Raw genomic sequence first — 144,179 nt, 5'->3', positions numbered from 1 at the left:
GTAAGTAAGAAGTCACCGGAGCGCGGGGATTCAGGTAAGCGCTGTGCGGGTTTTTTTTTTAAGTCCGTGCATCGGGTTTGTCTCGCGCCGAACGGGGGGGCTGTTGAAAAAAAAAAAACCCCGTTTCGGCGCGGGACAACCCCTTTAATTTGTAGACTTGTTTTATTGTGATCTTCTTGTCAAGATCTCAGGTTGTACAAGTAATTCAATGGATATGATACTAATTACTAATATTACTGTACCAAAGATGAACCTGCATTTTAATGAGCATATGCCAACCTATCCGCTATCCATGAGAGGTTGTAGATGCCTGCACCTTGGAAATTAATATCCAGAATTTATTAACTCCTTAAGGACCATTCCTTTTTTTTTTTTTCTTTTTTCATTTTCGTTGTTACCCCCCAACTTTCAAAAAAATCATAACTTTTTTATTCATCCATCAACGTAGCTAACGGGAGGCTTGTTTATTGTGGAATGACATGTATTTTTCAATGGCACTATTTAATGTACCATTAAATGTCCTAAAAAACTTTTTAAGAACTCTAAGTGGATATAAGCATGGAGAAAGGACATGAGCAAGAAGGAATTTTAGGGTCTTCACCAGGAAATCCTTATTATTGTCTACTTGGGTTGGTAATTCTAGTTTCTGTCTTACAAGCTTCAGTGTCTGCAGAAAGGCTGTAGCCTGTATAGGAAAAGCTAACACTCACTCAACCTGCAATTTTGGCTGCTTGCGAAGAAGTGTTTTACTGTAATTACTGCATTTTTTAAAAAATTTTTAAAAATACCGTATATACTCGCGTATTAGCCGACCCGAATATAAGCCGAGACAATAAGTTTCACCACAAAAAGCTGGGAGAACTTATTGACTCGAGTATAAGCCGAGCCATACTAGAGTATATACTTGGTAAAAAAAAACCTCCATACTCGCCTCAGTCTGTTCAACAAGCTGCTTGAATTCTCCCCGCTGTCGTCCCCCGCCGTCCACTCTGCTCGGCCCTGTCAGTGCTGTGTAAGTAAGCGCTGTGATTGGATTGAGCGCCAGCCAATCGCAGCCGGCAATCGATCCAATCACAGCACTTACTTACACAGCACTGACAGCAGGGGATTTGACAGCTGAGCAGGGAGATGACAGTGGAGAGAATTCTAAAGCAGCTTGATTGACTGTGAATGATCAAGTGTCGGCTGTGATTGGCTGGCGCTCGATCCAATCACAGCTCCTACTTACACCGCTGACGGCGGGGCATGAAAGAGCCGAGCAGAGTTTTTTGGGTTTTTTTTAAAACCTTTCCCTGACTCAAGTTTAAGCCAAGGGGGGCTTTTTCAGCACCAAAAAATGTGCTGAAAAACCAGGCTTATACTCAAGTATATACAGTAGTTTATATAGTAAAATTATTTAATATTTGTTGTGGTTTATAGCTGTTGAATGGGGCTGATGACGGTTCACTTTCTTTTACAAGATTTTAAAAAACAGCGGGAGATGGCAGAGCTTACAAAGGAGAAAGACAAGTTAATGGAATCGGTTAAGGCTTATAGATGCCTATTTGATACAACAAGTCAACTAATCAAAGAAATGAAAAGTAAGTTTATAAGCATGTTTTTTAAAAGAAAACCGAAAAAGCACCTAAAAAACAATGGCAGAATCTGTCTTTTGGCACCTTGTGGAATAAAAAGTGATCAAAGTCTTGACTGAATGCTCACCCCTCAAAAAAGCTCTCTCAGAACTCTGTTGACTGTAATTCCGTTTTCCAGACAAATACTATTGATGACCCATCCTGAGGATAGGTGATTAATAGTATTTGCCCAGAAAACCCTTTTAACAAGAAGTTTGTTTTTTCATGTACTAATGCTTTACATTTTCTAAAATAGTAAAGCAAATACTTTAGAAATTAGGTATAGCCATAGGCCTTATGCACATGGCCGTGACGGGCTCCGCAAGTGGAATACGCAGCGGAGCCCGTCACGACGCCCCACCAGAGACCCCATACTTACCTGCGGATCCGATGTCCCGCGTGACGCTCCGGCGCCTTTAAAAGGTATATCTACATGATTGTTTTTCTTTCTGAGAGCAATAAAATTAAAAATGTATCAAATGTATTATCATTTATTAGGTCAGTCAGAAGATGCCAAGGCCAAAGAAATTATCCTTAAAAATGAATTAAAGAAAAAGAACCTCGATTTGCCTCTGAAAAAACAGGTAATATATAAATATGCTCTTCTGTATAATATAATATATAACTAGGTTTATGTAACTACCACCCATGTCCCAAGTTTGTTTCTTTATTTATTTTTTTCCTTTTAATCTTGCAGGTAGAACACATTAATAACCTCATAAGCAAGAAGATGGAACAAGCAGATACTCTGTTTAATCAACCTAGACGGAACTGTTCTCTGCCTCCTTTTCCAAAGAATAGACAAGGTGTCTTAGGAAAGGTGAGGCTCCAACCTCTTTGTTTATGGATTCATTATTGCTCATGGGTTTTAATATGGAGTTGAGTCCCCATTTGCTACTACAACAGCTTCCACTCTTCTGGGAAAACTTTCCACAAGAGTTTAGAGTCTGTCTGAGGGAATTTATGCCAATTCAGCCAAAAGAGCATTTGTGAGGTCCTGATTTCGGGCGAGGAAGATCTCAGTCTCATTCAGTTTTCCAATTCTTCTTAAAGGTGTTTTGCACATAGCCCTCACTTTAGCACCAACCAATAGCTGGGGGGGGTAATAAATAAATTACCTGAGACTGCTGCTGAATGGCGCTATTCAAATAACAATCTGGCATACAAAAGTCGTTATTTTTTTGCGCAATCGCTTTTACGCAAACATTTTGGAGAATTTTCTTCTGTCTGTGCCTACACTGCATATATGCATATAATATGAGCATTTCAGGAGATGGCACAGCCGCTCTGGACCGACAGATTTATGTATACTTTACATCAAAAACTGGTGGAAATTATGCCAGAAATGTACGCCTGCTCAGCACTAGGCATACATTTCTGTAAAGGTGCACAGAGTTGATGGGGATGCGCTTAATTGCAAATCACTTTATTTACCTCATATGTTGCTTATGTGCCGAAAAATCATTCTAAAGGGCTGCCCACTAGGGGTCTTCCTTCTTTCTAATTTGGTATTCCCTCCTGTTGCCATTTGAAGTGTCTCTCTAGTAACAAGACAAATAACATAAAGCGGATGAGGATGATGAGTCACGCTGCCCATAGAAGTCTATGGAGAAGAGAAGGGAGAGACTCACACAGATGTCCTGCTTATAGTGATATATTTACTGTGTTAAAGATACTGAAATCACATCTACGCTGCTCAGCACACTGTACTGCATGATGCGGTTATCTGTGTGAATGCTACAGAGCGTTACGGCCCATTCAGACAGGCTTATATCCTTTCCATGTGGTATCCATGAAATGCATGGACAGCACACAGACCCATTATAGCCAATTGGGCTATTCATAGGAGTGCTTTCTCACATTGACCAATGGTCATAGTAACATATTATGTAAAGCTGAAAAAATACATATGTCCATCTAGTTCAGCCAATTATTCTCAACGCTGATCCAGAGGAAGGCACAAAAAAAAAGAGGTAGAAGTCAGTTTTCCTCATTTTAGGATTAAAAAAATTCCCATTCTCAAATTTGGCAATTAAAATTTTGATCCCTGGATCAACAACCCTTCTGAAGTAATCAGTGGCTATGACATGCAATATTCTTAAACTCAAGAAATGCATCCAGGCTCCTCCTGAACTCCTTTAGCAAGTTCATCATCACCACGTCCTTGGGCAAAGCGTTCCATAGTCTCACTGCTTTTACAGTAAACTATTCCCTTCTATGTTGGTATAGAACCCTTCCTTCTTCTAAATGTGGAGGGTGCCCCCTTTCCATAGTCACAGCGCTGGGTATAAATGGATCATGAGAAAGCTTCTCTGTATTGTCCCCTGATATATATTTATACATAGTTATTAGGCTGCCCCCTTAGCCATCTTTTTTCTAATCTAAATAACCCCAACTTTGAGTATTATAGTCCTCCCATTCCATTTATTTTAGTTGCCAAGCTTAGAGTACCGGTGCCACAAACTGTGTGTGATCTGACCAGTGACTTGTCAAGGGGCAGAACAATGCGGATAAGCTTTAACCCCTTCCCGCTCCAGGACGTACCGGTACGTCCTGGGAGCCTGGTACTTCCTGCAACAGGACGTACCGGTACGTCCTGGGGATAGCGCGAGATCACATAAGATCCCGCGCTATCCCGCAGCGGGAGCCGGCTGTCAGTCACAGCCGGCGTCCCGCTGCAACAGCGGGGGGGCATCGGAGACACTGGCGTCCTGTATTGCCTGTGCCTATAATCGCTGTACAATGCTTTTTCTAATATTAGAATAAAAAAGGGGAAAAAAAATTAAAACCCCACATATTGGGTATTGACGCGTCCGTAACGACGTGTACAAAAAGTTGAACACGCTTTTTATTTTGTACGACAAAAAGCATTAAAAAAAAACGCTAAAAAACTGAGGCAAAATGCTAATTCTTAGCATTTTGCCTCACAAAAAATGCAATAAAAGTGATCAAAAAATCCATACATTCCCCAAAATGGTACCAATAAAAACTACAGCTCGCCTCACAAAAAATAAGCCCTTATAGAGCTCCGTACATAGAAAAATAAAAAAGTTACAGGACTTTGAATGCAGCTATAGAGAAAAAAAAAAATCTCCAAAAAAAAGGGGGTTTTATTGCAAAAAAGGGTAAAAACCTAAAAAAAAATAACAATTTTGGTATCGTTGTTACCGTACCGACCCGCAGAAAAAATTTAGTGTGTCATTTATGCTGCATGATTAACGCTGTAAAAAAAAGAAATCTATGGCAGAATTGATGCGTTTTCTCTCCCTATTATCATTAAAAAAAAATTTTTTACGATATTGTCTATGTACCCAAAAGTGGCACCGATAAAAACTACAGATCGCCACGCAAAAAACAAGCCCTTATACAGCCGCGTCCACGGAAAAATAAAAAAGTTATGGCTTTTGAAAAATGGAGATGAAAAAATACCAAAAAATCGCTTGGTCCTTAACGCCAAAATAGGCCGTGTCATTAAGGGGTTAATGTTCTACTTTCCTTTAAATTCCTTTGTTTGTCATATTACAATGTAAAATTCTTTATATAGTTCTCAGATTTTTCTGTGTGTCACAGGAGATCAGCTATCCTCTTCCCTTCCTTCTAAATACTTGTGTCTGGCTGTAAGGCAACTGGCTGCAGAAAAATCCTTCCCACTTGCTCTGCCAGCTGATTCAAGAGATCAGAAGGAAAACCCAGAATAACTCCTGAATGATGGTGTAAACTGAGTCTTGCATTTTATTATTTTAAATATTGACCCTTAGGCCGCCTGCACACGAGCGGAAATCCCGCGGCGGGATTTCCCGCGGGATTTCCGCCGCTGAAAGTTTGCATAGGAGTGCATTAAAATACGCACTCCTATGCAGACGGCCGCGATTTGGCCGCGCGAAATCTCGCGCGGCAAACAAACCGCGGCATGTCCTAATTTTCTGCAGGGCATGCACTCACCCGGCTCCGGTCTGCGCATGCGCCGGCTGCGCGGCAGCCGGCACATGAAAGAGCCGGGGCCGCCAGGCGCGGGTGAGTACGCGCTCGTCCCTGCAGGCGCTCGGGTCGGATCGCGCGGCGAGAATTCTCGCTGCCGGATCCGACCCGCTCGTCTGCAGGCGGCCTTAGGCCGGTTTAACGCAGACGAGAAAATCATGCGAGATTTGTGCATTGCAAGGCACGCAAATATGAACCCTAATTTCTAAATGGTGTCATATACATGAGCGGTGTTTTCCTGCATGGCACCGCAATGTGAGGCAGGAAACCCTTTGTAGCATGTTCTGTCTGGCTGCGATATCGCCTATTGTTTTCAATGGGGCCTCCGGCCTTATTGAAAGCAATGGGAGAACTCTGCAATCCTCTGCCGTGGCTGTGACAGCCGCCCAGGGGCATTGCTTTATCCCCTCAGCGATGCAAGGCTGTTTTCACAAGAAAACGCAGCGCTTCACTGTGATTTTTCACATGGATGGCAATATCAGGCCGTGAATCACAGCCCGATATTGCCCTCTCCCGTGTGAAACTAGCCTTTACTGTTCACCCATATTTGTGTAATTTTTTTGTAAGCTTTAGTAATTCTTGCTTTTGTCTTTTGGTATAGATTGCTCATTTGGCAGAAATTGAAGATGAACAAGTTGCGGTTGTACTCTCATGGCACTTAGCTAGTGATATGGATTGTGTGGTGACACTGACCACTGAGGTTGCGCGTAGTATTTACGATGAGACAGGAGGTCGGCAGCAAGTTCTACCGCTGGATTCAGTTTATCGAAAAAGTCTGCCAAGTTGGGGAAGGTAAAACTTTTCTGATGAGGTTTTACTAATAACACATGACTGCAATTATCAGTTGAATTTTGGTTATTGTGTATACATTCAGTGTACTGCATCAACCACTGAATAGGGCTGTCCTGATGACTACTAAACCTAACGTAAACAGAGGTTTACATGAATAAATTACAAGTTAGGCTGCTTTCACACAGGCGTCTGTTAACCCCTTAAGGACATGGCCTATTTTGCCGTTAAGGACCAAATGATTTTTGGTATTTTTTCATCTCCATTTCTCAAAAGCCATACTTTTTCTTATTTTTCCGTCGACGTGGCCGTATAAGGGCTTGTTTTTTGCGTGACGAACTGTAGTTTTTATTGGTACCATTTTTGGGTACATAGACTATATTGTAAAACTTTTATTATTTTTTTTTTTATGATCGTAGGGAGAGAAAACGCATCAATTCTGCCATAGATTTTTTTTTTAAAGCATTAATTATGCAGCACAAATGACACACTACATTTTTTTCTGCGGGTCGGTACGGTTACAACGATACCAAAATTCTAATAATTTTTTTTTAGGTTTTTCCACTTTTCCACAATAAAAACCCTTTTTTAGGAAATTATTATTTTTTTCTAAACTCACTGCATTCAAAGTTCTATAGCTTTTTTATTTTTCCATGGACGGAGCTCTCTGAGGGCTTATTTTTTGCGAGACGAGCTGTAGTTTTTATTGGTACTATTTTGCAGTTCCCAAGTTTTTGTTAAAATCACTTTTATTGTGTTTTTTGAGAGGCAAAAAGCTAAAAATTTGCATTTTGCCTCAGTTTTTTAGCATTTTTTTTAATGCTTTTTGCCGGGCAGGATAATAAGTGCGTTCAATGTATTGTACGCGTTGTTACAGATGCGTCAACACCAAATACTTGGGATTCTTAATTTTTTTTTACAATTTTTTATGCTTATATGAGAGCCTAAAAAAAGGGGTTTTTTTTAACTTTTTTTTTTTTACATTTTAATTTTTTGTACTTTATTTTGCTCTCTTTTTTTTCCCTCTGAGGGACTTTTACTGCAGCACTGCAGATCGCTACGATAAGGCATGGCAGGACTTCTCTCCTGCTATGCCTTATCGCTTATTATAGTGATCACAGGCTATGGCAATACAGCACGCCGGTATCTGGCGTCCTGTTGCCATAGCAACCAGCCGGGCTCTCTGTTATCGCGAGAGCCGGCTGGAGTCACAGAGGGAGCGCACTCCCTCTGTGAACCCTTTCCCTCCCGCGATCTACTTAGATCACGGCAGGGAAGGGGTTAACAGCGGGGGTTGGGGGGGGGGGGCGGCATCTCCGATGCCCCCCGCTGTTGCAGCGGGACGCTGGCTACTAGTGACAGCCGGGTGCGGGATAGCACGAGATCTGCTATGATCTCGCGCTATCCCCGTGACGTAAGGGTACGTCATTTTGCGGGAAGTACCCCGCTCCCATGACGTACCCTTACGTCATGGGGCGGGAAGGGGTTAAACGCCACGTTCTTTTGAACACGCCCCATTATTTTAATGGGTAATGAAGCACTGGAGCACACTAAAGCGGGGCAGACAGCAGTTGAAAATCGTGGCATTAGAAACCTTGTTCAAATGAGAAGCCCCATTGAAATCAATAGAGGCGGTTCAAACGCCTCTATTGATTTCAATGGGGCTTCTCATTCGAAACGCAACACTAAATGCTGTAAAAACGGTGTGTGTGTGAGAGTGGCCTTATACTGAAGGTTTTCTAATAAATCTATATACCAATCTGTTAAGCTCTTCTTGCTCTATAGCAAGCTGCTTGCAGATATGACTGCATTTTCAAAGTGACAGGTTCCCTTTAACCCCTTCCCGCTCCAGGGTGTAAGTTTACGTCCTGGAAGCGCGGTACTTCCCGCAACAGGGCGTAAACGTAAGTCCTGGGGGTAGCACAAGATCACTCATGATCTCGCGCTATCCCGCGGCGAGAGCTGGCTGTCAGTCGTAGCCGGCGTATCGTAGTATTGTGTGTTTTAAGATTGACAAGGCTTCAGTGATCCTTAGTGTTTTGAGTGATTATATTAACAAGAATTCATTATAAGTATCCCTATCTATCAGTACAATAATATGTGCTGTTAAGTATTAAAGAGGAACTCTCAGTTCTCCTGACATGTGTATTTTAGTAAATAAGGAGCCATATGAGAAAAGAGACCCAGAATTATTTCATAGGAAATGCAAATTCTTACTAAAGCAGACCTGTTGGAGAGGTGATATGTCGTCTTTGAGTTGTTTAATGTTATCATTGCATACGTTTTATATAACTGAATCAATGTTTAAAAATTCATGATGTTCGTTTCTTTGAAGGCCCTTACCACACATACGTAATGGGACAAGGGGCTTTGAAGCTACGGGTAATCCAGTGTATGCTAGAGATCTCCTGATATTCCCAGAACACAAAGAACAATGTGAAATAGGTAAAATATAGTTATATATGTATTCTAAAATATACCAATTATTATATAAATCACATTTAAGTGTAATAACTGCTATTTCTTGTCCATTTTATCTGTTGCCCTAAGTGTACCTAAGCAATCAGACCCCCACCAATTACAGCTGTGGAAATGTCTTGGAAGAAATAATATAAGGGAAAGGAACTAAAATATGAATAATGAAGTAAACAGCAGATAAACTTTGCATGTACCTTTTTTTAAAAAGGAAAAAAAAGGTGTAATCTTGCATAGAACATAAGTGTCAATTTCCTGCAGGTTGAGAGGGCAGGGGGTATTGTTCTTTCTCTTTTGCTGTAGACTGAGCTATGGAGGATATCATCATGTAGAAAAAGCAACAAATTACCAATCTCCATATAGCCCCCTTGCGGTGGCCATTCAGGGTACTACGTTTGATGTGCTGACTTTTTATGGCGGCACTCCAGAAGAAGTTAGCTGTGCTATTAGCACCACTGTCCCTATGCCTGTGATGGGTTCTAATAGCCTAGGCATTGAGTTATAATCAGAACAATAGTGTTAGTTTCCAATTTGCTTTAAAGCGACCCACTAGGCTTTAGCAAACAAAGATTGCCAAAAAGATTCTCTGACTACCTGATACACACTGTGCCATTAGTATGCATTGGTAGTCTGAGATACTACACGCTGCTCTGACTGGCCAGTGTTGCTCTTATGGACAGCATTCAAAACTATTTATTATGGCGAAACCACAAATAGAAAAGAACCCGACAAAATTGGTATTACGTTCGTAACAACCCGTACAATAAAGTGCTGTTGTTTTTCCCACATGGTGCAAGCCCTAAAGAAAGAACAATGGAAGAAAGATTCTAAGAGCAGAATACAAAGAAATCAAAAGCATGTATACATCCCAAAAGGATGATAATGAAAACGCCAACTCATCCTACAAAAGACAAGCCCACATACTTACATTTTTATTAACTATTTTGTGTGGTATGACTTTCTTACAAGCAGAAAATGTCATACTATGAAAGATGCTAATTTTTCACAAATTTCTTTTTTTTTTTTTTTTTTTTTTTTAAGGCTGAAACACATGAGCCAAAATTCACCACTAACACAAAGTAAAATGTATCATTAAAAGACAATCTCAGAATCCCTTGGACAAATAAAAGCATTCCAAACTTATCACATGGAATGACATGTCAAACTTGAAAAATGGGGCTGTGTCCCGACTATTAAAACTGGCTGTGGTGTTAACTGGTTAAAGATGCCCTTTTCTCCATTTATGAGTGAGTTCTTTCCCTCTCACATGGCTATTACACTCTGTAATTCTTTAGAATCTCTCCTCAAACACTGAAAAGAAATGACCAAGATATTCATGAGCTTTTTCCCAAGGGAAGTCATCTTGGAGTAGATGCACGTGTTCAAATTAAGAAGGGGAAAAAAAAAACCGGCCAAAACTATAGTCAGACTGCTATAGTTCTCATATCTCATGGAATAGCAAATGATTGTACACAGTATAGCTCACTCAGGAGAATGATCCCCACACTTTATTAGGGACTGTCATCATTGCAAGTTAGCTCCATCCTGTGAATAGGGGATAACGTTCTTATCAGTGGAGTTCCAGTGGTCAGATCCCCCACTAATCAGAAAGCTATTCCCTATCCTGCAGATAGAGGAATGTTTAAAACCTGTACTTGCTGTTAGTGACTGGGATTTTTCTTGTTTACATCCAGAGACTTAAAAAGTAGTGCAACATTATTGCATATTAGTTTAGAAGTAGATATAGTTATATAGTCTAGGCTTTTCAGAAGGACTGTCGGTATCTTCTTGATGCACTTATTTAAAGGGAATGTATAATCAAAACATTTTAAAAAGGGGCTTATAGTCTAAACTTTTTTTTTTTGTTATGGTGTTACCCAAGTTTTTAAGAGAACCTGTCATTAGTCATGTTGCCCTAATCGCAGGCAGCATGAAGCAGCAACAGGGGCCCTCATAATAAAGAACTATCTGACTCAAGTGCTGTGACATTTCAGAGAAAGCATAGTTTAAAAAAAAAAAAAAAAAAGAGCCATGCACGGAATTAAGAGTCTGCTGGGCAGCTCCACTCATCCCCAGCTTACACAGGTTAATTGACGTTTCTCTTCCTATTTGCTGCAGGGATGCCACCCTGTACCTGACTTGTTTTCTCTGAAACATTGTGGAGTTCAACGTTCTTATGATTAAAATCTTTTTTTGTTTGCTTTTTCAGTTTTCGGGATGCTTTTAGGTGAAACAATAATTCTAGACAACCTTGATGCTGCGAACAACTATAGAAGACAGGTATTGGACAAAATTCATTACAGTATTCACTGTTAGTTTACGATGCTGCTTCAAGGCAACGGGTTCGCTTTAAGCCAAGTTATGATGCTGTTCTGGAAGGTGACTGGGGAGCCAGGGGATGTGTGTTTTATAGACACCCGCTCCCCATTCCCGCGCTGTCTGCCGGTGAAGATTGCGCATGGTCGGACTACCATAATTGTCATTTCCCTTTTGATTCCTGTGGGAGTTCTGTAACTTTGAATAATGAAGGTGTGAACATAGTCTGTCATGATTTAAGCACAGATTCTGCACCTATGTCCTGATAGAATCTGTAGACATGCCGCAGCGAATGCAACTTAAATATGTTATACCCTGTGTACATGTAACAGAAAAATTTCAGTGGAACCAATGAACATGCTGTGCATTTTAAAACCCTCGGCATGGTCATTTTTTGTGCAGTTTCCTTGCGGAAGAGCAGTGCATGTGCCCCGTTAAATTACAGTGGAGGATCTTTTGGAATACCCACAGCAGAAATCGGGAAATCTGGCTTTGACCGTGGCCGGCAACCCCTCATACCTTCATTTTCTGTACTGCAGATGACCGCGGACACTCGCCGTCGGTCATGCACATTACAGATTTTTATTTGCACTGTGCATGACCGACGATGAGTGTCCGCGGTCATGACATGGGTACCTGCAGCCTATCCGCACTGTCAGTTGTTGATGGGCTGTGGGTCGGACTTCAATGGAGGCAGTCTGCAGCAAAATAGTGTGCTGCTATTTTTCCCCTGCTCGCGGAAATTATAATTCTTTTCAGCGAGTGTGAAGGGAAAAGCATTTTTTCAATGCATGTCATTTGCTGCAGATCCTCCGTCAACCATGGATTCCGCTATTCAAATCCGCCCGTGTGCAGCCAGCCTCATTTATATCATTTGGCTATCTTGCAGGCTATTGCTGTGTTTTATACCACCTGAATGATGATATAAATTTTTTTACGCATATACATTGGTGAAACATTTGTGAAATTAAAGTGGTGACAGCACATCAAATTATCCCCAGTAAATATCCTAATGTGGAAACTCTCAGCCAAAGTACCAATTCTTCTATATACAGAGACAGTCTTCAGTGCATTCCAACAATATATGCTGATACATATAGGTGTAATGTCCCTGTATAAAACCACCTTACAATAAAATAGACAACTGCTAAAACAATATTGCATACATATATGCACACCTCTTATTTTTTCATAGGGAGGGGGGGTTTAAAGTAATTGTAGATTACGGTAGTCACAACATATGTAAACTTACTGGAATGGAAAAAAATAGTACTTACTTTTATTTCATGCTGTGTCATGTTGATCCCAGATTTAAAGAAACTGAAGGACCTAAAGTGATAAATACATTGTGTGGGAGGAGGCAAACTTAAAAACATTGAGTCCAAAGGGACTAATAATTAAAATAGATCATTTTAGAATAATTAATGTAATATAATATACTGTAATATAAATATTCTAACTATATTTTAAATGAAATAAAATATAAAAATCTTACTCCAAAGAAGGGGGTGGGGGCTTAAGGGTGTATCTGGGTGGGGAGTGGATTAATAAAATCAGTGGCTTATAAAAGAGGAGGATATACCGTATTTTTTGCTTTATAGGACGCACCCCCGATTTTGAGGGGGAAAATAGGGGAAAAAATATTTTGAATTCACCCAGGGAAAGTGCAGGGGATAGTGCCGGGCGATGAAGCAGCAGAGGTCTGAAACAGCGGAGCTCCGTGCCACAGCGGCGCTTGTTCAGCAGGAGGAAGGAAAAAAAGCCGATTGGTAGTGAGCGCCGGCGGGAACTGCTGCTGCTTTCCCACCTCCATCAATCAGCAGCACTTATGGGCAGCAGTGGGGAGGAGATAAAACTGGTGATTGCACATTTGTTTCCGCGACCGCATGTTGGTTTGCACAACCGCAATTTAGTTAGCGAGACCGCACGAATAAATGCCGATGCAACGAATTTCGGCACATTAGCTTTATAAGACACTGCAACTTTTTCCCCCCGCTTTGGGAGGAAGAAAAGTGCATCTTATAAAGCAAAAAGTCCAGTTTATATTGTGTGGACCATGAAATAGATATGTCACATACTGTGTATATAGATGCACGCAAAATTAGATTTATGTGATTTGTGCGTTCTTCTATATAAACAGCACGTGAAATATCTATTACATGATCATCACGATATACATACCCTCCTCTTTTATAATCTACTGGATTTAGTAATCTAACCCCTTAACCTTACCCCTCCCCCCTACTTTTGGAATACGATTTTTATATTTTATTTCATTAAAATATTTATTTTATATTATATTATATTGCATTATTTATTCTAATAGGACTTATTTTTAATTAGTAGTCCCTTCAGCTCTCAGGTGGTCTTTGTGGTACTTAATGCACGTTGTTTATACAGTACTAAATTATTGATGGGCAAGAAATATTTCAAAATTTTAAATGGCTTAATGAAATACTTTACAGAGGGAACAGACAGAGGTCAGTATTGAGATATCACCGCATCTCCAACTTTGTTGACAGTGCAAAAAACATACTGTGCTGCCGAGATTACAGATGGTAGATGAGAATAATGCAAATATTTTATTCCATAGTATTACCGGTAATGCATGTTTTATTCATTTCTCCATTTAGCTTGTTCAGTTCTCTCATTGCCCAACACTGCTGACTAGAAATGGAAACAGAATTCGCAGCAATGGAAAGTTTGGTGGATTGCAGAATAAAGCCCCCACTATAAGCCAGCTTAAAGGAATGGTATTTGGAGCTCCACTACCTAGTGAATTTAGCACCGTTTCTGGTGAAATAGGTTTGTATTATAAGAAAACTTTCTCAGCTATTTAGATTGGAATGTCTGAACCAATTTGGAAATTTTTTGCCTATTTCAACTACACTTACATTAGCCTTTGTCACATTGATTAAGTATTTGGTAAATTGGTATCCAATAAACAGATGGTAGAATAATTCTCCGTACAGACAGGTAATGTGTGTCTAATTTTCTGATGACCATGTTTCAGGAGGGTTCAGCACAAAGTAATATAGTGTTTGTGTAATTAAATATAATGTGTGTGAGATTTATTATTTTATCTGTTTTAGGCCGCCTGCAGACGGACGGGTCGATTCTCGACGCGGGACCCGACCCGAGCGCCTGCAGGGACCAACGCGTACTCACCCGCACCTGCGGTTCTGGCTGTTTGATATGCCGGCTTGCCAGCTGAGTGACGTTTCTGTGCGTGGCTCTGCGGGCCCCGCACAGAAATAGAACATGCCGCGGTTTGTTTGCTGTGCGAGATTTCGCACGGCCAAACCGCGGCCGTCTGCATAGATTGTGTTTGTTAACGCAATCCTATGCAGGCTTACAGCGGCGGAGATTCCGCGGGAAATCCCGCCGCAGAATTTCCGCTCGTGTGCAGGCGCCCTTAATGACATTTTTATTTAGAGTTTGCACCTCTCTGGAAACGTCATGGAAGTGAATGTCCATTGTTTGAATGTCATTTCCATTTTGTTTGAACCTGTGATTCATTTCATAACATATCTTTTTATAGGTGTTGGATCTTTGTATAAAACTGAGCTTCAAGTCCCCTGCATAGTCATACAGTGCTCAAACCCATTAGGCAAACGGGAGGGGGGGGGGGGGGGAGGAAGGGAGAAATGGCTTGTTTGGCTAACTGCTACCGAATGGCCCATTTACACGTAACTATTATCGCTCAGAATTTGTTCAAACGATTTTGGTCAATAATCATTTTGTGTTAATGGCAAAATATCGCTTACTTCTCATACACAGGTTGTTAAGCTGATTTTTCAGTCAGCTTAAAAACCATTGTTGGCTCGCTGACTTCTTATCCTCTCTAAACACTCACCGCTCATCGCTTCACATAGGCGGTAAAGTGCTACACAAGAAGCGGTGAAGTCTTTGTGTAAAGGCCCTGTACGAGCGTCAACGACCTTTGCAGTTATGTTGGCACTCATGCAGTCGTTTAAACGACTGTCGGCCTGTGTAAAAGGTCCCTAAGGTGCATGGCCACCTGAATCCTTAAAGGAATTTGTACAGGATTACTAAAAAGGTCTGCTGTTTACCAGAAATAGTTCCACAACTGTCTGCTATTGCATCGCGATCCTGTTCAAGTGGATGGATCTGAACTGTAATACCAGACACGACTCATGAACAAACCGCAGACCATTTTTTCTAGACGATCCCTTTTAAATAAATTCCCAGGAATACTCAGTGCATACTGTATTATGATTAAAGGGGTTGACCGTCTGGGATAAACACTTACAAAAAAAAGAAAGTTTCCCATTTATAGAAAATAATCAAGTTTAAACTCTTCTCTTCTGGGTCCCCACATCTACCATAATGGCAGCTCCTGTTACTGTGATGTACTGTTTACAATCTGCAGTCCGCCTATATACAGGATGGCATTGGCTGCTGCAGCCTGTAGGATGGCATTGGCTGCTGCAGCCTGTAAGCATTGCATGACAGGGAAGACCCAGAGCTGCCGGCAAGGGAGATGTTGGGACCCATAAGAGATGAGTATAAGGCCTTAGTCTGACGGGCGTTTTTTAGCGCGATTTGCGGATCGCATGACGGATGCGCATCCGCAAATCGCGTGACCGATGCCCGAAAATCGCCCGAAAATCTGCTCCTAGCCGCGTTTCATTAGAAACGGGCTGGAGCTGTCCAGCGCATTGCATTCAATGGAGCCGGCAATACAGCCGACTCCATTGAAAGCAATGCGCTGCGGGCGAGTGTGGGATGAATTGTCGGGAAGGGCTTAAATATATAAGCCCTTCCCTGCAATTCATCCAGAAAAGTGTTAAAATAAAAAATATATATATACTTACCTGCTCCCGGCAGCCGGAGTTCCGCGCGGCCGGCCTGCAGTGGGTGTGAAGGGGGTGTGAGTCAGACCTTCCCCCTGATTGGCTCAGCGCTGAGCAGCCCATTGCTTTCAATGGAGTCGGCTGTATTGCCGGCTCCATTGAATTCAATGGGCAAACCTCGTTCTTCTCTGCCACAGCTCTTACAGCTGTGGCAGAGAAGAATGATTTGTCTTCTATATGTTCTCAATGGGGTCGGCGCTGCTGCCGCCGGCCTCATTGAGCGCATATAGTGAAGAGAACAGGAATCGCAGATCGTTATGGGGAACTTGTCTTCTATAGAGTAAGGTGCTGCCCTTATATTTGTGAGTGCTGTACTTCCTTGCTTGGACTTTGGTGTATCCTGGGGCTCATTCTACATTGATAAGCACCACCGTTACATTTTCATAAGCTTATATACTGATAAAGTACATGATACTCTGCAGCAGTCCCAACATAATCCTTTTTTGGGAGGAGATCTATGAAACCTCTTTGGTATTTAAAAAAAAATAAAATTTGGTGCAAGGCCAGCCTGCAAAAAATATTTGCAACTTTTTGACAAGTACACTGTGCTACATTGCTTTCCCAAAAAGGACTGTGCTTGTTGGATGGAACGTGGCTGCGCTGGACTGGCACCTTTCTGTATAATTTAATCCATAAACTGTTGTAAATTATGCCAAATATTCATGCCAGCTCCTTGGTTGCATACATTTTTTGTATAAGCGCATGGAGCAGTCGAGATGGGCCTAATATATAAAGAGGCGCGTGCCTCTTCATTGAGGTGGATTTTCAGGCTCTCTAGGCATTTAAGGTAGCTAAGCTGCAGACAGATCTCAACTCTGCCCTAATTGAGCCAAGCTCAAAACAAGCATTTGAGCTCACTACTGAAGATCAGCTTGGGATATGGAGCTCTGGAACAGAAAAATGGAGCTCTTACTCCTGTAAAGTTATATTATAAAATGAATCCTCACAGACTCTTGCACTAATGTAGAGCATTGAAAATGAATAAATATATCAGCCAGAAGAAGACCACAAAAATTCTGTGTAAAGGCAGCCAAAGTGTCATCTTTTTAATTCAATTGTTACTGACTATATACTGTATAATAGGATGCAGGGTATAGACAACCTGTCATTCCACCGGATAGTATCTGCTGAGGATACAACGGATGCTTATGTTGCAGTTACTAAGTTCAGTGCCTAGTGGAGTAGTGTTTTTTTTGTTTTTTTTTCCCGAGTATTTTACTCTGTATGTCAATTTTTTTTTCTTTTGCCTAAAGATCTTTTACAGCAGTATCGCGATGCAGTAAATAGGTCCCAGACAGTCAGTGAACAGCTTATGCAGCAGATTAAAAACACGGAGTCGCCAAACATGAAGCAGAAAAAAAAGGAGTTTGATCAGCAGGAAAAATCTCTGCAGGAGATAGAGAAGAAACTTGGTATGTACTCTGCTATTGATCTTGTTTAAAGAGGTCTGTTTCTTGTAATAGTTATTAGGAACATGGGGGGGGGGGGGGGATTTATCAAGAAATCTTTTAATGCCACTTTTACATTTTGGGTCTTTTGTTTTTGCGCAAAACATGACAAATTCACATAAGTGCTGCATGTCATTATGTGAATTTGTTGCAATCCTCACCACAAACTTTTTTTGTATGCCAGACACGTGACAAATGGGCACTGCGGCAATTTACATACAGCCTCATAATAAAATACGATGATATGCATATAATGATGTGATACTTTAATTATTCGTCCTCCCTGCAGTTCCTTTTGTCCATCCTTCCCATAACTCCTTTCATCCATTTCTCACTGATCTACTTTTAGCCATTCTCCTCTGACCAATTTCTGACTCCAAACCTGGCAATCAGAATAAATCCCTTGATCCACAAACCTTTTCAAGTAATCAGTGACTATAGCATGTAATATTGTTACTCAAGAAAGGCATCCAGGCGCCTCTTAAACTCTTCTGTGAGTTCATTATCTCCACCACCTCAGGCAGAGTGTTTCATAGTCTCATAGCTCTTACAGTAAAGAAGCCTTCTATAGTGGTCTTTATTACCGTATTTTTCGCTTTATAAGACGCACCTGATAAGACGCACCTAGGTTTTAGAGAGGGGAAAGTAGGAAAAAAATATTTTGAACCAAAAAGTGGGCTTAAATATTTAATAAAATAACAGAATAATATGTAAACATGAACAGCAGTCAGTCAACAGCCGCATTAAGAACTATTACTGTAATTAACAGATGAGCAGAGATTTTTATCTTAGAACATCTGTTAATTACAGTAATAGTGTCAGCATTTTCATAAAGGATTCCATCCTCAGAACCGTCCAAGGCATTACTGATGCCACATTTTTTGAAGGATCCTACAACAATTTCCTCCTTCACAGCCAGCCACGATGTTTTCACCCACTCACAAACCTGAGTGATAGAGGGCCTTTCATGCGTCCAGTGGGTGGCAGGTCATGATTTCCAGCAGCCATCCACTTGTTCCACTCCTCTCGCATGAAAACTTTAAATGGCTTGTTAATAGAAACATCCAGAGGCTGCAACTGGCTGGTAAGCCCCCCAGGAATTACAGCTAGATGGGTCTTTGCGTCTTTACATTTTTTTTTTTGTCTTTTCACTGATATGTGCCCTAAACTGGTCAAGTACTAGCAGGGCAGGTTTCTTCAGAAGCCCTCCAGGGCGTCTGGACCACACTTTCGATCCATATTTTCATTCCACCTTCATCCATCCATCCTTTCTCATGAACATGGACAATAACTCCTCGTGGGATTGCCTCTTTCGGCATGCTTTTTCTTTTGAAGATTAGCATTGGTGGAAGTTGGGTGCCATCTGCACAGCAGGACAACACAACCGTGTAATGCGTTCTCATGTCCTGAGGTTTTCACAGTTATGGATTTTGCACCTTTCAAATCAACAGTCCTATTTGATGGAACATCAAAAGTTAACGGGACTTCATCCATATTCCCAATCTGGCCTATTTCAAAGCCATTTTTCTTTCTTGCATCAATTACAAATTTATGAAAAGACACAATCTTGGCTTCATATTCTTTAGGCATTTTTTGCGCAATCCTAGTTTTGGTGCGCATAGCAAGGCCACATCTCCTTATGAACCTGTAGCACCACGATGCGGATCCAGTGAAGTCCTTAATGTCTTTCTCTGCAGCAAGACGCTTGGCTTCAAAGATGATCATTTTTGTAGAGACTGAAAATCCGTTGTTCCTGTGACGTATTATCTACTCTTTCATTTCCACGTCTATCTGTGGCCATTTTGCAGTACGCCCACGAAAAGTGTGCTTGCTTTTATCTGCTTTTTGCAGCTTCTCCTTATGTTTCCTCCATTCACGTATCATTTTTTCTGTTGGAGGCAGCCCAAAATTTCTCTCAGCTACTCTGTTCTCATGTTCTTTGGCGTATTTCACTACCTCCAGTTTAAAAGGGATTTTATATGCTAGTCGTTTCTGCTTTGACATCTTTCTAAAATTGGATGGATGCAGCAGGTAGCTTTGTCATGCAATAATGAAAGAACTGTAAGCACTTCCTCATAGGAGGAAGGGTTCAAGCTGATTGGTGGAGGAAGGGGAGCAACAGTTGTTCCCGCCGGCGCTCACCACCAATCAGCGGGCAGCAGTGCAAAGGAGAGAGAACTGATTCTGAGTTTCTTTGGCCGAATGTTTGCATGATTGCGCGTTAAACTCGCGATCGCACGAACAAGCGTCACGTTCGCTCTATAAGGGGAAGAAAAGTGCGTATTATAAAGCGAAAAATACGGTAATCTATTAGGAAGCAGAGTGGAACTTGCTTAAGGACTCAGTCAGACAAGCGGGTTTTTTTTCACGTATGTTAGGCGTGTTTGCAATTCGCATCTATTAGAACCAATGATTTCCAATGAAAGCGATCACATGTTCGTTTTTTTACAAGTAAATGAAATTCGGACCTGCAAAAACTAGGACAGTATTTTTCGATTTGCACAAAAGCTAGGTTTTTGTGTGAATCAATGCAACTTTGACAGTAGGAAATCCTACCGTCAAAACCCTTAAATAAGCCCTAGATGCTGGGGGGAAAAAAACACATCACCTAGAAGCGGTGTCAGGCTCCGGTGCATCTTCTTCCCAGGTCCGCGGCACTGTTCATCATTTTTTTCTGAGCGGGGTTTTTAAAAAGCGCTGCCTCTAATTGGCTGACTAACCACAGCCATTCTGGGGTAGGGCTTATATGACTCTGATGGGTCATAGCGCTCAGCCAATCAAAGGCAGCACTTTCAGGAGGCGAGGATTTTTAAATCCCCGGCCAGAAGAGCAGTGCGGGGACCTGGAAGAAAACGCTGGAGATGACAGCGCTTCTGAGGTGATGTAAATATAGTTTTTCTGCAGCTAGGGATTATTTTTGGGGTAGGGCTTATATTTCAAGCTGGCACATCCAGGGGTTTCACCTTGTTGTTATTATTGGGGCTGGTGGCAGCTCCGGCCCCATTGAAAACAGAGAGAAGATGCGCTCCTCTGCCACTGTTGTGGCAGGGAATGCGTTCATCCTCGCTGGAAGTCCCCTCCTCAGTGAACACTGTGACAGTGTGAATTTAAACAAAGATCTGGTACCGTGTTAGCCAGTAGAGCAAAATGTGATTGTTCTCAGTAAGAGAAACGACGTAATCTTGTAGATATGATACCTTTTAATGGCTAACAAAAATACATGATGTAATAATAGCGAGCTTTCGTACCAACACAGGGGTACTTCTTCAGGCTTATGGATTGGATCTGAAGAGGCATGGATATATATACACACTTATAACATACATACTTATGACAATGCACAGATATGGATGTGATTGGTTCGCACTTAAAAGGAATTCTGCAACAGCAAACAAACTTTTTACATGTTCCTCGTCCAATGTTGTGTACCTGATCATGTGCAGTAAATGTACTGTTGGGGGTCTTTATGTTGGGGAAACAGGACAGAAACTGAAAGCCAGGATGAGATCTCATCGCCATACAATTGAACACAGAAAAATAGAATTACCTGTGGCCGAGCACTTCTCTAACCATGGACATGACATAGGAGATATGAGAGTTGATATTGAAGGATGGTTTCAAATCACAAAAGCACAGAAGAATTTGGGAATATAAATTGATAACCTTTGACACGCTGAATACTGGGTTAAACTATTCCCCAGGATTTATGCGTGACTGGGAAGTGTGAGACATTTATTGCACAGAAAAGACCCCCATCAACAGTAATTCAGGGACCATAAACTTTCACTCCCTTATCAGTGCTTAGCTAAAAATGTTTGTGTATCTCTTGTAGAAAGTCAAGCCTGATGACCTCCCCCCCTCCAACAGTAATTTAGGGACCATAAAACTTTCACTCCGCTATCAGTGCCTAGACAAAAAAAGTTTGTTTGCTGTTGCAGAATTCCTTTTAAGTGCGAACCAATCACATCCATATCTGTGCCTTCTCATAAGTATGTATGTTATAAGTGTGTATAAATATCCATGCCTCTTCAGATCCAATCCATAAGCCTGAAGAAGTACCCCTGTGCTGGTACGAAAGCTCGCTATTATTACATCATGTATTTTTGTTAGCCATTAAAAGGTATCATATCTACAAGATTACTTGGTTTCTCTTACTGAGAACAATCACAGTGTGAATTTAAAAACGCATCTGCTGCTTCGGTCACGCAATTTTTAGACGTGTTTTGCACGGGACCGATACTGAGAGCTCCTATCATCAGCTGCTATTCGGGGCAGGTTAAACCCCCTGTTTGACAGGTTTGAGGTTAACTCCTTTTTTGCTTGGTAATCAGTTGTCCTTATCCTTCTGAAATAGCAGTGTTTAGCTGTATGTCTAACATATTTCTGTTTTCTGCGTAATTTATTATAGATCGTCAATCTCTGCAAAATAGCTAAATTGTGATGAGGATAATTTAAATTATCAGTAAAGAAAATGTTAGAGGTTATCCCACCAAAAACATTTATCACCTCTGTGCAGGAAGGTTGATAAATATGATTGCCAGGGGTTCTCCTAGTGACTGGAGCGATGTGCGCATGTGTGACCACGACTTCATTCACTGTCTATGGGACTAAGGGACATAGCTGAGTGTTGTACTAGGCTGTCTCCACAGACAGAAAAAATTGAGTGATGATCACACCTGTGCAGTACGGCTTTGTTCACTTGAAGGACTGGGGTGCGCAATTCTTGGGAAACCTGAGGGTTCCAGTGGTTGGGACCCTCAGCAATCATACATTTATCACCTATCCTGAGAATAGGTGATAAGTGTTTTTGGTTGGATTAACAATTTTAATTTCAGGCTTGTCACGAATGATAGCTGAATCTACTGCAAGTTTGACTGTAAGAATGCTTTAACATGGAATAGTAATGAGAGCCACAAAATATAAAGTGCAATAAAATTCCAGAAATTAGTCACCGGATGTAAAACGCTCCCATTAATTTCAATGGGGCCTCGCAGACCTGTGCTGCGATTTTTCAAGCACTGCTCACTCTATTTTGGCGCGTTTTCACTCTCTTTAACACACCTCATCACACATCACAATGATGGGGTACACTATAAGCCCTGTCAAACGCAGTAACCAGCGTTCGAAAATGGTTCGAGCAAAATCGTGGCGTTTTGCCGATGCCGCCTGTGAGAGTGGCCTAACTGTTTAGTCTTGCTGAAGCATCTGCTTTATACAGTTGTCTATCAGAGGATGCATTTACTTTTTAAAATCTATTGTCGTGCTTTCACACAGCTATTTTTCTAGAAATGTATTGCTACTAAAAGGTGCACAGTAATCTTTTATAGATGGCAGTTATAATATGTTGTTTACTTCCCAAATGTTTTTTTTTGTTTTGTTTTTTTTAGGTATGACCCCAAAAAATCAAAACAAGGGAACTGAAGTTCAGTTTGATCATCTGAATATGTCTGATTGTCCTGTTCCTTCAAAACGAGCAAAACGAGACACATTCAGAAGAACTTCCAGATAAAGACAGAATAACACAAAAGGTATCTGTGGAGTGTTTTTTTTTTTTTTTCTAAAGGTTTTTACTCTACTCCTTAGCAAATATTAGTCATATTAGTGCGACGTGACCCTTATGATACATCTGATTTTATGTGGAACCTCTCACTAGAGTTAAAAAGATGTATGCATAGCTAACTTACCAATTTTCCGCAATTCCAGGCGCAAATGTGAGCAGAACTGCATAAGACAATGTATTAGATTGCCTGTGAATTACCATGGTAACCTTACGCTCACATGAACCTGGTCTAATGCAAACCTCAATATAACTGATACACAAAAGTCTTTAACCCCTTCCCGCTATAGGATGTACAGTTATGTCCTGCGGGGTCGATGTATGTATGAAGAGAGATCATGGGGCGACCTCTCTTCATACAGCCCGGGCGCCAGCTGTTTATTAAAGCTGACACCCGCAGGCAATAGCTGCAATCAGTCACGTGGCTGATTGGTGCTTTTAACCCTTTAAATACCACTGTCAATTCTGACAGCGGCAATTAAATCCCCCCGAATGATGTTCAGTGGTCCTGTATAGCTGCAGTCTGCGCTAATTCCCGTCCAAAAAAATTAGTTTTTGTTTTTGATACCCCATTAAAATCAATGGGGGAAAACACCCAATCTGTTTTATTTCCACTTCACTTCTCCAAAAATAGAGCAGAGAGTCTGAAGCCCTGAACTGAGCGCTAATGCAAGTGTGAAGGCAGCCTTAGTTATCAGACCTTCTTCTATTGTTCTCCTTTAGGGTATATTCATGCGAGATGTAGATTCGGTCTATTACAATTCACAGCATTTACAATTCAAGCCATGTGGATGAAATTTAACCCCTTAGTGACCAAGCCTGTTTACGCCTTAATGACCAGGCCAAATTTTGCAAATCTGACACGTGTCACTTTAGCATGGAAAAAGACCAGAAAGGTTTTGCATATCCAAGCGATTCTGACATTGTTTTATCGCCACATGTTGTACTTCATTTAGGTGGAAAAAAAAGACCGATAGAATTTGTGTTTATTTATTAAAAGCGCCAAAATTGGGAAAATTTTGAAAAAATCGTCATTTTTTCACATTTCCAACTGCAATATCTCAAATATGTGCAAACATAATATAGAAATTTTTGCTAAGATTTATATTTCCATCCGTTTACTTTATTTTGGGCGCACATTGAAAAAACTTTCGGTTTTTTTTAACCATTTAGGAGACGTACAAATGTAACATTACTTTTCAGCAGCATTTTGAGGAACACTTTGTTTTCCTACACCAATCCAAGATTGGAAAGGCTCATAGGAGTCAAAATGATAGATACCCCCACAAGTGACCCCATTTTAAAAACTACACCCTTTAACGTATTCACTGAGGGGTGTCATGAGTATTTTAACCCCACAGTTTTTTTTCAGGAGTCAATGTAATTTAGAAGAGAAAAACAAAAATGTCATATTTTTGCAAATATGTCATTTTAAAGACAGGACTTTTTTCTATAGTACACATGAAAATTAGGATTTGCACCCCAGAATGGATACCCCTGTTTGTCCCGTGCTCAGAAACATACCCATTGTGGCCCTAATCTTACGTTTCGATGCACAATGGGGCCCAAAATGAAAGGAGCAAGCGGTGGCTTTCGGAACAGAAATTTTGCTTGAAGGAGATTTAGTCCCCATTGCCCACTTGTAGAGCCATTGAGTGACCAAAACGATGGAGAACCCCCACAAGTGACCCCATTTTGAAAAGTAGACCCCCTAACGAATTTATCTAGGGGTATGATGACTTTTTTGACTTCACAGTTTTTGAATGAATCTAAGCCAAGCAGAAGGAAAAAATTACGATTTTCATTTTTTTGGCAATTGTGTCAATTTAAAAACTGTTTTTTTTGGAAAGTGTACATAGGAATGAAGACTTTCGCCCCAAAATGGATACCCCCATTTGTCCCGTGTTCAGAAACATACTCATTGTGGCCCTAATCTACTTAAAGGAAACATAGCTAGGCCTATAATGGAAGGGGCACCCGTTGGATTTCAGGGTACAACGGAATAAATTCCAGTCCCCATTGCCCACATGTAGAGCCATTGAGCGTCCAAAACGATAGAGAACCCCCACAAATGACCCCATTTTAAAAACTAGACCCCTTAACAAATTCATCTAGGGGTGTACTGCATATTTTGACCCCAAAGTATTTGAATGAATCTAAGCAAAGCAAAAGGAAAAAATTACGATTTTCATTTGTTTGGCAATTTTGTCAATTTAAAAACTGGTTTTTTTGTACAGTGTACATAGGAATGAAGACTTTCACCCCAAAATGGATACCCCTGTTTGTCCCCTGTTCAGAAACATACCCATTGTGGCCCTAATCTACTTACAGGACACATGGCTAGGCCCATAATGGAGGGAATGATGCCCGCTGGATTTCAGGGCAGAAATGAATAAATTCCAGGCCCCATTGCCCACTTATACGGGAAAAAATTTGACTTCCTAAAAATAATCCCCCCCCCCCCCCCCCCCCCCCCGCCATCCCCATTTTTTGGCATTCCCTAAATATTAGATAAAGGTAATAATATAAACTGCGTTTTATGTCCGAAGACAGGGGTAATTACGGAGGCTGGTTGGGCTGGGCACACGGGGCAAGAAAACCGGGTATCCCCCCCCCCTCCTCTCATGTATTTTGGGGGGTATTTCGTAACCTCAGCGGCGGGGATGGGGTGTAGAAAGTGGCGCTGTGAGGCTTTGTAATCTTGCTGCGGTGCAGCGGTCTCACAGAGAAGGCGCTCAACAAGCTGCTCCTGGAACTGCAGGAAGGCGAGCGTTCCCGGGGCTTCTTGTAAATTACGGATTACTGGTAGCGGTCTGAATAACGCCGTGCTCACGTAGCCGTAGGCGGAATCCGCTTGCCGAGGCCTGCAGCGGATTCCAGCTGTGAGCCCGGCTGTGACCCTGCGTACGGTTGTGTAATGTACTGCGCATAACTGCCTACTCACACAGGCGGTTTTTTGTTTGCATTTCCCGCGCCGTCGCTTAGAGATGACTCGGGTACCCGCAGCCCGTACACAATGTGTTTGCATATGGGGTGCGAGTATATCCGCGGTCATAGAGCACAAAGGGCTCTAGGTCGCAGATATTCGTGGTAAAATATAGCATGCTGTGTTCTGTTTCTGCGAGTGGATTACGTAATTCCGACCCGCTAATTGGGGGGAATTGTGTAATCCAATGCATGCAGAACCTGTAATTCCTCTCTGGTCATGTGTGACCGGCCTAATGTTAGTTCGCTACTTTATCATGTGACCGGGAGCCAGGAGATTTTAAGTCTCCCGCGCCGCCGGGCCTTCTGCGCATGCGGCTGATGTAATGCCGCCTGGCGCGCATGCGCAGAAGGACGGCTACGGCGCCCGGAGCATCGGGACAGCTGGGAGTCGTGCGGCGGACATCGGTGAGTAATTTCAGCTGCTCCGATGGATCCGATCCATCAGAGCAGCTGAATCTTTAATAACTTTTATTGCACTTTTATTTACTTTTTTGAGATCGGCGCTATCCATTGCATAGCGCCGATCGCAGTGCCGGGGGGGGGGGGGGCTCCGAACAGCCCGGGATGACAGCTCCATGCTGTCAGCTACCTGCGGACACCAACAGCATGGAGCTGTCACGTCCACAGCCCGAGGGGCATTATTCTCTGCAGGAAGCATGTTTTTACGTCCTCAGAGAATAAAGCCCACTTCGGGAGGACGTAAAAACACTGTGGGCTGGTCGTTAAGGGGTTAAAAAGTATCCTTCATATAGTGGGAAAAATCCACATGAAATTTGCAGCTGATTTGACATGTAGTTCAGGTTCCACCTCTTCAAATGAGGGAGTGAAATTCATGTCAAATTCCACATCTCGTATGATGATTTTCGTGTAGATTTTGGTAAAGATCTACGGCAAAATCCGCAGTGTATTTTGTGCTGCAGAAAGTAGGCATATAGCTTTATGGATCCTCCACACTGATGGATTTTAGAGGATTATTTTAATGGGCTGTTTTTTGGTGGCATTTTTTTAAATCAATTTTTTCTTTTTGTATGTGCATCTTTTCACTTTCAATTCCTATGAAGAAGCCTTAGGGAAAATAAGCCAGAAAAAAGTCCAATATCTGCAATCTATATATATAAAATTGAATGTATGTCTGTCTGCGTGCGTGCGTGCGTGTCTGTTTGTCCTTTATGCGCTACTACACCATTCATCCGATCGCCATGAAACTTTGGGAAGTTGTTAAGTACACTCCTGGGAAGATTATAGGCATAGTACAAATATCCTACGATAAATGGCTCGCGAGCGTCGTCGAAAGTTACGCCCCCCCCCCACGTTGATCGAATAAGTAAGCCACCTGCTATTGTGATGTCATCACTGATGTCATCAACATCGGACGCCCTTGAACATGCCCCAACATGTTCTCATAAGCTGCATTGTGATGTCATTAAGGCTCTATTATGACACGTACAGCTTGGAACCACTAGAGCACGCCAGCCAATTACCATTGGAGTTGGAAGTGGGTAAACAAGTACTAGGATATCTTCCTAAGAAGCCACAGCAGCCGGATAAATTGTATGTTCCACCCAACGGCTATTTTATTCAGCCTGCAAGGGGGAAGCAGCGGCCTACAAAATCTAATTCTCTCATTTCCTGATGTCATGGATAGATAGATAGACTGTATGCAATAACCCAGATAGATAGATAGATAGATAGACTGTATGCAATAACCCTGATAGATAGATAGATACATAGATAGATAGATAGACTGTATGCAATAACCCTGATAGATAGATAGATAGATAGATAGATAGATAGATAGACAGACTGTATGCAATGACACGTACAGCTTGAAACCATAAATACTAGAGCATGCCAGCCATTTACAGTCAGTCTCCATTGGAGTTGGAAGTGGGCAAACATGTACTAGGCCAGTGATGGCGAACCTTTTAGGGACCGAGTGCCCAAACTACAACCCAAAACCCACTTATGTATCGCAAAGTGCCAACACGTCAGGGGGCGGGGCTTATCACAACGTATGATTTTACCCCCGTCGTTCTAAAAAGGACAAGGCTGTTTCAGAATAGACCGGGTGCAGATTCTGACTGCTTTTTGGACGCGGAAATACTGCAGAATGTCCTCAGCGGAGATTTCTGTGGAAAATTCTGCAGCATTTCCGCATCTAAAAAGCAGTCAAAATCTGCACCCGGTCTATTCTGAAAGAGCCCTGCCCATTTCTGCCACATGTACACATACCCCAGCGGTAATAGTGACACCTTCACCCCAGCGATAATAGTGACATCCCACAGCAGTAATAATAGTGACACTCCCCCCATTAGTAATAAGAGTGACATACCCCAGCGGTAAACCTCAGTGGTCGCTGCTGCCGTCATCTAGATATATAAAAACGTAGTATGTATGTATGTCTGTCTTCGCAGCAACGCGCGACGGGTACGCTAGTTTGAAATAAATCTCACTGACCAAAAAAGGGTACAAAAACAAGCATGTTGTGTATGTAGACTTTTCCCCGTATTTTTGTTATACTTGCAGTAACACCTGATTGCAGCATTTTTATACCAAAATAAAAATGCAATGTAAAATGACAATAAAAACTCAATGTATGCAAATTCAGCCTTACATAAACAATGGTCTATATATTTTCCACCAAATCAATGTATGTATATATATATATAATATACCTTTTCTAGATTACAGATGTACAAGCAATTTATATGTGCAGTTTTTAACATGGACCTTTTTGCACATAATTGCCTAATTTTGCATGTAGGAAGAAAATACACAGTTAAAGTATCTAAATAGTATCCATTGCCCTCCTAGTAACAGGCCTATTTTGATCCCTAAAGGGAATATGTCATCGGAAAATGATTTATTGTATGATTTATTGGCTGTGTCATCGGAGGACACAGCAAAATCCTTGCGTATAGCTCCTGTCACTAGAACGCAGACAGTTTGCAAAAGAACAGTTGATCCCTCTTATTCGCTATAGCCCTCCTGTAGTCACTCAGCTTAATCAGTTTTAGCTTGGGGCTCATTCCTACGTCTGTATGTGCCGCTGCGGGTTTTTCACAGCGTTTTACACTCTGCCAGCAGAGACGGCATATGGGTTGAGTATGGCACTGCGCATGCCTGTGAAACACATATCACAAACATGCGCAGGGGGATTTTTTTTTTTTATTCCCAGCTCTGCTCAGAGTGTGGGGATGCATATGGAAACGCTGCCCGTTACCAATGTATTGCGCATGAACAGCATATAATACATAGCCGTAATAGAGCATGCTGTGATTTATTTCTCTTGCGTATTGATATGCAGTGTCCACACTTTGGTGAAAGTCCATTGACTTTCATTGCCTCCACTCACTGTGTAACATGCGTGCGTGCAACACACGCATGCTATGCAGTGAAAACCTGGTCGTGGACATGAGCCCTTAGTGTCCATAGGAGGCAGACGCTCCTGCTGCAGGTCTCCAAGATCAGAGTGAGATTTTAGTTGCCAGCAAGCGATCTCCACTCCAGTTTCCTGCTCCTCTCATCCTGGGAGTCATTCTCTGCGGCTTCTCTGCTTCACAGGTTGGGGGGACCTCCTGGATTGGTTAAGACCTGCCCTAGGCAGCTCCTCACCCCCATAGCCTACTGTAGCTCTCAGCACTTATATTGTGCACACTTACAGCTAGGCATATTTACCCCTGCATATACAGCAACAATATCTGATTCAAGAGGAAACTTGTGAGTGAGCCCTTGGAGATGGCATCAGGGAGAAGTAGGGTTTATATGGCAGGTCATAAGAGTGGAGAGGGAGGAAAGCATCTAGATTTTCACAGAATGAATCACACAGGCTGTAGATGGGACAAAAGCACATGGTGAAAGAGTGAATCACTTAAGCTTGTGTATCTATAGTACTGTGCAAAAATTTGAGACAGGTATGAAAACAATCCTGCGAACTAAGAATGCTTACAAGAATAGAAGTGTTAATAGTTTTTTTTTGTTGTTGTTAAAATGCAAAGTAAGTGAGCAAAAGAGAAATCTACAGTAAACCAAATCAATATTTGGTGCAACCACCCTTTACTTTCCAAACAGCATCAGTTCTTCTATGTGCACATGTACATAGTTGTTTTTTTTAACTCAGCAGGAAGTTTTTTTTCCTGAAACATCTTGGAGAACTAATCACAGATCTTCTGTGGATGTAGACTTGCTCAAATCCTTCTGTCACTTCATGGATGATGTTGAGATGTAAGTTCTGTGGGGGCCATATGAACACTTTCAGGTCTTTTGATGACATTGGTTCCAACTGTATTCTACAGCAGGACAACAACCGCAAAGATAAAACCAATCAGACGCCTTCTATTTTTGAAAAAATTCTTACTATGCGGCACTTATTTCTACACCTGCCTAAAACTTTTACACAGTACTGCATGTACAGTGCAAGGAGAGCACTTACAGGAGATTGGGGTGAGGGGGATTTGAAACACTCCTCAGCATTAATGTCTGTCAGCTCATGGGCTGTAGAAGAAGAAATTGTAACAAGAATGAAGCTGTGATGACATAAGAGCTAGTGAATGCAAGCAGCATCCTGGACAGAGATCTCATGTCATGGCAGTAATGAAGATTTCAGTGTAAAGCTTAATATTTAAAAATATTTATATAGCACCAACATATTCCACAGCACTTACAAAAACAGGGGAATACACAATGACAGAAATACGAAAATCACGGTTACATGTAGTAATCAGTTGATGAAAACAGTAGGGGTGAGGGTTCTGCTCCAACGAACTTACATACTGTAGCTAATGGGGTGATACAGAAGGTAAAGGGGCTGGAGATGTGCATGGTATGGTGAGGTGGAGAGTGAGGGATGCTATACACATAAACAGACTTAAGCCGTATAGTGGCTGTATCTGTATGACTGCGGTTGGTTGCTGCTAGCAGGGATTGCAGTCAGTAGGACAGGGGACAGGCTATCAGGTGGAGTACAGAGAGGTTTGGAATGTTGTGTCTCATGGATTGCCCGCATAGTTTGGGGTAGTGCATTCAGGTCTGGTGCTGCTCTGGAGAAGTCTTGGAGGCGGGAATGATTTGCCTTGAGTTAAAAAGTTACAGTAAGATGTAAAAAACTAAAAGATAAAAGATTCCTTGTCACATAATGTTTTTTACTTTTTCCCACACAGGAAAGAACCTACTGTAAATACAAATTACATTTGATCACGTTCCAAAGAGAGGCTACCTTAAGCAAGAAGCATTTCATTTTTTATGGCAGCTTTGTCATTTGAAAATTTCTGTATTTTTATAGAAATGGCATGAAAAGAAGATTTTTTTTTTATATGGATGATACAGAGTATTTTGGTCTATTTTGTAAATAGAAGTGTCTAATATCTATGTTAAATCTGGCTAAGATGTTTCTTGGCTAACATCTTGGGAGTACCAGGAAGTATGTAGTGAAAAAGTTTATACTCAAATGTTGGATATGCTGGTACTGTGGGGATGTATAAAAGTATTTTCTTTATTGAAGTTATGACTTTGCTGCTTGTAATCCCATAAAAAGGTTATTCAGGAAATGATAAAACGTCAAGAAAGCCTTCTGAACTCCGATTCTCCAGTATCCCCAACAGGTCCAGCTGAGAAGATAACCAGTAGAGAGCGAATACCTGTAGCAATTTCTGAGGCACTGTGCAACATTGTAAAATCCTGAAAGCATGACCTGTTGAGCTCTGGAGTTGAGAAACACAGACCTGGAGTATTTGTGTAAGCGCAAAAAAAAAGAACTTGTTATGTATACTAAGCACCTATATCAGTTTAGTTAATATTTTTCCAGTGTTATCAACACTCAGGGTCTTTTTTTTGTTTGTTTGTTTTTTCAGTTCCCCCAAGTGCTGTTTAGTTAGCAAGCTATGCCATGTCTTTTTTTTTCCCCACTATTTTAACACCTTATTCTCTAACTTGGTATAACAAAGTGTCTTTTCAAAGACAAATGTTTATCTTACTGATCTTTTTTAGATTTTGGAAAAAAAATGTGAATAATAAAAAAAAATCTATAAACTGGATTAAGCCTTATGTTTTTCTTTTAAACTGAAGGTCAAACTGTGCTTCAGTAGTACTCTAGTATGAAATAGACATAGAAACGTAATAAAACAGCAAATTTAACCATAAAGTTATACCATGTAAAAAAAAAAAAGGTACTTTACTCATTGCTGCAGATTCAATAAGAATGTTACCAACCACTGCCTGTCTGTTTTGGATACAGTAAGGCCACTCTCACAAACACCGCTTTTTACCACAATTAGCGATTTATTAACTCACCTCATCACAATGATGGGTTGCATTAAAAAGCGCTGTCAAACGCTGTGACATGCATTCAAAAGCGACACTCGAAATCTCTGTAAAATGCCGCAGTTCTGAGCGGCGTTTAGCTGAACACGAGTGAGAGTGACCTTGGTATGCACTTTAAAGCAATGTTTAACCCCTTATTGAAAAGAAATAAGTATTTTTACGTGCTGGCTGGGCTTTAATCCATAGGACCGTAAAAGCACGCTCACATTGAGCGATCACCTTGCGCTCCAAACGGGGGGTGCACAATACAAGCGGGGCTGCTTGTCTTTTGTATCCAGCTGTCCCCCACTCGGAGCGCCCAGCTGTTATACAGCTCAGCAGGGGATGCAGATGACAAGCGGGGCCGCTTGTCTTCTGCATCCAGCTGTCCCCCCGCTCGGAACGCTTGGCTGTTATACAGCTCCGAGCGGGGGATGAAGAACACAGCTGGACAGCTGTGTTCTTCATACTCCACCTGTCTTCAGGGAGCAGGACACAGCTTAAACAATAGTATCAGCTGTATCCCGCTGTGAATTCCTTATAACTGATCGCTGATTAGCATGCTGAAAGATCAGCGATGTCTTAACGAAAACTGCACAAGGTCAGTGCAGTTAGACACAACGATAATCGCTTAAAAGATGGCTTTCAAGGATTTTTGAGCAAAAATCGTCTAAAAGGGGCCTTTAGTGTGGAGAGCTGTGGCGAATGTATCTTGCAGCCATATGACATGCATGGAGGACATGGGCTTCAAAAAAGGGGATTGAAAGAGTGAACTATAAAAGGATATTGTAGGGACAACAATATGCCTAGAACTCCATTCTGCTTATTACTTGGTGTGCATTTGTGGTTGACTTGCAAGCCGCCATGAGAAAAGAGAGCAGAAGAGGCAATTTGAGATGAACATTTGTTTGTGATAGCAAGAACATTATTATTTCCCAGTCGTCATTCCGATGGCCCCATCTACACATGGAGGTTGCCCTCTGACCTCGGTAGGGACAGGAAGAGCCCTTAAAGCACCTCCCCTCCACCATCTCCTCAGTGTCTTCCTATCCTTGTGGCCAAATGCAAGCTCCAGGGGATAGTACTCACCAAGGGCACAAGGTGCCAAAGATACCCTGGAGGGAAGAGTCCGGGTCTGCACACCGCTCCGATCACTGCATCCCCGGCCTGCGCCATCATGGAGTCATCAGTCGCCGTGCAGCGCTGGTCTCCATGGGCGGATCAGCTTTTCCTGGGTGCGGACTGCCACTGCTACAGAGAACTCTGGCCTCAGGTGGTTCCTCCTGGCAGCGGGTAAACTGTGGCGTCCTCCTCGGGGCGCATAGCGATGTCGTGTGGTTACATCACGTGCATAACATAAAGGGCGTGGCTACTGGCACAATCTGGGAAATGGCGCCAAATTTAAATCCTGCCTTCACTGACAGGCTCTGCTCCTGCTGGAGATTACCCTGCAGACCCAAGGAAATGCTCCAGCATGTCAGCACACGACAACTCAGCATGGGAAGGAGAGACAGACACCCTACAAACTGAGTTGCTATATGTCAAAAAAGGAATATGCTATGTGACTGTGGTTGATTTGAATGCATATTGTTCCTTCCCCCCCCCCCCCCCCCCTTTCTCCCATTCTTTGCATGGGTCTCTTCAGACTGATAAGGAAGGTCCGAAGAGTAAAATGGACCCTAAAAAACGGGCTAGAAAGTGCGTTATCTGCAATAAGAGATTGGAAGATAATTATAAAAAATCCCTATGTGAAGAATGTACGGGGAAAATACTGGCAGAAGAAAGTCAGAAGGGGAATTAGAGGACCCACTGCCACAAGCCGAGGACGAGAAAAAGTATTCTCTTCTGATGATCTGAAACATCTCCTCAAAGCAGTAAGAGAGACCGAACAAGTTAAAGAAGACTGTACGCCCAGAACCGTCCAGGATGAAATGTTCAGGGGGCTCTGATAGGAGGAAAACTATTTTTCCAATAAACCAGACCCTGCAGTCATCTCTGATGAATGGCAGGAGCCAGAAAAGAGACTGTCTTAAAAGAAATTAAAAACAGTCTGGCATTTGCTCAAGAAGATGTCTGCATATAGAGAAACCCCGATGGTCGACATGCAGATAGACAAAGTGGCTAAGAAAACCTTGCAACCCTTTGAGGATGCATCGCAACTTTCAGATGCCATGGATAGGAAGGTCGATGGACTAATGAAGAAAGCGTGGGAAGTGACTTCCTTCACCATTGAAGCCAACATTGCAGCAGCGTCCTTAGCCAGATCTATGGTTCTGTGGCTGAACCGAATGAAGACCTCAATAAAAGAACAAGCTCCTAGAGAGGAAATGGCTAGCTGCCTTCCCCTCCTAAAAATGGGACGCGTCGGCGGAATCGGTCAGATATAGCGCAAAGACCCCAGTCCTAAGTCACAATGCAAGACGAGCGCTATGGCTGAAATCGTGGTCGGCAGATGTGACCTCAAAGAACAAGCTCTACGCAATCCCCTTCCAGGGGGAATACATGTTCAGACCTGTCCTCGAGAAAGCGGGGCACAAGAATAAAATCCTTCCGGATAGAAGGTCATATAAAAAACCACCCTTCTCAAGAAGGATGCCACAGCCACCTCCAGAGACCAAAGGAAAAGGGAAAACAGGGAGGTGGCCATACCCCAAAGGAGGTCTGGGTAAGGAACTTCAGCAAATTTCTGATCCAACGGTGGGGGGTAGACTCATGATATCTGGGCCAATGGCAGCGGGTAATGTCCAAAGCCTGGGTACTACAAATAATCGAAAACTGATATCAAATCGAGTTTAACTCCCTACCCCCCCGAGAGATTCTTCCTAACCTCCCCAGGGTCCCCTCAAGAACAGAAAAATGTGATAAAGGGCATTCAGGAACTAAAAGACCTAGGAGTCATTATGCAGGTTCCCGAACAGGAAAGGGGTGAGGGGTTCTATTCCCCCCTCCTCTTAATCAAAAAACCTAGTGACTCAATAAGAACTATCTTTAATCTCAAGGCCCCAAACAAATTCATTTCCTACAGGAAATTTAAAATGGAAACTGTTAGATCTATCGTACATCTAATAGATCCCGAGAGCATCATCTGCATCATAGATCTTAACTCCTTAGTGACGGCCCAATAGTGTTTTTACGTCCTGCCGTTGCAGGACGTGTATTGAGGGAGTCAGCTGTTTATTACAGCTGACACCCGCGGGCAACAGCCGCGATCGACCGTACGGCTATTAACCCGCGGGCAATAGCCGCGATCGGCCGTACGGCTATTAACCCACGGGCAATAGCCGCGATCGTGGCTGTTAACCCTTTAAATGCCCCGAATGATGTTCGGGGGTCCCGTGCGCCTTCTAAAAGGCCCCAGGGCTGCCTTGGGAGACTGCCTATCAAGCCATCCCCGTGGGGTGGCTTAATAGACTGCCTGTCAAAAAGCAGTATGACGTAATGCTATAGCATTACGTTATACTGCAGGAGCGATCAAAGCATCGCTGGTTGTGGTCCTCTAGGAGGACTAAAAGAAAGTGTAAAAATAAGATCAATAAAGTTTTAGTAATTAAAAAAAAAATAGTTAAAAAAAAACCCATTTTGCCATATTTGCAATAAAATCAAAATATTAAACCAAAAATATGTGTTTGGTATCACTGCGTACGTAAAAGTCCAATCTATCAAATGAATGCATTATTTTACCCGCATGGTGAACGCGGTCTGAAAAAAAAAATAAAGAACGCCAGAAATACACTTTTTTGGTCAACCTATCTCTAGGAAAAAAATGTAATAAAAAGCGATCAAAAAGTCAATTGTTTGCAACAGTGGTACCAACGGAAACGACAGGACGTACCGCACAAAATGAGCCTCACTCAACCATGTTGACGGAAAAATAAAAAAAGTATTGTGTGCAGAAAATGTACACATTTTAAAAAATTAAATATCTTTAAAAAAATACAAGTACTACAAGTACTACAACAAAAACAGTTTGGTATCGTAGTAATTGTACTGACCTATAGAATAAAGTTATCGGGTCATTTTTGTTGCAGTTTCTGCGCCGTAGAAACAGGATGCAACGGAAAATAATGGAATGTCGTGGGTTTTTTTGGGGTTTTTTTTTTTTACATTTCTCTCCACATAGAATTCTTTTAAAGTTTTTCAGTACATTATTTGGTACATTAAATAGGACCATTGAAAACTACAACTCGTCCCGCAAAAAACAAGCCCTCATACAGCGACGTCGATGGATAAATAAAGGCGTTACGATTGTTTAAAAGGGAGGAGGAAAAAATGAAAATGGAAAAAAGCTCCGCCACTAAGCGGTTAAAGACCGCGTATTATCACGGCCCAATAACTGCCGCCCACCACAAATACCTAAGGTTTGCTTTGCAAATCGGCGATATAATTTATCACTACCAGTTTAAGGCTTTGCCGTTCGGTATCTCTACGGCCCTAGAGTCTTTACAAAAGTAGTGATAGAGGAGATGGCCTACTTCAGGAGAAATCAAATCCTTATCTTCCCTTATCTGGATGATTTCCTGCTGGTGTCAAAATCCGCAGAAACTATACTCAGACTTGTCCGTAGTCTTGTCCACATTAAATAACCTGGAGTGGATAATAGACAAAAGTCAGACCTGATCCCGGGTACGCAAAAGATATATCTAGGCGTACTCCTAGATTCCCACACCCAGGAATCATAGCTTCCCCCATCCAAAAAGAAGGACTTAATCTAGTCAGTTTCATCCCTATGTCAAGCAACAACAGTATCCATTATTAAAGATGCAATGAAACTTCTGGGCCTACTAACAGCTTGTATACAGATAGTCCCATGGGCCCAAGCCCATACCGACAGCTGCAATGCTTGATCCTTGCCCTCAGGGACAAACGGCAAATCTCCCTAGAGAAAAAAGTGAGCCTGTCCGTTAAAGTTAAATAATCCCTGCGCTGGTGGACTACCCAGAATAACCTTAGCAAAGGTACCCTTTGGTCACAAGAACCCTCTATGTCCATCACGACGGATGCAAGCGGGAGGGGGGGGAGCGCAAGTAGCTGACCTAACTTTTCAGGGAACCTGGGACTCCCAACTAGCTGCATGCTCGTCCAACTACAGGGAGTTAAGGGCAATATGGGTGGCCCTTTGCGCAGCAGAACCCCACCTCAGGGGAAGGCATGTCAAAATCCTGACAGATAATGACAGCCTTATCGTTTGTTCATCACCAGGGGGGAACACTACACCAGCACCTTCAACAGTTGGCAGCAAGGATACTACGCTGGGCAGAATTGCACATGTGCAATTCACTGTTTAGTTTTCAATGTCTGAGTCTATTGGCTGATTTATTTTTTTGCCTTACTGGCTTCTATCTCAAGACCCTCTTGCTTTCATTGCTTAGGGCTGTTTGAATTAGAGTGTGCAGCACAACTCGTCACACTGAGAGGAAGGGAAACCGTACTATTTCTGCTTACATGAATTTACTGTTTAGGCAGAATGATCATCCGAATACACTATGATTCTATCCTTGGTTTGATACGAGCTGTTACCACAGCCCATGCCCATTGTAAGTGTGTGATGAGGTACACCTTCCGAGTGCACCAATTTTTCATCGAATATGTGTGAACAGCAGCTTATTTCTATCAGTTGCACCAATTTGATTAGTAAGTCATGTTAATATTAGTAGCTGATGAAACTCTGTGGTGGCCATGTTCATGACACAATTTTCCAACCGCTTTTCTTACAAAATACCTGGTGTATCCCAAATGTCATTCATAATCACCATATCCATTCCCAACTAAATTGCATTAGTCAATTGTAATGTGAGATGACTTCAATTCCTGTCCGTTTAACCCTGTAAAATTCTGTATTCAATAATAAATCCGTTAGAAGGAGGGGTTTACTAAAGGTCCCAGGTCTGCCATGTTTGTATTAGGTTCTGTTTAGGATGCAGCATTTTACATGAAAAACAGAAGTATGTCAGTCTATTATTTGAGTGACAAGTGAATTACACATTCAAGTCTCATTTTTTTTTTTGTAAAGTAAAAAGCCCCGAGATCAACTTTTCCTCTTAACCCTTTCCAATCCACTGTCTGACATCTGAAGACATTATGATTTAAGGCTGTACAGCTCCCATGTTGGAAGACATCCGTTGGGGTTCTCTTACTGTATATTGCCAGCGTCTCTGCTGTCAGAGCCTATCCACTTCATGCAGTACTGGCTTTAGCCAGCATATAGCGCTGTTGTATAACAGCAGAAAAAGAGTAAGCCCCCTAGGAAAACCAGGATACAAATTGGATTGGAAAGGGTTAAATCTCAATACTGCACTTATCAGTGCATTATTGGGGATTAATTGAAACTTTAAAAAAAAAAAAAAAAAAAAATTGTTCACAATTAGCATCACCAGATCTGTAACAACCCAAACTATAAAATAATCATGTTTCATATATACTGTGTATGTGTTTTGTTTTATCCCACCTACCAGAAACAGAATTAAAAGTCCTAGTTACCCCAGAATCGTACCAATAACTATTGCATAGCATGCAAATAACAAGCACTGGTACTACTCTGTTAATAGAAAACAAATGTTATGGATCTTGAAACGTGACAATTTTTTATATTTTTTTTTGTAATTTTTCTTTTTATTTCATGAAAGTAGAAAATTTTAAATCGTAAGCTAAAAATGTGATTTGTCAGAATTATGCCTATTGGCACAATAAAGATAATGTGTTATTTATGCCACATGGTAAACTGTGCAAGATTTAAGTGGTAAAAAGGCAATAGCAATGTTGCTTTATTTTATTTTTGAAATGAAAAACTAAACAAATTACTGTATCGTTAAGACCCAAAAGAGCGGCGTCTTTAAAGGCTAAATCCAGTGACCTGACAACTATTTTGAGATGACTTTACTATTTCAAATATAACTAAACAAATAGTTTAAGTGAATTCCCAAGACCTGAGTCAAGGTGAAGGTAGCAGTGGCAACCTGTTAGGGCATAGCTGCCTCCATTTACAAAAGCATTCCATCAAACTATCCCTCAACTCTGATCTGTGGTACCGCTTGCACGTTAATAGTGTTAATCCTACATCACTTACAGTATACTCTTATAGAGGCACTGTGGTTGACACCGTAAGGTTTTTTTTATACGCAGGTTTTGTTTTTTTTCTTTGAAAAGCAGCTTCCTTCTGTGGAGGAGGAGAATGAGAAATATATCTTCTACAGGCTTATTCACACAGGTAAGAATCTCCAGTGCGTTTTGTGCATTCCGAGACACACAAAACGCGCACAAATATGAACTCCATTCTTTTGAATGGACTTATTCACATGAGTGACATTTTTTTTTTTGCTTTGCTGTGAGGATGAGAATCACAGCATGTTCTGTCTTTTGGCGTTCCCTCAGAACGCCTAGGCCATTGTTTTCAATGGGTGCACAAAAGACATCGCATGGCACTCGCATGCAATGTGATGTGAGAACGATGTGATGTTCCCCATTAAAATCAATGGGAAACACTTGCAATCTGATGATGGAAAGGGTTTTCGAATTAAAAATGCCTTGCATTGGTGTGAAAACTGCAGGTTGGCAAGTGCGATATCGGTCCGAGTTTCTCGTCATTTGTCCAGCTTAGACACCCAGAAGTCAAAGGGGCCAACGCCATATCTGAGAACATCCACAGGAAAGCTGACATTCTCTTGGACAATCATGGATAATTACTGCCTTTGACTGTGAGGGTAGTGGCCCACATTACTCAGTCTCAAGCCTAGGAGCTCTTTCACACCGCCATAGGCATCCTTACGTGCGCCCGCTGGTGCGGTAAAAATGCGTGAACGGGAACACATATCTAATATTTGTGCGCCCGTTCAGACGGCAAAGGCCCAGCACATATACGCCGAGGCTGCAATGCCGTTGGGTGGGGAGAGACAGGTTAGCTCTGCTAAGCTGTCTCCCCCTCGCCGGCTCTCCTGTTTGCAATAAGAGGTGGGTGGAGCTAAACTCCTTGTCCGCAGCCAGCAATTGGAGGGGGCAGGGCGTAGATCCTTCCCGCACCTCCCATTGCATACAGCCGGAGGAGACAAGGGGAGGGACTGTAGCAGTCACGCTGCTAAACTCCTTCCCACCTCCCTGCTCCGGCCGCTGTCATTGACTCCCGTAGGAGTCTATGCAGTGGCCGACGTATTCTGGGCAGAAAGATAGTTCCAGGACTATCTTTGCTGCCCGGCACTATATTGGCCGGCCGGGCGCTAATACGCCCGTGTCATCTAATGCATTGGAATCCAATGCATCACATGGTAGCATATACCGGCCGACCGTTAATACGCTAGCCGATATATGCTCGTGTGAATAAGCCCTAAGAATGTTCTTTGGCTGGTCCCACCATCTACGTAGAATAGCTGGGGTTAATGATGGATGTAAGGAATGTTATATAGCCCCCTCCACTACCTCTGGACCTATATTATTCCCCTTCTCTTCCTCCTCTATACTTTTCCTATGGTTGGAGAAGACTTCCTACTTTTCTTGCCCAAAGCCTGCGATGTTTAGTAGTGGTGGACTAGCCAGATAGCTGGGAGATTTATTCCCTTCTCCTCCTCATCCTGTAACAACACATCACTGTCACTGAGGCCCTGTAGCGTTTGTTCCAGGAGGCAGATAACTCCGATGGTCATACTGATCAGTGTGTCAGCACGACTGACCATTTTGGTCGCATACTCAAAGCAAGCTAATACAGCACACACATCTGCAATCTGCAGCCACTACACAAGCGTTTGCTGATGGTATACACCATCTGGTACTTCATGATCGCTCTGTACAGCTTAGCCTCTGCAACTGTCATTGCACTTCTGCCAGACGTGGAGAGGTAGCTATGTGAGAACAGCGAAAGAGAGAGCGCAGTTTCCTGGCCCTTTTTAGCACTGGCTGTAATTGTTTAGGAAGTGCTGCACTACCAGGTTTATCACATGGGCCAGGTAAGGCATGTGTGTGAGATTGCCATGGTGAAGGGACGTCAACAGCTAATTGGCTGTGCTCACCTAGACATATGAGTTTTCGGACACCATTGTGTTTACCATGTGCACAATTGTATGGAGGTTGGATTTTGTCACATATAGATATTTGTACTAATGTAGAGTGTGTTGAAAGGTGGTATGAAGAGGAGGAGGAGGGGGGTGTGAGGAGGGGACAGACGAGGATGAATGCCCCACAACTCTTGGTGTACCATGAAATGTGGAACACCACTTTTGACTTCATGCCCCAATGTAATGCCCCTGGCCATGCTTGCTGGACCATGTGTCTGTGATCAGGTGCACCCTACCACTGTGAGTGTTCTTCAACACCAGGGACGCATTATCATTCACATGGTGGTGCAGGGCAGGAATGGCTTTTTAGGCAAAGAAATGGTGGCTGGACATCTGGTACTGTGGGTTAGCATGGAGAATCATGTTGCGGAAAGCATCTGTTTTCACTAGCCTGAAGGGCAGCATTTCCATTGCAAGCAGCTGTGCAATGCTTGCATTTAGACTCTGTGCTCATGGATGATTGGGGTGGTATTTTTTTACATTACCATAGCTAGGGGATGGAGGGATAGCTGCTGACCTGGGACACATTAGAATATGGGGTAGATGTCAATGCTGGTGAAGATGGTGGTGGCTCAACTTCTGGCTCTATATCTGCAGCTTGATCATCAATTGTAGAGGAAAGGCCTGAAGTAGGTGTGCTACTGCCTCTACACAAAACTATCCTTGTTCTCAGAGGCTACTGCATGAACAGGGAGGGAGATGGAAAAAGAGGCAGCTACAGCAGTTAAAGAGCGAGCAGGATGAGGGTGACTCTTTGGCCCAGATGGGCTCTCCAAGGCAGCAAATTGGTGGTGGGAATTTATGTAACTTTGTTATCTATATTAATATGTATGATACAGAAATGGAGGAGGGAGGTAACAACAACAAAAAAGGGAGGGGGAGAGCTGGCTGGAAAGCTCCAGAGTGGGTATCTTGAGTTATGGGAAGATGTATATAATAAAATATATAAAATAATAAAAATATATAATAAAATTAATGATGGTAGCTATATAAAATATAGAATAGACGTATTCAAATTTATTTTCAAGCATTTCATTAAGACTATTTGGAAATGGAGCATTCAGGCAAAAAAATCCAGTAATTTCTTTCTTGAGGAGAATTCAACCTAAGGGATTTTTTCTATTGGAGTTATATGCATAAGAGATGCATCTCTGTTATGATGGACCAAAAAATGGTGAGAAGCACTGTGGTACTGAAAATTGTTTGATATTTGCATGGTGTTTGTTTATCCCAATCCAGAGGGCATTATCATGTATGCACTTTTCACACATGTTTACACCATGGCTGTTCTCCCTGGTCGTTAGGGGGCTAATATATTCTTCAATGTCATGTTCCTCCCAAACACCACTGGTGGTTGATTTGGAACATTCTTGGAAAGAAAGGGGTCGCCTAATACTGTCCCAATGTTTAAATAAATTATTTTTTATACACTTATGCTGAGTGTTGTAGCGGATTACAAATGTGGTACTTCTATTACGATCCTCAGCTGCACAGGAGTTAGGGGTTGTAGGTAGTTTTCCAAATTAGGTCTTAGATATCGCTGAGGTTACTAGAGTTTTAAGGTAACCCTTATGTAAAAAAAAGCAATTCTTTAATATCCCTGATTGCTCAATGAAGTCCAAATCCCTGGAACAATTTCTCCTTATCCTACTTTGCATGGCATCTCTTACAATCCAAATGGCTGAGGCGTCGACTGATTTGAAATGAGTTTTTGTATGCATTTTCCCCTCAAAATTACTAAATCCAAAAATACCATCTGGTCACTGTTAGTATTGCTTAAAACTCCAATCCCTATAGATTATTGTTAATATGTGAAATAAAACTACAGAGGTTGTTTAGGCCATCCCGTATTAAAATGTCGTCAATAAAACTTTTATAAAAAAAAACTAAATAGGGATTTGTAATATATGATTTCTGAAATGCTCCCATAAATAAATTGGCATAGCTGGTAGCGAATTTTGTCCCCATAGCAGAGCCCTTGATTTGTAAATAAAAGTTGTTCCTATAGGTAAAATAATTGTTACAAAATATTTAATTTCATCCAAGATAAAACCATTTTCTGGTGTGTAGACATTAGGGGATCTAGGTCAAGGAAATATTGGATCGCGACACCCCCTTGTCATGTAGAATATTCGTATATAAGGATTTAACGCCTAGGGAGGCCCAGGGGAACGAGTCCCTACGGGGAAGTTTAACTTATTACATTTAAAACCTGTTTTGTTTCCCTCAGATAGGTCGGTAAATAGGATACAAAATGCTGCAATTGATGCTCAATGTATTCTGATAAATTGCTGGAAATTGAACCAACAACTGCTATCGTTCATACAGGAGGATTACTGAGGGATTTGTGGATTTTGTGCAGAAAATAAAAATGTAGGGTTTCTGGAATATTCATACAATAAAATCCTTTGGGGAATTAAATTATTAATTCAATTAACACTTCTTTAATGTTGGGACTGGGGTTTGTTGGAAGTTTTCTATGTTCTCTATCATTCAAGATTCTTCTAGCCTCAGTCATAAAATTCTCTGTCCGTAATAACTAACCCCCCCCCCCATCCTTTATCCACACGTTTGATAAGTTATTCTCAGATAATTCTTTAACAGTTAGTTACTGAAACGTATTTAGATTATTAGCAAGCCCAGGCTTAGCCCTAGTTGAATTAATAAAATCATTCAACACTCTATTGTAAAATGTTTCTGTTAAAGATGCCCTGTGTTTTACTGGGTAAAAAGTACTTTTAAGTTTAAAGTTGGTAACGAGAGGTTCCTCTAAAATTGACTCAATAGTACCCCCTTCCCCTTCAGATTGATTCAGTGGGGTTTCTGTGGTTAGTTCTGTAAAGGGAGGGCCCCCACGCACCCTCATTGTAAAGTATCTCTGAAAAGTACGTTTCCTTATGTAACAAGGAATCGACAAACAATTCAAATAACCTGAGACCGCTAGAAGGGCTAAAGGACAAGCCTTTACTTAAAAAGGTCTATTTCTTGTCATTTCGTTAGATGATTCGAAAAATTAAAAATACCTAGAGTTCGAGCTTTCTCGTTAGAAACTATGTCTGAGTGGTATTGGGTTTTTTTTATTTTGTTTCTCCCATCATTTACCTCTCCTTCTCTGTGTAGTAGTGCCTTAGGGCGGTGGCACTGCCCTTTTTTTACTGCAACATCCTACTCCCTGCCTTGACAGGTTGTGTTAGATCGAGTAATTCATTCCTCTACCTCTTTTTCCTCCAGAGTGGACTCTGTCACAGTGAGCATCGGGAGCTGGCACCTCCATTTCCACATTCCCTGAGTATACACTGCTTGTGGAGGCTGACCATGCGCATTGACCCATCCCAATCTTCCTCTTTGGAGGAAAAAATGGGTTGGGCATTAGTGCATTCCACAACTTGGTCTTCTTTCTCTGGTTGTTTGGACTGCCCGGTTGACATCTATGACAATGAATGATCAAACCGCTCCTCATAGTGGGAGCTGCATGAAATGCTAACTTGGCCCATCCTCTACCATCAGCGATACTTCCCCATCCCCTTGTTTTTTTCATGTTTCCTTTTATTTATTTTTTTAGCTAGTTTTTTTTTTTTTTTTTACTTTTTAGTGTAGTTTTATGCAAGTTATTAGCTAGCTTTGTAGTTTGCAGAAAGCCACTGCTAGCTGCGTATGGCCTGTAAATAACATGTAGTGCTGGACTGGTGACTTTAAACGACGTCTGAGGCCCCAGAGACGCACTGCGTGTATTTTCTGTTTCCCTGTTTGGTTTTATTTTTGTTTTATATTAACAAATAAAGCACCGCCAACTAAATAAGCCACAATCCCTGGGAGGAGAATAGGCCACTAGTATAGCTTGTATCTATGTGAACTGTCCCTGTTTAGCGCAGTGTAACTGAATTCCCCAAACCCCACTGATAGCTGCATAAGGTCTGCATATAATTCGTAGTGGCAGGACTCGCAACTTTGAACAACGTTTGAGGCCACAAACTGAGAAATGTAATATTCATCAAAGCTTATTTTGTCTGTCTGCTTTGCTGCAATATGCATTAACAGCAGCAGAAATATACCTCCCAATGTACAAACCATGTTTCGTATAGGAATATAAACATGATGCAGCCAGTTTCGCTGCTCCCTCAAGTAGAAAGCCGTTTAAGTTATAAGCTTTCACGCCAGCAGCAATATATCCTCTGTAGAATATTTATACCTATTAACAACATACCATGTGTTATATAGGCATATAACGATGATGCAGTTCTCTGTCCTGTGCTCACCTATAAAATGGCCGCTGGTTACACTGTGCCTATGTTACATATGGCTAGGTCACGTGATGCAGGTGTTCAACGAAACTGCTGCCCATACACAAGATAGAGGACACTGGCTGCCGACTGGCTGCATGCTGATCTGTGCAGCAGGCATTATGGAAAATTCAATTTTTTTTCCAGAAATTTTTGCCAAAAATTGGTTCGAACAAACCTGATTCAATTTTTCGAAAATCGGGATGATTTAATCACCTGGCCGATCAAGATGAGCAACACTAGTGCGAGAGAATTGTAAATTAAGTCATATTGAGTATCAGTTGTTTGACTTTGCACAGTGTAAGGCCTTAGTCACACGGGCGTTTTTTCACGCGATTTGCGGATCGCATGACGGATGCGCATCCGCAAATCGCGTGACCGGTGCGCACAAGTCGCCCGCAAATCGCCCGAAAATCTGCTCCTAGCCGCGTTTCATTAGAAACGGGCCGGAGCTGTCCAGCGCATTGCATTCAATGGAGACGGCAATAGAGCCGGCTCCATTTAAAGCAATGTGCTGCGGGCGAGCCCGGGATGAATTGTCGGGAAGGGCTTAAATATATAAGCCCTTCCCTGCAATTCATCCTAAAATGTGTAAAAATAAAAAAAATATATATATATATATATATACTCACCTCCCGGCAGCCGAAGCTCCGCGCGGCCGTCCTGCAGTGGGTGTGAAGGGGGTGTGAGTCAGACCTGCCCCCTGATTGGCTCAGCGCTGAGCCAATCAGAGGCATGTCTCACTCACACCCATTCATGAATTCATGAATGGATGTGAGTCAGACCTGCCCCTGATTGGCTCAGCGCTGAGAGGCAGCAGTCACTCACCCATTCATGAATTCATGAATGGGTGTGTGAGGGAAACCTGCCTCTGATTGGTCAGGGCTGTGACCAATCAGAGGCAGATCATTCAGCAGGCGGTCATTTTAAAGCCCCGCCGGCTAAATAGTGCCGAGAAGCAGTTCAGGAGAACTGACAGCGGCCGCGGCTGGACTCCGGCTGCAGCGGAAAGGTGAGTATACAATTTTTTTTTATTTCAACACATTTTAGGATGAATTGCAGGGAAGGGCTTATATATTTAAGCCCTTCCCGACAATTCACACCGCGCACGCCGGCAGCCCATTGCTTTCAATGGAGCGGCTGTATTGCCGGCTCCATTGAATTCAATGGGCAAACATCGTTCTTCTCTGTTACAGCTGTGGCAGAGAAGAATGATTTGTCTTCTATATGTTCTCAATGGGGTCGGCGCTGCTGCCGCCGGCCCCATTGAGCGCATATAGAGAAGAGAACAGGAATCGCAGATCGCAGATAGGTGCGATCTGCGATTTCTGTTCTATAATGTATCGGACGAGCGCATAAAAAGCGCTCATGTGTCCGATACCATTGCAAAGCAATGGTTTTATAAAATCGCCGGACGCATGCGCAAATCGCGGCTAAAAACGCCCGTCTGACTAAGGCCTCAAGGTGAAGCCGGCTTACTCAAATGTTGCATGGGAGTGAGTAATAGGGTTGCTATAGAGCAGAAATAGGGGATATGTGATCATGTTATTAAGGGTAATGAGACTGCTGCGTAAGTGGTGGTCTGTTATCATGTGGGAGGGGATTATAAGGACAAGAGCCAAAGTTAACTTTGAACCGCTGTTCAAAGACATGTTGCCTTGATTCTGAATAAATGTTTACTACTGTAATGTTAAACCATAGCAACAGATGGAAAACATACATTTACACTTATTACAGACATTGCAGAAGAAGTGATTTTCATGTAACAGGAGTACTATGGCTTGTACTACTGAATTTACTAAAAACTGCTAAATGTATTCTAGTGAGAAACTTCCCGTATTCTTCTGTTTTTAGCATGAAATGATTTTTTTGTTTACATTTTAAAACTTGAAGATATTTATATAAAATAGCCAAGAGTCCATTTCTTTTAAAAGGGTTTTCCCACCAACACAGTAAGCAACTGTACAGAGGATAAGTAATTTATGATCACAGAAGATCCTACCACTTGGACCTCCATGGATTACAAAAAATGGCGGGCCACAAGCTCCCAGTTAATGGACTGTGCTCCGCTATCCCTGTCAGTCCCATAGATGTGAATATAACTGTGGTCACACATTCACACCACCTCGGCAAAAAGGCCAGACATTGACATGTACCTCCTAAGAGCTGGCGCTGCTGAGGCACTGTAGCATCTCCCATTTGCACACCACCTCTGCACTCACTAGAGGGATTCTGGTTGTGCCGTTCTCCTGATCCCTCATGGTCACAGCGATCAGACCCCAGCAATTATCCATTTAGCATCTACCCTATGGGTTAATGATGTGTTTAGTTTTAAACCCCCTTTAAGTCAGTCATACATTTTACACATGCCTGATGTCCTATTGCAGGCAGTGGTAGGGGAGAGCTCCTGCTGTAGCTAGTTGTCTTTATAGCTGGAGACAGATCTAATGTGAGTAGAAATTGTCCAAAAAAATTTTGTCACGTCATTTTTTTTTCTGTCAAAAGTTGAGCAGTTCAGATTTGATTTTCTCCAATGAGATTCAACAACCAGATCCAAAGCAAGAATTGGATCCATTGCAATAAATCCGTAAAATACCACATGAAATGCTGATCTTAACAGATTCTAGAGCTAAGTGTGTGTTACTTTAACTGGAGTTCTCTTAGCCGTCACTGTTATAGAGGCTCTGGGGCTTTTATTATTATTGGTGGTCTATGGATGTCACTGCTCTTGGGGTCCTTTGATTGTTATGACAGTCCTTTGGCTGTCATTGTTTTGAGAGTAACTTGGCAATTCAGAAAATTTGCTGGTCAACCAGGACAGTCCAGGGATGTAAGTACTGGGCCCCACAGCAAACTTTTGATTGCCTCCCAAATGAAAGGCCAAGGTACAGTAAAGAAAAAAAAAATCACAAAACGTCTATGATGATACACCTCAAGTTATCAGAGCATAAAAGTAGATAATGCAGGAAGAGGGCATGAAAGTAATAACTCATCAAACTTCAGACTAGGCCCTAAAATAAATTCAGACTTCAGGTCAGATCCTTCTATTTTCTTACCACTCCTTGCTCCAGGACAGTGTACGGATGCTGTATTTGCTGCTTTGCACAATGGTCCATGTTAAAGGCATGTGTGTCTGACCTGAAGGGGTTAATGTGGTTTAGGGATGTGCTGGTCCCCTATTCTGTTGATCCTGAGACACCTCCAGCTGCACCACTTACATAATGTATATAAGAAGGTTCTGCCACCCTGGTCTAGTCTATATGTCTGTGTGTAATTTCAGAATTCAATTTGGGAAAGATTTAGTTTGGTTCGGTCTATAAAATATATTCTTAATTTAATAGTGTGGGCAAGGAGAGTTTATTAACACTTCGGCAGACGTATTACTCATGTTGTAAACTTGATCAGGATAAAACTAGATTAGACTAGTGGAAACTGCATCAGGTTTATCACATTGACTCCCGCAGAGTGATACATTTGGTCCTACTCAGGACCCCTTGTGGGTGAGGCTCACATGTTGCCGCTCACACATATTGCGTGAAATACTCGCGCAAGAAAGACTGCTATACTCTACATCATTATTCTGTGCACTTGCTGTTTTGTAAATCTCGTTTATTTTATGACACTTACCCATGCCCTTTTTTCTAGGCCTGTTTCAAAACTGATGAGGAAAGTGTAGAACGAGTCAAAGGTACATAATAAATTTGACAGATGTTATATACAACAGTTTTTAGTGCAATCTTCCTTAGCAAAATTCCTCCAGTGTAGCAGTCTACAGGGTGAGAAATTAAAGAAATATGATCATAAGCGTTATTTTCTAGCCTTGAGACCACTGAAAACAGGGCTAAATTCCTTCTCACGCTCCCGCAGTTCCCCACCCTTACTCTCTTTACCTCGCTTTATGCGCCCCTCTTTCCTACTTCTTCCTTCCCTTATACCTCCACTATTTTCTTTCTCTGAGTCCTCCCACTCTTACCTATAGTCTAGTAATTCCTCCAGTAGACAGATTGCATGCTGTTCTTGTAAACTGCTTATACACCACTTTCTGCTCAAATAATTTCTTCAAAATTAATTTGCTCGCAAACAGATGTAAGTCATTTACTGATGTGAATAAGTCAGCAGTAGGATAGACCCAAACACAACATGTTCATGTGACCCAATGATATAAGGCTAAATATAAGCTGATCTAAATTCAGGGGAATCTTGATCCAAGGTTTTTGTTCTCATTGCCTGCTTTTTCTGTACAAAAGGTCCCATATGGCGCCTGTGAATGTGAGGATATTGATGATATTGGCGAGTACTTAGTCCTTATTTCCCTTAGTTTGATGAAGATTGCTTACATCCCTTTGGGACATCTTAGTTTTGGATTCAACCAACCCACTCTTTGCCACAAGTTTTGAATTTCTTTGTTCAGAACTCTTCTTGCTAGCCTTCATCCTTGGGGTATTCTGTAATTTATCAATCTTCTTCCTCTCTTGGTCAAAATTAATACTTTTCAAACTGATCATTAATGCCCTATTAGGAGACTCTTTGCTGCTATCCATTGAATCTTGAGCAGTGAAGTTTATATCACTTGACTGAACTTCTGTAAAAATGCAGGAAGATATGTGCACATACCACTACAAACCTAAAATCACCTGCTCTCATTTATATTCGTGACAAATACTGCACATTTGTATGTTGATGATCAGATGAGAGAGATATTAGCCCTGTAGGAGCCAATTGGAGTAATGGGAAGTACATCCTTGAAAAGTCTGCAGCACAAACATACACTATAACCTTGCAGGTGAATAACTGTAAAGAAGCACAATCAAGTCTTCAGTTTTAGATAGGGATACACTTTAATTTGTTTACCACAATTGCACTTAGTGATAATTGTGTATCTATGCTGGGATCTCAGAAACCGACACTATTATTATCTAACTTAAGAAGTTGTTCTGGCAATACCTAAAGGTGAACCAACCTGAAGTCAACCACAAAAAGAATTAATGCAGCACTGCATGTTCAGGCCATGTGATGCCATTCCATGTACCACCATATGGTATCCATACCCCCCAGAAGTGTAGAATAGCTCTGTATTATGAAGTTTGATGGGACATCACATTTTTTTAATCATATTTCAAATTAATTCAGGAAAAGAAAACTTTCATGTACTTCTGTGAACAAGTAGTACAAAACAGTTAGAACTAAGCAATTGTGTTTTAGGGGCACCAATGGGCTGACAGTGGTGCTTCAGTGCATCAGAAGGGAAGAAACAGAGCCAGAAGGAGGATAATTCATGCAGCTTCACAAGACGCTGCTGCACTAAGGATGAAGATCATCTGCCCAGGATGAATCAAAGTGAATGATTGCCCCCCCCCCAGCCTACATCCGTCCGGTGCCCCCTCTACAAGCTGGTGGGCCAGCACCCTATGCTACCATATGGGTTGCATGTTGCGAAGACTGGTCATGTCTACAGAAGACTTACGGAACCGCGCAGATCTGTAATACGTCAGTGAGAATGAACCTTATATGAAAGTGTGTACTGATGGTATATAATGTCAGGGCCAGGGTGAGCACTAGGCACAGTAAGGTTTCATTGAGTTGGAGGGGGGGGGGGGCACAATTTAAGCATTTAAAGAAAACCTTCCTTAGGTGAATTCACATGGGCAGATTTGAATGCAGAATCCGGAGCGGGCGACCGCCTCCGGATTCCACAGCAAATACCGCCCATTGCATTGCAAAAGTGATTCTTCATTCACACAAGCGGAAACCAATTAACATTGCGGATGGGCCGCGGATTCCGCAGGAAAAGCAGGAGGTTTTTTTTTGTTTTTTGTTTTTTTCCTCCATGGGACTGCGATGCAACTGCTATGCGAGAAACAAATCGTGCCATGTGTTATTTGGGTTTGTGATCTTGCATTACAGTCCCATTGTTCCCAGTGGAGCCGGTGGCAGCAGCGCTGGCCCCATCGAAGTCAATGAGAGAACTCCGCGATCCTCTGCTACAGCTGTGACAGTCATGGAGGGGGATTTCCTGGATCCGCGTCGCATCCACGGGTCATTAGCATAGATGGCGAAGGCGTTATTGGGGCTGTGCTTCACGGCCCGATATCGCCCTCGTCTGTGTGAAGGCGGCCTGAGTGCATCAGGGGTGATTTAATTAATGATTGTCGATCTGACCGTTTCATGCTGACATTCACAGGCAAGCAGGGCACATTCTGAAAACCCTGTCTTGAGCGTCAAGAGCGCTCGCCCTGCTCCTGTATACTACAGCTTTTGATTCCATGAATAAGGTAATAATTCAATGATTAATAAAGTTTTCATCTTGACAACTAACTGTACAAGACAGTTTAAGTAATGGAATTCCCCCCACATGTATGTAATTATGTTATGAAGATGACTTTTTATTTTACTGATTGGCTGTGATTCCCCTTGAGAAATTTTAAAAAACATGCTGTAAATGCTGATAGGGCCCACGCGGACATTAAAAAATGTTGCTTTTTATATTAGTCACATAAAATTAGCACAGTAATTAGATAATTTGTTAAATTCTTATAATGACGTCAATTGTTTTTAGACTAGGACGGAATGTTCCAGCTTAATGATGGGTATTTCCTTTGGATAATAAAAAAAGACATTTTATGTAGTGCGGTTTCTCCTAACAACGGAAGTGAATTTGTGATGAATGTAGTAGCTGGAAGAATTCTGGGAAATGAAGACGGTGTTGAACATTCCTCTCAGGTGGGTATATAGATGATAAGTGATTGGAAGAAGATTGGGTATTTTTGAGGAAGTGAATAAGAGACTGTGAAATCCGAAAAGCATTTGCCAAGGAACAGTCAAACAATGCCCTTCAAGTTTATTTCCCATATTCGCTGCAGTAACTGGATAGATGATGATTTTCTTACTGTAGTTACCTCGAGCCAAAAATCATTTCTTTTCCCTTGCTTGACCTTAAAACAGCAAAGTAAGCATGTATGACTTCATAGATTGGCTTTAGGAATAGTTTCTTTTTTCTTGTTTGTCTATGAAATCCATATGTGTAGACTTTTCCTGACCACTGTAGTAATTTGACATAGGCCCTTACACTAGAAAATATCCTATAATGTAGAAAAATCTGAAGATGTTTTAGGTACATCATAGACTATGCTTAAAAATAATAGTCTAAAACACTTTAGCTCACTAGGTGGTAGCTCACTGATGGTCCTATACACTACTCAGCAAATAATGCATTACTAGTTGAATGGAAGTCTTTAGGCATGGGTAAGCCACGTGTATACAGCCTGTCTGGTGTCATGGGGTGTAATGAGAAACCATTAGAACCTATAGCAAAAGTTGGAATGGGCCCCACTCCACCATGACCACCATCAGCAACGAGTTTAGAATGTGAGAACCTTATGATTATTTTGGTCTCCCCTTTGCAACTTGGCTAATGCACAGGGATGATGCACAAAGTGATGTCACATAGTTAAAGGGGTCCTGAGGTATTGTTCCTATGGAAACCTACCTCGACGTTTCATCCCCGCAGAGATAAATTGATGGCCTTTCTCTTAGATTCAGCAAAGGCCCTGATCCCTCTGCACTGGCGATGTGATACACCCCCCTCCTTGAAACAATGGAAGGAGAAAGTGAACAGGCTTTTTAATCTCAAGGAGTTATCGAGTTGGAATAAAGGCACTCATGGCAAATTCCTTAAGATCTGGAGTCCATGGCGTAGCTTGAGGCTCTTGGACATGTTCACTCATTGAGGCGTTTCTTCTTTCTTCTCCCCACCTGATTCCCCCCGCCCCTCTGTCCTGCCCCCCCCCCCTCCCCCGACTTTTATTTTTGATTTTTCTTCTCTGTCTTTTTCCCCTGTTGATTATTTCTTATGGGTCAGGCAGCTTTGCAAACTCTAGCTGATTATGAATTCTGAATTGTATGCAAGTAATCTCTCTGTATCTTCCTCCTCTGACCTTTTGTGGAAGGATGCATTCTTATATTGTAGAGACGTCGATTGCCTATCATGCTTTGTTTTGTATTTCAAAACTTTAATAAAAACTGATTTGAAAAAAAAACATAGTTAAAGGGGTTGTGCCAAGTTTTAAACTTATTCCCTATTTACAGAGTAGGGAACACGTATCTGATCGGTGGGAGTCTGACCGCCTATAACCTTGCGTGGGGACACACTGATCCTAATGAACAGTTCAAGACCTTCAGCCAAGTTAATTCTGAGATAAAATAAAGATTTATTGTAGTACAAAAGTTTTAACAAAAAGTTTACAAGATACTTAGCTTGTACGGAGAAGCGGACAGGTCTGAGAAATGGAAAGATAAGATGCCAAAACGGACCACACCACGGTGCCAGCAGTACAAGAACTCCTGGACCATAATGATTACAGACAGGAACTCCTCCTAGTGAGGCCTCCTTGATGTCGTGTAGTTTCTTTACAGAAAAAAAAATTACATGTTTCAGCAATAAGAATTTCTCCAATCAAATTCCTGTTTGATAACTATGCCCTATTAGGCTGGGTTCACATGGGGCAGAATTGCCGTGGAATTTCTGTGCAGACTTTCTGCGGCGGCCGCTCTCCTCTCTATGGGGAGAGATGGCCACAGTGAAATGCAGGCAGTGAAGCCACTCCAAAATCCGCAGTATTTCCATGCGGTCATTCTGCGAGATTTCTGCAGGATTTCGGTCCCGTGTGGCCCTAGTCTAAGGATTGTTTACATGTTGACTTAAAGTAGCTCCATCTAGACTAAACGAGGAGTGAGTGATGTGCGGCCTTGCAGTTACTAAAATGTGTCAAATAGCAATTATGTAATAAAATATACTAGACTCTGAATGGAAAGAGTCACAAAATCCACCATGTTACTCTGACCCCCTCTAATAACAAGAATTGGAGGTCCAGTGTCATCCTATATGAATGGAGCATCAGTCAAGCATGCATGCTCCTTTAACCTCTATGAAACTGATGGACATAATCAAGCACAGTTGCATGACGATAGCTATGTATATAATAAAATTGTGTACATGACCCCTATTCTAAGGGAAGGGGGAAGCTGAGAATGGTAGATAACAGGCCTGACAAGCCAATGACACTGATTCCAAAATAGAAAGTCTTAAACCTCCTAAGTCCAATAATTCTTAATTCTTGAACTCGGGGGCATAAGAAGCTTTCTTTTTAATAGCACAGATGTGAGAATTAGCTTCTACATCAATTATAGTCTGAGTCATTCTAACAACTCCACATTTTATAGTCCGTAGATATTTTCCATATGATTTAACCTGGGAATAAATATGGAATATATGTACAGTTAATGACTAGAGCCTGAAAATCGTAATGAACTGCTTCATCATCAATGTCCACGATGTGCAGCCTTGCATGAAAAGCTATGACGGTCAGAACCCTGCAACATGGTGTATATCTAATGGAGCTGGATCCTGCCTGAAACTAGGCAGCTGGTTTTAAAGTTTTATGACAAGGATTTATACAATTAGTTCCCAACTTGGTTTTTTATGTGTAGATACTTTTTAGGGCTCGATCGCATTGGCGCTTTTGGGTTCTGTTTTTCTGCTCTGTTAAGGGAGCACAGAAATGGCATCCAGTGGCTAAACGGGACTGTCATGTGACTATAATTGTGTCAGTTCGGCTTTTGTCTGTCCGTCTTGTATTTTACAGTACAAAATAGAGCTGCATACAGTACTATTTCATCCTGTTCCGACGGAACCGCCAACGCTGATGTAAAGGACCCTTACTGAGGCATAAGTCGATATATAGCACTACAAAAAGCTTCATATGATTTCATGTGCCTCCTGCCAATCTGTGGCCCGGCTGCAATTGTCATTGTGGATGAGCCACGGATTCCGCGGGAAAGCAGGAGTTTGAAAAAACCAAAGAACTTTACTGCACATGTGCACCGGCTGGCACTTCCACATAAATCCCGCATTAAAAAAACACGGACAGGTATGCACGGTCATTGGCCGCAGGCAGGGTTGGATTCCACTGGGTGGTCTCGCATGCGGCATCCGACCAGCCCATGGACATGAGGCCAAAGCCTCAGCTTTTAACTTGTGCATTATTCCTGTTTCAATTCTGTGCAACAGGGATCCATGCGATATTGTAATATGCGCTAGTCCTCAGAAGTGTAGTTAGTAACCAAGCTCTAACCAATATGATGCTGTGGATAAACATGGTTGATATTGAACCCAATGGTAACTAGCCTCAATCAGCACCAGGGCGTGAATCCACGGTATTGCCAACATTGACCTGTTGCAAGACTGTATGTATTAGGGGTCATTTCCAGCCAAGATGATGATGTTGACTGGATAGCTGTCATTGGCGTTAGAAAGCAGAGCGTGTCTGACGAGTTGCAATACAGTAAAACCTAGGAGGGTTAGCTGGTGCCAGAGTAATTGTTGAGCATATGACCTTCCTTCAGCAGCTTTCCCAAAGACATGATACGACTGAGGGCCTTCGATGGAAGACTGTGACCAAAAGTGGGTCTGCCACATGTATAGCATGGCTGAAGCCAGAAAGGGGCAGATGTTCGTCAGTGTGTTAGGAACCTCGCAGTGAGAGGACCTGTTTTCTCATCTGTGAGTGGTTGGTGGCTGAATTGGTACCCCCCTTTCGGCCTCAGCAGCAGCACTTCTCCCACAGGGAATGCTGTCATGAATGGGATTCCCTCGGCTTGAGAGAGACTTAGCAGACACCGCAATTAATAGTATCCTACAAAATCTGGGCTCCTCAGAATCTCCACTGTCCGCCATGTGTGCTTGCTCCAGCAGGCTTGTGCCTATAACAATTTTGTGAGCACCGGCGCTTGGCACTCATAATGATTGAATTGTATATTTGAGCGCCACCTGAAATAAGAGACTTATTTATTCTCACCTCGCACGTAGTGCAGCTTCAGCTCCCTACTCCGGTAGGTAAGTGCCAGACTTGAAGCACTACTGAGCATATTGTTTTAGTTTTGCAACATTCAATTCAGTGTATCTTCGGCGATGGACATTTGTTAAATAAAACTGTTATTAGTTTTCCAGAATGGGAAAGCCTTTCCTTACCCAAAACAGGCCCCTTTCCCTTCTGCTCCCATCTTGTGGCCGCAGAACGGATGCAGCACAAGGGAAGCTAAATAGAGGGACTTCGCTAGCCCTCTTATCCTCGGCCTGGACTCATGGGAGCTTTGCCCCAGCATTGCCTTCTATTGGGAGAGGAGGGATATTGCTATCTTACCTCCGGCAGGGCTTCTATTACCCATGATCCTCCATTCTACCCTGGGGAACCCTCCTCTTTGGGAGCCACTACCTGACTCTGAGGACCACTGCGGTCCCCATCATGTTGTAACCTAAGTACTCTGCCCCTCTAGTGAGAGAAGACTGACCTTCTGTTGCATTGTACACTGCTGAAGTATAAAGACTGTTCCTAGGTTTGTACATTGCTGATATATAAATACTGTCCCTTACCAGTGTGGGCTGGTGTTTGCCTTCTGACAGACAGATGATGCCTAATGGATATATGGATAGAGAGGGGTCCCAGAGGATGACGCATTCACCCATGACCACTGAGTTGTGCCCTATGAGTCGCCATCCTACTTGGTACAACTACTTTGAGTCAACAGGCCTAGTAATATGAATAGGAATATAATATAAACCAGAGTCTTCTACAGCAGAAAAATATAACCATGTGCAAACTTTTGGGCTGGTTAGATGAGAGGCCTGTGATGTGGGTCAGGAGCGGTACAGTTTCTCCTTGTAGAGACCACCAAATAGTTGTGAGATTTCTAAGGCCATGCAATACTCCTCTGGGAAGCTTAGTATGCAAATGTGAGGGTGTATTCACAGGGGTGATTTCCTTAATCAAGTTTTGTGTGTTGCTTGGCTAACAAAAATAAAATCCATTATCTGAAATGAGTGTATTTATATAGGCTAATGTTCTCTAGCAGATATGTTGCGAGAGAGAAATCACAGCATGTCTTCTCTTCGGATGAGATCGCCCATTATTTTCTAATGAGAGAGAGAAAAAAAATCGCATTGCACTTCATGCAGATGTGATGTTCATGTGAGTGCAATGTGATTTTTAATTTTCCCTATTGAAACAACATTCGATTTTTGCATGAGTGAAAATCGCATGTGCAGCTATATAATGCATTTTTCTCACTAAACACATTGTGATAGCAGGGAAAGATGTAGGTGTACAAGTGTGATATCGGTCTGTGCTTCTCTGACTTATATGGTGCTTGCTTGGTAGAATGTCTCTTCAGCGCCACCGATTAGAAAGCCGCTTCCCTATAAATCAATGTTCGACCTTCTAACAAGCCTTATAACATGATTGGGAATATAAGCCAAAATAAGAGCCTTCTAAAGAAGGACAAGATACAAAATACACGGGCACTGAAATGCATGGACTTTCGCGGACAAGAATTGCAGATTCTGTGAGCAGAAGAAAAATCGCTGCATGCTCTATTTTACCATAGATTCCACACGTATGAGCTCCATTGATCTCTATGGATCCATTCGATCCACAGTGCATACACAATTAACATTGCGTATGGATGCAGATTCGTATGTAAGTTGCTAGGGGACCAGACACAAATAGCATAAAGAAAGCAGGAATTTGTGGGCAGACAATGCAACACACCCATCCAGACTGCTGTCTGCAACCTCCGCTTGTTCTTCCCGGCTCTTCTTCCACAAGAACAAGTGTTTTGCTTTTTAAAGTAGTTTATACTACTTCCAAAATCAGTAGTATAAACCAGCCAAGGCTAGAGAGCACAATCCAGCCCTGAAGGCTCTCAGAACAGCTCCCACCATGACGACACAAGAGAATGCGTGATAGAAGGGGGTTTCCAGAGGGTTAGGCTACTTTCTGATGCAACTGCCTGCTTGCGTTCGGTTTTCTGCATGGAAGATACACTGTCCATATGTGATCATACGCAATTCGTTTCTGTGATCATTTGCAAGGTCTTCCGCTGTGGATATCTGCATGCGGAATCTGACCCGCTCATGTGAGCCCGACCTAAGACTCATATGGGATTTTATAAAATCTTACCATAATGCTATATTGTTAGGGGACTTCTGTATAATAAAATCTAACTTGAACATTAGAGCTTAATACAACTGAAGATGCATGATAGCACTTTAATGAAACTGATTGCTCTTTGGTTGTTATATGTTTCTCTTTGGTTTATACTAAAATGGTGCAGCTTCTAATCTGCAGCTCCTGTTTACAAGACCGGAGATTCCACAGTTTACACATCAAGCCGATGATTTATGCTCATTGCTTGGCTGCGGCCTACAGATACTCACATGAAACTGTTTATTTGATGTAGGAAATTGCTTAAGTTTCCATTATAATTGTGTCAGTATTAACTATTGCATCATCTCCTGAGGTCTTTAAAGTGGATCTGTCGTGTTGGTGACATTGAACAACTCAGAATGTTATAGAACAGGAGGGGTTGAACACATTGATATAAAGGGGAATATTTATCCAAAGTAAGGCGCATGCATCTTAATAAATTTGGCCCGTCTTTTGACTGTCCATGCGCCAGAAAAAGCTAATCTAGTCTAGCTATTTACGCCAATTTTGTAGTGTAAGTTATATTATATCAGTTAGTTCATGGCAGACCCTTTCCCTACTACTAAACTCCACTTACTCGTATTGTCATTTTTTTTAAGTAGCAAAGGAAGCACAAAAACAGCAAAAATGTGTACATTTTTTTCCAATGTTGCATGTTCAAAATTCTTTTATGACACAGAGCTGGCATGTATCGGTTAATAAAATCCTTCATACTTTTATGGGAAAAGACAGTAACATAGTATGTAAGGCCAAAAAAAGTCATACATCCATCCAGTTCAGCCTATAACTTCCCAATGTTGAGGAAGACTAAAAAAAAACAAAACAATGAGTTAAAGCCAAATAATCCCCATTTAAGGGAAAAAATCAGTGACTATAGCATGTAATATTGTATCACTCAAGAAAGGTGTCCAGGCCCCTCTTGTACTCTTTTATGGAGTTCACCGTCACCATATCCTCAGGCAAAGAATTCCATAGTCTCACTGCTCTTACAGTAAAGAACCCTCTTCTATGTTGGTGTAGAAACCTTCTTTCCTCTAGACATAGAGGAGAGGATGCCTCCTTGTTACAGTAACAGTCCTGGGTATAAATAGATGATGGGATAGGTTACTGTATTGTCCCCTAATAACATAGTTATTAGATCGCCCCTTGCCCGTCTTTTTTCTAAACTAAATAATCCCGGCAATCGCCGGTCGCCCTGTTGGTGACTGTTTGCACTACATGACTATCATTTAAATGTGTTTAACCTGTTGAAGGGTACCTTAGGATAACATCACACAGAACATGAAATAAACTTATAAATTATTTAAATCTAGTCATTTTGGGCTTAGAGGTCCAATGGAAGGTACAGCCATGCCTATATACACACTTATACGGGGAAAATTAATGAGCGAGATAGTCCACTGGACTTAACACAGAATGAGTAGAGATTTAGGCCGCTTGTACATGGCAGAGCTGGACTTCACATGCGGGAGCCCGCTGCGGAATCCAACCCTGACAGTAGCGGCTTTCGCACGTACCTGTCATTTCTGTTCATCTGTACTGTGGATGGACCCAGCGGCTCGCGATCGGACATGCACAGTACAGATTTTTTTTCAGTTTTGTTTTTCCCTGCGCAGTCGCTAGGTGATGATGTGGAATCCGTGACCTGTCCGCAATTGAGTCCGCGCAAAAATGGAGCATGCTGCAATTTTTCCTCCGCTTGCGTAAACCACAATTGATTTTCGCAAGTGTGCAAAAAAAGTATTTATCCATAGCATGCTATGGACAATATTTGCTGTGGATCCACAAGGCAGATGCCTGCCGCGGATTCCGCAGCAAAATCCATTTGTGTGCAGGCAGCCTTAGGCTGGGCGCACACTTTCCATGTATTCAATTTGCTCCCAAGAAACTTGGGTACAACTCGCATTTGACAGCACATAGACACCTGTACGTATGCTGTCCAATTTACAGGAACACAGTGCATTAACATGCATTAGCATGTCCTACTTCTCGTCTGTGATACGGACAGGACTAGGACATGTGATAAGTTCTTTCATGTGGACCATCGGTCCATATGAAAAAATGTCAATGTACATACAGTTAGGGCCAGAAATATTTGGACAGTGACACAAGTTTTGTTATTTTAGCTGTTTACAAAAACATGTTCAGAAATACAATTATATATATAATATGGGCTGAAAGTGCACACTCCCAGCTGCAATATGAGAGGTTCCACATCCAAATCGGAGAAAGGGTTTAGGAATCATAGCTCTGTAATGCATAGCCTCCTCTTTTTCAAGGGACCAAAAGTAATTGGACAATGGACTCTAAGGGCTGCAATTAACTCAGAAGGCGTCTCCCTCGTTAACCTGTAATCAATTAAGTAGTTAAAAGGTCTGGGGTTGATTCCAGGTGTGTGGTTTTGGATTTGGAAGCTGTTGCTGTGACCAGACAACATGCGGTCAAAGGAACTCTCAATTGAGGTGAAGCAGAACATCCTGAGGCTGAAAAAAAAGAAAAAATCCATCAGAGAGATAGCAGACATGCTTGGAGTAGCAAAATCAACAGTCGGGTACATTCTGAGAAAAAAGGAATTCACTGGTGAGCTTGGGAACTCAAAAAGGCCTGGGCGTCCACGGAAGACAACGGTGGTGGATGATCACCGCATACTTTCTTTGGTGAAGAAGAACCCGTTCACAACATCAACTGAAGTCCAGAACACTCTCAGGGAAGTAGGTGTATCTGTCTCTAAGTCAACAGTAAAGAGAAGACTCCATGAAAGTAAATACAAAGGGTTCACATGTAGATGCAAACCATTCATCAATTCCAAAAATAGACAGGCCAGAGTTAAATTTGCCGAAAAACACCTCAAGAAGCCAGCCCAGTTCTGGAAAAGTATTCTATGGACAGATGAGACAAAGATCAACCTGTACCAGAATGATGGGAAGAAAAAAGTTTGGAGAAGAAAGGGAACGGCACATGATCCAAGGCACACCACATCCTCTGTAAAACATGGTGGAGGCAACGTGATGGCATGGGCATGCATGGCTTTCAATGGCACTGGGTCACTTGTGTTTATTGATGACATAACAGCAGACAAGAGTAGCCGGATGAATTCTGAAGTGTACCGGGATATACTTTCAGCCCAGATTCAGCCAAATGCTGCAAAGTTGATCGGACGGTGCTTCACAGTACAGATGGACAATGACCCCAAGCATACAGCCAAAGCTACCCAGGAGTTCATGAGTGCAAAAAAGTGGAACATTCTGCAATGGCCAAGTCAATCACCAGATCTTAACCCAATTGAGCATGCATTTCACTTGCTCAAATCCAGACTTCAGACGGAAAGACCCACAAACAAGCAAGACCTGAAGGCTGCAGCTGTAAAGGCCTGGCAAAGCATTAAGAAGGAGGAAACCCAGCGTTTGGTGATGTCCATGGGTTCCAGACTTAAGGCAGTGATTGCCTCCAAAGGATTCGCAACAAAATATTGAAAAAAAAATATTTTGTTTGGGTTATGTTTATTTGTCTAATTACTTTTGAGCTCCTAAAATGTGGAGTGTTTGTAAAGAAATGTGTACAATTCCAACATTTTCTATCAGATATTTTTGTTCAACCCTTTAAATTAAACGTTACAATCTGCACTTGAATTCTGTTGTAGAGGCTTCATTTAAAATCCAATGCGGTGGCATGCAGAGTCCAACTCGCGAAAATTGTGTTACTGTCCAAATATTTCTGGCCCTAACTGTAGCTGTGTGCCGCTTGTGAGTTAACAAAGACCGCGCATGGAGCCAAATACGCTAGTGTGGCGGAGGCTTAAAACCAATAAATTACTAGGTATACTGAATGTTTTACTATAAAGCTACATATCAATTTGCTTGGCTTCTCCTGCTCTGTGACACATTTGAGAATACAAATTAATTTTATGGTAAAAATGGTAGTACATTTTCATAAATACGATGCTTACAGCAAACCCTAGAAAAGTGACGGAATCTGAAACTGTTATAATGCATTAAAAAAATCTGAGTGTACCCTTCTGTGTGAAAGAATATAGCCAATCACACTATAATAAATGATGCGATTAGAGATGAGCGAGCGTACTCGGAAAAGCACTACTCGCTCGAGTAATTTGCTTTATCCGAGTATCACTGTGCTTGTCCCTGAAGATTCGGGTGCCGTTGCGGCTGACAGGTGAGTCGCAGCGGGGAGCAGGGGAGAGCGGGCGGGAGAGAAAGATCTCCCCTCCGTTCCTCCCCGCTCTCCCCTGCAGCTCCCAGCTCCGTGCTGGCACCCGTATCTTCAGTGACGAGCACAGCGATACTCGGATAAAGCAAATTACTCGAGCGAGTAGTGCTTTTCCGAGTACGCTCGCTCATCTCTAGATGCGATACCTCCAATAAATTAGGAAACAAATACCAAAACCATCATTGACAGCTAATAAAGACATGCTAATCCAGTATTTCTACTTTCAACACTGCTGATCAAATTTAGGCACGGTAATCTAATAGTCTTCACTGGAACATTAGCAAATATCGCTGGTTTATTGGGCATTTCTAGAGCTGGTAAAGTCTTTTTCTTTATGCTAGGAAATTACATATGATCAGTCTATTGATAACTCTTCACTGTGGAAAGATCAGTACAGAACAGAGAAAACCGTGCAGTTGTACCAGTAATGACTGCCCTTCCCCTGGTTTAGGGTACTGCTAAGCATTACATCTACAACTCATGGAGGAACTAACCCTTGCTGTAGGGTTTTCAGAATGCTCCACACACGGATGCCACTTCTCTACAGTGGAATGCTTTTTGGACCACTTCTGATTAGAGATGAGCGAACGTACTCGTCCGAGCTTGATACTCGTTCGAGTATTAGCGTGTTCGAGATGCTCGTTACTCGTGACGAGTACCACGCGATGTTCGAGTTACTTTCACTTTCATCTCTGAGACGTTAGCGCGCTTTTCTGGCCAATAGAAAGACAGGGAAGGCATTACAACTTCCCCCTGCGACGTTCAAGCCCTATACCACCCCCCTGCTGTGAGTGGCTGGCGAGATCAGGTGTCACCCGAGTATATAAATCGGCCCCTCCCACGGCTCGCCACAGATTTATTCTGACATAGAGGAGGGAAAGTGCTGTTGGTGCCGGAGCTGCTATAGGGAGAGTGTTAGGAGTATTTTAGGCTTCAAGAACCCCAACGGTCCTTCTTAGGGCCACATCTAACCGTGTGCAGTAGTGTGGAGGCTGCTTTTTGCAGTGTTGCACTTTTTTTTTGTATATCGGCCGTGCAGAGCATTGCGCCCTGCAGTAATTATACATACTCCAGGGCCAGTAGTGGTGGTGAGGCACGGACAGAAGACATATATTTATTGAATATAGGCAGTGGGCATTTCCAAAAACATTTGGGGAAAAAAATCTATTTGGGCTGCCTGTGACTGTCCTCAGTGTACTGGGTCTGGGCTGGGTGTAGTTGTCCTCCTAATTCATACGCAGCCAGCTAAGTGTTACAGCAGGCTTGTGCAAAATTATTTCCTGGCTCTGTGTTGGCTGTTAAATCACCGCTGTATACCAGTCCACAGTGCAACAGTCTGCAGTTATTTTACATATTCCAGGGCCAGTAGTGGTGACGCAGGGACAGAAGACATATTTATTGAATATAGGCAGCGGGCCTTTCCAAAAACATTTGGGGAAAAAAATCTATTTGGGCTGCCTGTGACTGTCCTCAGTGTACTGGGTCTGTGCTGGGTGTAGTTGTCCTCCTAATTCATACGCAGCCAGCTAAGTGTTACAGCAGGCTTGCGCAAAATTATTTCCTGGCTCTGTGTTGGCTGTTACATCACATTCCAGTCCACAGTGCAACAGTCTGCAGTTATTTTACATACTCCAGGGCCAGTAGTGGTGACGCAGAGACAGAAGACATATTTATTGAATATAGGCAGTGGGCGTTTCCAAAAACATTTGGGGAAAAAAATCTATTTGGGCTGCCTGTGACTGTCCTCAGTGTACTGGGTCTGTGCTGGGTGTAGTTGTCCTCCTAATTCATACGCAGCCAGCTAAGTGTTACAGCAGGCTTGCGCAAAATTATTTCCTGGCTCTGCTGTGCGTTCGGTAAGAGAAGTCAGCCTCCAACCACAGGCCAATAAGCGGCACATTTAATTACAGCATTCTGTTTCTGCACTACTGGTAATACACCATGCTGAGGGGTAGGGGTAGGCCTAGAGGACGTGGACGCGGGCGAGGACGCGGAGGCCCAAGTCAGGGTGTGGGCACAGGCTGAGCCACTGCGGTGGCCAGGGGTAGAGGCAGGGCCAGACCGAATAATCCACCAACTGTTTCCCAAAGCGCCCCCTCGCGCCATGCCACCCTGCAGAGGTCAAGGTGCTCTACGGTGTGGCAGTTTTTCACAGAGACGCCTGACGACCGACGAACAGTGGTGTGCAACCTTTGTCGCACCAAGATCAGCTGGGGAGCCACCACCACCAGCATGCGCAGGCATATGATGGCCAAGCACCCCACAAGGTGGGACGAAGGCCGTTCACCGCCTCCGGTTTGCACCACTGCCTCTCCGCCTGCCCCAACCTGCCACTGAGATCCAACCCCCCTCTCAGGACACAGGCACTACCATCTCCTGGCCTGCACCCACACCCTCACCTCCGCTGTCCTCGGCCCCATCCAGCAATGTCTCTCAGCGCAGCGTCCAGACGTCGCTAGCGCCACTGTTTGAGCGCAAGCGCAAGTACGCCGCCACGCACCCGCACGCTCAAGCGTTAAACGTGCACATTGCCAAATTGATCAGCCTGGAGATGCTGCCGTATAGGCTTGTGGAAACGGAGGCTTTCAAAAGCATGATGGCGGCGGCGGCCCCGCGCTACTCGATTCCCAGTTCCCACTACTTTTCCCGATGTGCCGTCCCAGGCCTGCACGACCACGTCTCCCGCAACATTGTACGCGCCCTCACCAATGCGGTTACTGCCAAGGTCCACTTAACAACGGACACGTGGACAAGCACAGGCGGGCAGGTCCACTATATCTCCCTGACGGCACATTGGGTGAATTTAGTGGAGGCTGGGACAGAGTCAGAGCCTGGGACCGCTCACGTCCTACCCACCCCCAGAATTGTGGGCCCCAGCTCGGTGCTGGTATCTGCGGTGGTGTATGCTTCCTCCACTAAACCACCCTCCTCCTCCTCCAACGCAACCTCTGTCTCACAATCAAGATGTGTCAGCAGCAGCAGCACGTCGCCAGCAGTCGGTGTCGCGCGGCGTGGCAGCACAGCGGTGGGCAAGCGTCAGCAGGCCGTGCTGAAACTACTCAGCTTAGGAGAGAAGAGGCACACGGCCCACGAACTGCTGCAGGGTCTGACAGAGCAGACCGACCACTGGCTTGCGCCGCTGAGCCTCCAACCGGGCATGGTCGTGTGTGACAACAGCCGTAACCTGGTGGAGGCTCTGCAGCTCGGCAGCCTCACGCACGTGCCATGCCTGGCCCATGTCTTTAATTTGGTGGTTCAGTGCTTTCTGAAAAGCTACCCACGCTTGTCATACCTGCTCGGAAAGGTGCGCCTGGTCAGCGCACATTTCCGCAACTCCAAGACGGATGCTGCCACCCTGCGGACCCTGCAACATCGGTTTAATCTGCCAGCGCACCGACTGCTGTGCGACGTGCCCACACGGTGGAACTCTACGCTCTACATGTTGGCCAGGCTCTATGAGCAGCGTAGAGCTATAGTGGAATACCAACTCCAACATGGGCGGCGTAGTGGGAGTCAGCCTCCTCAATTCTTTACAGAAGAGTGGGCCTGGTTGGCAGACATCTGCCAGGTCCTTGGAAACTTTGAGGAGTCTACCCAGATGGTGAGCGGCGATGCTGCAATCATTAGCGTCACCATTCCTCTGCTATGCCTCTTGAGAAGTTCCCTGCAAAGCATAAAGGCAGATGCTTTGCACTCGGAAACGGAGGCGTGGGAAGACAGTATGTCGCTGGATAGTCAGAGCACCCTCATGTCTATATCTCAGCGCGTTGAGGAGGAGGAGGGGGAGGGGGAGGAGCATGAGGAGGGGGAAGAGACAGCTTGGGCCACTGCTGAGGGTACACATGCTGCTTGCCTGTCATCCTTTCAGCGTGTATGGCCGGAGGAGGATCCTGAAAGTGATCTTCCTAGTGAGGACAGCCATGTGTTGCGTACAGGTACCCTGGCACACATGGCTGACTTCATGTTAGGATGCCTTTCTCGTGACCCTCGCATTACACGCATTCTGGCCACTACGGATTACTGGGTGTACACACTGCTCGACGCACAGTATAAGGAGAACCTTTCCACTCTCATTCCCGAAGAGGAAAGGGGTTCGAGAGTGCTATACCACAGGACCCTGGCGGACAAACTGATGGTAAAATTCCCATCCGACAGCGCTAGTGGCAGAAGGCGCAGTTCCGAAGGCCAGGTAGCAGGGGAGTCGCGGAGATCAGGCAGCATGTACAGCACATGCAGGGGAACACTCTCTAAGGCCTTTGACAGCTTTCTGGCTCCCCAGCAAGACTGTGTCACCGCTCCCCAGTCAAGGCTGAGTCGGCGGGAGCACTGTAAAAGGATGGTGAGGGAGTACGTAGCCGATCGCACGACCGTCCTCGGTGACGCCTCTGCCCCCTACAACTACTGGGTGTCGAAGCTGGACACGTGGCCTGAACTTACGCTGTATGCCCTGGAGGTGCTTGCTTGTCCTGTGGCTAGCGTCTTGTCAGAGAGGGTGTTTAGTGCGGCTGGGGGAATCATCACGGATAAGCGTACCAGCCTGTCAACCGACAGTGCCGGCAGGCTTACACTCATCAAGATGAACAAAGCCTGGATTTCCCCAGACTTCTCTTCTTCACCAGCGGACAGCAGCGATACCTAAGCAATACGTAGGCTGCACCCGCAGATGGAAGCATCGTTCTCTATCACCATCAAAAACGGGGACATTTTTGCTTCATCAATCTGTGTATAATATTCCTCCTCCACCTCCTGCTCCTCCTCCTGAAACCTCACATAATCACGCCGAACGGGCAATTTTTCTTAGGCCCACAAGGCTCAGTCATATAATTTTTGTAAACAATTTTTATACGTTTCAATGCTCATTAAAGCGTTGAAACTTGCACCTGAACCAATTTTTATTTTAACTGGGCTGCCTCCAGGCCTAGTTACCAATTAAGCCACATTAACCAAAGCGATTAATGGGTTTCACCTGCCCTCTTGGTTGGGCATGGGCAATTTTTCTGAGGTACATTAGTACTGTTGGTACACCAATTTTTGGGGGCCCTCGCCTACAGTGTAATCCAATTAATTTTTAGCCCACCTGCATTACAGCTGACGTTACATCAGCTGTGTTGGGCACTGCAATGGGATATATTTATGTACCGCCGGTGGGTTCCAGGGAGCCACCCATGCTGTGGGTCCACACGGAGTTGTAACTGCATGTGTCCACTTCTAAAGAACCCCAGTCTGACTGGGGCATGCAGTGTGGGCCGAAGCCCACCTGCATTTAATCGGACGTTACCTCAGCTGTGATGGGCACTGCAATGGGATACATTAATGTACAGCCGGTGGGTTCCAGGGAGCCACCCATGCTGTGGGTGCACACGGAATTCCCATTGCGGAGTTGTACCTGCCTGTGACTATTTATAAAAAACCGCGGTCTGACTGGGGCATGCAGACACCTTGACAGAATGAATAGTGTGTGGCACATAGGTTCCCCATTGCTATGCCCACGTGTGCAGCTCCTGATGGCGGTGGCACAGGATTATATTTCTCATTGCTTCTGTACAGCATTGTGGGCTATCGCCCCGCCCCTTTTAAAGAGGGTCGCTGCCTAGCCGTGCCAACCCTCTGCAGTCTGTGCCTGCGGTTCCTCCTCATGGCAGACGCACTTATAAATAGACATGAGTGTGGCGCGGCATGAGTGCAGCTGAAGGCTGCGCAGGGACAATTTGGTGTGCGCTGTGGACACTGGGTCGTGCGGGGGGGGGGGGGGGGTTGGGCAGCATGTAACCCAGGAGAAGTGGCAGTGGAGTGTCATGCAGGCAGTGATTGTGCTTTGTTGGTGGTAGTGTGGTGCTTAGCTAAGGTATGCATTGCTAATGAGGGCTTTTCAGAAGTAAAGGTTGTTGGGGGGGGGCACTCTTGCCGCTATTGTGGCTTAATAGTGGGACCTGGGAACTTGAGATGCAGCCCAACATGTAGCCCCTCGCCTGCCCTATCCGTTGCTGTGTCGTTCCCATCACTTTCTTGAATTGCCCCGATTTTCACAAATGGAAACCTTAGCGAGCATCGGCGATATACAAAAATGCTCGAGTCGCCCATTGACTTCAATGGGGTTCGTTACTCGAAACGAACCCTCGAGCATCGCGATAATTTTGTCCCGAGTAACGAGCACCCGAGCATTTTGGTGCTCGCTCATCTCTACTTCTGATACATTAAATGTCCCATGTATTGAGTGCCAGTAGACACGTGTTATTTAACGCTCATTTGACTTTTCATTACACAGGTCAACAATCGGCTTTTTCTGACAAACAATCATACTTATGATCTTTTAGTTTCAAAGGATACTTATGATTTTTTATTCCTAAGGGCTGGCTGTACATTTTCCTGTGCCTATAGCATTTTAGCCGCTTGAGTGCAGTATCTGATTGGTGGTGTGAAGAAATTTAACACCTTAATGATCAGCCATATATCACTAATGGTGCCCGTAAAAAGTACTACTTGACCAGCAGAAAAATAAGCTCTCATACAGCTATGTCAACAAAAACTTAAAAATATTATGGGTCTTTGGAATGCGTTGATAAAAAAACCTAATAAATTGCCTGTCATTAAGGCATTAGAGGTTCATCTTTTTTAATCCATCTCTCTCAGTATACTGCCTACACCCACTGTAATATTGTACACCAATAGCATGTTTTCCTAATTACACATCTAATTCAACTTATACTACTACCTCTGTCTAACTGCAGGGCTAACCATACTTTGTGTTGCCTTGAGCAGTGCCATCTGTGGGCACCCTTCCTCTCACCACATTGTGTATGGTCATACATTATACAAATAATCACACCCATATAATGCCTAATTATAAGCACATGCAGTATATGGTGGTACCATGCATTATCCAAATAACATGTTATACAGTACCTAAGTAGTAGTGCCACACAATGCCTAAGTAAATAAAAGCCATGATAAGATACTCTTATAATACCATCATACTATGAGCTTCATGCATAAAGTAATGTCTAAATAAATCTTCTGTACAACTAATATTATTACTCACGGTGATTACAAGCCCCAGCTACCAAACCTTCTGTATCACCCCCATTTATAAGGGTTGCTAATGTACCCTGTGTGACACTTATCTTTGCCATTTTATGTCTTGCTGGGGCATTGAATAAAATCCGGTATGTGCATATTTTTTGTCTAGAACTTTCCTATGTTCTGAACACATATTTGACTAAAATATACACTACCGTTCAAAAGTTTGGGGTCACATTGAAATGTCCTTATTTTTGAAGGAAAAGCACTGTACTTTTCAATGAAGATAACGTTAAACTAGTCCTAACTTTAAACAAATGCACTCTATACATTGCTAATGTGGTAAATGACTATTCTAGCTGCAAATGCCTGTTTTTTTGTGCAATATCTACAAAGGTGAATAGAGGCCCATTTCCAGCAACTATCACTCCAGTGTTCTAATGGTACAATGTGTTTGCTCATTGGCTCAGAAGGCTAATTGATGATTAGAAAACCCTTGTGCAATCATGTTCACACATCTGAAAACAGTCTAGCTCGTTACAGAAGCTACAAAACTGACCTTCCTGTGAGCAGATTGAGTTTCTGGAGCATCACATTTGTGGGGTCAATTAAACGCTCAAAATGGCCAGAAAAAGAGAACTTTCATCTGAAACTCGACAGTCTATTCTTGTTCTTAGAAATGAAGGCTATTCCATGCGAGAAATTGCTAAGAAATTGAAGATTTCCTACAACGGTGTGTACTACTCCCTTCAGAGGACAGCACAAACAGGCTCTAACCAGAGTAGAAAAAGAAGTGGGAGGCCGCGTTGCACAACTAAGCAAGAAGATAAGCACATTAGAGTCTCTAGTTTGAGAAACAGACGCCTCACAGGTACCCAACTGGCATCTTCATTAAATAGTACCCGCAAAACACCAGTGTCAACATCTACAGTGAAGAGGCGGCTGCGGGATTTTGGGCTTCACGGCAGAGTGGCAAAGAAAAAGCCATATCTGAGACTGGCCAATAAAAGAAAAAGATTAAGATGGGCAAAAGAACACAGACATTGGACAGAGGAAGACTGGAAAAAAGTGTTGTGGACGGATGAATCCAAGTTTGAGGTGTTTGGATCACAAAGAAGAACGTTTGTGATGGTCTGGGGTTGCTTTGGTGCTGGTAAGGTGGGAGATTTGTACTGGGTAAAAGGGATTCTGAATAAGGAAGGCTATCACTCCATTTTGCAACGCCATGCCATACCCAGTGGACAGCGCTTGATTGGAACCAATTTCATCCTACAACAGGACAATGACCCTAAACACACCTCCAAATTGTGCAAGAACTATTTACAGCAGAAGCAGGCAGCTGGTATTCTATCGGTAATGGAGTGGCCAGCGCAGTCACCAGATCTGAACCCCATTGAGCTGTTGTGGGAGCAGCTTGACCGTATGGTACGCCAGAAGTGCCCATCCAACCAATCCAACTTGTGGGAGATGCTTCTAGAAGCGTGGGGTGCAATTTCACAAGCTTACCTCAACAAATTAACAGCTAGAATGTCAAAGGTGTGCAATGCTGTAATTGCTGCAAAAGGAGGATTCTTTGACGAAAGCAAAGTTTGATGTAAAAACAATGTTATTTCAAATACAAATCATTATTTCTAACCTTGACAATGTCTTGACTCTATTTTCTATTCATTTCACAACGCATGGTGGTGAATAAGTGTGACTTTTCATGGAAAACACAAAATTGTTTGGGTGACCCCAAACTTTTGAACGGTAGTGTGTAAGCCTTTAGATATATAAAGACAAAAATGTTAGCGAAATGTAACGAAAACAAGGGTAGATAGCTAAATATATAGATACATTGAAGACCGCATTAGTGACTCATGTGCAAGGGCATAACTATAATAGGTGTAGAGGATGGAGACCATGGAGACTTAGGGGGCCCATAAAACCTCTCTTCCCCATATAGGGGAGCAGTATTATGACTGATGCATTAGAGTTTTGGGGCCCTGTTAAAGATCTTGCACTAGGGCCCAGCAGCTTCAGGTTATGCCTCTGTTCATGTGAAATATTTCTATTCAGTAGTGGAACCTAAATCATAAGGGATCATTACCAGTATGGTAAACAGGAGTCAAAAGATCATGAATAGGATGATGATATAAGAAAAAGACCAACACAAAAGAATCAGCCTATAAGAAGCTGTCCGAGTCAATGTCACTCCTTGTGAGTGGAATAATTCTCGCTCCTTGCATTCCCACGCCTCTTTCAATGCATACCATGATGGTTAGCAACAGCTGTCTCATATTTTAAGGAACCAGTCTACTGTGTCAGTTTCCTACATCAAATCTATGAACTTATGCAGACTGTGGAGTAGTAAACTGGTAGGAAATATTTAATAAGGACTATTTAGAAAGTTGCTTAAAGGGAACCTGTCAGCTCAAACATGCTGTCCAAACTGCTGGAATCATATTATAGAGTAGGAGGAGCTGTAAGAAGGTTTGTTTTTAGCTGTACGAGTTGTAATTTTTAATAGTACCATTTAATATACCATATAATGTACTAAAAAACGTAAAAAAAATAAAGTGGGGGGAAATTAAAAAAGAATGCAATTGCACCATTTTATAGGGGGCTTTGTTCCTACGGTGTTCAAGGTATAGTAAAAATGTTGCGATCTTTATTCTGTGGGTCAGAACGATTACAGAGATACCAAATTTATATATTTTTTAATGTTTTACTACTTTTAAAAACTAAAGCATTTTCTAAACAAAAATTGTTTTCCATTGCTATATTCTGAGACCCATAACATTTTTAGTTTATCAATTGGGTTCTGTGGAGTCTCATTTTTTTATGGGGCAAGTTGTAGTTTTCATAAGTACCAATCTAGAGTGCATACATCTTTTAGATTACTTTTTATTCAATTTTTTTGGGAGCCAGAATAAAAAAAAACATTCTGGCATTCTGTACTATACCGGAGGGGTGTGGGCCAATTGGAACCAGAGGATGCCCAACCCTCTCTGTCTGGCTGTTTGGTCAGTTTTGACTACTGCATCAAAATAGCTATGTCACGGTCCGTGGTTCGTGACAGGGGCATGGCATGGGAGATCTCAACACGTTGACAGGGTGATTTCACTATTCCAGTCAGTCCTACAGGTTAATGTTTGTGTTTCTGTGGTTTGTCATTTCTTTAGCTGTTACTAGGGTTGCTTGTCTGTATTCCCCCAGTGGTTTCCTTATCATTGATTTTGTTCCCTTGTGTCTTAGCCCATTTGGGGGGAAAAATTCCTTCCTGACTCCATAATGGCAGTTAGAATAATCCCTGGAACAATGTTTGAAAGTTCCTACCTGACTCCAAGACCGGGATCAACAACCCCGCTGGTTATTTAATGTTTATATCCTGTAATATCATAGCGCTCTACAAGGAAGTCTAGTTTGCCGGCATACCGGACGAACTCACTTTAAAAAGACATAGACAAACTGGAGCAAGTTCAGAGAAGAGTTACCAAGATGGTGAGCGGTCTGCAAATCATGTACAATGAGGAACGGTTAATGGATCTGGGAATGTTTAGCTTGCAAAAAAGAAGGCTGAGAGGAGACTTAATAGCTGTCTACAAATATCTGAAGGGTTGTCACAGTGCAGAGGGATCAGCTCTATTCTCATTTGTACAAGGAAAGACTAGAAGCAATGGGATGAAACTGAAAGGAGGAGACACAAATTAGATATTATAAAAAAACTTTCTGACAGTGAGGGTAATCAATGAGTGGAACAGGTTACCATGGGAGGTGGTGAGTTTCCCTTCAATGGAAGTGTTCAAACAGAGGCTGGACAAATATCTGTCTGGGATGATTTAGTGAATCCTGCACGGAGCAGGAGGTTGGACCCGATGACCCTGGAGGTCCCTTCCAACTCTACCAATTCTATGATTCTAGTGTATATTGGTGGCATCCATTTCTCCTGCCCATGTGCATAACCTCACTTTTATCAATATTGAACTTCATTTGCCATTTTTCTACCCAAGCCCCCAGCTTATCTAGGTCCATTTGCAGCTGTATATTGTGCTCCGTTGTAATAATTATCTTGTAAATTCCCTTAGTCCCGCACCCCCCTTTCCCCAATATCCACACTTATGAATCTTATATGGGGAGAAGTTTGGAATGTATGTATCTAAACTGAATTAGATAAATTATATCGAATAATTCTCAAGAAATATTTTTATTATCTTTTATTGAACATTCATATTTAGAATGTCATTGTAATACAACAAATATATATATTACCAATTTACCCTTTGTAATGTGGAAAAGAGTTTAATATAAACATTTAACTATAATTATCTTGTATAATTTAGTATTGTCTGCAAATATTAATATTTTACTGTGCAGTCCCCCTATCAGGTAATTGTTGTACATTTGCGTTTTCTTTCTTTCAGGTGCTCGAGTCAGTGGCCGATGCACAAGACATGGGGCTGCCATTATCGGGACGATAACCTTGTTCTTAGGCAGGGCTGTTACTTCCTAGAACTCCGATTCTGGTAGTTCCTGGCTGCTGGCAATTGTCAAAAACAGCTGATAGTATGGAGTGGACTCAAATTCTAAGCCTGCTTCACACACCCTTTGCAACCACATCATGTAAAAATACATTATGCTGCTGTCAAGGGGTTAATGGTGCATTTATGAAGCAAATGAACAATAAAAAAATCTAGTGCACAAATGTTTAATGTCTTTAACCCCTTAATGACGCGGCCCTTTTTCTTTTTCCATTTTCGTTTTTTCCTCCCCCCCCTAAAAAAAAATCGTAACTCCTTTATGTATCCATCGACGTCGCTGTATGAGGGCTTGTTTTTTGCGGGACGAGTTGTATTTTTCAATGGTGCCATTTAAAGTACCATATAATGTACTGAAAAACGTAAAAAAAATTCTAAGTGGAGTAAAATGAAAAAAAAACAAACGACATTTCGCCATCTTTTAGTGCGTCTTGTTTCTATGGCACACAAACGGCAACAAAAACAACATGATATCTTTATTCTATGGGTCGGTACGATTACTATGATACTAAACTTCTATATTTTTTTTTTACTATACTCTTTTTTTTTTTTTTCAAAGACATTTAATTTTTTTCAATTTTCTGCAGTCATTTTGTGCGCGCAATAACTTTTTTATTTTTCCGTCGACGTAGTTGAGCAAGGGCTCATTTTTTGCGGGATGTTCTGTAGTTTCTTATGGTACCAATTTGGAATACACACTTTTTGATAGCTTTTTATTGCGCTTTTTCTGGGAGACAGGGTACCTAAAAAAGTGCATTTCTGGTGTTCTTTATTTTTTTTTCGGACGAAGTTCACCATGTGGGAAAAATAATGCACTACTTTGATAGTTCAGACTTTTACGGACGCGGCGATACCAAATACATATTTTTTATTTATTATTTAGATTTTTTAATAATAGATATCGCAAAAGGGGGGTGATTTAAACTTTTTCAACTTTTTTATTTTTTTTCAATTAAAAAAACTTTATTTTTTTTAAATTTTTTTACATTACTTTAAAGTCCCCCTGGGGGACTTTAACATGAGATACTTTGATCGCTCCTGCAGTATGACGTAATGCTATAGCATTACTTCATACTGCTTTTTGACAGGCAGTCTATTAAGCCACCCCACGGGGATGGCTTGATAAGCAGTCTGTTAAGGCAGCCCTGGGGCCTTTCATTAGGCCCCCGGCTGCCATGACACCTGCACGGCTCCCCCGATCTCAAAGCAGGGGGGGCCGTGCGGGATGTTCGGGGGATTTAAATGCCGCTGTCATTGGTCGTGAAGGGGTTAAAGGGGTTTTGTCATTAAAAAAAAAATTTCTATACTCTCCTATTCCTCCACATGCAGTCTACTTACCATATCTTCGCATCCCTGATCTTCTGCAGTGACCCGGGTCACCTCACCGCACAGCGGCTTGTTACGAAGGCTGCATTCCTCACATATTTCTTTCGGCCAGGTCAGTGAAGGTCAGGTCCTTGTGCTGTAGCCTTCACTGGCTCAGAAGGAATTCTGATCTGTTGCAGAGACAGCTCGCATGAGCAGTCTCTGAAATAGATCAGCACTGCTCCTGCTGGCCTGTGAGCTGTGACGTATCATACATTGGCTGGCAAGTAGACGACTACCTGTGAATGTACATAACCTCACAGGAAAGAGAAGAATCAGCCAGCTGGAGGTGAGGTGGCTCCCGTAAACTGCAGGAGACAGGAGAAGATAGGGGAGGTGAAGATCTGGTAAGTAGACTGACAGGGGAGGAATAGGTAAGTATAGAATTTTCCTTTTTTAATGACAGAACCCCTTTAATTTAACGCAGAGAAAAAATGTTACTGACTTGTTGAAGATCAGCATGGGTTGGTGTTCATGTTTTCTTCTCTCACAAATCGGTCAAAGGCAGCAAATAGTTGATGTAACAACATACGCCCTTCCGACGTATTAAAAATCAATCACTGAAGCAAAAGGGTTGGACTCCTCAGCTTTCTATGGATGTAAAGTATCATTTCTGCTTTATTTTTCTCCTACCATACTAATATTCTTATACACATCTTTCCATCACCACAATTTATATACTCTGCACACATAATAAAATGTGAGTTTAAAAATGCAGACTCCTAGTATTACAGCTCCATTTTGTATGGAACAGTCATAGGGCTGCAAGAATGATGCATGACTCATGTACTGTATCTCTATATGTCAGTTCTTTCATATAGAGGTACTAATTATTAGTATTATTTATAGTAGCGGTATTTCTGAGGGCGCAATGCGCCACTTATAATATAATATGGTGAATGACATCATCACATGTAACTCACTGAAGGACCTGTGATGACGGTTGGAGTTGGTCAGAATATTGAAAGATCTGTGATGACGTCATGGTCATGTGATCAGGGCGGCGCTCAAAGCTCCAGTGATTCAGCTACTCGCTGAGGTGAAATTGAGGCTGAGATGAAGGACCTGTAATGACATCAGCATCATGTGATCAAGGGCGGAGCATGTAAATCACTCTTGATGAAGGGTCTTTGATGACCCCACCATCATGTGATCAGGGGCGGAGAATGTCACTCACTCAGTCACTCATGGACAAGTGGTCGTTAGTATTTTGATAGGCCACTTTCAGTGCTATGCAGACCATCATATGGAGCTAATGTAAATCTATAGTGCTATTCCCATGGGCATTTGTTCTGAGATGTGTTTGAGATATGTAGCATGATCTATTTTTATCAGTTTTTGCCTCCGTATTTGCATTTATTGGTATTATTTTCTATTGTACAAATACAGACCTGTTTTTGCAGAAAATAAACCCAATAAAGGAAAATATGGGGAAAAATACAGAACCGACAATGATGAAATAGTGATGACATACTGCTGCAATGTCATCTGTAACACATTACAAATCTGTATTATAGACGTGTGACAATACTCTGCACATTGTGCACTTATATTTTCTGCGTGCAAAAATATGTGCAAATACAGTCGTGTGAGGAAGCCCTTACACACAGCCTAAACATTATGCTGCGGAACGTGCCTATATATCCGCACCACAATCCACAATGAAATCCGCATGTGTTACATGTGCATTTTGTGGTAGATATTGTTGTGGAATTCACTCTTTGCGTTGCAATGAATGAGATACGCTGTGAAAATCCATGACATTTTTGCAACCGATCTCAAACATACTTGAAAATCAGCAGCATGAAATCTGCTACAGAATTTTTATGCTCTAAGGGCAAAAGCACATGGCTGTATCCGCAACTACGCTTGCCACTGTGGAGTGTGGTTGCGCAAACTCCATGCTATAGCATTCAAGTTTGAAAAAAAACAGCAGGAAGATAGATCCTGCCTGATCCTTCCCGCATGTAGTATTAACTACATACAAGAAAGATAGGGCAAGTCCTATATTTTCTCACCCGTACCATTATGAGAATACTGCCAATGAAAACAAAACCATTGAAATCATGGCCACATAATGAGACTAAATCTCTCCCATGTGAAGAAGCCCTAAGTAGTTTGATAAAACTCCATTCACTTACATTGTACTATCAGAATTTGATGTAGATTTCACAACCAAAATTCTGCAATAAATACTTCGTATATGAGCTCACCTTTATGTAGTAAATGTGTCCCAGTAGAGTTACATAGACAACCATATATGCAGTACAGCACAAACACATATGGTTGCTTTCATATTCTGCTATGCAGCTAGTTGTGACATACATATGTTAGTGTTGGTAGATGACATCACTGACTTGTAGAGGCTTTGAAGTTTCTTTTTTTTTAATATGCTGGGGCGCTATCACATAAGCCATTGCTAGCTAGAGATAATTGCTGTGCTCAATGTGCAAGTCCAGATGCAGATCTGGCAATTAGAGCTAACTAGTGTTAAGGCCCTTTTACACGGAAAGATAATATCTTAAACAGCTGAACAATTGGCAACATTTTTGCATAACATTACACATACAGATAATGGCTTGGATCATCTCTATTTCCTTCATTAGCTAAAATAAACTTAAAGGGGTTGTCCCGTGAAAGCAAGTGGGGTTAAGCACTTCTGTATGGCCATATTAATGCACTTTGTAATATACATCGTGCATTAAATATTGGCCATACAGAAGTTATACACTTACCCCCTCCGGTGTTGGCGTCCCCGTCTCCATGGCGCCGACCAAAGCCGCCTTCTGCCTGGATTAGACGCGCTTGCGCAGTCTGCCCTCTTCTGTCCGGCTCCGGCGTGCTCACACCGCAGAGGTCTTCTGCACATGCAGAAGACCTGTGCGGCGCGAGCCAGCCGGAGCGGCCCCTTCAGCGCAAGCACGTCTAATCCAGGCAGAAGAAAGCTTCGGTCGGTGCCATGGACACGGGGACGCCAACACCGGAGGGGGTAAGTGTATAACTTCTGTATGGCCAATATTTAATGCACGATGTACATTACAAAGTGCATTAATATGGCCATACAGAAGTGCTTAACCCCACTTGCTTTCGCGGGACAACCCCTTTAAGGTCCATTTACACAGGACGAATGTCAGGCAAACGATGCTCGACACTCGTCCCTGTGTTTCCTCGCTTCCATGCTGTCACACGGGAACTAGCAGAGCTGGCTCGCACACGGAGCAGCCAGCAGGGTGGCGGGGCAGTGCATGAGATTTCTCTCCTGTCGCCCCCCCCACTCCATTGAGATAACATAGCGGCCGTTCACTACTGAACAGCTGCTGTTTAAACTGAACGATGAGCGATCAGCTGATCGTCCATCGTTTATGCAGCATAAAAAATGAGCGATGAAGCTTATCACTCATCGTTCAGTTTAAATAGCAGCCTTTCAGTAGTGAACGGCCGCTGTGTTATGTGAATGGAGGGGGCCGAGGGAGCAAGAGAAGAGTAATCTCCTGCATTGCCCCAACCCTGCTGGCCGCTCTGTGAGCGACACAGCTCTGCTAGCTCCCATGCAGGAGCATGGGAGCGAGGAAACACAGGGACGAGTGTTGGGCATTGTTTGCCCTGTGTAGATGGAGCTTTAGTCTTATTTGTTTGCTCAGGTGGGTGTGTGTTTATGGATTATCTGGCAGGCAGGATTCCATTTTCTTCTCCTGGCATGAGTCTCATTGTGTATGCAAGGCAAACAAACACTTCCCCCTCAAGTCTGCAAGCCACTTGAAAAACGGAGCGATTTCCATTTAAATGGAAAGAATTTTGAGCAACTTTATGATGGTTTTTATGTGGGGTAAAAACCAGTGGGAAATGACATGACTGCCTGCGCATGTGCTAATATGCTTGCCACTACCAAGCCTATAGATGCATAAATCTGTTTTTTTAGGAATATTCTAATTCTCTGCTACTGCACATGAGTTTAAAAAAAATAAAGCAGGAAGATAGGTCCTGCCCTATCTTTCTTGCACATAGAAAATCTCTGTGCGAGAAAGATAGGCCACGTGCTATCTTTTCCTGTACATAGCATTAACATTAGAATCCCAATAGTGGAAGTGAAAGTGATGCGAAAAATCGAAAGCTGCAAAAGGGAAACATGGGTGAGAAAAAGAAAATCGCAAAACACTGAATGATTAGACATGCTGCGATTTTCAAATCTTGCAGCATCGTAGGACAGAAAACATGGCAAATGGGAATAAAACCATTGAAAATCATTGGTTTCATAATCCTGCGTTTTCACTCACTCTTGCATCGCGAAATTTTATTGCCAGTATAAAGGCCCCCTAAGAGGTGGAATTTTTCTGTATTGTGCATGGAAAGCTGCAGTAAATTCCATCTCAAAATTCGCACAGCTCCATGCGGATGTTGATGCAGAATGAAAATGTTTTACTTCTGCCGGTAATTCCACATCAAAATCCGCAATGAGACTCATGCATTTTGGTGTGGAATTCGTGGTGGGGTATTATGGTGCAGACTTGCATTGCGAGGACCTTTCCTTGCACTGTAAATCCACACCTTAGTGACCTTTCACATGTGCAGAATATTTCTGCAGCTAAAAATGCAGCTTAGGACTTAAACAGATGACCGAAGGTGCAAATAAACTTGCTGCTACTGAGCGTACTTGTGCACAAACAACTCAAAAGTCTTCTTTTTTTTTTTACGGATCAAACTCCACGCTATTGTACGCGGAAAAAGAAAAAGCAGAAAGGTGGGGCCGGATCTACCTTTTCCTGTGGGTTGGAATTGCGTGCAAGAGAATGAATCCATTGAAATCAATGGCTTTGCTTCATCAAGTTTTGCAGATTACAGTGTGGAATTTTCCCGCGTCTTTAGGGTGTGTTCACACAACGGTATTCATTTTGGAAAAATTCCATGTGAATTCCACCTCCAAAATCTGCGTCTTTTTGACTCAGATTTTTGCGCAGATACATATGCGGAATTTTAAAGTGGAAACTAAAAAGAAGTGACATGTCACTTTTTGATGCGGAAATGCAGATTTTCCACATGTGGATTTTGCCCATTGATAGGACATATTCTGCATGTGGAACTGGGCAAAAATCCGGGTAAAAAAGACAGATTTTGACGTGGATTTTAAAGGTGGAATAAACATGGAATTTTTCCGCTGTGAACTCCACCCTGTTACTATACCCTTAGATGCGTCTTGCAGAAATATTCCGCACGTGTGAAATATTGCGTGAAATATAATAGTGGTGCTTTTCTAATAGCGCTCCTAGAGGTTGAAGTTCTTTGTGCAGCTCATTCCATGTTACTCTAAATTCACCCACCTTATTTTCTATAAACAACTTAGAATAATAACACAACATGTAGAATACAAATTGCCACATCATGAAAACATGTTGTTATTAGTTGAACTGATAAATTGTTAAAGTTTCAGATTGCTGTAAGTATTTCAGTGATGTAATCCCCACCTGAACATCTTGCATGGATACATTGTTATGACATCATCCCCAGTTTCTGTTCATGGGTTACTTTGTGTGCTTTGGCAGCAGTGACTGAAGTCAGGGAACAGCATAATCCAAAGTAACAGACTAAGTCCATTATTACTATAAAGCAACACAGGCAGCTTCCCAAAGAAGGGAGGCAGCAGCAGCAGCCTGTGCCCATAACTCCAGCATAGCCCTACATGGAGTGAGACCTACTTTATATCAATGAGACCAGGGAACAACTGCTGCCACCACACACAACCCAACTACTCCTAGGAGTGAGGAGAAGGCAGCTAATCTAGGAGATATGACGTCAGGAGGACCTCAAGGGGAGGAGGAGGTGTGGAGAGGAAGGATGAAGCAGAGCTGGGCTCTACACAGAGCAGGACACAAGATCTCCAGGCACATCCCATCACTTGTGCAGTCTTCTCCAAGTCTCTGCTCTGTGTGGACTTTGTGGAGCTCAGTCCTGCTCAGAAGTTTCCTCCAGAGCATTAGATGGCTTCTGAGCTGATGCAGCAGTCAGGGAGGGCTGCTGCAGGACCCACCACTCTGTGGACTGTGCTCTTTGTGGTCTTTTCTGGATGTTTCCTGACAGAAGCCACCCCACACCTCACCTACCATCGTCCTGGCCAGAGGGGCAAGTAAGTGCTGCTTAATAAGAACGGGAGTGTTACAAATACATACAATGTATCAGAGTTCTCTATGACTTACTGCTAGGATCTGCATTGATCCTCTTCTGCTTAGTTATTCTGAACTGTGAATATAGTTGGAGTTAAGAACTTTTTCTGGCCCTAACACCCACAGAATCACTGGATGCAGCTGCACAGTATTGGGAGGTGTAGATGTAAGTGGGAAATATCTCAAAGCGTAATATATGCGGATATTAGAAAGGAGACAATCATATATATTTATATATATATGAATGATGTGTTTCCACAAGGGGGCTGCTCATTACCTTTGTCTCAGATCAAGATGTCAGAACTTCTGTCTATCTTTACATTGTAAGGGACTGTTCACGTCATGCTTTTGATGTACATGTATTATATAAAATGTACATGAAAAAACATATAGATTTATTCCGGTTTAAGCATGCCTGTACTTCTTTAGCGTATATGTTAAGCATATAGTCACACGTTTCCATGTTTCTGTCTATCTTTTCCATGAAAAGTATCTGTTTTCATTGTAAAGTCTTTCACTGAAAGGAAGCTTTGTAGTTGAACCCTTTTTAGGCACTTGAGAACAGAAAACATATACTTTAATGTATGGAAACGTTAAGCTTAATGTTTACATATGTTTCCTATTGACTATAATGTAAACAATCTATACATCAAGCATACTTTTTTTTCTGGGACCAAACAGTATGCTATGGTATGCTTTTCTAACCCACAATAAAGTACACAAATGTAAAGAAGGTCAAAGTATGCACTTTTGAACTATGTTTTAGCAATTATGGTCTTTGGGTACATCAACTAATACATTTTTGATATGTTTTTTGCAATAAAACTTATACAGTTGATGACTAGCTAATGAAAAATGTAACCTAAGGCTGAATTGTTAAACTAATTAAAGGACCTTACTGATAGATTACAGACTACCTGCTAAAAACTCTTTGATGATCATACACAGTGCAGACACCTATTGCTTGGTAATGCTTACGGAAAAAATGCTTTTCTTAAAACAATTATTAGAAGGTGGTTAATATATGAGTTTAGGATAGTTTGTATGGTCTATTAAAAATTGTGGTGAAATCACTGAGTGTTTTCAGTGTAAGCTACTTAAATGTGGGGTATTCCTATGTCAGACATTTGTGACATCTCCACAGGTGGAGTGCTATGAGCCTGGTTTGACAAGGTAAGGTGGTCATTGGCCATCGCACAAATAGATTGGTATGTCTTAATGTATGCAGTTCTCTCCATTGAAGTCTATTGAAGTTACAGAAACAGCCAAGTTAGCACCTTCTGTAGGTGTCTCTTTTATCTCCTCCTGTAGGCTGTCTTCGCTTGCTTTAGGGAGTCATCAGAGGACCCCACCTGTGAATATGCAAGAATTGACTGAAGTCGGAGTACACCTTTAGCTTTTAAACGCTGCTAGCTTTTTTGTGTTATGTGACCAATGTCTAATAAAGCATGGTGCCTCCTTTTGCAAATAGGGAGCGGTTTTGTGTGAGGCTAGTAGCTATGGACAGATGCTCCATCAGATATAGAGTATACAACAGCACACATGTACAGGAATGTTGGGCCTTGGGGATTGTTAGAAGGCAACAGAGGGAGCCACCCTCGATAATGAACATAACTAGTTGGTGCTACCACGCCCTGGCCAAGTCTTATTCCCACTAATTTTTACAGCTAATGATGCTAGTTCTTCACATTGACCTGGTGACGATGTAAATTCTTTTTCCAGACCAACTTCTTATGGAAGGTTCTCCAGTTCTTTTAAGTAGGGCAGCACATTTGACTGCAAAATATGTGTGAGTTTAGGAGAAGACTTTATAAATTTGACTGCTCTTCAGTAGTCTTGTGTGACAATGACTTTACAATGTAAGAATGTAGAAATGATGCCTATTGTTGACTAACAGATCTCCTGCTTCTATTTGGTTCTTTTCCATAGGAACTGGTGTGCTTACATCGTGAACAAGAATGTCAGCTGCACTGTCATGGACGGGTCTGAGAGTTTTATCCAGTCTCAGTACAGATGTAACTGGAACCAGATCCACTGTCAACCAACACTGGCGTAAGTTACCAGAGAGCCTTTATAGTGGAATGGCTAACAAGTGTTATTCCAGAAACAGCTGATTGCGAATGTCTATAAGAGATGTATGCGGTTACACAAAGTAGTCACAAACAGATCCTGCTATTCTTAGTGTAGAAATAAGGGAAACCTTGTGTGTTGAGTATATCATGTACAAACTTAATTGTGCCTTGGGTACTAGAATATGTATTTCTCCAGCTAACTATCACAGGATACCTTCTAGCCCCTTACTTTAGGTAGTTGGAGGGTGGTGAGTAAGGTCATGCAACATACATATCTCTGCTTTGGAAACCAGAGACGGAAAGGTCATTGACTACAAGTTCCTCGTAGTTGAAGTAGGAAATATTACTCATCGAACTAAAATACAGTCAAAGACATCTGTTTTAACTTAAACTAATATCACTATTCTAATACTAACTATTTCTTAGTTTAATGTTGGCATATAACATAGTTAAGAAGGTATTCTTCCCTAGAAGCATTGCTTATCAAGGAGAATACAGTGCTTCATTATAGAGTGACACAAAGATCGCCTGCCGGTCCATAATGTGGACTCATAATGAGGTCTGAGCATTCTTGTACTGAATCCTTGTGCATTCATTATAATTCTTGTGTATCAAGCATGAGGGATACTTGGTAATTGGGAAGTCACACATCACTTCCAACACAAGGTCAGTTTCACATGAACATATTGTCATGCGTCTGTAATACGGATCCATAATACGGGCGTCTTACAGATGACCTTACAACTGTATGTCACCGGTATTTCATCATCGTTTGATCTGTACGTGCTTCCATATTTGCTATCCAGATCCATATTTGCCCAATGGAAAATACTACCAATGAGTGCAAATGCAGAGCAAAAATGGACAAAAGTAGTGCATGCTGTGGTCGTAAGATACGGCTAATAGATTAACATTTGCTCCTTACTATGGTCCACAAGACACAAACTAAATACGGAGTAAAAATAAGTGGCCTAAGGCTGAATTCACACTTCTGTAAAGTTTTGTTGTGTTCTTTTTCACAGCATCTTGCTTTTTTTCAAAAATAATTTTGCAGATGTTTTAAGCTTACAGTATAATATTGTAAGATCTACGTACTGAGGGGGGGGGGGGGCTTTATTAAGACTGCTATTTCTTATGCTGGTCTTAATCTAAAATGTGTTGGAGTAAAATTAACTAGATTTAATAACCGGCTATGTCCTTAATAACTTTGGGGCAGCTTAGGTTGTCCTAAAGGCGAAGAATTAAAACTATGACTGCTATACTTGTAGATTTGTGCCGCTGTTTGTTCCATTTTTTTGGCTTAAAACATAATACATTTATCTTGGGTTGACCATGTCCACTCCTGCTAAACCCCACTCACGTTTCAAGAGTGAAGTGGCAACTTTTTGGCATCATAAAAGTGGTACAAATCTCTCAATACGTTTCCCTCATACCGTTTTTTGTTTTTTTTGGGGTTGACACCATTTTTTTTTAATGCAGTATGTCTGAGGTATAACTTTCCATCATTTTTTTTTACCATTGGCTTCCTTATAGACATAAATGCCAGAAAAAAATACACATAGACAAAATTACCAAAAATCCTACATGACTTTTTTCTAACATGGGATTAGCTTCAGGATGTTTCCAATGAGTTAAAGTTTAGTGGCAATATAATGGAAACTAACAGCGCCGGGTGGACCCCATTGACTATAATATGATCTGCCCCCTTTCCGCCCAGCTGTCCGGTTTTGGGACGGAAGAAAATGCGCTGCATGCCGGTATCTGCATTTTTCGGTATTTGCAGCTGCATCTGTGACGGAAACTCTGTCTGGAGGTGCAGCCACCGTAACTTATTTTATGGTGCTTATAGTTGACGACAGGTTACCTTTAAGTACAGGTCTGGTTGCCATAGTGTTTATACTGCATTGCGTGAGTAATGGCGAGCTGCAAGATTGAAGCAAGTTCATTTGCTGGTAGAGAGCTGTCATTGATTATTGGTGATAAACTGTAAAGTTATTATTGCTTTGCTTAAGTTCACTTATTTGCTATGTATCGCCCAATTCCACCTACTGCACCAAATTTCAAATACTCTCCTATCATTTCAGGAGCTATAACACTGTTCATCCTGGTCCTCCTGGTTCATGGACACAGTGTCATAGCTGCATAATAATGGGAATTTATATGGTATGTCCTGGGACCCCCTGCCAATGAGCTGTTTGTCAGGCTGGTATGGTTTTGCACTGGGTTGACTTATATATGAAGCAGACAGCTCCGTTCTTACTGTGGTGGCCAGGTTTAGTATTGCAGGCAAAGTTTACATGTATTTCAACGGGAACATGCAATACCAAGCTTGGCCACTACAGTAATGACTGAGCTTTTTGCATCCTGCAGAATTCAGTTCAGTACACAAGTGCATCAGCCCATCAAGCAGCTGATTGGTGGGGTCTGTTGTCTGGGCCCCCTGCCAACCTAGTACTGATGACTTATCCTCAGGATAGGCCATAAGTAGTTTACAACCGGACAACCCCTTTAATAGCTGCATACAATGTTCATATTGTAGACTTTTGCCTTATATGCCGTCTTAAAACAGCAGAATTATTTCCAGGTTCAGGAAATGGTTAATAAAGAATTCAAATGTAGTCTCACCACTCTGGCATGCTAAAAAATATTTCCTCTGTTCTATGGATCTGGTAGGCGCATGTTTCATATGGTCCTTTTTAAACTTTCTTACAACATACTTAAAGGAGCCGAACGTGGGACTCTGGTGAATGCTGTTCCTGATTGCTGGCTCTGCTGAGTTGAGCAATGTGATTATACACAGCCAGCTATGCATTAACTTACATTCACGCTCATAGAAATTCAATATCATGAAAGCCTCTCTCTATGATAATTCGTTGGGATTGTCTGTGTTTACCAAAGACAAAAAAGTACATTTGCAACCACTTAACAGCCCTCCTCTACCGGACCCCATAAGCCATTGAAGAACTGCTATACAAGCTTTGTATGCAGTCCACATACTGCCCAAATAAAATCCCCATTAATCAATTACCAGCACTTCCTTTATTTCATCTCTCCCCATTCTTCCATGTTTCCATCTGGAGGAAATTAAAGCCACGTCTCATACCTACACATGGTGCTGGGGAGCTCAGACTATGTCATGTTTATCTGCAGGAATCCATCCATGGATTCTTTGTAGTTTGATTTGTTTGGGTCACTGATCCATCCTGCATCGCTATAGCGGTTATGGGACAGATTTGCTAACCCGGTCTAATAGGTAGACAGTCAAAAATGCAGTAAATTTGTCACTGTGGTGCATGCTGGGTGATAGATTTGGTAAATCTTCTGTAGCTTTTGTCTAAACCCTATTGGTTGGCTTTGTTTGGAGCAGAATTTGGACACGTTGCGATATTTAAGCCACTTCCATTTTCCAGTAAGCCACACATCTTCACACTTAGCACAATGGATTATTTTTTGTGATATATTTGCTTCATAAATATGTCTAAAACATGATGCAACATTATTCGCCAGAAATGCAGCAAATATTGCAACAAGCTATAGGCGCAGTCACATTAATGTATTCTTTATCAATTTTTTAGGTTTTTTTTAATCTTATGTTTTCCATGATTAAATGCTACATTTATCTGTTAGATGAGGCAAATCAGAGCAAATTTTCAATTGCAACCATTAAAAAAAAAGTGCTTCCATGTCTAGATATTCATACAAGGGCAGGTTCACACACCAATTCCCTCCAGCATGTAGAAAAAGGCAAAATGCTCTATAAGCGAGGATGCAAAGTTGAAACATACTGCTAAACAGCCACTCGCATACCCACCATACAGAGTTTTCCTGAAAATAAGCCCTACCCTGATAATAAGCCCTACCCAGTTTTTTGTTTGGGGTTTTTTTTTGTTTGGGGGGGCTTGAAATATAAACCCTCCACAAAAATATGCCCTAGCTACACTACATGAAAAGAAAAACAATACTCATCTAGCAAGTGGCGTCTGAGTTCCTCACACTGGACGACGGCGCTCCATCAGTCTTCCATGTAGTCCTCAGCGCTGAGCAAGCATTCTCTTCCTGGTAACAGGGCTTGAATACCCCGCCTTCAGCAAGAGATTGCTGTGATTGAATCATGAGCACCGTGGCTCCGCCAATCAGAGCTGGCGTGATGAACTAACCACAGTCATTCTGTGAATGATATTGTTGAATGGTTGTGATTGGTTCATCGAGCGCCGGTTCTGATTGGCTGAGCCACGGTGCTCTTAAAGCAATCACAGAAAACTTTTGCTGGAGGTGGGGTATTCAAGCCCCGTTACCAGGAAGAGAATGCTCGCTCAGCACTGAGGACTACACGGAAGCCTGCCAGAGCGCTACAGCCCAGCAGGGGGGACCCGAACACCGACGGCTGGGTAAGTATTAAGACATCCCCCCCAAAATAAGACACTGGGCCTCTTTTGGGGCAAAAAATAATATAAGGCAGTGTCTTATTTTCAGGGAAGTATGGTATTTATGAGCAGGGTGACTGCTTAGTATATGATATAGTATTTCCACAAAGATAAGGCTGAACTTGTACTAAAAGTAGAGTTAAAGAGGTTGTGGCAAGTTATAAAGTTATCTGCTATTCACATGATAGGGGTTAACTTTATGACTGCTGTGGCCTTCACTGATCCCGAGATCAGGGGATCTGGATGGTTCCCAAGGGAATGGAGTAGACGTTGCGCAGAAGCTGCTCCATTCACTTCAGTGACGGCACCAGAGATTGTTGAAGCGCTTGAACTCAGTGATCTAAGGCGCTGTTATCAACGTGAATGTAGCGGGGGCACGCCTGTGTGACGGTCTGTGGATAGGGGATAACTTTATAACTTGGCACAACATTTATAAACCATACTTATTCGTTATTGACAGTCTTCCCTTATTATAAAGAGTACCTGTCCGTTCTACTGACATGTCCGTTTTAGTAACTACTTGTATTCACATTGAAATCACAATTGTGGCGTATTTATTCATAGAAATGTATATTGTGCCTTCTCTCTATTATTACCCCTTACAATGTATGGAAGTGTGTGGGGTTGAGGGAGTGGGAACTGTGTGTGTCCCACACTTTCCCCCTTACAAAATGCACTACTGTGGTCATGATGATGATGAAATATTTCAGTGGTGGTGCCATTGCTGTGTTAGTGAGGACACTAGGAACCACGTTCCTGGATGCCATTCTCTAGGAGCAGCATGGTTCAAGTCAGAGGGGGGCATTGTTCTGTGCTGAAACTGACAGTGAATACTGGACGCCTTACGCCATGTTTACACGGGGCGGATTTACTGCAGGTTTTTCCTCCGGACTGTTTTTCTGTAGCATTTACAGCAGCATAAAAGTGGATAAGATTCTGAAAAGCTCGTCTACATAGTGTGGGAAAACATTTGCACAAAATCCATGAGGGGGAATCTTCCTGTGGTTCAGATTTTAGATCCGCAGCCTGTCAAATAAAGCAGCTGATTTGCGGTGTAGATTCCACGTCTTCAAGTGACAGGTTGAATTCTGCCTCAGAATCAGCATTAAAGTCTCAACCAAATGGTACAGATTTTGTGCTGCGGGATGTCCACTGCGGACCCTCTGCAGCAAAAACTGCCCCATGTGAACATAGTCTTACGCTGCTGAGTCTGTAGGTGGAGCTGTAGTTTGAGTGTTTTGACACCTCACAAGTGAGTTTGTGCGCAACAAGGTGTAAGTGAGTTTTGGAAATCTGCTGTGAGACTGAGTCAAGGTTTGGGCCAAGGAAGATAGAGAATGTATCTACTGGTAACCAGTGTATGAGGCAGGGGCAACCCAGTGCCCAAGTGGGCATGTTATAGTAGGCGGTAGCCAACCATAGACACACAGGGGAATAAAGATTTGGGCAAGGGCTATCTTGGGTGTAACCTGACCTCTTGGAGGATTTGTGGTGTGACATACATTCCTCCAGGCTGCAGCAGAGGACCGCCGCATTTGGGTCTATAGTTATTTTGCTGTTCAATGTGATTGTTCTCAGCAAGAGAAACGACGTAATCTTGTAGATATGATACCTTTTAATGGCTAACAAAAATACATGATGTAATAATAGCGAGCTTTCGTACCAACGCAGGGTACTTCTTCCGGCTTAAATGGATTGGATCAGATCCAATCCATTTAAGCCGGAAGAAGTACCCTGCGTTGGTACGAAAGCTCGCTATTATTACATCATGTATTTTTGTTAGCCATTAAAAGGTATCATATCTACAAGATTACGTCGTTTCTCTTGCTGAGAACAATCACATTTTGCTCTACTGGCTAACACGGTACCAGATCTTTGTTTGCTGTTCAAGAAACTCTACCCACAAATTGCGAGATAAACCTTTAAGCATATTGTACCACCTTAAGAGGCTGTAACAGTAAAGTTTGTTATGCCTCTCCTTGAGAAAGTCTTTTTTTTGCAACAAGTGTCTGCAACTTTCTAGTGCTGCTCTAACATTCTTATTCTATATGGAGTGTTAAGTATTTACTGAAAAAAGACACATCAGGGGGGCCGATAAGTCCTGGGGCTTCTTTATATTGTACATTCGTCTGATCAGTTTTTTAAACCCCGTTTAATAATGTTCTATTTAGAGAAACTGATGTTGCAGCCAATTTCCTCTCCTCGGAGATACAGCTAAGAAGGGAAGGGCTGTTTAGAATCCTGTGGTTGTCACGGGACACCAACATCTGTCTGTTTGGACCCTCCTAGTAAAACATGTGAATTCTTCATCTAGTGTATCTGCAGCTGTGATGCTTTGATGTAATAGTAACAGGTAATGTGTTTATCTAGAGATTCTGTCCTCCGAGCAGATGCTTTTCCTGAATGTACAAATTATTACAGGACCAGATTCTTACAATTAAAAAAAGATGTCTTGCATAAGAATAAGAGATTGCTGGAGGGAGAACTAGATTTCTTTCTTTTCGATAATTTTTATTGGGTAAGTAGACTTCTTTCAAGTGCAGCGGGTGTCCTATTGCTCCATGTGCTATGTATAGAAACAGCATTGTTAAGGGCTATGTCCATTTTGAAGCCATTTTTTTATGGCTTCCGTGCACCCAAAATAATAAAGTAGATCTTCAGGATCCGCCTTTCTATTTCCATCTTGAATATGTCACGGTTTCTTTATAACCCTGCAACAGAAATGAGCTCTCCATGTACTGACCCCCACCTGAGCTTCCGTTTCTATACAGCAGCCAGTCTTAGTAAGAGCTGCATTGGAAAGGGATAAACAGCCGTCTAAAGGCTTAAACAGATGGACACATGTGCTAATACCCTCGCCGCTACGGAGCGTATCAGCACATGAATCAAGGTTGTTTTTTTTTTTTTAGCTATTCAAACTCCGCGCAATTGCTTGCGAGTTTGAAAAAAACAAACGGAAAGTTAGGGCAAGTCCTGTCTTTTCTCGTGCGTACTATTAACGTTTAAGAATCACACTAGTGCAAACGGAACCATTGAAATGAATAGTTTCATTTTGTCCTGTTTTGCGGCCGAGATGTGCTGAATGTTTTAAGAGTCGTACACAACTTCCACCAATGGAGTTCATGGAACACTGATCCTAATCAGCTCTTGTCCACATTCTTGTCATCTTATGGATGTAAGCAAAAATGTTTTCATTCACATTTGGCAAACAGAGATCCTAAAAATTAGTAATGAACTGAAACACAAAGACACATTCCATACGCCTGTCTTAATATAAAGTGCACTGAAGTAAGATGCACCTAATTTATTAAGATGCACCTGTTAATAAATGTGACACATCTATTGCTAGTCTGTGTGCTTGAAAGTGAAATCTAGGAGTGCAGATTTATGCTATGATTATGCCTGCCTTTGGTGTAAACGGCAGTAAATCTGTCAGACCACAGGAGAGCATGCCTCAAATTAATCCGGATCTACTCTTTGAAATGTGTCGCAATGTAAAATAAAAAGGCATCATTTTTTTGTGCAAATAGGTGTGCGCCAAAATTTGCAACTTTCTTTACACCAGAAAACTGGTGCAGGTGTCTTAATAAGTTCCCTTCAAATTATATTAGAAGGTTGTAAACGTCTTTATTATACAATGTTTGAACTTTGTTTGCATAAAAGTTTGTATTTAAGGGTCCCGCATAGGATTGAGATGGGTAGCTACTTGATGCGATATTCAGCTTATTACTGTACTGTAGAGGGGTGATTTACCTCTGTACCTGCTGTCAGCAGGGAGGGTCAGCCATAAATGCCTTTACCTGATGAATACTAGTAGTAGTAACAGTAGTTAGTAAAACATAAATATGTAGATTTTTTAAGGGGGATGTAGGGTGGCGTATATAGGCTTTATTAGACCTTCTGCACACGGCAGAGCCAGATTCTGCATGCGGAATCCAGCTCTGCCAGCAGTGGCGCTCACGTGTACCTGCTGTCTTCTCTTTTAATCTGTAGCGTGGTTGGTCCGCATGGCGAGCTGTCGGACAAGCGCAGTACAGATTATTTGGAGTATTCGGCGCGGAAGCCTCCGCACTGATCTCCCATGTAGTGGCCGACACTTATAACTGCAGGCACGGCTCTCATTCATTTCAATGAGACCCGTGCCTACAGTTACTAGTGTCGGCCACTACACGGAGGTCGGCGCAAAGGCTTCTGCTCCAATCTCTGTGTTATTGTGGCACTGACAACATGCGCCCGCACAGCTGATAGGTCAGGGGTCTAGGGGCACATTACGAGAACATTGTTCTTCCTCTTTGCAAGTCACTAGTCAGACTACACTTGGAATATTGTGGACAGTTTTGGGTACCGGTACTCAAAAAGGACATATTAGAGCTTGAGCGGGTAGAAAGGTGGGCAACTAAAGTGATAAATAATATGGGCAGACTACAATACTCAGAGGTTATTGGGGTTATTTAGTTTAGAAAAAAGACAGCTGAAGGGCGACTTAATAACTATGTATACATACATCAGGGGACAATACAGAGATCTCTCCCACCATCTGTTTATACCCAGGACTGTGACTGTAACAAGGGGGCGTCTTCTATGTCTAGAAGAAAGGAAGTTTCTACACTGACATACAAGGGGGTTCTTTACTGTAAGAGCAGTGAGACTATGGAACTCTCTGCCTGAGGACGTGGTGTTGGCGAATTCACTAAAAGAGTGGGCCTGGATGACTTGTTATAATCACTAATTACTTCAGAAGGGTCAGTGATCTGGGCATTATTCTGATTGCCAGACTGAAATTGGGAAGGAATTTTATTCTACCTTAAATGGGGAAAATTGGTTTCTACCTCATTGGGGTTTTTTATGCCTTCCTCTGGATCAACATGGAGGGGGGGGGGGATAGGCTGAACTAGATGGACATATGTTGTTTTTTGGGCCTAACATACTATGTTACTATGACCTATGTCTGGCACAGAATGCACCATATTTTTTTTTCCTGTGCTGCTGATTTCTACATAGAAGTATTGCACTTAGTTCCCCAGAAGCTCCTCTTATCATTTGCTAACAGTATCTTTTTGTTTCTCTTTTTATTAATATTTTCCACTTTCCATGGAGCTTTTCATGCTCTGTGTGCTTCGGGCACCGCATCTGATTTACACATTATTTTCAAGGGAGTGGACTTTGTTTACTGGAATCCATTTCTTTAATATACAAGACATGAAATTCAAGTCTTCAATGTACAAAGCTCTATTGTTTATATCATTTCTCCTTTCCATTACTTGTCCTTTTGCATATTCACCAAGTCATTTCAACAAACGTGTTTGTGTTTTACAACAGGTTTTTTATTCTCTTGCTTGTATTCTTGGATTTCTTCTTTAGAATTTGGCCTTGCTTGTTGTATATGTTGGCGCTTTTATACACTGGCATTTGCAATCTATTGGGTAAGCATTGGCCACTGGCTGCATTTAGAAGATTTTCTCATTACTCCAGTAAGTTTATAGAGACCTGGCATCCCTAACGGTGAGAGCTTTCAGGAATTCTCTGAGGAGATCAAGGAAAAATCTCCATTTTCTACTAAGCTATTTGGTTACTAAATGATTCGTCTTGTTGAGCAAGCTTCTTGCATAAAATAATCGAGTATTGCGCTAGAGACCATAAGTGACAGCTTTGTGTATCACAATACACAGATCGCAGTACTAACAATAAATAGCACTATGAAATGTGACAAAAGGAAACAAGATTGGATTTCAATTTGGCTGGCTGCATTTATATTCCGTAGTTAGAATCAGTAGCAACTATGTGCTAAAGAGCTGAAATACTACAGAATCCTCAATATTACATACACCTGCCCCTTTTACAGAGTTAATATGTTCTCAAATAACAGTTGTTGCCGAAATTCCAGGTTTAACAGCTGTAAAGATCGGTCTCCTATTCTTGTCATTTATTACTCACGTGGTTCTAGAATAGCACAGCATAATCTATTCTGGCCCAAGGGCCAAATTATGATATCGAAACACTCCCATGGGCTGCAATACAGAGGTAGGTTCCATTTCCAGAACTGCCACCTATTGAGAGAATAAGGGTCTCCTTCTCTCCCAGTCAACATTTCAGAATGAAGGAGATCATCTATGCATGCAACGCTTTCCATTGTAGGGTGTATGGTAACAACCTATTAGTTCACAACTCATAAACTGCAATAGAGAGAGCAGCATGGAAAGTCAACTACTATCTAACTCATTTACTCATTTCGGAAGTGCCAAACAGGAGTCAAGGGACCCCGTTCTTTTGATATATGGGGACTTAGAGATGGCTACACAATGCACCATTAGTATCTTTCAGTTCTTGCTGTGTGCCACTTCTTTTCTCTCTGACATGGAAACTACTGTACATGTGAGTAGCCACCTAAACACCACCATTTGTGTCCAGATGGTTGGGATGCTGCACAGAATGGCATTGTGGGCCACATGTTGCCCTTGGGGCACAGGTTTTGCACCTGATCTAGAAAATTAGGAACTAAGGATTTCATTTCAAGAGCTGTTTCATCCTCTTTCTGCTTTCTTTCCTACCACTTTTATTGTTTTGCCTTCATACCACCCAGAAATTAATGGAAATGAAGCTTAGATTCTCTATTAGGAGCCTCTCACACCGGTGGAATTCTCCACATTCCGCGCCGCAAGTCATGGAAAATTCTAAACCAAAATCTGCACTGTTCTGTGCAGTTAGCCCTGCGGATTTTGCAGTGAAGAGGCCACGGTACTTGCCCTAGCATCATGGCCCCTTTTAAACAGCTGATTGACAGGATCCCAACTGGTGGACCATTGCTGATCAATTTTTGATGACCTATCATAAGGATAAATCATCAAGTTTAAGTAAGGATCAGGAAAGAAGTGTTTTTAATAAGAAAGTAAACACCGAACAAGGGGACACAATCTAAAATTAGTTGCGGGAAGATCAGAAGCAGCGTGAGAAAATATTATTTTACTGAAAGAGTAGTAGATGCTTGGAACAAACTGCCAGCAGACGTGGCTGGATATTAACAGTGAGGGAATTTAAGCTGCCTGGGATAAACATAGATCTATCCTCAGAGCAAAAGGAAATTATATAAGGGCCAACTAGATGGACCATGTGCTCTTTTTCTGTCATCAAACTTCTATGTTTCTGCCAAACTCCAGAAATCAGACAAGTTACTTGTGATATAATTTCAATTCTGCTTGTGTTGGGAAGGGCTGGCTGCTTCATGATGTTTTGGCATAAGTTGTTCTATTTCAGGGAATAAAAGCATCTATGTATCCGCTTGTTTCTCTATTACCAAAGATGGATTTGGAATGTTGTAACCAATGAGCAAATAAACCAGTAGGAATTGTATGTTAAAAAAAGAAAATTCTATCCCATTGTTAATCAGAAGAAATGCTTGCAATACATGTTAAATTAGGACAATGGTTCTAATGACTATTAACATCAGACACAATTTAGCGCTTATAGAAAAGCAGATGAGTGCACCCCATAATGATAGGGAGTCAGGAAGAATCCTGTTGGCTTCTGTCTAGATACTGCTTATATTCAGGTCTACAATTAGACATGTAGAATGGCAATGTACTGGGGTCTGCCTTCATATGGTTAGGATGCAAATGTGGTCCAAAATAACATCCTGGTTTCCATAGTCTAATTTCAGCATAGCCAATAGAAGTAGTACTTTTACTTTTGCTAACAGTGCAGCATTCTGCATAATTTGGAAAACTTTTTATTTCAGTTCTTCAAATTTGAAAAGTTTGAGGAACTCTCATTTTCTGTCTGTGAATTTTAGTAGCTGATCCCAGAGAGGATCTGTCCGCTCTCATGGCTTGTCTCATTTAGTGACTGCCTGTAGTTCCCATAACAGAGCAGCTCTGGATCTCTTCTTAGAGCTCTGTTCACCTATTATTCCTCTTGTAAAAGTGCTGAATAAATAAATAGATGGGCAGGTGACTCCTCTTTAAATGAGTTACTCCATATAGCATACATTTATACCAGTGGTACCTGGGTTTTTATCTTGGTGTACATAGGAATGCCCACAGTCTTCTTTCTAACGCTGCTGGTCTTTGGTACATCCTTTACCTTGTTAAGATATATAAAGTAAAAACATAACTTTGATAATAAATTCAACATTCCTCCCGGAATATCAGTACTATTAATATGAAATCCTAATCTACTGCTTTTGTTTTTTCATTTCATGTCTTTCTAACACCCTACTGTGTTTACTATGTGTTTTCACAATGGGGCAGATACGCTGTGTATTTATGGTTGCTGATGTGCCTTTGATGTTGTGGACTGTTAGAATGTTCTGGATCTTCCCAGACTCTTTCCATTCTTTTAGGAATATACTTGTTATATACAGTAGCAAGAAGGGCTTCTGTGAATAGTATATATAAATGAGATCTCTATATTCTGATATTGTCAGGCAGGTAGATGTGGATCCATCATGCTGCACAACAATTTGACTTTGGCTGCACTTGCGGAACCCCAGTTTTCACCCTTGATCCCCTCCAAGAGTGACTTGGTCTTTGCCGCGGGGTCTCCAAGCTGTTACTCACAGAGATAGTCTTGGTTGTGTGGTTGCTGATGCTGTGCCGGGCCGAGGCGCAGTACTTAATGGTGTGAACTGAAACTTGTCTGTATAACCAGCAATGGTTAGGGCTGGCAGCACAATTTCAGTAACAATATCCAGGCAAAGGTTAGGGCAGGTGATATGCAAATAAAAAAAGTTCAATAATGTAGCCAAGGTCATATATTACAGAAGTCAGGATGGTCAGGAAAACAGACAGAGGTCAGAACCGGAGAGCAACACTTACAGGGGTTTTGTCACAATGAATAGTAATAAATTCCTTAGGCACCAATATAGAAGGATACCTAATATAGCAGATGCTATGACAGGATTGAAGAGGGATAAGTTTTTATGGAGCCTGTGCTAGCCCTTTAAGAGAGGAGGTGGGAATGTGCATGAGATGTACAGGCAGACAGCAGAGAGCTGGCAGAGGAGTGAATGCAATGTGCATCATGTGGATGACAGTGGTGCCTAAATGCGGGCCCAACAGCAGGATAGCCCATCCGTAGTAGATTGGCGAAGGTCCACCGCCTGGGATCCCCACTGATCAGCTCTAAGCTGGGCCTTTATGCTTGTGCACTGAGCTCATTTCTGCAGGAAGCAGAAAACTCCATTCTCACGGCAGTGACGAGGCTTAGTATTGTGGGCCAAGTTCCCATTTACTTCAATGCCTGTAATGCCAAGCCTGGCCACTGCAGTGGGAACAGAGCTGTCTGCTTCCTGTAGAAATCAGCTCAGTGCACAAGCATAAAGGCCCAGCTTACAGCTGATTGTCAGGGGTTCCAGGATAGATCATCAATAGTTTACAACTGGACATCCCCTTTAAGCCCCTTAGGCAAATTATTAATTCAGTTCAAAGCATTCCACTTCCCCAACTTTACATTCATACTCATCATATTTGAACCATAGTAATAATATTTGGCAAGAAGCATATCATAAGGTAACAACTTTGTGAATGACACTTCAAGAAAAAGAATATATAGAATTGTTCATTAGTAGAGATGAGCAAGCATACTCGGTAAGGCGATATACTCGTTCCTGAAGATTTGAGGGGGCCATGGAGGTGAGCTGGGGGTTGCAGAGGGGATCGGGAGGGAGAGAGAGAGGGATCTCTCTCACTTTCCTCCCAGCTCCCCCTCGCTGCCCTGAGCCCCCCCCCCCCCCCCCCGAATCTTCAGGGACGAGCCAGCAGGTACTCGAAAAAGGCGATGCTCTCTCGAGTATATCTCCTTACCGAGTATGCTCGCTCATCTCTATTCATTAGCTAATCATAGAATTAACCATGTTTCCATCAATAGTGCATTATGAATAGAATCCTGCGCTCTTCACTGTTTCTATTTTTCAGTGTCAGTATGTAGCAAAAAGTGAGTGTGAATTCCTGTGGCAATGTTTTCTCAGTAGACATTCTTACAGTTGCTTCCATGATTGTAGGTGCCGGTAATCATGATCCAGTGCTCTCATATGACGGCTTAACAAGTATTTAGTAACAGTTCATCAGTTTAGAATAGAATATGTGATACATGCTCTCAGCATAGATTCTATTCTTCTGTAGTCAGTCATGGGTGCAGTTTTAAGTGCACTGAATTCAGCCCCGATGATGAATGCGATACTTGACATTCAACCTCCTCATCAGTCTGTGATCTGCAAAGGAATATCTGAACTGAGTTATCAGTTTATTCAACGACAAAGCAGGTTCAATATTTGAAGTTATAAACACCTTCTCTGACCTAATGCGCTAAGCTGTATGTTATTTAGGAACTACTGTGTAGTCCAGGGCCATAGCAAGGGGGAGGCCTGCGGGACATGTACTCGAGGCGTTAGGCTGCAACAAGCAATACTGCCTTGGCCAGGATAGTTAGACACAGAACTAAGGCAAATGCTTTACCCACGGTTGAAGGAAAACCTAGCTATGACTAGGCCCCTCCCTCTAGAAGTGCTCAAGCTATATTTTTGTCCTTTATGATATATTTCAGTTCTTCTATACATAAGCAGTCATTGTTCATTTTACTATAAGCTGTTTGTGAACCAAAGGATCCGTAGGAAACTATGTATCCAAGCTAGAGGCGGTACAACAAGGTACTAGAGCCTCCATACCCACCCATATCACATCTTGTATCCAAGCTAGAGGCGGTACAACAAGGTACTAGAGCCTCCATACCCACCCATATCACATCTTGTATCCAAGCTAGAGGCGGTACAACAAGGTACTAGAGCCTCCATACCCACCCATATCACATCTTGTATCCAAGCTAGAGGCGGTACAACAAGGTACTAGAGCCTCCATACCCACCCATATCACATCTTGTATCCAAGCTAGAGGCGGTACAACAAGGTACTAGAGCCTCCATACCCACCCATATCACATCTTGTATCCAAGCTAGAGGCGGTACAACAAGGTACTAGAACCTCCATACCCACCCATATCACATCTTGTATCCAAGCTAGAGGCGGTACAACAAGGTCCTAGAGCCTCCATACCCGCCCATATCACATCTTGTATCCAAGCTAGAGGCGGTACAACAAGGTACTAGAGCCTCCATACCCGCCCCTATCACATCTTGTATCCAAGCTAGAGGCGGTACAACAGGGTACTAGAGCCTCCATACCCACCCATATCACATCTTGTATCCAAGCTAGAGGCGGTACAACAAGGTACTAGAGCATTCATACCCACCCATATCACATCTTGCATCCAAGCTAGAGGCGGTACAACAAGGTACTAGAGCCTCCATCCCCACCCATATCACATCTTGTATCCAAGCTAGAGGCGGTACAACAAGGTACTAGAGCCTTCATACCCACCCATATCACATCTTGTATCCAAGCTACAGGCAGTACAACAAGGTACTAGAGCCTCCATACCCACCCATATCACATCTTGCATCCAAGCTAGAGGCGGTACAACAAGGTACTAGAGCCTCCATCCCCACCCATATCACATCTTGTGTCCAAGCTAGAGGCGGTACAACAAGGTACTAAAGCCTTCATACCTGCCCATATCACATCTTGTATCCAAGCTAAAGGTGGTTAAACAGGGTATATCATATATTTTTTATTAATGATGTCCTGACCAAAAAAGCAAACATTTTTTTGAAATGAAAGTTATTTTCCATTATATTTAGATTTTGTAGTAGATTTTGGGCTCTCCATTGATGTCTATAGCAGAAATTCACAAGTTTTCTACACCAAATCCGCTGCTGAAATTGACATGATGCAGATGTAAATTCTGCACTGCAGATCAATTTCTGCAGTAGTTTAGGGCAGCTTCACACAGGCATGTGTGTCAACAAAACCTGTGAGTGCAATGCGCAGAAAATACAACCCATTGATATACAGTAAATGGGTTCGTGCACATTTTCTGTTTTTTGTGCATGCATTTTTCATGCATACAAAAAAATAGGACCTATTCTATTTTTGTGTGCATTTGCACACCAAGGGTCCCAACAGAATCTATACCAGGTGCAGAAATGCGTCTCAATACACTGCGCAATTTTGTGGAAAAAAAACCCACATCTGGACCTCATTAGTCTAAACAGCCATTTAAATCAGAGCGTATTCGTCTGCTGTGTGCAAATAAACATGCCATGCATGCACAAAAAATACATTAAAATGTGCCGATACGCACGCAATTTAACCTCGTTCATAGCGTAAATACATTGAGCTGAGGCGTGCACATACGTCCGTGTGAAGCCACCCTCTGCATGTTTTTTCCCACATTGTGTGGGAAGATTTTGATAATCTCATCCATATTCCTGCTGTAAATATTAAGGATTTTCCACGTGGGACTGCGCACCGTGTGAACACGGCCTTAGAGATGAGCTTCAGGTTTGTTATCTCAGATGATTTTGTGTTGTTTTTTTGTTCGTTTCTGTTTGTCCTGGAGACCAGACCTGATCCTGACTCAATAACCTGTAGAATAAGAAAGAATTGCAGCGTCATCTTGGACTCCGAGGTTCCCTTGAAGTGATTTGGATTCCTAGCGTTAGACATGACTGTACAAGTAGAGCTCAGCTCCTTATTTTGGATAAACTAGTGGAGAACTGGACACTTTCCCCAAGTATATTGGCAATAAAGCACACTTGGGTTATGTAATGTGATCTGTAGCCGTTCTCCTGTGGGTGGGTATAGCTGATAGAAATATAAAAGCTGCTATATGTGCATTCCTTTACTATAGTGTAACAGGAGTGTCAAGTTGATTTTTGGAACAGATGACACACAAAGGAAGTAACATGGGAAGGCAGTGAATAACAGCCTAGATGTATTTCATTTTCTGACGCTTCATCACTAACCTAATGCTACTTGTATAACAGTAAATAGGAGTCTGTAAATTGGGATATTCCTGTTGCTGTAAATCTATCCATCTGGAAGCGTTATATTAGTCCATTAGTTTCCACAAAGACAAAGATATTCATAATTATGTGATTTTATAGGTATATAGATGCACACATCAAGTGCTGATTTTAGTTAAGGCAAAATGTGTGCAGTATTCCTGCTCATTGCTGTTACGTTCGTGTAAGACACAGATATGGTGCCTTTCATGCATGGCACCAAGATGTAACTGCTGTCCTTGGGAGAGAAATAATGACATAAATTATATCACCAGAACGTGGGGAGCATAAAATAGGGCAAATAACTGCAACTGAAAAACGGGGACGGGAATGCTATCTCTAGCCAAATTTGGTGTGGCAGACAATGCCTAGAAGCAGAGTGATCGCCCTGATAGAGGCGGCCCCACGTTAGGAACCTATAGGGTCTAGTCTGTCCCTAGATGGAGGATAGGGAAAATGTTTAATGCAGATGGTAAGAACAATGATTATAACAGAGGATAAATCATGCTTGCCTAGTGTAATTTCACGGACAGTATATAGATGTAAGGAACTTTTGGCAAGATGTGAGTGAGAGTTTGTGGTAGTTGGCATTTGCATAAGAAAGAGTTAATGCACGTAAGATGGTGGGTGTTGTAAATATGCTCATTATAGGGCACGAGATTAGATAGCAGTTGTAGGGTTAAAGAGTTATTTCGCCTGTGTAATACTGTAGTGAAATGTAACCAATCAGTTTGCTTTTAGATAACGAAAGAATGTCCTTTTGTGGAAAACACTGTAAAATAGTTCACATTATCAGCATAACTTATATCAAACATTAGAGGGCCACTCCAGGGAAACCTTTATTTATTATTTTCCTGATGCGCAATTTACATACCTGGCATATAACATATTTATCGACCCCTTTATTGATGAGAGAGCCACTCCACTCCGATCCACATCATCCTATGTGACTTACATTATGAGTAGCCAGATCCTCCAGCAGACAGGAGATAAGGCTGGTTTCACATCTATGTCGGAACCTAGGCCCTGGAGCCTTAGGGGGCCCAAAAGTCGCTCTGTCTCTTAAGAAAACACCAGTATTATAACTGATACAAGGTAGGTAGGAGGCCCTGTTACAGATTTTCCATTGGGGCCCAAAAGCTTCTAGTTAATCCTCGGCATAATCTTTTAACATTCTAGCAATGTCTCTTCCTGCTTGTATATAGATAAATGGATACGTGCTCCAATCAATGTATAATATATTAAAGTTTAGAGTAAAAATGAGAAAAGGTGGGACTCACCTGATGTGGAACACCCAACAGATGACAGGTGTCCACACCGCCAGTCCAAGGGAGCCTTTGAAAGATAACCAATATGCGGATTCCTAATCCATAGGGAGAGCATCTGGAGGGAGAGCCCACAGGACGAGATGAGCTCGGTGAAGAACACAGTAGAGGATGTAGTAAAAATCCCTGCACTTCTCAGTAATTTGATAAAAGAATAATTATTACGGAGCTTGCTTAAGAGTGCCAAAATCCATATTAGTCCTCAAAAAGCTAGATGAAGGCTTGGGAAATGTTTTCAGCTTTTATTCGTGAAGAGCAAAGTATTCCTACAGACAACCACTGGCCTATGTGTTGTCTGTATAAATACTTTGTTCTTCATGAATAAAAGGTGAAACAATTTCCCAAGACTTCATCTGGCTTTTTGAGGACTAACCTAGATTTAGAGGAGTCCTATTTGGAAGAGGACTCCTCTACAACGTAAGTTCCACTATTATTATTCTTTTATTGAATTGCAAAGAAGCGCTGGGACTTTTACTACATCCTCTATTATCTTCCTGCTTGTGATATATTGATGGGCTTCTTAAGAGACCAAACGATGTAGAGGAAAGGTGTGTGTATGTGTGTGGAGGGAGTGGGGGGGCATGCTGAACTTTTCCTCCTGGCTCCTGAGCCTTTAGCCATTTGAACCCCAGGGAAACAATACAAAGTTTCTCCGGAGTAGCCCTTTAATGCAAACTCCCTTTATCTAAGTAGAGCTTCCACTCTACATCTGTATGTCTCGGATTTCCTATGTACAAATCTCACAGAAACAACAAAAATGTGGCATTTTCGATTAGACACCATTGCATCTAGGAGACGATATCACCATACATACATCACCCAGTGGAGCCTGTATGGCAGTACACAGAGGTAGCTTGGTTTTATAGGCAGCCATTGGCCTCAGTGCACTGCCAAACAAGGTTCTGCTATGAGGATAAACTGTTTGGTAACTCAGGAACAGATTTTTTAAGACAAAGTATTTGAAGGGTTCTTCAACCGTTCTATGAATGGAGGATGATATTGACAGTGAAAATATCTTATAATGACTGTCTTCTTCCTTATCTCCTATCTCCAATAAACATTTAATGTTCAAATGGAATCAAAGCATGAAGCCCTGAACTGGAAACATACATGTCATAGAAAAATAATAGCTTCCCTAGGTGAAGGTGTGCCACATGCAGCTGAGAAAATACAATTATTGTTTAAAGGACAGTGATCAAAGTTGTATAGCCATTGAATAATCCATGGAGTGTAAACTAAGTACAAACATATCAAACATTGCACTCGCAAATAAGGAGTGTCCAACTGTGAAAACACAGAAGCACTTTCCAGCCATGCTGCAAAAGCAGAATTGCATTCAGCTTCCTGGATTGCTACACATAGTGACTATTTAGTTTTTTTATTTATTTTTTCTGCTATGCCAGAGATTAGGAAACTAATAAAGTCAGAAATATCTGTAAGACTGAAGTCAACTTCCTAGTACTAGTTCAAACTATACATCAGGGCTTTTCTCCAGGAAAGCCTGGATAATGTTTCCAAAGTCCCGAGTACAAACACATACAGTGATCACCCAAGTTTCTACCACCAATAGTTCCTTGAATAACATGAGATACAACAATTTACACCATTCCCCTTCCAAGTTTTATTTTGTCTTCCAGACACTCGAATCATCTTACATTGGTTTGCCAAATAATCGTAGATGGTCATCATCTGTGAACTCGCCAAGTATAAGAGGGATTCCAGTACAGATCTGAATGCTAGATCTGATTAATAGGATATATTTTTCCAAATGCTATAGACTTAGAAGCTAAGACGGTAAATATATTCCAGATGTTAGGATTACATAGGAAGCGTGGAATGATACATCTCCATTTCCCTGACAGGATACTTTGGAGTCCATGAAACTTGTGATGAGATTGCCCAGTTCACATTTGTTGAGATATGTTTCACCATTTTTTTCTCTTGGCAATGACTGGTATTTTGGCACATATCTTAGAGTGGTCGTCCGATTACAAACTACAATCTAACTTTTTAAGATTAGATCCAAATGAGTTAAAATAAATAAAACAAATGGTACTTACCCATCCTCTACCCCCGTGCTGCAGCCCTGCAATCCTCCCGGTCTGTGTTAACAGTCGAAGTCAAGTGACCACTGTCTGCCAATCATAAGCTACAATATCACTGTTCCAAATGCTTGGCATTATGGTGCCCCCAGATGTAAGCACTGAAGCCAGGGGAACCGGCAACGACTCTGTGGCCTCTGATTGGCAGGCAGCGGTCACCTGTCTTTCACAGTCAACACAGACTGGGAGGATCGTGGGGCTGCAGTGTTGGATTACCAGGGCTGAGGGCGAGTAATTACTGTTTGCTTTACTACTTTAACTCATTTGGATCTAATTTTAAAAAGTCAGTTTGTAGCCAGTCAACCCCTTTAAACTGAAACAGACATGGTGAATACAAAGAGCTGTTCTAGACATATTTGAAGCTATTGCAGTGGAATAGTCAGAACATGAATACTTGTGATATTTATAACTTGTAAATTAGGATTATACCCAGATGATGCTGGCAAATTTATAAAAAAAGGAACTATACATTCTTGGCTTCTTTTGTCATCATGACTGCAGTGAACAATCACATCTGACTTGAATGTACCCTATGATGCCTTCATTCCTGTATGTAGCAGTAATGAATGCATTTTCTATATTCCATTTTCAAGAACCATCCAAGGGACACCACATTGCTTAGGGGTTTGTCTAGAACTAAAAAAGGGTCTGATGTTTGTTTTTCCAGAAACAGTGCCACATCTGTTAGTAGGCTGTGTTTAGTATTGCAATTCAGCTTCATTCACTTAAATGGTTCAACAGAATAAGAAAATCTGGGTTAGGAGCTCAGGATGGTAACTATAATGTAAAGGTCTACAATTGGATAAACACCAGCTGGTGCTATACTCACAAGAGAGGAGTGAGAAGATTGTTTAGCGTCACTCACCCCGAGGTCCATTGAACATGTATCTCAATCAGGGGTGCAATGAAATACTGGGAGGGGCAGAGGTAATTCTAAAAACTATTGTTTTCATCCTATCTCATTATAGTTATTCAGTTTGGTGCAATTGGATTATCGTGTGGCATCATCTGATCCCAGACATCTGGTGGATTACTCCTCTTCATTATTAGCATTTTTCGATTATACAGTTTTGGCCCATTGAGTCTTTTTATAAATAGTTTTCTTTTATTCACTTAAATGGAAATGAGCTGCAATATCAGACACAGGGCATGGGCAGACTGTTTCTATTTCCAGGCTTGGACAACAGCCTTTTGAATGGCTGAAAGCATACAATTCAAAAAAATATAAAGGACACACATTATAATGTCAGTGGATTTCATGGACTCGGTTTGCCCCCCAACTCTCAAATACCATGCGAGATGGTTGATTTACCTTTAGAGCAATCCTGCTTATTCACTGACTCAGCTCCTCCAGTAGTCAGGGCAAATCTTGACAAGTGTTTCCTTGACATGCTTCCCTTAGATCTGCTTAGCTAAGACGGCAAATATGCAAGGTTGCGTCAGCAGTGGCGCTCAGAGCAAAACCATTGTGTATTTGTGCTGGTGCCTCGAGTCTGAGAAAAATTCAGTCCAGAGATAATGAGCTGAATTAAACCCATTCTGTCAGTTTTTTGGCATAGAAAATTTCAAATTTTGACACACGCCATATTTGATCTTTAAAATATTTGTGGCTTTTAACTTTTCTCACTATTTTTGAAAAGTGAGTGTACTTAAGTGGATTAGTTAGGTGGGAAGGGGTGGGTCCACCTTTGGTCCTACAGATTTACTTTAATGCCCCCATGCATGGAGCAGCTTGTAGTCGCTACCTTGTCTTTTCCTACATTTAACCCTTTCTAATCCACTGTCTGACGTGTGAAGACATTATGATTTAAGGCTGTACAGCTCCGATGTTGGAAGACGTCCGTCGGATTTCTCTTACTGTATATTGCCAGCCACTCTGCTGTTGGAGTCTATCTAACGTGTCATCTCATGCAGTACTGGCTTTAGCCAGCATATAGCGCCGTTGTATAACGGCAGAAAAAGAGTAAGCCCCCTAGGAAAACCAGGATACAAATTGGATTGGAAAGGGTTAATGGAATATTCTATGCCCCTGTATTTGTGTGTATACCATACTAGTAAATTCCTGAGCTCACACAACTATTATTGTTGTTTCTTAGAAAACTTTCAAAGCAAAAACGTTGCATGTCATATAAAAAAAACAGTAATAAAAGTTGATATTGAAAACTGACCAGAATTTTTAATCACTTACAATAGAAAAGTATGGGAGGATTTGTTGAACTTTTTGTTGACATTTTTGGTCAAACTCTTCGTAATTACATACTGTGGTTGTTTAGTATGAAAACAGACAAAAGGTTCAACAAAATCAGCCACTTACTACAGAGGATGTTGTCTACTGAACCATTTGTTAAAATCATGGCCTAAGGATATTTCAACTGCTGAAAAGCATAAGGAATATTTCTTTCTTTTGATCCACTGACCTACTTCAATAAACATACTATGGTGATTAAGGACACAGATATATGTTGCTTCCCCGGATAGTACAACAATGCTTCCATTGGCCATCTCCCAATTTAACATCAAAGGATCATCTGACGAGTCACACATATATTTTGTTTTGCCCTTACTACAAACTTCAGTAGTTCTTTAGATATTCTGTAACTGTACTGGTAGTCAAACATATCTCCTCCCATCCCAGTGCTTGTTCCTCACACTTTTTTATTTTAAAATTTTTGGATATTTTAAAAAGAAATCTAAGGCAATCCAGTTTTTTTTAGTCAAATTGGAAAACATTAGTCTCAATAACCTGCATAAACACATCAAGCTTTAAAAATGACACCTGATCAAAAATGATCCTGATCAAAAGGATTAACGTGGTCGTCTATAGACCATTCAGAACTTATACTATATATTTGAATATTTTTTTCTTGCACCTCGTCATAGGATATCACAAGTCATTGAAGTTGATAATATGTAATTCATGAAGTTGTCCATTTCTGAAGACTCCCAACCTCTCATTTGTTTTCTGTTACCAATTCATATTGCTCATGTCATCACCTTTACTCTCCCACATCCACAATAAAATAGCAAAAAAAGTTACCTAAATGGTCCCTGCTGCAGAGCTGATAACTGGCAGCCATCTGCTCCTGCTTTTTTTGCTACCTGTACTTCTGTGATGATATAGCAAGAGCGACTCGGTCATCTTGTGTGTCACAGCCATGCCGTTGCCAATGTTTTGTTAATATTGACATACCAAATTACATGTTTAAAAAATTATAGTATTTAGACTTTGCTAATTTGGTCCAATCACTTAGTCCTATGTCTGATAAATGGCCAAAATAGACAAGAATGGGCTGCTCAAACCTTAGGACTTATGGGCCAGATCTCTGCTGGCCCCATTGGTGCTTCTTCATGTGTTGCTTTACGGTTGCATACACAGCTTAGTTTGGTCTGTAACTAATAATCAATAGTTCGTGAATCGTTAACTCTTATGAACAGCAACATCTGATCTTTCTGAATTTTTGGGCTTAACACTTCTGGTTATCCTGACTTTTCTGCAATCAGATTTACATGCAGTTACTTTACTCTAATGAAGCCAGTGTCATCCAGTCTGACTATATCATACAGTATGATGTATAACAGTTGATCTTTTTGCCTGCAGCACAAAAAATGCTATGTATATATACTCAGATGTCATATAAACACTTCCTGTTAGTGATGTACACACTAGTATTGGCAGTAGTGAGGGAAAGTTTGTACCACAAGATGTGATGAGAAGTTACAGTAGATGGATGACATGTCAGGATGTGGTTTTCATCAGTGTTTGATTGCTAACGTAATAGCGAAGGAAATCATATGCTTCTTGTAAAACCTGAGAGATGATTTAATATTCATTTATTATATGGGTATTACCAGTATATTGTTTCTAATACTCAACTATTCCACATATTAAGAATGTCTTTCAGATTTGCTATTATTTTGGTTCCACTTGTGTATGCAGTGTTCATGCTGCCCTCCAAATGGATGTTTTTCACCTTGTAGAGAGCTATATGTCCGATAAATATTAAGAGTATTCAATACATGATCCATTCATGTGTATTGGTTTGGTTTAGAAGCTATAGTCAGTCCTCCATGGTGATAAAACTGTCTGCCTTTGTTTATCAACATTGCATTGTCTTGTATGTAGGAATAAGAATGGATACCATGTCATTTGTTGCCAATGCTTTGAAAGGTGGTGTTATTAAGGGGTGGGAGGATTAACTATTTTTAATAGATTTGAGAGATGCACAATGCCAAAGTTGTGACTTGGTAATCCCACCTTATGAGCCTGTTGAGGCATGCAGTTTTCAAGGTCCATTTGAGTATCTTTTTACAATTCAATAATTTGAGTAGCAGTAAAGCGGAATTTGTTCTACTACTAATAATCTTTATTTATAAAGCGCCAATATATTCTGCAGCACTTTATAAGTCAGAAGGATGAAGATACAAGATAAGACATAATATACATTATTGAACCAATAGGTAATTTAAACAATAGGAGTGAGTACCCTGCCTACAAGAGTTTACAGCCTATTGTGATAAACTGTTAGTAATGTTATGGAAACAACTAGACTGTTTGTTCTTTGAATCAATTATCTTCAAATATACAAATGGTATGAAACGTTGATCTTGTATGCTATATGGTATTTATATAGTTAATTTCAGCCTTATGTATTAAACTTATCAAATATTGTATGTTCTGTTCCTTTGCAGCTATAAAGTTGGCTTTAGACCTAGGTATGTAACATCCTACAAAGCTGTTACTGAGCTGGAATGGAGGTGCTGCCCTGGGTTTAAGGGTGAAGATTGCAAAGAGGGCTCTAATGACAAGTCTAAACAGTTGCCTGTACACACTCCTCGGCCAAGCGGGGGGAAAAAAGACCCAGGTAAGAAATGTTTTAGAATGTACAAAGTGGTAAATATTCTTGTTGTGACATTCTGGTAATTGAAAAATGCCAAAAGGTGCCATTACAAAACATTTTTAGAAGTAGCATGCAAAATTGTCCACTCCACCATAACTGGAGGGAACCTTGCTATTTGTATAGCGCCAACTTATTCCACAGTGCTGTCAGTTAATTTATTTTATTTATTACCCCCTTCCCCCCCAGCAATCTGAGTACTAATTTTACTGACCTCGGAAGGATGGAAGGCTGAGTCAACCTTGAGCCGGCTACCTGAACCGTTCAGGGATTGAACTCGCAACCTTCAGGTCGTGAGCTGGAGCTTAGGACTGCATACTGCTGCCTTAACACTCTGCACCACATGAGGCCCCATAACTAATTTCTGGAATTTGATTTTCCAGTAATTCTGAAGGAGCCACCAAATATAATATTATAAGGGCACCAGAAAAGAACTTCACTTCAGTCTGTAATGAGAAGCCCTCACAATCAATATGAACCTCCCATTATAGTCTTTAGTATAAATTTTCATATTATCTGTGCATTGTTTTCTTGAAGATTGTCATGATGTTATGGCATGTATCACTGTTTATTATTTCACCATAGAACTGAATGGGCAACAGAAAAAACCTTTGGACTCCAAGAGAGAATTTCAAGAATTAAATGAAGCTCAAGAGAAAAAGATTCAGACTCTTGAGGAAGAAATGCTCCGACTTACACAGACTGTCATTGACTTGCAAACCTCTTTGTCTGGTGTAAATGAAAACTTAAAGATCACTATTCAAGAAGATGCCAGTAAATTTTTGAATACATGGCTCAACAACTTGACACCAACAGCCAGTGCCATTGGTGGCAAGACAGAATACTACCTGCCAGGGTTCACTGGTAGCGCTGAGAAAGAAGATGGAATAAAAGATCTAGTATCTGAATTAACTAATGCCCGAGAAGAACTTCAAAGGAAAACTGATCAAATTGAAGACCTCACCACAAAAATTAGTTTGTATGAGGAACGCTTGACTGATATTGAAGATATGTCTCGTCAACCAACCTCACCTATTTCTAAGTTAGATGATCAATTGGAAGCTCTCAGAAATGAGATGCTTGAGGGGATGGACAGAAAAATGGCTGATCTGAAAAACTCTTGTGACTATAAACTGATTAATGTTCGACAACAATGTGAAGAGAATGAGAATAGCTGCAGTGAAGTCAAAGATTTTGTTCTTGAAAAGGAGAATGAACTTCGTGATGAAATAAACAAGTTGAGATCTCAAATCCTAACTGCACCAAACAGTAGTTCCAATTGTTGCAAGAATGATATTGACGCTATGCTGAAGACGATGGGTCAAAAAATTGATAGAATTGCTGATGCCAATGTGGTTCTTAATGCTCGACTAGACAATGAGGTGCAGCATTTGAGCAGCTTAAAACCGGACCTGTCTTGGAATGAAAGATTGCATGATTTGGAGTTCAAGGTTAATGTCACTGAAAGTAATGCAGAGGAGCATTGCTTCTATATTGAAGACACATTGAGGGGTTTAATTAACAGTAGTGTTGACAATATGAGCAATTTAATTGATTGGAAGCTTCAGTTATTGGAGAATAGGTTGGGTGATACTACCAGTCATCGTGATCCTTCTGATTCCAGCGGCTCAATTACTACTACTGTTTCTAATGAGGTCAAAGATTTGAAAGATTTGGTGCAGAAGTTGGATAATCAATTGAAAAGTGCTTTAGATGGCAAGGAAGGTTCCTTGAACAATGATAATGGCTACAACAACAATTATGACGTTTTGGTTCAGACTCAACTGGATAATGCTCTTCTTTTAAAGTCACTCACTGATACAATGAATGAAAAATTTGAGTTACTGCAAAACAAGACATCAGATTTAGAAGGTTTGAAAACTGAGCTGGGAATGGTCAAATTTGAGCTATACGGGATTGAAGACAGTATTGATCTACTCAATAATAAGTTTGACTCATTGTCAGGCCAGGTACAAAGTATTAACTCTACTGTCCTGGATACACAGCTTGGTCTAACAGCAAGAGTTGATGTTGTCCAAAACCCTTTTGATACTACCTCAGATTCTTCTACAAGGGGTAACTGTTGTAACAATCTCCAAAACAATTTTGAAGCCCTGAAGCGTGAACTAATTGCTAACAAAGGGAAGTGCCCCGAAAATTCTCAGGGATTTAGAAATGAGCTTTCGAATGTTGATGCCAGAGTTTCTAAGTTGGAAAATGTATGCGGAAAGCTGGACACTATCTCTGGTAGCCTGCAAAGAATTAAAGATGGACTTAATAAACATGTTACCAGTTTATGGAGCTGTATAGGCAAGATCAATGGGACTATAAAATCGCATTCCAATGACATTCATGGCCTGAAGAATTCTGTCCAGGTGTTCCAAACACATATCACCAAAATCGCAAGTGATTTACAAGATCTCACCAAGAGCAAACCTGGAGAAGGTAGGAAATAAAATTCTTTACAAAATAATTAGCAAAATGTGAACATTTAGATTTGTAAATACAGAATTAGCAGCAGGAAAAATCTGATATTTACCAATGTGATTCAAATTTAGTCTGAAACTGCTCTTTCTAGGTCATTTCACATTACAGAATTTTTAATTTGATTTTTTGCAAAATTAGTTCTTACATTTTTTTTTCACATTATTTGCCGCTGGTAAAAACTAATCGTATGGAGGGAGAATTTATCTGTTGCGTGTAAGTAATGAAATATTGTCAAAACTTTAATAAATGTAAGAGGCCTGTTATTCATATTCATTTATATACTTTTTTTCAAATTAAGGCCTCCTGCACACGGGTGGATTTGCATTGCGAAATCCGGAGCGGGATTCCGTCTCCAGATTCCGCAGAACATCCAGCCCATAGCATGCAATGACAATCTGCGATTTTCTGCCCACGAGCGGAAATCGCATGCTGCAATTTTGTGTGGGCTATGCACGGCCAGCTTCCATTGAAGTAAATGGAAACTGTCAGTCCCGCTGAACTTCCGCAGTAAGCACTGCTGAAGTATCGCGGGATCCGTGTCATCGCAGAGCACTGGCAGCTACTGCGCATGCACATCTGCAGTGCTGAACACATCTGCAGCGCTGAACAGAAAACATCGGACAGGCACGCAAGGGTAACCGGCTGGGCACCAGGTCAAACTCCGCTGCGGGAATCCCGCATGTAGGGTCCGACCCACCCATGTGCTGAAGGCCTTATATATTATCTTTCTTTCCACAGTTAGAAAAAATTAATAAAATGTAACGTTTGTAGCAAAGAGTTAGCTTACTATACATTGGGGGTTCAATTTATTATTCTTTTTACATAATTATATATTTTTTATCAGTCCATGTAATATTATACGATTTTAAAGGGAATCTGTCACTAGGTTTCTATTCCCGTATCATAGGACAATATAAAGTAGTGACAGACACCCCGATTTTGGTAGTGTGTTTCTTATTTGTCAATATGGTATAGTTTTCTTAAAATTACAGTTTATCAGGTGCGGTATGAGCTAAGTGGTGAGTCCTCATGTTCATGAGCAGTGGGCTTCCCTTCCTCCTATTGCTGCTTGACAGATTTATCCCTATTATTGTGCATAGTGATAATGCTGTCAGTCAGCCTTGGATGGGCGGGGTTAGCCTATATCTCATTTATATGGATGACTCCAGAGTGCATGAACTTCATTGAGAGTAGTCTTGGCTCATGCAACACCTGATAAAGAGTGATTTTATGAAAATTGACACACCATAATTGACACATACTGCAGAAATCAAGCTGTTTGTAACTATTTCATGCAACCCTCAGCTAGGACAGCATAAATATATAAACGCTGGGGTCAGAAACGCTCTTTTCTCCTTAGGGAGAGCAACTATATACTATAAACTATAAACTAAGTGAGGAGACTCAAATGGCCACGCACGCTCCTCTGGGTAATATGCAAATAAGGGAGATGGAATAAATCCTCCACAGTGCCACCTATACCTTTCAATAGGTGGCACTGTGGAGGATTTATTCCATCTCCCTTATTTGTATATAAACGCTTTAATGCATTCATCTAAGTGGATTTGCAACAAGAAATCATTAAATGTGTCACCAGTGTACTATAAGGTACACTAATTTATTATGACTTATGGAATATTGCAAAATATAGAAGTGCAAATTAGTACAGTCAACGACTACATTGGAATATTGTTGCTCTTTAACCTTCCATTATTCAGTCTTCTTTTTAGAGCTATTTGATGATACAATTCTATTGGAATTTTTATTTGTTCCAACGCACAGCTGATGTAGAACAGAAGACATGTCTAATGTAATATTTAGTTATTTTCAATTCACACCCTTTTTTCCCCCTTGTCTAAACATACTGTAAAAGACAGATGCTTGCAGTTCGTTATACTTGGGAAGCTTAAATAGAATTATTGTAAAAGTGAAATGTGTAAAGGAACATTAGATTTGCATGACCCAATGGATTGAAAGGCTCATAATCACAGATAATAGTCATCTGATTAGTCTTTAACAAACAAACATGTTTTTTTTTTCCATTTAGGGTCTGATCCAAAACACACAATACAAGTAAATGTTATACCTCAACTACAACCAGGAGCTACAGAAAAGCCAAAATACCCACAAGTTCCACAAGAACCAATATACCCCCAGGTACCCATCGATACTTCAATTCCTAAGCAACCCACACAACCTGAAGAACCTCATATTCCAACCAAACCAAAGCTCCCATCCCAGTCCGGACAACCGGATCTACCACTAGATCCTACCAGTACAGAGTCGAAGGAACCACCAGCCGAACCGGAATCACCTACCTCTTCAGGGTCTATTGTTATACCACTAGGTCCTGGCCGCAATGGTGTCATTCTAGAGCATGGTCAAGCTGGCCCTCCTGGTAGATTGGTACAGGTTGGATTATCAAAACCACAAGGTGCTGATGGAGAGCAAGATATGCAGATGTCAAAAGGTTTTGCTGGAGCACCAGGCAAGTAATAGATGTTCTTAAGTAGATCTGTTTGTCTGCCCAATCATATTCCCAGCACTTGTATGCCTCTACAAGTGCCAGGTATATATAGGACCCCAAGCTTGGTATACCCTGGCTTCCACCTATGTATGCTAACCCTGCTCATGCTGTACTGCAGTTTATATATAACCATGCCCCTGTATAAAGAAATGCAAACCCATTATCCTTGCACACTTTACCTTACATAAGGACTCTGTACCAGTTTTTCCTCAAATTTTCTTTTCTTCAGTTATAAATGGGGAATCAACAACTAGAATTCAAGAACAATATGGAGGCCACATGTCTCAAATTATTTTCTTCATCTGTTAAACCATTTCTGAAAGAGTCTATTTATACAGATATACTGGTAACATGGAAAATAGAGTTGAGCGAACGTACTCTGCTTGATGCTCGTTCGAGTATTAGCGTACTCGATGATGCTCGTTACTCGAACAAGCATCAAGCCGTGTTCGACCCCGCCCCAGTTTTTGGCTCCTCCCCGCTATGACGTGCCTGTTTTGGCCCCTCCCTGCCGCGACGCAGCGCGCGTCATTGGCAAATTTTTTGTCAGGCAGGAGAGAGAGGGAAAGGGAAAGGGAGAGGGAGAGACCTAGAAAGAAAAAAAAAAAAAAAGATCAGCACCCGGCGTCCCACATACAAAAATTCTCGAGTCTCCCATTGTAGTCAATGGGGTTCGTTACTCGAGTAGAGCTCTCGAATTTTACGAAAAGCTCAACTCGAATAATGAGGACTCGAGCATTTGGGTGCTCGCTAATCTCTAATGGACAACATTTAGCTGTTAACATTGAAAATTAGTTGAGGTACTTGCAGCTGGAACTTAAAGAATTACTCATATATTCTTGTGTAATGACCTGTGATTACATTATAAGGCATGCATGGTACATAGCAGTAAATGTTTTTAACTTGGTAGTAAGTAATGAAATAAGCAGCAATGTACTCTGCTTACCATAAACCTGTTTTCTCTTGCAGCTTATCCCAGGCCAGCTAAAGATACAAAAGGTAACTTTGCTATATTATGTCTGGATTACACTCAATGACAAAAAAAATAATGAACCCAGATAGAAATGTTGAATTGGTGCAAAACTCTACATGCAATTATATCTCAGGGAAATACCCAAATGATTATAGTTGTGGTTTGATTAGACGCTGGGTCTGGCCACCAGAGGCCATTAAAATGCTACCCCCGTGGCCCTATGTAAAGGCTCTTAGAAGCTACTTTTGTGTAATGTACCATTCATTAAGAAAATATTGACTGCTAGACATCAGAGACTTTTTGCAGTTAACATATTTTAACAGGGGGTGCATTGTTGGAATGAGAGAAGCAAGATGGTCATTTTTGACCAAGCTGTTAGGAGGTTTTGGAAGTGTGATGGAACGTACACACTGAGAATACTGGACGACCCAGACAGACCAGCAGTAGAAAGGATTGATTGATCCACTGACAAGTATGAGTAGATCCAATAGTTTCATTGTCCACCATCCAGACATAGGTGGCACCTTCGTTACTGAACCCTGTCTCTGCCCAGACCATTTTCAGGGGCTTAACTGAAGGATATTTGGTGTCACAGTACCCTTTACATGTCCTGCCATTAACACCCCAACACCATTGCCTTTGTTTGCAGGGGTGTAATAAATGAGAAACCTGAATTGCAATGGACTGGAACCGTATCATCTTTAATGACGATTCCAGGTCTGTTTCAGAACCAACGATGGTTGTGTTCAAGTATAGAGGCACTGGCATAACTATAGGTGGTGCAGAGGGTGCGGTCACACCTGGGTCCAGGAGCCCTAGGGGGCCCATAAAGTCTCTCTTCCCAAACCAATACTATCATTGACACTTTGTAATTGGGGGCCCAGTTCCAGATTTTGCACTGGTGCCCAGCAGCGTCGAGTTACGCCACTGTATGGAGGGCTTGTGGTGAGTGCTTTAAGGCCCTTATACACGGGATGATTATTGTTCTGGTCGTTCAAAGCCCTGCGCTCCTGTGGGGTTTTGAATGATAATCGTCCCATGTAAAAGCATGCAGAAACTGAATGACTGGACGAGAATCATCCAGTCGTTCAGTTTTAAGCAGCTTAAAATCCTGAAAGACCATCATTCAGTGTAAACAGCAGCTGTTCAGTACTGAAGGGCTGCTGCTTATAGTGAATGGACATGGGTGGGGGGAGAGCAGGGAGAGAACTCTCCCCCAGCCTCCCTGCTGTCCATGCTGTCAGCAATCCAGAAATACTCGCTCCCGTGTAACAGCACGGGAGCGAGGATACATGAGGACAAGTGTCGGGCATCATTTGCCCAGCACTCATCCTGGGTAAAAGGGCCTTTAGTCCTGTCTTTGCCGTTGAGCGAGACACGCTGCCCAAACTGCTGTTGTGATTATCTCGGGAGCCATCGCAAATGACAGTTGGTTACCCCTAGTAGTGATCAAGGGAGATTCCTAGTAATGCCTTTGTCAGGTTGCCACACTTCCTTGGCCTTCCCAATTGGTAGCTTTATCCCCAATCAAACGTTTATGGGAGGACCCACTGAGATACCAGCATTGGCACTCTATTAGTGTGCAGGATTTAGTGGCCCAGTTGAAATATCTGTGGGCAAATGTGCGACAGTATAATATACAGAGTCAGTATTCCTTCATGTATGACCGTATCTCATCATGTATCTTGTATAGAGGCGGCCCAACAGGCTAATAGAGCCTCCTGGCAATTGTACAGTTTTCCCCAATAAACGTATCCTTTCCCTCTAATATTGTAATCACTTACATATATCGTCATTACATTCACACATATAATGTTTCATTCCACAAATCCTTCTTGGTGCATGTTTTTTGTCAATGAGTGTACATTGAATACACACATGCTTTGGTTTTATCACTACTTTTTATGTGGCTATTGAAATTCAGCCCTATTTCATTTTTCTTGTACTTTTGAACTCTGATCCAAGGAGGGGATTATTGGTTGGATAGTTTATGAATATCTTGCTTATGTAGTGTCAATCTATTTCACAGTACGGTACAAGGTTTGTCACCATTTATCATTCTCTGACCCAATGGAGATAACAATCAAATTTCCTTACCTCAGGCACACAGTAGTGCCAATTTCAAAGGAAATCAATTCAGTATGTTTTTAGAGTGTGAGAGGAGACAAAAGTACTTGAAGTTCTTGAACCAAGTACAGAACTTAAGCCCCATTGTTCAGCTGGGCAGCTGTTAGCAAGGACTGCAAGCTGTGATTCTCCACGGGGGAGCGCTGATAACATTGTATTCAGCTGCAGAACAAAGGAGATGTATGCAGATAACAGACCACCTACTGTTATCTGCATACACTGAAGTAGGCTCATTTACATGCAAATTAAGCTAATAAGCTACTAATGGGCATTACTGCCTATTAGCAGCTTATGCAAAATGATTGCTCAAACTGTCAATCATCCTATCTTTTGAACGAATTTTGAGCAAACTATCGTTGTGTGTAAATGGGGCTTTACTCTCCAAATATTAAAAGTGCACTTATAGTACATATAGATGTTGTCGTCTCACAGGCTCAATTATGCACTTTCTAACAACACTAAAAGGGAACATGTCAGCTCGAATATGTTGTCCAAACTACAGGCATCATGTTATAGAGCAGGAGGAGCTGAGCAGATTTAGATACAATGTTGTGGGAAAATGTTTAGTAATATTGTAATTTATTCATTTAAACCTCTGCGTGTTCTGATCCGAACAGTCCCGTGGGTGGTCCTATCAGTGATTGACAGCTCTGTGTGTATGAATGTACATACAGGGGTAGCTGTCAATCACTGATAGCTCCGCCCATTGCATTGTTCGGATCAGAACGCGCAGAGGTTTAAATTAATAGAATACATGTTATACTCAGTCTTCTCCCATAAACTATATATGAGTCTGCTCAGCTTCTCCTGCTCTACAACATGATGCCTGCAGTTTGGACAGCATGTTCAAGCTGACAAATTCCCTTTAAGTCTCTGTTGAAATCTGCATTCAGGTTTCCATTATTTGATTTCATCATAGGAAAAAAAAATAGAAACCCTGCAGCAAATTGATCCACCCTACAATGGAACTAAATAGCAATAAAACACAAATCTAGAGTGCCTCATGTGTGTATCTGCTGAGCAATGCAAAGATCCCCACTGAACCAATGGGGCTCACCTAATATTGCTGTGAGAGACACAGCACTGATCAAATGTATATATCTACTAGCTTCCGGCTCCTCTCTCCTCCGCTGGCCTCTGTAAATGGAATGTGTCTATAGGAGCTCAGTTCAGCACACAGTCAGGACCATGATACCAGGGAGTATACAATTCTTTATTTTAACAAATACATGGACAACGCGTTTCACCATTGTACTAACAGCTTCCTCAGGATATGATGGGATATGTGTAGCCAAGTTGTCCATGTGCTTATTAGAGAAAGCACATGGTTCTGGCTGTGAGCTCAATGGAGCTCCTTTAGACACATTCCAGAAGCAAACAGTGGTAGATGGATCCCATTAACTATAATTGGGTCTGCCAGGCTTCTGTTATGCAGTCCTGCACTTATTGAATGAAATAGCACAGCATGCTGCACTATTTCGTCAGAGATGGTTGGACAGATCTGTGCCGGAGAACTTGAGCGGAGCTTCAGATGTAAGCAGAGCCTACGTAGAACCTACATAATCATTAGAGATGAGCGAACACCAAAATGTTCGGGTGTTCGTTATTCGTAACGAACTTCCCGTGATGCTCGAGGGTTCGTTTCGAACAACGAACCCCATTGAAGTCAATGGGCGACCAGAACATTTTTGTATTTCGCCGATGCTCGCTAAGGTTTTCATGTGTGAAAATCTGGGCAATTCAGGAAAGTGATGGGAATGACACAGTGACGGATAGGGCAGGCGAGGGGCTACATGTTGGGCTGCATCTCAAGTTCACAGGTCCCACTATTAAGCCACAATACCGGCAAGAGTGGGCCCCCCCCCTCCCAACAACTTTTACTTCTGAAAAGCCCTCATTAGCATGGCATACCTTTGCTAAGCACCACACTACCTCCAACAAAGCACAATCACTGCCTGCATGACACTCCACTGACACTTCTCCTGGGTTACATGCTGCCCAACCGCCCCCCCTCCCCCCCACAGCGCACACCAAAGTGTCCCTGCGCAGCCTTCAGCTGCCCTCATGCCACACCACGCTCATGTCTATTTAGAATTGCGTCTGCCATGACGAGGGACCGCAGGCACACACTGCAGAGGTTGGCACGGCTAGGCAGCGACCCTCTTTAAAAGTGGCGGAGCGATAGCCCACAATGCTGTACAGAAGCAATGAGAAATAGAATCCTGTGCCACCGCCATCAGGAGCTGCACACGTGGGCATAGCAATGGGGAACCTATGTGCCACACACTATTCATTCTGTCAAGGTGTCTGCATGCCCCAGTCAGACCGGGCTTTTTAATTCATAGACACAGGCAGGTACAACTCCCTATTGTGAAGTCCCTGTCGACCCACAGCATGGGTGGCTCCCTGGAACCCACCGGCGGTACACAGAAATATCCCATTGCATTGCCCAACACAGCTGAGGTAGTAATGTCGTGCTTAATGCAGGTGGGCTTCGGCCCACACTGCATGCCCCAGTCTGACTGGGGTTCTTTATAAGTGTACAGATGTAGTAAAAACTCCGTGTGCACCTACAGCATGGGTGGGTGCCAGGAAGCCACCGGCGGTACATAGAAATATCCCATTGCATTGCCCAACACAGCTGAGGTAGTAATGTTGTGCTTAACCCTTTCCAATCCAATTTGTATATGGTTTTCCTAGGGGGCTTACTCTTTTTCTGCTGTTATACAACGGCGCTATATGCTGGCTAAAGCCAGTACTGCATGAGCTGACACGTAGGATAGGCTCCGACAGCAGAGAGGCTGGCAATATACAGTAAGAGAACCCCGACGGACGTCTACCAACAACGGAGCTGTACAGCCTTAAACCCTAATGTCTTCACAGGTCACACAGTGGACTGGAAAGGGTTAATGCAGGTGGGTTTCGGCCCACACTGCATGCCCCAGTCAGACTGGGGTTCTTTACAAGTGGACACATGTAGGTTTAACTCCCTGTGGACCCACTGCCTGGGTGGGTGCCAGGAAGCCACCGGCGGTACATAGAAATATCCCATTGCATTGCCCAACACAGCTGAGGTAGTAATGTCGTGCGTAATACAGGTGGGCTTCGGCCCACACTGCATGCCCCAGTCAGACGGGTTCTTTAGAAGTGTACAGAAGTATTAAAAACTCAGTGTGCACCTACAGCATGGGTGGCTCCCTGGAACCCACCGGCGGTACACAAAAATATCCCATTGCATTGCCCAACACAGCTGAGGTAGTAATGTCGTGCGTAATGCAGGTGGGCTTCGGCCCACACTGCATGCCCCAGTCAGACTGGGGTTCTTTACAAGTGGACACATGTAGGTTTAACTCCCTGTGGACCCACTGCCTGGGTGGGTGCCAGGAAGCCACCGGCGGTACATAGAAATATCCCATTGCATTGCCCAACACAGCTGAGGTAGTAATGTCGTGCGTAATACAGGTGGGCTTCGGCCCACACTGCATGCCCCAGTCAGACGGGTTCTTTAGAAGTGTACAGAAGTATTAAAAACTCAGTGTGCACCTACAGCATGGGTGGCTCCCTGGAACCCACCGGCGGTACACAAAAATATCCCATTGCATTGCCCAACACAGCTGAGGTAACGTCAGCTGTAATGCAGGTGGGCTAAAAATTAATTTGATTACACTGTAGGCGAGGGCCCACAAAAATTGCTGTATCAACAGTACTAATGTACATCCCAAAAATTGGCCATGGCCAGCCAAGAGGGCAGGTGAAACCCATTAATCGCTTTGGTTAATGTGGCTTAAGTGGTAACTAGGCCTGGAGGCAGCCCAGTGTAACGAAAAATTGGTTCAAGTTAAAGTTCCAATGCTTTTAAGCGCATTGAAACTTATAAAAATTGTTCAGAAAAATTATTTGAGTGAGCCTTGTGGCCCTAAGAAAAATTGCCCGTTCAGCGTGATTACGTGAGGTTTCACGAGGAGGAGCAGGAGGAGGAGGAGGAGGAATATTAGACACAGATTGATGAAGCACAAATGTCCCCGTTTTGGATGGTGAGAGAGAACGTAGCTTCCATCCGCGGGTGCAGCCTACGTATTGCTTACGTATCGCTGCTGTCCGCTGGTGGAGAACAGAAGTCTGGCGAAATCCAGCCTTTGTTCATCTTGATGAGTGTTAGCCTGTCGGCACTGTCGGTTGACAAGCGGCTACGCTTATCGGTGATGATTCCCCCAGCCGCACTAAACACCCTCTCCGACAACACGCTAGCCGCAGGACAAGCAAGCACCTCAAGGGCATACAGGGCTAGTTCAGGCCACGTGTCCAGCTTCGACACCCAGTAGTTGTAGGGGGCAGAGGCGTCACCAAGGATGGTCGTGCGATCCGCTACGTACTCCCTCACCATCCTTTTGCAGTGCTCCCGCCGACTCAGCCGTGACTGGGGAGCGGTGACACAGTCTTGGTGGGGAGCCATAAAGCTGGCCAGGCCCTTAAAGACTGTTGCACTGCCTGGGATGTACATGCTGCTCGATCTACGCACATCCCCTGCAACATGGCCCTCGGAACTGCGCCTTCTGCCACTAGCGCTGTCGGCTGGGAATTTTACCATCAGCTTGTCCGCAAGGGTCCTGTGGTATAGCAACACTCTCGAACCCCTTTCCTCTTCGGGAATCAGAGTGGGCAGGTTCTCCTTATACCGTGGATCGAGCAGTGTGTACACCCAGTAATCCGTAGTGGCCAGAATGCGTGCAACGCGAGGGTCACGAGAAAGGCATCCTAACATGAAGTCAGCCATGTGTGCCAGGGTACCTGTACGCAACACATGGCTGTCTTCACTAGGAAGATCACTTTCAGGATCCTCCTCCTCCTCCTCCTCCTCAGGCCATACACGCTGAAAGGATGACAGGCAATCAGCCGGTGTACCGTCAGCAGCGGGCCAAGCTGTCTCTTCCCCCTCCTCCTCATCCTCCTCATGCTCCTCCTCCTCCTCCTGTACGCGCTGAGAAATAGACAGGAGGGTGCCCTGACTATCCAGCGGCATACTGTCTTCCCCCGCCCCCGTTTCCGAGCGCAAAGCAGCTGCCTTTATGGTTTGCAGGGAATTTCTCAAGATGCATAGCAGAGGAATGGTGACGCTAATGATTGTAGCATCGCCGCTCACCACCTGGGTAGACTCCTCAAAATTACCAAGGACATGGCAGATGTCTGCCAACCAGGCCCACTCTTCTGAAAGGAATTGAGGAGGCTGACTCCCACTGCGCCGCCCATGTTGGAGTTGGTATTCGACTATAGCTCTACGCTGTTCATAGAGCCTGGCCAACATGTGGAGCGTAGAGTTCCACCGTGTGGGCACGTCGCACAGCAGTCGGTGCACTGGCAGCTTAAAGTGATGTTGCAGGGTGCGCAGGGTGGCAGCGTCCGTGTGGGACTTTGGGAAATGTGCGCAGAGCCGGCGCGCCTTTACGAGCAGGTCTGACAAGCGTGGGTAGCTTTTCAGAAACCGCTGAACCACCAAATTAAAGACGTGGGCCAGGCATGGCACGTGCGTGAGGCTGCCGAGCTGCAGAGCCGCCACCAGGTTACGGCCGTTGTCACACACGACCATGCCCGGTTGGAGGCTCAGCGGCGCAAGCCAGCGGTCGGTCTGCTGTGTCAGACCCTGCAGCAGTTCGTGGGCCGTGTGCCTCTTATCGCCTAAGCTGAGTAGTTTCAGCACGGCTTGCTGACGCTTGCCCACCGCTGTGCTGCCACACCGCGCGACACCGACTGCTGGCGACATGCTGCTGCTAACACATCTTGATTGTGAGACAGAGGAGGAGGAGGAGGAGGAGGGTGCTTTAGTGGAGGAAGCATACACCTCCGCAGATACCACCACCGAGCTGGGGCCCGCAATTCTGGGGGTGGGTAGGACGTGAGCGGTCCCAGGCTCTGACTCTGTCCCAGCCTCCACTAAATTCACCCAATGTGCCGTCAGGGAGATGTAGTGGCCCTGCCCGCCTGTGCTTGTCCACGTGTCCGTAGTTAAGTGGACCGTGGCAGTAACCGCGTTGGTGAGGGCGCGCACAATGTTGCGGGAGACGTGGTCGTGCAGGGCTGGGACGGCACATCGGGAAAAGTAGTGGCGACTGGGAACTGAGTAGCGCGGGGCCGCCGCCTCCATGATACTTTTGAAGGACTCCGTTTCCACAACCCTATACGGCAGCATCTCAAGGCTGATGAATTTTGCGATGCGGACGGTTAACGTTTGAGCGTGCGGGTGCGTGGCGGCGTACTTGCGCTTGCGCTCGAACACTTGCGCAAGCGACGGCTGAACGGTGCGCTGAACTACACTGCTGGATGGGGCCGAGGACAGCGGAGATGAGGGTGTGGGTGCAGGCCATGAGGCGGTAGTGCCTGTGTCCTGAGAGGGGGGTTGCATCTCAGTGGCAGGTTGGGGCACAGGGGGAGAGGCAGGGGTGCAAACCGGAGGCGGTGAACGGCCTTTGTCCCACCTTGCGGGGTGCTTGGCCATCATATGTCTGCGCATGGTGGTGGTGGTGAGGCTGTTGGTGTTGGCTCCCCGGCTGAGCTTTGCGCGACAAAGGTTGCACACCACTGTTCGTCGGTCGTCAGGCGTCTCTGTGAAAAACTGCCAGACCTTAGAGCACCTCGGCCTCCGCAGGGTGGCATGGCGCGAGGGGGCGCTTTGGGAAACACTTGGTGGATTATTCGGTCTGGCCCTGCCTCTACCCCTGGCCACTGCACTGCCTCTTGCAACCTGCCCTGCTGATGCCCTTGACTCCCCCTCTGAAGACCTGTCCTCCTGAGTAAGCGTTGCACACCAGGTGGGGTCAGTCACCTCATCGTCCTGCTGCTCTTCCTCCGAATCCTCTGTGCGCTGCTCCCTGGGACTTACTGCCCTTACTACTACCTCACTGCAAGACAACTGTGTCTGATCGTCATCGTCCTCCTCACCCACAGAAAGTTGTTGAGACAGTTGGCGGAAGTCCCCAGCCTCTTCCCCCGGACCCCGGGAACTTTCGAATGGTTGGGCATCAGTGACGATAAACTCCTCTGGTGGGAGAGGAACCGCTGCTGCCCAATCTAAGCAGGGGCCCGAGAACAGTTCCTGGGAGTGTTCCCGCTCCTGAGCAGGTGTCATTGTAGTGGAGTGAGGAGGCTGGGAGGAAGGAGGAGCAGCAGACAGAGGATTCGGATTGGCAGCAGTGGACGGCGCAGAACTGCGGGTAGACGATAGGTTGCTCGAAGCACTTTCTGCCATCCAGGACAGGACCTGCTCACACTGCTCATTTTCTAATAACCGTCTCCCGCGTGGACCCATTAATTGGGCGATGAATGTGGGGACGCCAGAAACGTGCCTCTCTCCTAATCGCGCAGCAGACAGCTGCGACACACCTGGATCAGGAGCTTGGCCTGTGCCCACACCCTCACTTGGCCCTCCGCGTCCTCGGCCACGTCCACGTCCACGTCCTCTAGGCTTACCCCTACCCCTCAGCATGCTGTATTACCAGTGATTAGATTTCCCAGGCAGGAAATAAATTGGCGCAAGACTGCAGGCCAAATATAATTTTTGCCCTTTTTGGAAAACGAAAGGCCCCACTGCCTCTAGTGAATGAATTATCTAAGTTTAATAACTGTGCTGTGTCCCTGCTTATGTGTCACAGAACGTGAGGGTAGCAGAGTTATTATAACTCTTGGAGAGCAGGTATTTTTTTTCCCAATTAAGGAAAGCAAATGGCGAACCCAGCAGTAAAGCGTAGCTGGCTGCGTATGATTTAGCAATGTTTTTCACGCAGCTCACACGTGTCCACCGCCCGTAAGGACGGACAGAGGCTGGACAAATAGATTTGTTTTCAGTTTTTTCCCACCAACAGGCAGCACTGCGTATATTCTATGAACCTGAGAAGTTTAATAACTGTGCTGTGTCCCTGCTTATGTGTCACAGAACGTGAGGGTAGCAGAGTTATTATAACTCTTGGAGAGCAGGTATTTTTTTTCCCAATTAAGGAAAGCAAATGGCGAACCCAGCAGTAAAGCGTAGCTGGCTGCGTATGATTTAGCAATGTTTTTCACGCAGCTCACACGTGTCCACCGCCCGTAAGGACGGACACAGGCTGGACAAATAGATTTGTTTTCAGTTTTTTCCCACCAACAGGCAGCACTGCGTATATTCAATGAACCTGAGAAGTTTAATAACTGTGCTGTGTCCCTGCTTATGTGTCACAGAACGTGAGGGTAGCAGAGTTATTATAACTCTTGGAGAGCAGGTATTTTTTTTCCCAATTAAGGAAAGCAAATGGCGAACCCAGCAGTAAAGCGTAGCTGGCTGCGTATGATTTAGCAATGTTTTTCACGCAGCTCACACGTGTCCACCGCCCGTAAGGACGGACAGAGGCTGGACAAATAGATTTGTTTTCAGTTTTTTCCCACCAACAGGCAGCACTGCGTATATTCTATGAATAATAACTGTGTTGTGGCCCTGCCTATACAATTCTTTCCCTGCAGTATCAATGGAGGGTGGAATGCTCTGCAGAGGCGATTTTGAGAAGCCCAAAAAAAATGCAGCACAGCCAACAGCAGCCTGGACAGTACTGCACACGGATAAATATGGCCCTAGAAAGGACCGTTGAGGTTCTTGAAGGCTACACTCACTCCTAACACTCTCCCTGCCTATGCAGCACTTCTGTCCCTAATGCCAGGTGCAACGGTCTGCAGAGGCGATTTTGAGAAAAAAAAAATCCCACTGCTAACAGCAGCCAACACACAGCTATCAGTGGCCCTAATAAGGACCTTTGGGGGGTCTTGAAGCCTACACTAACTACCAATTCTTTCCCTACAGCAGCTCCGGTATAAACAGCACTGTCCCTCATCTAACTCACACCGCATCTGAGGCGAGCCGCGGGAGGGGCCGACTTTTATATTAGGCGAACACCTGATCTCGCCAGCCACTCACAGCAGGGGGGTGGTATAGGGCTTAAACGTTGCAGGGGGAAGTTGTAATGCCTTCCCTGTCTTTCAATTGGCCAGAAAAGCGCGCTAACGTCTCAGGGAAGGAAGTGAAAGTAACCAGAACACCGCATGGTGTTCGTCACGAATAACGAACATCCCGAACACCCTAATATTCGCACGAATATCAAGCTCGGACGAACGCGTTCGCTCATCTCTAATAATCATCCATCAGCATTCTACTCTTAACTCCTCTAGAGTGGTGAAACTTACACCAACTAAAAGAAAACAATTCAACTAGAAATGTTAAACGTCATTCATTTTTTCCCCAATTTTGTATATTTTTTTAAACTTTCAATTCAGAACTTACAAATAGCACACCTCTACAGTCATATGTATAGGTTGTCATCCAGTATTAAGCTAAGCATTCCTTGTTTTGCCAACATTTCTCCAAATTGCAGCATTTAAATAGCACTGAATTGCGGTATATATTACCAGTAATATAGAGTAAATATACTGATATTTTACTTCATTTTATGTTCACATACTGAAAATCATACCCAACACAAATGCTTAAACAATTACTTTGCCCCAGATGTCTTATATTATTTTAGCAATTACATTTTTTTTTACATTTTTTATTTTCTTGAAAAAATTTCACAGGATTAGCATGCATGTCAAAATAATATAAGATTGAAATGAAGGTGCATAACTGACATACAAGCAGAATAGTCAGGTCAATACAGAACAAATGATTATAATGAAGAATCTAGTCAACAAATAAACAGGTTATGGTGTGAAAAATGGGACCTGCCATCTATATAAGATGGTAGAGGTATGGCTCTTGCTTATGGACAGTATAATGGCTCAGTTTTTAGTACTGTTACCTTATATAACTGGGCCCTGGATTCAAATCCAACCAAGGAAAACATCTGCATTGAGTTTTTATTTCTCTCTTTGGTGAGTTTTCCAGGTTCTTCAGTTTCCTCCACACTACAAAGCAATTTCATAGGTTAATTGGTTTCCCAAGGAACTCGGCCTAGTAGGAAATTTGATTTTAAGCTCCCTTGGGTGATGGGATAGATGTGAATGGTGACTAGCCTTAATTAGAAAGGTTCAGGTCTTATATGCCAATTTTTATCTTACAGCAAATACTTGCATTCCCCATAAAATAATATTTCTGTAACATTTTTTCTTAAAACCCTGCATTGTGAAATTCCTCTGTTACTCTTCCCAGGTCCTGGATGTGTGAATATATTTACAATTTTATTATAGTTTAGTAGATTTCTTGTTTTCTCACCTATTTCAGTATTTTGTGTTCGGAATGGTGCTACAAATGTCAATGGATAAATGTCAATCTCTTCTTTTTCTTTTTTTTTAATTTTCAGATCAAATATCAATTATTACACTTTCAGAATCCAGAGGTAATGCATTATTTGACTTAATAACCTTAAATTACTCCGCAGGATTAGTTTGGTATGATATTATATGGTGTACGGCTGTAATATCTTCACTACTATGCAAACCATTTCTTCACTTTATCTCCCTGATGTAATTGTGGATTTTTATTTTATAGGGCCACAGTATTGATTTATTTTACTCATTTATATAGCACATATTCCACAGTGCAGTACACATTCATTTACAAAAGATCCTATCAGATCACAATCTCTATATTGGTGTATTAGTGTACTTTTTGAATGCAGAAGGAAGCCCACACAAACAGACTTGAACCCAGGACCCCAGTGCCCCAAGGCAACAGTGCTAAGCACTGAGCCATCCTGCTATCCTGTATATACCTATGCATGTCTTCTGTGATTGTATTTTGTGGTAAGCTAATATAACTTTACATGGAGTTGTTTTGCTATGGACCATAACAAGTCTTTGTATGGTCCTATTTAACCCAGCTGGAACGCCCTTTATGGGACTACAGTAATTATCAGAGTTGATGTGAGCTTCCTGTTTTTCATATCACTTGCCAGGTCTAAGATCTCTTGTCACAAACAATACACAATACCCTTATACGTAGAGCTCTCAGACCGGGTGCGGTATTTTATCATTGTCATACATCACATTGTTTTTCAATGATTTTCCAGTTGTTTTGAATTTGTTAGTTCCAACTTTTCCTATTGGCCAGTATCATACAGCTCTATGAAAAAAATATTATCTAACCCCAGTCAATCCAGATAAAAGGCATGTGATGATGATTATTATCCATTCAGTTGCATCCATCCTTCGGTCACTCAAATGGATCATTGTTCTCCACGCATTCCTGTCTTTCACGGCTTCTTTCAGTTCGGCAATTGACATGTTGGTGGTGGCCTTGATTGTATCCAGCCATCATGTTCGTTGTTGTCCCGATCTTCTCTTCCCACTGACCTTGCCAAGCATCAGTACTGTTTCCAGTGAGTTAGCGCGCATCACGTGTCCAAAAAAAGAGAGCCGCTGTTTGACAATTTTGCCCTCTAGTGATATTTTCGGTTTGATGCGATCTAACACAACCTTGTTCATTGTCATGGCAGTCCAAGGTATCCGTAGGATTCTCCTCCAGCACCATAGTTAAAATACATCAATTTTCCTTCTGTCTGTTCTCCTGAGCGTCCACTTTTTTTTTTTGAAGTGTAACGAAGACAGATTTTGTCCAGTCTTCGGGCCACGATTTGGAGCTTCAGATCTTCTGACATAGGTCGGTTAGGATCTTGACTGACACTGGTTTGAGCAATTCGGCTAGTATGTGATCATCGCCCAGAGCTTTCCTGTTTGGTAGTTGTTTCAGGGCCCATGTGACTTCTTCCTCCAGAATGCCCGATTCTTGGTCTACTTAATGTACATGATCCAACGGGTTGTCTGTTTGATTGACTGCATACAGCTCTGCTGTATATTCTTGCCACGTACACTAGGTTTCTATTAACTGACACCTTCTATAATGTATAACTTTAAAATATGTGAAAGGGAGTGTTCTATTGCTATAATACGTACAATTATTATGTCATCTCAAAATATTTAATTAAACCTATAGCATAAATTCACTTTTAGGCACACTGGGACCAATAGCTTAGTCCTATTCTACTCCTGTGTGTATTTGCTACTAGTGTACAGAATTCTGTGGTTAACTAGTGAGTCCTGACTATGGTTTCCTCTGTAGTCTGTTTCTGCTAGTAGACGTTTCCCTTAGGCTCCAGAGTATACAGATTGTTCTCTCTAGAGGTTGAGCCTACAGCTGCATTTTTCCTCAGATGTTAAACAGCAAGTTGCAGTCAAGTATAAGAACCAGAGGGAAGGGAGGACTTGGGAGACATTACAGCCTAGTCCCTGGTGAGAGGGGGTGTTCCGCCTCAATGTAGAAGAGAAGGTTCTCACACAGCGGCCGGAGTGAGTCGTTGAGTATGTAGCATGTAACCTCATACATTCTACTGTGATGAGGCAGTGATTACACCACAGTGGATGGTGTTTGCATCACATATCACTGAAGAACACCTCTGGTATATCATTTTTAATATTTCTGGGGTGTCATCCTGAAAAGGTAAAAGTCAGAGCAACATAGAAAAAAATCTAAATTGCAAAGAATGAAAAAAAGGGCATATTTCATTTAGTCCACTGTAACCTGTTCAAAGGTAGTGGGAATTTTACTGTAAAGTAGCCTTACGTGATCATTTAAAGGTTCAGCTGACTTGATGGTTACCTATTGCACTGGATTTCTACTTTTAATGTCAATGACAATTTCTTGTTTTTGCTTTGTCAAGGAGCAAGTTCTACAACTGTGCACCTATCATTCTCTGCTGGGCTGACGGAAAAACCAAGCTCTTTTGAAGTTGGCCTGATTCCCTTTAATAATGTCCTGGTTAATGATGGTCTGCACTACAACCCTGAGACAGGTAACCTCCTGGAATAGAAATGGTAGCATCTTAAATACAAGACCCTTAATGAAATTTATATATAAAGAGTCTGAGAAGAAATTCTGGGATGATCTTTTTCTACACATAGCAAAGGTTCAAGACATTCCTCACCCACATTACCACAAAGGTCAATAAAATAATATGGCGCAGATTGCAGACTTGGGGTGTATTCAGACAAGGCAGATTTGTTGCCGAAATTTCTGCAACTAAAAACCAATGAGTGCGGATGTTTCAACAGCATGTGTGTGATTTTGTGTAAGAACCATTCAGATACACAGATCTTACTACATCAAATATGCCACATGTGAATAGACCCTTAGACTTGCTTGCAATCTTGATTGGGCTGTGCATCATCTCTTGAGCGCTTGTGTCTGTACTTATTTTAGGGCACCATTTGCACTTGATTTCCATCATGATGGTAATACACTGTTTCATATGCAAGTATAACAGTATAAATGACATTGGTGTAATTAGATCAAATACGTTTTTACTTTTCTACCATTTGATTGTGTTTCCTAGATTAATTGATCAGTTTTGATCATTCAGTCAATGTGTAGTCGTACACGCCATGGCCTACAATACATTTCTATAGGCCCTTGACAAACTGGGCTATAATAATGGTGAATATCTGTATAGCAGCATATACCTGCATTGTTGGCTGAGGTCTCATTGTGACACAGACACATTGAGGAAGGTTAAAAGACCCTTTTACGAAATGAACCATAACCGGTTCACTAGTTCATAGTAAAAATGAACCATAACTGTTCAGTCTAAACACTGCCAATCATCAAACAATAAATCGTTCACTCTTCATTTATCGTTCATTTTATGCAGGCATAGAAATCATCGTTGGCTCGTTAACTCATCGTTCAGTTTAAATACCGATTATTTAGTTGTTCTCAGTCACTTATACGGAGAATGTGAACAATTGAACGATTTCTCGCTTGAACGAGCCAACGATGTATCTGCCTGTATAAAACAGGCTGCATGAGTGAATGAGCGAACTCTGATATCATTCGCTCATTCAAGCGAGAAAACAGCAGGTCTTAACGAACCCTAACTAAGCTAAATGCACCGATTTGTATTGAAAAAATAAACAAACTGGAGTTCATGGCACACGTCAGACTTATTATGCAGTCAAATGGTCATCCACTAATTTGATATCACACTGCTCCTGCAGGATCGCTGTAAAGGAAATGTGTGGTAGCCACATGTGGTTTTTCAGACAGACTTACTTTACCGCTGTGTATCCCCTTACATTGGGTAGTGCTTCTTCTTATATCTCTTGTCCTAGATTCATTTTAAAGTGTCTCACAAGCCATAATGAATGGCTCTTAATACTACAGACTGCTATAAAACTGGCACAAGATCTATCAGAGGTTCTATCCTGGTGCACATTTACTGCTCTGTTGCTATAACCCCGGGGGCATTCCCCAAATGGTATGTTGTATAGTAGAGCAGTAAGATCTGTTTCTGTATTATGTCATCTGTATATAATAATCTAAGTGTCAAGATGTTCTGTCGTCTCAATGAATAGTTGTGCATTTTATTGCTAAGTCAATAATTAATATACATCCTAGTTTCTCCGTTGAGCTGCTGTCTAGTTAAAACTGCAAGCTTTCCTGATGGTGTAGTCCTTCTTTTGGCCATAATGGGGTCATGTTTTTACATAGTAGCAAAAGACCATATGTTGACTTTAACCTTGCTTGTATGGATTGCATTAAGCCACAGCTTCAGCCACATGTCACTAATGACAACAACATGCAACAAGCCGGTGGTTGGGGGTCGTAGATCAGCGCACATTCCTGTGTTCTTGTGGTAGTAGTATGACATTGACCATGTATATAGGGACATGTTTGTGATAGGAGACTCTCTATATAAAGGATATGTCTTGTCTGCCCCAGATGATGGGAGTAGTAACTTTGCAGGGATGAATGCCTCTAACTGTTCAGTTATGTGACTTTTGAGCCCATAAGTAGGAGCTTCCTGTGGAGTAATTTAGCATAAGTCACTATTACTTCATCTGTGTGAAGTGGGAGTTTACCATGCTGGAGCACTTAGCAGGACGTCTGAGCGTGAGTCACTGATTATTCCACTGCGTTCCTTCCGACTGTGGCTAAATACAGCTATGTATTGTCTTTTACCCTTATTTGCTCATTGTACATAGTAGATGTGTATGGCTAGTCATCAAGAAGCAATGTAAACTGCATGTATGAGTTGCAAGCTGATACAAAATGTGATTGTTCTCAGCAAGAGAAACGACGTAATCTTGTAGATATGATACCTTTTAATGGCTAACAAAAATACATGATGTAATAATAGCGAGCTTTCGTACCAACGCAGGGTACTTCTTCCGGCTAAAATGGATTGGATCTGAAGAGGCATGCATATTTATACACACTTATAACATACATACTTATGACAAGGCACAGATATGGATGTGATTGGTTCGCACTTAAAAGGAATTCTGCAAACCAGAAAACAAACTTTTTTTGTCTAGGCACTGATAGCGGAGTGAAAGTTTTATGGTCTCTAAATTACTGTTGGAGGGGGGGGGAAAGGTCAACAGGCTCGAATTGTTATAAGAGATACACAAACATTTTTAGCTAAATACTGATAAGGGAGTGAAAGTTTATGGTCCCTGAATTACTGTTGATGGGGGTCTTATCTGTGCAATCAAGTCTCACACTTCCCATTCACGCATAAATCCTGGGGAATAATTTAACCCAGTATTCAGCGTGTCAATGGTTGTTATCAATTTATATTCCCAAATTGATAACAACCATTGACACGCTGAATACTGGGTTAAATTATTCCCCAGGATTTATGCGTGAATGGGAAGTGTGAGACTTGATTGCACAGATAAGACCCCCATCAACAGTAATTCAGGGACCATAAACTTTCACTCCCTTATCAGTATTTAGCTAAAAATGTTTGTGTATCTCTTATAACAATTCGAGCCTGTTGACCTTTCCCCCCCCCTCCAACAGTAATTTAGAGACCATAAAACTTTCACTCCGCTATCAGTGCCTAGACAAAAAAAGTTTGTTTTCTGGTTTGCAGAATTCCTTTTAAGTGCGAACCAATCACATCCATATCTGTGCCTTGTCATAAGTATGTATGTTATAAGTGTGTATAAATATGCATGCCTCTTCAGATCCAATCCATTTTAGCCGGAAGAAGTACCCTGCGTTGGTACGAAAGCTCGCTATTATTACATCATGTATTTTTGTTAGCCATTAAAAGGTATCATATCTACAAGATTACGTCGTTTCTCTTGCTGAGAACAATCACATTTTGCTCTACTGGCTAACACGGTACCAGATCTTTGTTTTCATTAAGCTGATACAAAACTCACAGTGAAAGATTTATAATATAATAATAATTTTTATTTGTATAGCGCCAACTTATTCCGCAGCGCTTTCAAGAATGGGAGAAACAGACAATACAACAATTACATGTGATATACAATAAGTTATTAATATTTATTAATATTTACGTATTTCTGCTTTAAAACTGGCATAAGAGGCTTCTGAAAATGCTTGTCTTGTTTAAAATTCATTCATTGCTTTATGATTGCTACTGAAAAGAAGTTTCTTCATGGCGGATATTAGTGGATATGCTAGATATCACTAGAATGAGCCATCATTGTCCATTTGGTGAGCGTTGGGGTTCGGAGGCATCCAACTGCTGTTGCCTCTCGTAAATGCTAGATTGCAGTGACCGCAGCACAACCAAAGTGTTCTAGAACTTCCTTTCTGGTTAATTTTGCTCAACTTCTTGTGGACCATTGACTGTAGCATGCTAACCATGAAGCCTCTGGGAGAGCTGACAGTGGACAAAGGGGCACAGATCTTTCCAAGTCCTGTTACGCCTTTTTCTAGCAATTGGCAAGGGTCATTGTAGTCGGACCAACAAAGGCGCATGTACAGATTAGCAAAGCGATTGTGTTCAAAAATGAGACAGATCATCTGTGCATACGCTGGTTGACGACCGCAGTGATGCATGCACAAGACTTGACAGCGTCATCCATGCCAAAGGAGGCAAGAGGGGCAGACTTTGGGGCCCAACAGGCTGCTAGCAGAGACGGTCCGGCATGCCAACTGGACTTCTGTGCCTCATTTACATACAGCGAGGAGAATTTTGAACTGGGGTTATTAAGGTATACTTTTATCAACTGGAAAGCTAAAATAAGTGTGGGAAGTAGAGGACTTTCAGTATTGTAGAGCTGGTCTTGGGCTACATTAGTAAAATCTAATGATATGTTCCCTTTAAAGGGCCATTAATTCTGTGATGCTTTATATATGAAAAGGCGGGTTATAGGTACATTTTATAGGATAATAGCAAGTACAATAAACATGGAGTAATTGAGTAACAGATAGTACAGAGGCAGAGAGGACCCTGTCTATGAGGGCTTACAATCAACCAGGGAATGGGCGAGAAGACGGGAGGTGAGAGTAGAAGGTGATCATATGATAGTGTCATCGAGTACGGCTTATGGAAGATTGCAGGCTCTTCTGAGGTGGGTTTTCAGCTTGCTTTTGAAGATTCCGAAGGTGGGAAAGACTTAAAAAAATTTTGAGGTAGTGAGTTGCAAAGTACGGGAAAAGCACAGGAGAAATCTTGGAGATGTTGCGTGAGGAGCATAGACTCCTAGAATGGTGGAGTTGGAAGGGACCTCCAGGGTCATCTGGTCCAACCCCCTGCTTAATGCCGGAGCAGACAAAAGGAGAGCAAAGAAGGAAGTCTTGTGAAGACTTTGAAGACTGTTATATTTATAAGAACCGAAGATGAACACCACATACAACATGACTGTCTTAAGGACAATTGTCATGTGATATTTCAAGAAAAATAAGTTGGCTATCACAATACAGTAAATCACAGTTGCTATTTAGTGCCACATTTGATATATCTGCAGTTTATTGACCTATTATAAAAAACAACTGAAGTGATTAAACATATCTATCTGTGAAAGGCTGGGAGATCATATGGATGCAGTTCTGAGTCTGGATGTGGTGGGTTTGTTTCTCTACCATGATTCCTGTTTATTCTGTATATTTTCAGCATGCCAATCTTAACCCCAAGGGTTAAACCATAACCTACCAGAGAAGGGAGTTTATAGTAGCTACTGGAGATTGGATTTGATAGCCTTGAAATCTATACATGAACATCTGATTGCAGCAAAACCCCAGGATAGGTCATCAATAGTTGATCGGCTGGGGTCTGTCACTCGGGACCCCGACCGATCAGCTGAGCCGGTGCATGCTGTCAGCGCCGCAAATACACAGAAGTTGGAGCGGAAGCAGCGGAAGTCTTCGCGCCAACCTCCCATGTAGTGGTCAGCTCTTGTAACTGCAGGCATGGCTCTCATTGAAATCAATGTAAGCCGTGCCTGCAGGTACAAGCGCTGGCCACTACACAAATATCAGCGTGGAGACTTCTGCTCTGACCTCCTGTTTATTTGCGGCACTGACAGCATGCGCCCGCTCAGCTGACGGTCGGGGTTCCGAGCGACGGACCCCAGCCGATCAACTATTGATGACCTATCCTGACCGATAGTATTTTTCACGGAAAACTCCTTTAAGGAAAGCCAACCAGACCATACCCTGGGGCAGCCCTAATGTGAAAGCTGAAATTGTATGCCAAGGCTACTCCAAAAAGTTATCAGTAGTAAAGCTTCCATGCTATACATCCTAACTTGTAGCATTATATGTAATCATATCCTTTACATTCTTGAGATGTCACACATTTCCACTAACAATTTCCAGATACCATTATAAACAAGGGAATCAATGCAGCATAGAGAAGGCCTGTCTTTTATCTAGTCATCTAATATTTTCCCGTTTCCAGGAATTTGGGACTTGTAAATCTGATAGAGGAGAAAACCTTTCCACTTTATTTGCACTTACAGCTACTTAATAGTAGAATTTGAAGTAACATATATGACCATGCGATCTTTTATTGTCACCACATGGAATTTACCACCCTGTTTCTTTCTTCTAGGAATCTTCACAGCTCCCATTGAGGGTCGTTATATGCTCTCTGCAATTCTTACTCCAGAGCATAACCATTATGTGGAAGCCGTTTTGTTGGTGTCCAATGTTAGTGTAGCTCAGCTGGATTCTTCTGGGTATAGACGAGAGCTCCTGGAGTATCCCAAGCCAAGCTCCAGTAGGTCGGTTTGCAGTGGGATTGGCACATTCAATCTCATTTTGAACTTGAAAAGCGGAGATGAAGTTGGCATTGTCCTGACAGGAGGCAAACTGGCGAATTCAGACTCGGATGAAATGTACTCCACATTTAGTGGTGTTTTGTTATACCCATCAACCCCCCTCAGATAGCTTAATTCCTAATGAAGAGACATTCAGAAGAGACATTCATTCAGTGCAAATGAATTTGAAGTGTTAATATATACTATTTAGGAGTATGTCCTTATTGTGAGTGAATGTAGAATATATGCTATACCTAATGGTATGCACACTATATAAGAAATGACTTTTGCCTTTCTGATGAATTTTTTTTCCCCTTAAATATTTTTCAAAATATTCTTTAAAAATGCAACTTTGTGCACTGTTCAGACTTTTTATACATTTTTTTTACCATGGAGATGTTCTTTTGCGTATTTTAGAATTTTATATTGTCCTGCATTTGGTAGGTCAGGACCTTTAAATGCATTATTTAATGTCCTGCATGTATTTGTTTGTCTTTATTTAACTGTGGTACTTTCATGAATGTGTGTTCTATAGGATGTCCATAAATGCAATGAAGAAACTATACATGGCTGACTATCAAGTGCCTCATGTCACCAGTGGTAATCATGGGACATGGCAGAATCCACGAAGGGTTGCCCATGGCAATTTTGCATTAAAGCCCAGAAACTTCATGTTACGCCTTTTATCTTACACAGTTTAAACAGGGCTATTTATGAAGTTAGGCATCATTTATATGTGCAAATTGCACCCATGTTTAACACTTTGTATTCTGATGTGACACCCAGGCCCCCTGCAGTTCTACTGAACTAAACTTACAGCACCGACAGGATTGACTGTGCTATAAATTCAGCAGATTTGTTGAATGTTGTGAGTTGCATATGAAGTACGATGTAGCAAAGATTAACATGACCCTTAATGCGCCAAGATAATTTTCTGTGACACAGTTGATTTTCCCTTTCAATAGCTTTACAATGGATTTTGTTGTGTTAAAAGGGTTGTACAGGAATATAAAGTTATCCCCTATTTACAGGATAATGGATAAGTTGTTGATTGGTTGGGGATTTCATCACTGAGACCCCTACCGATCTGGAGAACGGGACTCCTGTGTCCTTCTCTCTTGTCACTGCTGGGGTCACTTCTCCCCTTGCAGTGACGTCACTCTGAATGGAGCACGGGCATAGCATGTGTGGTCAGTACTCCATTCATTTCAATGCGAGTGATGGAAATACCTGAGCGGGTTGTCGCTCGGGTACTCCGCAGTCCCATTGAAAGTGAATGGAGTGCTAGCGCACTTGTGCAACCAGCACTCTCTTTAGTCTCCTCCTCACTGCAAGGGGTGCAGTAAACCCACAGTAAGCAGGAAGAGGGAACATGGGACCCCTATTCTTGAGATCATTAGGGATCTTAGCGGTGAGACCTCCACCGATCAGCAAAATATCCACTATCCTGTGGATAGGGCATTACTTGATATTCTGGTAAAACCCCTTTAAGATGAAATTGGTTTTCAGTAATATAAAATAAAATAACTTGTCACAAAATGTTATCACTGTCAAGTTAAACTTTGCTACAACTTTATGGGCTGAGGCCTTACTATCTACCAATGCTGCTGCCAATCCAGATTTCTGTATTTTTTCTTAGTTTTGCCACTTTAGTTAGGAATATTTCTGCATAAGAAGCAGATGGGTTTCTCTTCGGTCAATAAAAACACAGAAATTGCCAATAAACACAAAGGGTACATTTCTTAGAGGCCGCTTCTCACAATTGGGTAATAGGCAGACACTGCCTGGTCATGAAGCAGTTTATTTTATAACTAGAACCTATAAATGACTTTCTACTTTACAAACATCATTTCAATCACTGCTGAATTGTTCACCCATATGGAATTCACAACGCTGTTTTCCAGACTATTTCATTAGCATTCGCTGTTTCCCATTAGTTGTCATGGTCCCATGATAGAACTTATAGTATTTTCTTTGTATTGCTGTATTTCCTGATTCCATTCAAGTGCTCATTCTGATGATCCATAAATGAATGTTTACTGTATACGGATGTCAAACATTACTGTAGAGTCATTTTATACTGTATGTGGTCTCGAGACCTGAATTATTGACCATTCTTTGCCTTTGCTAATTCATGATCTGTTTTAAAAGTTGTGGTTTGTGTTATTAAATTAATTACAGTAAAAACTGAGTGGAAATATTTTGTTTTGAAATAATTATATACATTTGTGAAATTTGCGCAGTTCTATCAATGACCTACTTTAGACGGGTTATCCAGCCCTCCCCAAAAATGTTAAACTTGCTCAGGGTAATGAAAAAAATTACAAAAAGTCCTATTTACTTCACATGATCCCGGTCCCCCTTGTTCCACTGCTGCCCGGTCCCCCACTGCTCTCCACCTCCCGTTGCAGCAGGACTAAGAGCATGTACAAGCATGCTGGACTTTCCATCAAGGAAATATTATATTTGCAAATTTATTATATTATGTAATATCTTTTAAAGGCTACACGGATGAGTGCGATATCAGGTTGAGAATGTGAATTTTTCACGGCAATGCAAAACGTTTTTGATTCCAAATCACATCAGTGAAATTCGAATCCTCACGTGTGTTCCATGCGTGTGCTAGGATCGCAAATCACACACCATGTGATGTCTTTCGTTGTCTCACTGAAGATAATGGGCAAGGCATTCCAATGGAACGCTCAAAAACGGAACATGCTGTGATTTTTTTTTTCCTTGCAGCATTGCTCATTTCAATACATTCATTCAAAAGAATTGATTTCATATTGGCGCAAATTTTGCACATATCACATCGCACCAAACATGCACACGAATATTGTTCATGTCAATAAGCCCTAAAACTCTCTCTCTCTTGGATTAGCGAGCTCACAGATGCTCCTTCTCCTTCCGATGCCTGACCACTGAGGCCTGTGATTGGCCGCTGCAGCCCTGTACATGGCTGGAGCTGTGGGAACCTGTTTTGTCATGGGGAACACTAATGTAAAAAAGAAACTCAGACAACTCCTTTTTTTTGATCATGTAACCTCACTGTTAATGCAAAAAAAACAATATTTGCTATACAATATGCTTTTTTTGGGTCCAAATTCTTAGTTAGAGGTAAACTGAGCTCAGGAGATTAACTCTCACCACATCAACACTTAGCATGATCAAAGTAATCTGTTTATTGATTTCAAGCATCAGATTTTATAGGGGCACATGCTTCAATTACAATAGTTCAAATCTATTATAATTCATTTATTACCATTCGTCAAAGAAACATATAGATGCAAGATAAGAAATTCAACATCTAAAATTCGAGGCAAACGCAGCGCAGGAATAATCGTACATAATTTACTTCCTAAAACAGTAAATTTAAACAATAAGTGGTTTAGCGAGTGTTTTTTTTAAGAACAATGTTTTTTTTAATTTTTAATTATGCATACAAAGGCATAGCAGTATGAAAGATTTCCAATCATAACACTATAATGTAATTACACGCCTTATATCTTCTGAATACAAAATAATAGCAATCAAATGTTATCTTATTTCACTTCTTTCGTTGCTATTTTTGTAAAGAGCATTATACAATAATAAACGAGGCCTGGCCAGGGCCTAATCGCATTTGGGGGGGGGGGGGGGGGACAGGGAAGGGTATAATGGTGGGGTGGGGGGTGGGGATATTCTCTCTCTCTTTGGGTTGCCGCCCATAGGGGCAAAGATATTAGGAAATTAGATTTAGGTTAGTAGGCTCAACCCCACTGTAGGAAAGACGTAATTTATCCATTGAGTCCATATACTAATAAATTTATCACTTTTATCTTCTGTTATCGAGGTTAGCTTTTCACTTATCAGGTACCAATTTATTCGGCATTTAACTTCAGAAAAGTCCAGAGAAGCTTTACGCCAGGAATGAGCAATAGTTTGTTTTGCAGTTAAGAAGAGGAAAGAAATCAACTTCCTGGAATTTGGGGGTATATTCTCTATCTTTTTGTTCAGCAGGCCCTCCCATGGATTTTTACGCAGGTTGTGATACGTTATTCAGTAGATTAGGGAGTATGTCCTAATCCAAAGTCTTTTAACTCTAGAGCAGGACCACCATATGTGGAGCATGTCTCCAGGAGAAGAAAAACCATGGAAACATTCTTTAGACTAGCCAGGACCGCATGTGCAATATTGGGTGGGGACCAAATACCAGCGTAGAAGGATTTTATATGATGTTTCCAACATTAATATGTTACGGACACCACAGTTGGTGGATCTCCAAATTTAAGACCACTCCTCCTCACTCAGAACGCTTCCAAGTCCCGCTCCCATCTAGTTACATATGATAGTTGTGTGCGGAACCTGGTGTGAACAAGGTTCGAGTATATTTGAGAGATGAGACCTTTTGCATGCGGATGTTTAAGACAAAAGGATTCGAAGGGGGTGAGGGTGTATGGAGGTTTTGTTTTTCTCAATAGGGAGGATGACCAGTTCTTTAACTGTAAATAACGGAATATTTCTGAGGGTGGTACGTCCTTATTTTTCTGTATGATTGCATTAGTTGGTTAGCTAGCCCTAATATTCAGAAAATGTAATAATCTAGAGAATCGGTAAGTTGCATTAACTAATTTCTCATCCATAGTATTATTGGGCAAATAAAATCATCCAGTAGGCCTAGTCCATAAACATTACATGAGGCTTACTATTGTCCTCAGCTAATTATCTGCAGCTCCCCTGCAAAAGTGTGCACTCAGAGCTCACCATTCATGACAGACCATTATGCGATTACACAAAATTTAGCATGACTACTACTGGGTGATCTACGGCTCCAGACAACTTGTCATCTAAAAAGGCAGAGCATAACTCTGACCCAATTTTCTAACATTTTATCTCACATATTGTTTACTATTTTATTAGGTAGCCCATTGTAACCCCGACAGGGGATGTGATTTGGAAACAGAGGCACTACATTATTAGTGAGTTCCGCACACGCATCCAGGAGGGATACAGTGTATAGTGACACTTTTTACTGTACAAATGAGATGGCTTGATGGCCCACAGTTCATGAGGACTAACCAGGGGTCTCCGAGCCATGTGCAACCATTTTTGGGAAATAGATACACATACATATATGCATACATGTGAATATATACAAAAATATATATATACACATATATATATATTTTTTTAACATGACTTGGCCTCCTTCATAAGGAGGTAACGAGGGATATACGCACAAAAGTGTAGAGGAGGATATTATAGGAGCAAACAGTACAAAAATAATCAAAACAACCTCATAAAGGAAACAAACTCTTCCTAATAAACTAAAACAGGGAAGGGACCTGCCTGACCAGCAGATTAACCATTCTGACAAGGACGAACCTGACCTCGTACCTCTGCCACTAGTTAACCCTATAAGGGATAGGGAAATAACACAGAAAACAAGAAGAAATAAATATAAGATTTTTGTAGTCACAGGTAACAGAGGAACCACCTCCAGGCTTCTGGCTTCCTCCACAGTAACACATACATATATGTATAATTACTTCATTTCTCAATCTCCTAGCTGTAGGTTTGGCGTTGGCATTTTTATTTATTTTATTCCAGAAGCCACGTCTCTAATTGAGAAGAGATCTATGCAAACCAATATAAACTCCAAGACACCTACCTCTGGTAGCTGTATGCAGTCATCTGCAGTCCCTGAAACGTTTAGTCTGGCCTCACAGTGAGGAGGACATGGGTACATTAACCAGTTGGTCTGCATTGTAACAGGCATACCATGCAGCCCAGTACAAACCAGGTCGCAGCAGTGACCTGAACCCTGGGGCAAATCAAACAGAAGACACTATACCACATAGTATCTCCTCAGAGCGATGGGATAGCTCATGACTCAGGCGTGACATCATGGTGTAGAGCATGCAGGGAAAGCACAGGAGTTTTTCTTTCCTCCAGACCCTGTCAGTGTGTGGTCCATTCTCCTTTCTTCATAGTCTCTCTTAGAGACTCGTTCCTGCAATCTAAGAAACAGAGAAGTATCCACACCCAATCTACCAGCTGTACCTCAATTAAGGAGAGTCTGTCTACTGTATCTACTCTCTGGTTCTTTAGAACCTAAGGAGTTACATCCTTGTTATGAGGTTTGGCAAAGATCTAAGGTAGGCAAAGGCAAAGTCCCCTGGTGCAAGCAGACTGTTTTTGTGGGCAGCTTGCCATTTCCTTCCCCAGTCATCTTCTCTCTCCCCCAGCAAGCTGGGTACTCATTTTACCGATGGAAGGCTGAGTCAACCTTGGGCCGGCTGCCTGAACCATGCAGGGATGAACCTGCAACCTTCAGGTCATTAGTGAGAGCTTAGAACTGCATTTCTGCTACCACACAAGGCTCTCTGGGAAGATCTGTGTTAACTTGTACAAAGACAACGAAACACTGCTTCTGCGATCTAGATTGGCTTACCCAATGGTTCAGCAAAAAAAATAAAATAAATTCCACTGCGCCACACAGGTGTAAAATCGAATGCTATTCAAAAGTGTACCTTAAGGTCGGTGCTCACTAGAGATGAGCGAGCATACTCGATAAGGCAAACCACTCGAGCGAGTAGTGCCTTATTCGAGTACCTGCCCGCTCATCTCTAAAGATTCAGGTGCCGGCAGGGGGCGGGGAGCGGCGGGGGAGAGCGGGGAGGAACAGAGGGGAGATCTCTCTCTCCCTCTCTCCCCCCCCCCGCTTCCCCCTGCTCACTGCCGCAACTCACCTGTCACCCGCGCCGGCAGCCGAATCTTTAGAGACGAGCGGGCAGGTACTCGAATAAGGCACTACTCGCTCAAGTAGTTTGCCTTATCGAGTATGCTCACTCATCTCTAGTGCTCACCTTCAAGCCAGTCCACCAATTGCAGCGAGTGCCATCATCTCCAACCTCCTCAGATATGTCCCAGGAAAAAAGTGGTTATTACTACAGCTTACCAATATTGGTCATCAATGCATAACCTGTTCTGCTTGTCAATTTTGATATATATATATATATATATATATATATATATATATATATATATATATATATATATATATATATATATATATATATATGATATTCTGGAACACGCTATCAAAAAAACTCAAACCTTGCATTCGCGATTGGTTTATTTTGTTTAGCGCCTTGGGAATATAATTTCTAGAGTGCTATAAATAAATAAACTTTTACTTGATGTTTTCAATGTGAACTTGGAAACAAGCAAAAATTGGCCAAGTTAATTAAAAAACAAAAATAGATGTGCCAAAGTAATTGTCCAAAGAAACATCTACAATCTGAGTATATCTTCAATGCCAAACAAGAGGAAACACAGTCACATTCTCCATCATCCTGAACAGCGATA

At 42.3% G+C, this 144,179-nt stretch overlaps 2 protein-coding genes across 2 annotated transcripts in view; both read left to right on the top strand.

Moving 5' to 3' along the window:
• Positions 1-32,066, top strand: part of SMCHD1 (structural maintenance of chromosomes flexible hinge domain containing 1) — a 128,096-nt gene extending 96,030 nt beyond the window's left edge. The window contains exons 39-48 of the mRNA XM_066579608.1: positions 1,461-1,580; positions 2,112-2,197; positions 2,311-2,433; positions 6,193-6,383; positions 8,716-8,825; positions 11,065-11,135; positions 13,805-13,976; positions 17,302-17,460; positions 22,884-23,024; positions 31,201-32,066. Coding sequence (XP_066435705.1) covers positions 1,461-1,580; positions 2,112-2,197; positions 2,311-2,433; positions 6,193-6,383; positions 8,716-8,825; positions 11,065-11,135; positions 13,805-13,976; positions 17,302-17,460; positions 22,884-23,005 — 1,154 coding nt within the window. The 3' untranslated portion in view covers positions 23,006-23,024; positions 31,201-32,066. The remainder of the gene's footprint in view (positions 1-1,460; positions 1,581-2,111; positions 2,198-2,310; positions 2,434-6,192; positions 6,384-8,715; positions 8,826-11,064; positions 11,136-13,804; positions 13,977-17,301; positions 17,461-22,883; positions 23,025-31,200) is intronic.
• Positions 32,067-81,568: 49,502 nt separating this feature from the next.
• Positions 81,569-139,016, top strand: EMILIN2 (elastin microfibril interfacer 2). Its single transcript, XM_066579607.1, has 9 exons — positions 81,569-81,937; positions 83,904-84,026; positions 109,478-109,650; positions 110,269-112,128; positions 114,218-114,658; positions 115,667-115,696; positions 128,111-128,146; positions 130,466-130,597; positions 136,622-139,016. Exons 1-9 carry the CDS (start codon positions 81,792-81,794, stop codon positions 136,957-136,959), a joined length of 3,279 nt encoding a protein of 1,092 aa, XP_066435704.1. The 5' UTR covers positions 81,569-81,791; the 3' UTR covers positions 136,960-139,016.
• Positions 139,017-144,179: the final 5,163 nt, after the last annotated feature.

Source organism: Eleutherodactylus coqui, chromosome 9 (genome assembly GCF_035609145.1).
Source record: "Eleutherodactylus coqui strain aEleCoq1 chromosome 9, aEleCoq1.hap1, whole genome shotgun sequence".
Lineage (NCBI taxonomy): Eukaryota > Metazoa > Chordata > Amphibia > Anura > Eleutherodactylidae > Eleutherodactylus > Eleutherodactylus coqui.
Note: the sequence above shows the minus strand (reverse complement) of the source record. Positions and strands in the feature narration are given on the sequence as shown.

Bases quoted from the DNA above. Each gene is read 5' to 3' on its own strand.
- EMILIN2 (XM_066579607.1), top strand. From the start codon at position 81,792: ATGGCTTCTGAGCTGATGCAGCAGTCAGGGAGGGCTGCTGCAGGACCC. The intron at 109,651-110,268 runs GTAAGAAATGTT...ATTTCACCATAG, and splicing joins CGGGGGGAAAAAAGACCCAG to AACTGAATGGGCAACAGAAA. The intron at 114,659-115,666 runs GCAAGTAATAGA...TTTCTCTTGCAG, and splicing joins AGGTTTTGCTGGAGCACCAG to CTTATCCCAGGCCAGCTAAA.